Genomic DNA, 144,179 nt, shown 5'->3' on the forward strand with positions numbered 1-144,179 from the left:
AGTGATAGAGGCCCAGGAGGGGAGCAGAGGAGAAAGGCTCCGTTCTACAGAAGGGATCTCAGGGGGTACGGTAAGTGCAGGACGGCACCTGTACGCCCTGAATCTGCCCGGTGTCAGAGGGATCAGGCCGCAAGAAGGGACCGGTCCCTGGCCCAGCCGTGTTACTCCAGGTCTCGGCAGGAAAAACCGGAGGCTTCTGCACTTCCATGGTGCAGTCGCCACAGTCTCACCCTAGTCACCGTGAAGGTCAAGTAGGTCCGGGAACTCCAGGTTGCCTAGAGGGACTTCAGAGCACCGGATCAGGACTGAGTGTGGGGAAGCGCAGGGCAGGAGGGAGAAGACCAAGCGTGAGAAGTCGGTCTAGTAAGGAACACAAAGAACGCGGGGTTCCGTCAAGCACTCCTAAAATATCTGAGAAAGTGCTGAAGCCCTGGTCTGGTAGACGCAGTGCGACACGGAGGCGGACACCCGTACAGTGTACCTGAGAACCTTGAACAAGAACTGTGAGTAAAACTCGGATAACTGCACTCCACTGCCTCCATCAGTTATTTCAGCTGCGCCATCCCTCCTGCACCTCAAGCCCCAGCATCACCACTCACCATCAAACTCTACACTGCCCTGAGGCCCGCTCCACCTGTGGGGAGCCGTTCCATCCTAGCTGCCTATCAACTGCCTCAGAGGTCTGCAGCAGCGCTGGTACAAATTACCAGAAACCACAGGTGGCGTCACGATCAAACTACAAATCCCATATAAACTATCCCCTTTTTGGTGACTGCCCTGGGCCACGGACCGGGCCAGCCACTGTGACATATTCCCTCCCAGCATACATAGGACCGGACACTGAGTACCCCACTGCCCTGGGGGCGCGTCATCTTCTGGTGTCACAAACAAGATTTCGTGCCCGTTGCCACCGGGTACTGTGTGCCTTATAAGAACTGTTTTTCCACATTGAATGTGGCGCCCGCCCCAGAAGAACGGGCGCCATAATGTGCGTGATCAAACACAACAATATGGACCTCTCATCGTGGGCCGGGTCCCAGAATGGCGCCAAAAGCACAACCCGCCTCTTGCAACTGTGACTGTCCGCATAGATGTGTCCGTCAAGGCGGGGAGGACGTCCCTGGGAGTGACTGACAGCAGGCTGCCATGGAACCGCCCCTGAAAAGGGAGGGGAGAAAGCGAGAAGGAATGGAGACAGGGTGTAGTCTTAACGAGTCTAGACAGACGGCACCCGGCAGCCAGCATGGACGGAAGCCAGGATCAAGCCTCCGCCTCTGGCCTGCAGCAGCAAGTGCCCCCCCTCACCCTGGAGGGAGACACAAACAAACTTTCCCCGGAGGATGCTGAGTTCCTCCAGAGCGAGATACAGGAGCTGAGCCAGCAGGTGGAATGGGCCCAGCAAGCAGCGGTCTTCAGGTGGAAGAAGGAGCTGCTGAAGAAGTTAGCAGCTCGGCAGCAGCCTGCCCTGGGTACCATCAGCGGCGCCCCAGCCCCGACGGAGCCAGATGAGCGCCAGGAGGCCGTGTGCAGCACAGGAGCAGGTTGGAAGAGTTCCCCTGTCCCGGGCGCTGCAAGCACCGTCCTGCTCCGGGAGCTCCTACAGCAGCATCCCCCATACCCAGCCATGTACACCCTGGAGTAGCTGCTAAGCCCGGAACCTCCACCCCCGGGCGCTGACTCCGAGGACCTCGTGCTCGGCTCCCTCCCGGAACTTCCACCCCCGGGTGACGACTCCACGGGTCTTTTGCTCGGCTCCCTTCCGGAACCACCACCTCCGGCACCCGAATGGGTGTATGGCACGCTTTCCTTCGATTGGTCCGCCACAAAACTTTCTTAAATAACATTTTCCTTTTTCAATAAGTGCAACAAGTAGCAGCATGAGGGACCCATCCGCAAACCATCAACGTAGGCCTTGAGTGTGGCTGCAGGGCATAGGCGATCCTGGAGTTGGACCACGGCTTCCGCCACGCCAAATGGGTTTTTGTTCTGTGATCATGGTTATTAATATAAAACCAATAGGGTGCACTTTAAGAAGTGCTGAACTATTTTACAATGCAAGTTCTTGGCCGTTCACTGTCCCCAGCCTACAAGTCTATTTACCCTGGCTGGTACTTAAATAAACACACACTATAAGGCAAAATACTATTTTCAACTCTCAACACTGCACCCTTACGGGTGACTATATACAATTACCGTTCAGTCCCACCTGCTGGTTCAATAGTGGGGACCCCGCCTGGGGTACTTTTCATTCTTCCCTGACCCAGCCGGGTCATGAGGGGATTCCTGCAGGGGTGTGTCCTCTCTGACACCATACACGTGCAGAGCGTACCAGCCACGTTCACCATGGTGCCGGGTGTACATGACGTGGTCCCCCGGATACAGGTTCCGGTCGGGATGGCCTTCCTCCAGCTTGGGCTCCAGATCCCGCCCGTTTACAAATATGTCCCTCTCAAAATCGGGACTCCTGATAAAGCCCCACCCAGCCTTCATGTTGAACTTCACCATGAGGCCTTCCTCGCGGGGGCTGGGGTGGGCTGACTCCGCCTGGTTGACCTGCGCCTTGGCGTCCTTGTCACGGGCCTGCAGGCGCTCACAGCGCGCTTGCCGCGCACGTCGCTCCCTCTCCAGTTGCCGGAGCTCCCGCCTGCAGAACTCTTTCCTCTGCAGGGCGGCGGCCTCGGTCTCTTGTGAGAACCCCATCAGGTCCCCCCCCCCGGTTGTCCCAGCATAACTCTTCTCCGCTGGGGCAGGCAACCGGGGGCGCTGGTATTGGGAGGAGCTGGCACGTCTGCTGGTCCTCAAACTGGGTGGACCAATCAAAGACCGGCGCGCTGTATACCCACTCGGGTGCCGGAGGTGGAGGTGGCTGGAGGGCTTCCAGTAGTAGGCCCGTAGCTTCAGCGCCCAGGAGTGGAGGCTCCGAGAGGGCACTAGATGGGGGATCCTCTGGTTCAGCGCCCGGGGGTGGAGGTTCTTGGCTGTACAGCTGTTCCAGCCAGGGTACGGCAGCACACGGGGAGTGCTGATTGATGCGGCCCAGGAGCAGGTCGGCGCATACAGCGCCCGGGACAGGGGATGGTTTCCTACCTGCTCCTGTGTCGTATGCGGCCTCCTGGTACTCGGCAAGCTCTGCCGGGGCTGGGGTGCTGCTGCTGACATCCAGTGCCGTCTTCCGCCGTGCCGCCAATTTCCTTAGCAGCTCACTCCTCCACTTTGCGACTTCTGCCTGCTGGGCCCGCTCCACTTGTTGGCTCAGCTCCAGGACATAGCTCTGGATGAACTCTGCGTCCCCCGGGGACAATTTTCCAGCATCTCCCTCCAGGGTGAGGGGAGCCGCTTGACATTCCAGCAGGCCAGAGGCGGTGGCTTGGTCCTCGCATCCTTCCATCCTGGCTGCTGGGTGTGGTTTGGCCAGACTGAATAAGGCCACATCTTGTCTCCATTCCTTCTCTCCGCCTCCTCTCTTCTTTCGGGGGTGGCCACATGGCGATCTGCTGTCGGTCACTCCCTGTGATGGCCTTCCTGCTTTGACGGACACATCTATGCGGACAGTCACTGTTGCAAGGGGCACAGTTGGCTTTTGGCGCCATTCCGGGACCTGGCCCACGATGGGAGGTTCCATATTGTTGTCCTTTAGCACGCACATAATGGCACCCGTTCTTCTGGGGCGGGCGCCACATTCAGTAACATAACACAATTCTTTAGGCACACTTCACCCGCCGGTACGGACTGGTCACGCACCCTGTTCGTGACGCCAGATCTGACACGCCCCCAGGGCCATGGGGTACCCTGCAGCCGGGCCACTGGATGCCGGTTGGTGGGAAATATCATGGTGGCTGTCCCGGTCCATGACCCAGGGCGGTCAGTGCAAAAGGGGGGTATTTTTAGAAAGTTCGTGTCTGGTGAGGATCACCAGCGCTGCAATAGCCCTCTGAGGCAGATGTTAGGGCAGATTGTGATGGAACGGCTCCCCACAGGTGAAGCAGGCCTCACTCAGGGCAGTGAAGTGAGAGAGTGTGGGTTGCGCTGGGCGTTGTAGTGCAGGGGGAACAATGGCGCCGATGAAAGAATGGACGGAGGCAGTACGGTGCAGTCATCTGAGATTTTACTCACAGTTCTTCAGACAGTCCACAGGTGCACTGTACAGGTGAAGGCCCCCCGCGTCATGCTGCGTTCACCGGGCAGGGGTTCAATCCTTCCTCAGGCAGCTTGGGAATACCTGGCAGAACCCCACTTTCTCATGTTCCTATTTTGACCGTCCTCACACTGGTCTTTCTCCCTCCTGCTCTGCGCTGCCCACTCTCAATCCTGTTCGGGTACTCTGAAGTCCCTCCTGTCCGTCGGAGTTGCACAGACTTGTTTGACCCTCAAGAGACTAGAATGCGGCTACGATCCCGCTGTCTTCTGACAGATGCGGGGCGTACGGGTGCCGTCCTGCACGCGCCGTATCCCTAGGATCCTTTCCTAGAACGGAGCCTACTCCCTGCTCCCCTCCTGGGCCACCCGACCGGGCCCCTCTTGTGGAGCAGAGCTCCTAATGAGACTCTGCTCCCGGACTGTTCTTCTGAACTGTCCCGAGCTGTTCTTCTGAACTGCTCTCCTCTACTGAACTCAACTCATCTCTCCTACCCTAAGATGGCTTCCCTATTTTATACTCCTACCAAAGTGTTCCCTCTAACTACTTCCTACACCCACACCCACTACTGGTTCCCCCCTACCTTTTGGGTTCCCCCCACTCCAGCCAGGGTCAGGGCTCAGCAGCCGGCCTGGAGCAGTGTAGTGTTGGATGCAGGTGTTTGGGGTTCCATGCAGCACTCCCTCCTTACCTGAGAGAAGGGAGACACCACACCTCTGGGTGAAGTGCAGTACCTCTGTGGCGACTGAACCCTTAGGGGCGCCACAATTGCGCATTCTTTCTGCTGCTGTTACTCATATCCATAGCCCTAGATATCACGGCTAATTATGTTTTTGCTCTTAATCCTGATTATTTTGTTGAAAAGCAATATAATACATTATTTTTACTGATCCATTTGCTTGTTAGCAGCATACACCAGATTTGGTTGATTTTAATAGCATTGCTATATTGTGGAAGCAGAGAAACTTGTCCATCATCAGACGTGATCCTATATTACTACGAAAATAATCCTAACATTTTTGAGAACGTGACAAATATTATACTCCATTTAAAATGGGCAAGGTGCGTGGTAAGGGACTGGGAAGTGGACGTGATGGTGATGGTGCACGCCGAGGCCATGGGCAAGCTGAAACTGTGCCTGCTGAGGGAGCACAATAAGCACCCACATCATGTCGCCCTACCTTCCTGTCCCACATTCTAGGGGGCCGCGGAACACCACTCTTGAAGCCAGAGCAGTGTGAAAAAGCTGTTGGTTGGATAGCAGATAATGCTTCCAGTCAGTTTGCCACCACCACCCTGTCTTCCACACGGTCTAGTCTCAGTAGCCGTGAGTCTGGACCACATATTCCTCATCCTGATCCTCTTTCCTCCCATCATGCCGAGTGCCCGGAGACAAGTGATTCCACACTTGGACACTCCAAAGAGCTGTTCACTTTTCCATTTATAGATTCGGGCCTCTCACCCAGCCCGCTTGAAGCGGGGCATGAGGAGATCGCATGTAGCGATGCGCAAATGTTTGAACAGCCACGGTGACACAAAGGCAATGGTGGGAAAGTGCAATTACTCTAGCAATAGGTGGATGATAACGATACACAATTGCCAGCAAGTCAGGAGGAAGCTCAGGGTGCGTACATGAAAGGCGAGGTGGAGGACGATGAAGTCACTGACCCAACCTGGGAAGGTGACATGCATAGCGAGGACAGCAGTGCAGAGGGGAGGGGGCCGTAGCACCACAACAGGCATGAACAAGCAGTGGGGTGGCCACAGACACAAGACGGGCCACTGTTCCCCAGAGTAGCAACACTAGGGAAGTTGCCAGTCCAACTGTTAGGTCTTCCCAAATCTGACTCTTTTTTAAAGCCTGTCCAGTTAACCACAAAAAGGCCATTTGCAACATCTGCCATGCCAGCATCAGCAGGGGCAACAAAACAACCAGCCTAACCACCACCAGCATGCTCAGGCACATGACATCAAAGCACCCAACTAGTTGGTCTGAACACCCGGGTCCAGAAAAAGTGTCTGCGGGTGACACCATTGACTGTTCCATTGTTGTGCATGCATGCTGTAGTGTGGCGGTGTCCACACTGTGCAGTAATGAGGCAGTGACTCAAGGAAAGTCCAACTTAAACGTCTTTATTTGCCAAAAAATCCTCACAACTCAAATGCAAAAGCTGTCCTCTGGATCGCAGCCGGGATATCGACACAGTCCGTGTAAACCTGTTGCGTGGGAGATGGCCGCCCGTGTCACTTAGGGTGCCTCAGATACGTTGCCTTCAGAGGCCTGTGTTCAGCTTCACATAGGCGTGCAGAGCTTCCTGTTCTTCTCCTAGCAATCCCAACACTGACCCACCCAAACCTTTGCTGCAGGTTTTTAAATGGAATCTGTGGCCGTGAGCCACTTGTAAGACTCGGCTGGAGGGAGTGACCCTCCCCACTGCCACCTGTAGATCACTCCTAAAATAAAAGCCCATGCCAGGTTTTCTTAAATCCAACTTAGCCAAGTGGTTTGACCAAGTCCAAACTTTACTTTTAATTTGCACCTCAACCACAGCTGTGCTTGTGATTGCAATGCACTCCAGAAGGTTCAATAAGCCTTTATGCGCATCCTGGGGAATACATACCGTCTCTCGCATATGATCCCCCTCAATGCCTCATATATCCCCCCTCTTTTCAAACTTGTGGGGTTGCCCGTGACAGGGCATGCACATTTTTCTGCGACTTCCTAGCTCGATGCTTCACCCAAAAGCTAAAATTTTGTAGTGACAGGAACCATCTGGTGACTCGAGCATTCCTCTCTTTGGTATTTCTCATCCATACCAAGGCCCATTTAATAGCCCAGCATTCCTTCTCCACTATGGTATAATTTTTCTCTGCCGGGGTAAGTTTCCTACTCAAGCAGATGACCGGATGTTTCTCTCTGCTCACCTCCTGTGACAGCACCGCTCCTAGGAATACCTCAGAGGCATCCGTTTGCACGATGAAGCCTTTCTTGAAGTTGGGGCTGGTGAGGACTGGCTTTCCGCATAATGCCAAATTCATGGATGGAACGCTTTCTCCGCCTGAGGATTCCACCGAACCAAGACCGACTTCTTTTTCTTTAAGAGATCAGTCAGGGGTGCCGATCTCCCAGCAAAATTAGGTATACCAATAACACTCTCACTGTTTAGTACTCAAAGGCCTGGGCCAGTTTTGAATGGCCTCAATCTTGTTTTTTTGGGGTTTGATAACCCCACGGCCAATCACGTACCCTAAGTACTGGGCTTCCTCGAGTCCTATCGCACATTTTTTTGGGTTCACTGTTAACCCCGCGACTTTGAGTGAATCCAGCTCCGCTTGTACCTGGGACAGGTGGGTATGCCAGTCGGTACTAAAGATGATGATATCATCTAAATATGCTGACGCGTAGTTGTGATGAGGCTATAACACTTAGTCCATCAACCTCTGGAAAGTGGCCGGGGCCCCATGTAATCCAAAAGGCAAGACGACATAGTGATAGAGACTCTCTGACTCTCTTTTCTTTTGCAGATTCTGTCAGTGGCACCTGCAAGTAACCCTCGGTGAGATCGAGCATGGTGAAGTACTGGGCCTGCCCCAGTCTTTCGACCAGCTCGTCTACCCAAGGCATTGGATAAAGGTCAAATTTTGACACATCATTGAATTTCTGGAAGTTATTACAGAATCGTAATGATCCGTCTGACTTTGTAATCAGTACAATGGGGCAAGCCCACTCACTCCAAATTCAAATCGATTGTATATTCTATTATATTACCTCTCTTATCTGAAATTTGCTTACGGGTGAGCTATCGCAGTATGGATAGCGTATTACACCAATCCAGCCAGTTATTATTGCCTCATACTGCTGCAAAAAAAAATAATTAAAATCTATTCTTTTCCCTATTGATACTGCTGCATTTACAACAGGGATAGGTGCAAGGTATCATCAGCTGGAGATGAGTGTTGGTCATTGTCGTCGAATACATCTCTTCCACAGTGCATTACTTAATTGACATTTTCCATGAACTCGTTGACCGATTCATAATTTTTAACGATGATCTGTAATTAGAAATTGATGAAAGCAGATAGGGTTGCTTGCATTCCTTCACAGTTTGGTTGTGCAAAGTATCAAGAAAACCTCTTCGGAGCCGGTTAAACTCTATTTTTTATTGTACTGACCTATAGCAGTTGGGATAGCGTCTTACAGGCATCTAGTCAGGGATTATTGTATTATACTCCGTGCTGAAAAAAAAAATATTCTATTACCTATTGATAACGCTGTTAGCTGCTTTTAAAATAGGGACAGGTGCTAGATGGTATTATCAACTGGAAATGAGTGTTCATTCTGGATGTGTTTGATCATGTCTCACACACCACATGGCCAGATAAGTTAGTAAAATATTAAAATTACATTTACTGGTGAATGTATTTTTCACCATTGAAAGCAATGCAGAATGCAAAAACACATCAAAAACACTATGTGTGAACAAAGCCCAAGGTGTGGAGGAGCATTTTTTTTGGATTATATATTATATATAAGTCATTACCCTGGAAAGAATGCTTCTTAACATTTTTTCTAGGAAAATCCATTTTTACTACGTTTTTGTATGTTTTAGAGTCACTCTGTAAAAGTGGCGTAATTCTCTGACAACATTGTTCACAGCAGTGACCTGGGAGTCAAAGATGCTTCCAGGGGTCTTCCCCATGTTGTTCCCATGTCATTTGAGCACTGTTTCCATTGATTTGACCAATTTTTAGGCCCCCTCCAGACCTCGGGGAGGGTGGAGGAGGGGGGCGCCGTAAAAATGCTCAAGTTTCCCATTAACTTACATTGGGCTCGTTACTCAGATCGAGCACCCAAGCATTACAATTTGCTCGAACTAAGCAATGAGGAACCGAGCATTTTAGTGCTCACTCATCACTACTGTATATATAAAATACTGATAATACGGGGATGTACTCTCTTATGCTGAGCGCTGTATATATATAATGTACTGATAATATGGGGGTGTACTCATTTATGCTGAGTGCTGTATATATAATATACTGATAATACGGGGTATACTCACTTGCGCTGAGCACTGTATATATAAAATGTACTGATAATACTGGGGGTGTACTCACTTATGCTGAGCGCTATATATAAAATGTACTGATAATACAGGGGTGTACTCACTTATGCTGAGCGCTGTATATATAATGTACTGATAATACAGAGGTGTACTCACTTACGCTGAGCGTAAGTTCACCAACAAACCGTATGCTCTAGGGATCTTTCAACAGGGCAAAAATCAAAGTTCACCACCTGATATTACTAGTTTAACACAAAAAGAAGTACGCCTGCGTCTCAGTAAGTTAAACATTGACAAATCCCCCAGCCCAGATGGTATTCATCCACGGATACTGGGGGAATTGAGCTCAGTAATTGACAGACCGCTGAATCTCTTGTAACAGGGGTAGTGCTACAGGATTGGAGGATAGCCGATGTGGTACCAATATTTAAGAAAGTAAGAAGGTGGATCCAGGTAACTACCGTCCGGTAAGTCTGACATCAGTAGTGTGCAAAGTTTTTGAGGGCATAATAACAGAGAGAATAATATAATAAATGATAATCAGCATGGATTCATGAAAAATAGGTTGTGTCTAACCAACATGTCGGGGTTCTATGAGGAGGTAAGTACAAATCTGGATGTTAGTAATGCAGCTGATGTGATTTTTCTGGACTTTGCAAAGGCATTTGATACTGTACCACATAACAGCCATACACTGAAGCTACAGAAGCAAGAACTTAGGGGAACTATATGTAGATGGGTAAGGAATTGGCTAAATGGTAGGAAACAAAGAGTCGTCATATCCGAGGCGGGCATATGCGGCTTCGTACTGCGGCTCCATTCTGTGGCATCCAATTTTTTTTTCTCGCATCCAGAGTCAGATCGCAGCGTGCTACTATTTATTTCTAATACCCAATCAGTATGAGAAAAAAACGTTTCTCTGCGCGGCCTCATTGCATAAAATCGGTCAGTATGTGATCTGATAAAATATCGGATAGCACACGCCTGATTTATACGCTTGTTTGCACGAGCCCTTGGCGGCATTGGACTTCTGGATTGTCATTATTGCTTTATTATTTTCTACATCCCTATGGGCAAATAGAAATAAATCGTGAAAAGCCTGTTTAAATGGGTTATCCCAATTTTCTTCTGAATAGGGGATGACTTTCCGTTTGCTGTGGATCTGACCGCTGGGACCCTCACGATCCTGAGAAACGTAGCTTTGAAGAGCACCATGTAAATGCAGCTGTGTTTGATTATACGCACCGTGGCGCCATTCACACCTGGCTCATCAGATAACTCCTTTAAAGCGGCCATAATGGCACTGAGATGCTGATTAATCTCATACCTTATGTGAAAGGATCCGATCAGTGGTTGTTAAATACTCACCTTATGAAGTTTTCAGAAAATGACATCTTGTGTGCTTCAGTATGCTTCGGGGCAGGACGTGGGGGCAGGGTCCTCTTCTCATTCTCCTCCCCCCACCAGCCTCCTCTGTTTCTTTTGCAGTTCATTGATTATTCAGTGACTTGCCTCCTTTTTAAAATTCAGCGCAGGACTTCAATAAAATGGCGCCGGAGACGACAGATGCGCAGATCGAGATCTCAGCTTAATTCAGAGCAGAGATCTCGATCTTTCCGCCTCTGGCACCATTTAGACCCTGCCCCATGTCCCGCGCCAAAGCACACAAGACGTCATTTTCTGAAACCTTCATAAGGTGAGTATTAAACAACCACTGATCAGATCTCTTCACATCAGGTATCAGATTAATCAGGATCACAGCGCCATTATAGCCATGCCTTTAATTTATAGGGCTAAATCCTGCTGACAGGTTCGCTTTAAGAGAGTGGTGAGGGGCGCGACAACGTAAAAGCAAAATTCCCTTATCGGGGCTGATGGGTGTTATAGTATGTGGGCTGGTGGGGTTTGTGTGTCAGTGCTGCTTTTTTGTCCCAGTCCGGCCCTGGGCCTAGTCCCAGTAAGTTAGTATGCTAGTGTAGGGAGTACAATTGGGGGAGAAAGGTTGAACTGGATTGACCTAGGTCTTTATTCAACCTACGTTACTATGTTATATTTCTCACCCATACACTATTACTCGGTCTGGGGTACATTTCTGTGATCTACAAAACCAAAAAAACATTAAAAAGGTTTTCAGGGTTACATTTCTCAGCAATATCGTATTTCGTGGTCTGGGGTACATTTCTGTGATACTGTATCTATCACTCCAAAATAGAGTTAAAAAAAATGGCTGAATTACATTTTTCACCCATACACTATTCCGTGGTCTAGGATACATTTCTGTGATCTGTAAAACTAAAAAAGTGTAACTAATTTTGTTGGGTTAAATTTCTCACCCATACACTATTCCATCTTCTGGGGTACATTTCTGTGATTATTGGAGTATTATATAAGTGTAACTAATTTTTGCTGGGTTAAATTTCTCACCCATACTCTATTCCATGTTGTGGGGTACATTTTTGTGATTTATAACACTCAGAAAAAGCATTAAAAAATGTTGCTGGGTTTAATTTCTCATCCACACACTATTCTATGTTCTGTGGTACATTTTTGTGATACATAACACTCCAAAAAAGCATTTAACTAATTTGCTGGGTTAAATTTCTCACCCATACAGAATTACGTGCTTTGTAGTTTATTTCTTTGGCATTTAAACACTCAAAATAAGCCTTAAAAAGTTGGATGGATTACATTTCTCACCCATACACTACTCTGTACATTGCTGTGATATCTAACACCCCAAAAAAGGGTTAAAAAATTTGGCTGAATCACATTTCTCACCCATACACTATTCCGTTGTGTGGGGTACATTTCTGTGATCTATAAAACTGAAAAAAGCATTAAAAAATTTAGCAGGCCTAAATTTCTCAGCCATATATTATTTTGCGTCATATCTAACACTACAAAAAAGCATTGAAAATATTGACAGGATCATATTTCTCACCCATACACTATTTCGTGGTCTGGTGTACATTTCTGTAATATATAACACTCCAAAAAAGTGTTATAATGTTTTACTGTATTCAATTAGTCGGCAACACAGTGTAACTTACTTAGTGTCCGACAAATATGTTAGAACCACGCGAGACTTCATAGGGAGTGACTGGAGGAATATTGGAGCCAGAGGAAGCTGGTGCAACACCAGAGGTGGCAGGAGCCTGTGGTCCAGATCCAGACAATTTCCTGGAACCACCAAGCCCCGAACCAAGACCGAATCCTTTGACGCTGGGGTTCTTGCGGACTGTGGATGGGAGAGCCAGGATCCAGGAACTGGTGAGTGGACTGCAGGACGTAGGCTGGTCAGAAGAGACAAGGAGGCGAGCCAAGGCCAGGTCTGGAGAAATGTTATCGGGCCCGCTAGCTGCAAGGTGCGGAGAGTTGGCACCCCGGTGAGGGGGGGGGGGTCGTTACGACCGTCAGCAGAGAAGGGGGTCCATTTGAGAGTTTGGGACCCGTCATCACATCTCGTTCAATCATCAGGCTGTAGAGATGAAACACTTGCCTTGAAGGCTGCAAGAGCTGACGGCTGGAACCAGGGTAAAGTTCTTCAACATGGAGGTGCAACATTGCTGGCATGAAGTGGGTGTGAAAGGAGCAAGATGAACTCCTCTTGAGGAATGAACAGGCATGGGGGAGGCTCCTTGAAGTGGCTTGAGATGGGGCTACTACGACAATGAGAGATTGTACTGTCCTTGGGCTTCCCCACCTCCTATGCAGGAGCAGGTGACACAGGGGGCTGTTTCCCATTTCTATATGTTAAAGTCTCCGGCACTACCGGAAGCCGGGTCACTTGCAGCCCAGGTACCTGGGAATCGGGCTCCAGGAAGCAGATGGAGAGAGTTCCCCCAGCCTCACGAGGAAGGAGATGAAGAAGCGGACACCTGAAGAGAATTACTGTATTACCCTCCTTAGAATTTTTTACTGGCTTTGTACTTTGTGCAAAGTCTTTGACGCGCCCCTGGGCCTGCTGTGTCGCGCAGCGTCTCGCGCTCGGAGGCTTACCCGGAACCGGATCAGATGAGGGTTGTAGTCTCCGAGTGGCGGGGACCCGGTCCGTGCCCAGGGAGTCAAACTCAGTGTGTGGCAGTCTTGATAGGTGTTATTTGAGTGTCGACTACGCCACCCGTTGATTTGCAGCTATGGAGCTGCCGCTGCAGGGCAGACCGCTGAGGCCGATGTAGAATTGTGCAGCGTGATAGTATAACCCCCAACGGGAGGGGTATGGCCTCAGGGCAGCCGACGTGGAAAATGGGGATAGCAGGAACCACTCAGAGACGGTGCGGTGTAATTCAGGGTCTTTACTGGTAACAACGATAGACCCTCCCGGAGTACTTGCTAGCGAACGGGGCCTGGTCAGTCCTTGAGCAGATGGGATCTCCCCTGGCCAGGCGGAGTTGTAGGCCTCCCAAACTGACTGTACTCTTCTGGCTACCTTGCTAGAAGTGTATATAAGTAGCCCACGTCCCTGAGTGTGCCGTGTGGTGCTAACCCGTATGGCCGGTGACTCGGGGCCTTCTAATGGCTTCCGCTCCACGATGGTGGTGCTGGTCCCACGCGTGTGACCTTGCCTTCGGGTTTCTGGGCCTGAGGACCTGAAATCCCCTGCCGGTCGGCTTCTGCTGCTGGGTAAGAGTTAGTCCCCACAGCCTCGGACGCCGGGTCCGGTAAGAAAGCTTCTCAGTCAGGACGAGCTCTGCAGCTGCCAGCCCCTGACTCGTAGTAGTATTGCTCCCACTGAGCTTCTGCTGTTTCTTCCTATGACTGTTTCTTGTCTCTGCTTCTTCTCTACTCCTAACCCTGCCTCAGCCCCGGGTTTATATAGGGGAAGTTCTTCCCCTCCCAAGACTGGGCAGGAGGTGTGGCATGCACAGGATCCCTGACCAAAGGACCTCCCACCTGCTCTCAGACATAACATTACATTACTGTGGAAACCAGACCCCTGGGGTGCCACATTCCCCCCTAGTGAAATTTAGTACTCCGGGACTAAACATATTTTAGAAAAACATAACAGGATATAACAACAATAATAGTACAATAAGAAGAAACACATAAAGGTGGTCACGGATATCCGTAACCGGGTGCAGTCTTTGAAGAAAGCAAGGTGTCCATTTCACCAAAACAGGGAGACGTAACCAGGTAGGGGTCTGTTCTGCCCCGAGTCCTTAACAGTCTTTAGTCCGTCCTGGGTTATGCTCCAACTATGTACACAGGATTCCCGGTAAATCCACCAAAGACTCCTATAAACAACTAGAAACACATAATTATACACAAGCAATAAGAAAAACAGGTAACCACAAATAAAACAACTTATACATTTCAAATCCTCCAACGTGCGGGTAACTGGCCTCTAGTGGCCCTAGTGGACCTACGGAGCTGACTGTCTAGCCCTGAACTACAGGGTGTAGGAGCTGTCAAGGGTAAACTGGGCAGCTGTCTACCGGCTCTTTGGCTCACTAGGGGTGCGGCAGGCTCACTATAAGCAGAGGGTTGATCCTCCTGTTCTGCTTGTGTGGAGTTTTCTGCCTCCTGGACCGGCTGCTCTTCCAGCTCTACCTGTCGCTCCGTAGGTGCTTGGGATGCGGGTTGGAGGAAGGTGAGTACGGGTACCACAACTGCGCCATTGACTTGAGTCCAAGACCGAGGGAAGTCTCCGAGCACAGTACTAACCATGTCTTCCCTTTCCTCTACGGGTCGAGGGTCTTCTTGTTCCTCTTCAGGGTTCCGTAGCTGTTCGGGACACTTCTTCAGGTGATCCCGGGATACAATGGTTGTGGTTTCCCCTCCGTCTTTACTGATGGTACAGACCTTTGGGTTGTCGTGGCTTGAGGGCAGTACGGTGTACGGGTCCTTCTCCCACTGGTCGTCCAACTTGTGGAGCCGTCTTTTTCTCTTCAAGACCTGCTCTCCGGGTACCAGGGGAACAGCGGGAGCATACTGGTTGTAAGTTTTCTCTTGTCTTTCCCTAGCCTGACAGAGACTTCGCTCCACGCTCTCCTGTACTCTCCGGTACTGCTGCTGCCTCTCTGTGTCCCAGTCTGCTTCTGGTGAAGTGTCCTCGGGTGTCAGGACTCCCATTTCCAGGTCAACAGGTAACTTACCAGGTCTCGCCCTCATTAGGTAAGCCGGGGTACAGTTGGTGGAACCTACCGGGATGTGGTTGTACAGGTCCACCAGATCGGGCAGCTTCTCAGGCCACAGACCGCGTTCTTCCAGGGGCAACGTTTTCAGAAGATCCATTACCACCTGGTTCATTTTCTCACAAAGTCCATTAGTTTGCGGATGATAGGGTGTCGTCCTTATCTTCCGGCAGCCATACAGAGTGCAGAATTCTTGGAAGACCTCCGCTTCAAAGGCAGGTCCCTGGTCTGTCAACACTTGGTCCGGGTACCCGTGTGGACGGCAGAAATGCTGCTGGAAGGCTCTAGCTGCTGTTCGAGCTGTTAAGTCCTTGACGGGGACGACAACCAAGAACCGGGAGTAGTGATCCACGATGGTTAGTGCGTAGACGTAGCCACTTCTGCTTGGGGTCAGTTTTACATGATCCAAGGCTACCAGTTCCAACGGCTGCCAGGTGACGATGGACTGCAGGGGAGTCTTCTGGCTGGCACGGTCCTTCCTTCTTAGGTTGCACGGGCCACAGTCTCTGCACCACCTCTTGATGGTTCCCCTCATGCCTACCCAGTGGAACCACTCGCGCAGCAGGAACTCCAGCTTCTTCCATCCGAAGTGTCCAGCCCCGTCGTGGTATGCCTCCATCACCATGGCTGCGTCTCTTCGTGGCACCACTACTTGCCAGATTAGTTCATGCGTCCGGGAGTTAACCATTCTGCGGCACAACTTCCCCTTGTAAAGAAACAGTCTACTCTTTTCTGCCCACAGTTGCTTGGCTTCCTCCGGAGCGTCTGGGTCAAGGCGAGCCTCTGGCCGAGTCAGCATCTCCTTTACCAGCCGGACGGCAGGTCGCTGTCTTGCGTTTCCGCCCAGTTGTAGTGAGGCAAGGGGTTAAACGTAGCGGCTTGCTTACTCCCTACCCGGTGGGAACACTGGATAGTCCCATGACGGTGGAACGCAGGGAGTTCGACTTCTTCCAGTTCCTCTGGATCTTCTCCTACGTCCGGTAGATTTGGCATCCTGGACAGGGCGTCCGCGTTGGTATTGGAGCGTCCTGCCCGGTATTTGATTGTGAACTCGTAGTTGGACAGACGAGCCATCCATCTCTGCTCTAGGGCACCGAGTCTTGCTGTGTCCAGGTGTGTCAACGGGTTGTTATCCGTGTACACGATGAACCGGGAAGAAGCGAGGTAGTGCTTAAAGCGTTCGGTGACTGCCCACACCACTGCCAGGAACTCTAGCTTAAAGGGGCTGTAATTCTCCGGGTTTCTCTCGGTGGGTCGCAGTTTTCGGCTGGCGTAAGCGATCACTCGTTCTTTCCCCTGCTGGATCTGGGACAGCACAGCTCCTAGCCCGATGTTACTTGCGTCAGTGTAGAGGATAAAGGGCTGGCTGTAATCGGGGTACGCCAGGATTTCATCCCCCGTGAGGGCCATCTTCAGCTGGCGGAAGGACTCTTCTTCTAACTTCTCCCATCTGAAGGGCGGCTTCTGGTTCTTGGCCTTCCGGGACTGGCCTATCAGGAGGTCCTGCATGGGAGCTGCCTTTTTGGTGAAACCGGGGATGAATCTGCGGTAATAGCCTACCAACCCAAGGAACTGCCGCACTTCCTTTATACTGGAGGGACTTGGCCATTCCTTAATTGCGGTGATCTTATCAGGGTCGGGAGCCACTCCGTCAGCGCTCACCACGTGTCCCAGGTACTGCACCTTTGGCTTCAGGAGGTGACACTTAGAGGGTTTCACCTTCAGGCCGTAACTTGCCAGGGCTTCGAACACTTCCGCCAGATGTTTCAGGTGGTCCTCATAAGTCTTGGAATATACGATGACATCGTCCAGGTACAACAGGACCGTCTCAAAGTTTTTGTGTCCCAGACAGCACTCCATTAATCGTTGGAAGGTTCCGGGTGCGTTACAAAGTCCAAACGGCATACAGGTAAACTCGCTAAGTCCCATCGGGGTGGTGAATGCGGTCTTCTCCCGGTCCGCCTCTGCTACAGGAACCTGCCAGTACCCGCTAGTGAGATCCAAGGTAGAGAAGAAGTTAGCAGATCTTAAAGCAGCCAAAGACTCCTCTATCCTTGGTAAAGGGTACGCATCCTTGTGTGTGATACGATTGATTTTCCGGTAATCTACACACATCCTCATAGTGTTGTCTTTCTTTTTGACTAAAACTAGTGGGGCTGCCCAGGGGCTACAGCTATCCCGGATTACCCCAGCCTCCTTCATGTCTCTAAGCATCCCCTTGGCGTGTTGGTAATGTGCAGGGGGTACGGGTCGATACCTCTCTTTTATGGGAGGATGATCTCCCGTGGGGATGCGGTGTTCTACCCCCTTAACTCGCCCGAAGTCTAACGGGTGTTTACTAAACACTCTCTCATACTCTTGAACCACCCGGTAGACTCCCTGTTTCTGGTGGGAGGGAGTGGAGTCAGTTCCCAAGTGTAGTTGCTGACACCAATCCTCCATTACTTTCTTAGAGCCGTTACCTTCCTCCGGGTGAGATGGAGGCAAGGGTTCCACAGACTGTATAGAGTTTTGGTTGATGGTATATAATTTGGCTAGCGTGGCATACCGGGGTAGGTATACTTCCCTCTTCCCGATATTTATTAGGCGAACGGGCACCCTCCCATGGCGTACATGAACCACCCCCCGTGCTGTCAAAATGGTGGGCCTACTGTCTGAGTAAACTGGTTCTACCATTGCCTGGTAATCCCTACCTCTCGGACCAATAGCTGCCCGGCACCAAATCATCATTTCACTTTTTGGGGGCATGGCAATAGGGAAAGGGTCACACATTCTTACGCTACCAATCTCACCGCCGGAGAGTTCCACCTGTTGCCGTCGCATCAGTGCCCGGATCTCTTTCTGGAGCACTCGCTGCTCGCCGGAGCTGGCGTTCTTGGCAACCTGTTGTAAAAGGAAAATCACCTCTGCAAGACAATTTTCAATTACATTAGTTCCTAGCGTTATCTTTGGGTGACTCTCGTGTTTGTCAATGTCTACAATAATCAGTCCCTGTGCTGCCAGTTCGACTCTACCAATTTTAATGGTCGCCTCTTTAAATCCGATCTGTGGCACGGGCTGACCATTGCTGGCGATGATACTCAAGTCGTCGTCAGGGTAGCGGGTTATATCCGAGTCATTCCAGTACTGCTTGAAGAGCAGGTACGGGATGGTGGTGACCTGTGACCCGGTGTCCAGTAGGGCACTCATAGGGATGCCATCCAGTACCACAGGCAAGACTGGACGCCCTCCGACATATTTGTCGCGCCAGTTCGATGGGCCTGGTGGTCTTTTTCCTGGGGGTTGGCCCTCTACCCCCAGGTTGTGCCAGTTTAAAGGACAGTACCTTGCCATATGTCCGGGTTGATTGCAGCGGCGGCAGATGGGTCGTCCGTCCTCGTTGTACCGGTCACTGGGTCTTCCTCTGGCCGGTGGGGTCCTCCTTGGTCGACGCCACGGGATGTTCTCCGGTCCGGATGCCAGCTGGATCTTCCCTGGAGTGGAAGCCTGTAAAGACTGCACAGTTCGGGTTAACGCAGCAACGCTTTTAGCTAGCTCTTGGACCTGATGGTGCAGGTCTGGAGCCGGGTCATTGTTCAAAGCCTGCGCATCAGCCCCTACAAGCCCTGCTGACAAGGGCGCCGCCTCCTGGTGGTAAGTGATAGCTGGGCGCCTGTGGGTCACAACGCCATCCGGTGCCGGTTCTCGGAGCACCCGGATGGCTCTGTCCTTGAACTGTGCAAATCCCAGATGAGGGTCCTGTAGGGCCATTGCCCGCAACTGGGTTCGGTGGGCATTGCAATATAAACCCTCTATAAATTGTTCAGTCAACAGCCTGTCCTCGTCTCCCACGCCGTCAGGGTCGGTCTGCTTAACGGCTCTCAGGGCCTCTTGTAGGTTCAGGGCATAGTCCCTTATACTCTCATGGGCCCGCTGTTTGCACCCGTAGAATCTAAGCTTGATCTCAGCTGAGGTGCGGGTATCAAAGGTATCCCTGCGACAGTCCTCCCCCCAGGTGGCCAGGACTTTACCTCCCTTCAGGCTGCTCCGGTTAATTGGGCCACCAGGATGCTCACTTTTTGCTCTTCTGTGAGGGGGTACACCTGGAAGATGCTATCCAGCCTTTCTCTAAAGTCCTGCAGGGTATGTGACTCCCCTGAATACTGGGGTAGCCAGGCTGCCCCCGGGATATAGGGCATGGTGAAAGGCATGACGGCGACAGCGGTGGCGCTGGCGGGGGTTGAAGCGGTGAAGCTCTCCTCCGTATCCGACATCCTTCTCCCCCCTAGTGGACCGTGGCCTACCTTGCGATGATCCTCTTCCGTAGGCCGCGGCTCCGCAGTGGATCGTCAGGGTTGAGGACCTTCCGTTTCGCTCCGGTGACGTCGGCGTCTGCTGGGCTCCTTCCAGGACCTTACGCAACGTCCGGACGTGAGGCGGGGCTTCAGTTCTCGCGCGCTTTCGGAGTCCACGCCCCTCTTCTTCCCGCGCGGCGTCCTCAAGATGGCGTCCAATGGCGGGAAAACTCCACGTATGGCGAGAAGAAGGCCGAAGATGGCGCCGGATGGCGGGAAAACTCCACCGATGGCGGGAAGGAAGCGGAAGATGGCGCCGGATGGCGGGAATCTTCACCACAGGTAAGTTTGAACAGTCTTTTTCAGGCACGCAGTACCCGGTGGTTGCGGGCACGAAATCCTGCCGACTACGCCAAAGTTGACGCGCCCCTGGGCCTGCTGTGTCGCGCAGCGTCTCGCGCTCGGGGGCTTACCCGGAACCGGATCAGATGAGGGTTGTAGTCTCCGAGTGGCGGGGACCCGGTCCGTGCCCAGGGAGTCAAACTCAGTGTGTGGCAGTCTTGATAGGTGTTATTTGAGTGTCGACTACGCCACCCGTTGATTTGCAGCTATGGAGCTGCCGCTGCAGGGCAGACCGCTGAGGCCGATGTAGAATTGTGCAGCGTGATAGTATAACCCCCAACGGGAGGGGTATGGCCTCAGGGCAGCCGACGTGGAAAATGGGGATAGCAGGAACCACTCAGAGACGGTGCGGTGTAATTCAGGGTCTTTACTGGTAACAACGATAGACCCTCCCGGAGTACTTGCTAGCGAACGGGGCCTGGTCAGTCCTTGAGCAGATGGGATCTCCCCTGGCCAGGCGGAGTTGTAGGCCTCCCAAACTGACTGTACTCTTCTGGCTACCTTGCTAGGAGCGTATATAAGTAGCCCACGTCCCTGAGTGTGCCGTGTGGTGCTCACCCGTATGGCCGGTGACTCGGGGCCTTCTAATGGCTTCCGCTCCACGATGGCGGTGCTGGTCCCACGCGTGTGACCTTGCCTTCGGGTTTCTGGGCCTGAGGACCTGAAATCCCCTGCCGGTCGGCTTCTGCTGCTGGGTAAGAGTTAGTCCCCACAGCCGGGTCCGGTAAGAAAGCTTCTCAGTCAGGGCGAGCTCTGCAGCTGCCAGCCCCTGACTCGTAGTAGTATTGCTCCCACTGAGCTTCTGCTGTTTCTTCCTATGACTGTTTCTTGTCTCTGCTTCTTCTCTACTCCTAACCCTGCCTCAGCCCCGGGTTTATATAGGGGAAGTTCTTCCCCTCCCAAGACTGGGCAGGAGGTGTGGCATGCACAGGATCCCTGACCAAAGAACCTCCCACCTGCTCTCAGACATAACATTACATTACTGTGGAAACCAGACCCCTGGGGTGCCACATCTTTATGAGTGCAGGAGTAAAGCAACTACACTTTAAAAATATTTCAATGAGGCTCGCAAGTTATTGCCTTTCAGGGGTCTATGGATTTTTTCCTGGCTTTGTATTTTGTGCAAAGCCGAGTGTAGAAGTACGTAACCTTCACTTTCAAAATATTTATTTTCCCCCAAATTTTCTGGATTCAATTAGTCATCCATACAGTTTTATGTGGTTATTGATCATTACAGTGGTATGTAAAGCTTAAAAAAAGCGTTACAAATTTTTGCTGGTTAACTTTCACACCCATACAGTATAATATGCTTTGTGGTTCATTTCTGTGGCATATAACACTCCAAAAAAGTATTAAAAATGGCTGGATTACATTTCTCACCTATAACTATTCCCTGGTCTGGGGTACATTTCTGTGATATATAACACTCCAAAAAGCATTTAATTAATTTGCTGGATTAAATTTCTCACCCATACAGTATTACGTGCTTTGTGGTTCATTTCTGTGGCATATAACCTTCCAATGACTGGATGAAAAAGATGACTGGATTTCATTTCTCACCTATACACTATTCCATGGTCTGGGGTACATTTCTGTGATATATTACACTCCAAAAAAGCGTAACAAATTTTTGCGGGGTCATATTTCTCACCCATCCACTATTAGCGTGGTCTGGGGTTCATTTTTGTGATTTATAACTAGTGTTGAGCCACCCCCGTAGTGTTCGAGTTTGGTTCGGTTCGTCGAACACCCGTGTGTTCGCCGAACTGTTCGTCGAACACCTTCGAACACCGTTGAAACCAATGGCAGGCAAACAAAAACACATAGAAACACATAGAAAACACCTTCAAAGGTGTCCAAAAGCTGACAAACTGCTCAGAAGACATAACTAAGACATGGAAAAGTGACAAGTACATATAGTCATGTGAAAAGAAAAGAGGTGGAGGAGTAAAAGGAGGGGGAGACACAGATATAGGCATGTCATGCCCTTCTAAAATCCAAAAAGTGAGAAGCCGACACGGCCAGTCCGCTCCTGCCCTTGCCACCTCCGTGTCGCTGGGTTTGTGCCAGAGCCGCGGTGAACCCTGACGGCCAGCCCCCCTCTCCCAATACTGGTGCCTGTCCGCTGGTGGGTCGAGCGAGCCCCCCTGTGGTGGAGGTAGCTCTAAGCTTTTTAATTTAAATTGTCTCTCTAATTTGAATGAATACACTTTAAATCCATTTGCAAGGATCTATTGGAGGGCAAGTCTCATGCCAGCAGCCGCGTAATTCCAGCTCCAGTAGCGTCCACTAAAGCTGCTGCAGTTAAAAAGCTTTTATAAGGATCGAGCTCGGATGTCCACCGCAAGGCATCCTACTGCCAGTCCCAGACCCTATGCCTTGGGGTGCCTCCTGATACTCTTCACTGAGTATCCCGTGGTCCCGAAGCATTTCCTTTGGAAAATTAAGTGTCCAAACTACAGGTGGTGTAGCTTGCTTAACAGCCGGGATAATCCGCTGACTAGCAGACACTGCTACTAGGCACAAAGTATTTCCTGGGCTAGATGCAGTTAAAAATTTGTAATTAGATACTCTCGTTGGATGCTGAGAAAGCATTCCATAGAGTCACCTGGCACGCCATATATTATTCTCTTAAAAAGTTTGGGGTAGGGGTCTAGGGGACCCTTTTATAGTCAAAATCACGGCCCTGTATCGCAATACGTCACCTAGGCTGAAGATAAATGGAACTGTAGCACCCTGAGGGCTCGGTTGCTACAGAGGTATTGCACCTCACCCAGAGGTGTGATATTTCACTCTCAGGTAAGGATGGAGTGTGGATCAGGACCCGACACCTGCATACATTACACCACATTGCTGTGGGGCAGGGCGACCAATATGCCCCTGAGATGGGCACGACAGTCCCTGTCCCTGGCTGGAGTGGGGGGAGGGAGCACTGAGGAAGGGGAACCCTGTAGTGCAGGAGCAGGGAAGAAGCAGTTCCTGGGTGCATTGAGAAGGGAGTATAAAAGGTGGGCACCATCTTAGTTCAGTGCAGAGAAGTCTGAGCAGAAGTGACAGGGAGCAGGGGCTCTGCATGAGCTCTGCTCCGGAGGCGGGCCTAGTAACAGAGGCCCAGGCCTGGAAGAGGGAGAAGAAAGGAAGAGGAGCGGAGAAGGCTCCAGGAACGAGGAACGAAGGGATCCCAGGGGTGCGGACGGGCAAGTCGCCACCGCATGCCCGAATCCACCTGCGTGGAGGGGTCAGGCCAAAGGGGAAGACCGGTCCCCGAAACTAGTGGAGGCGGGAAACGACCCTCAGCTAGAAACCGGAGGCTGTGACATTTTATGTGGCGCAGCCCCTCGCTACACCCGCTAGGAAGGCACCACATAGGGTCAGGGAAACTGGCGCCAAGTTTACCAAGAGGAGGCCCGAGGCAGCCGGACAGAAGGGTTGGTAAGAAAGGCCAGACAAAGGACACACAAAGGGGGTCCTGTGAAGCGCTCCAAAATTATCTGGGAGTTGTCTGAGCCCCTCACCTGGTGAACACAGTACGACGTGGGCAACTGTTACCTGCAGACGTGGTCTGGATAATAAGAACTGTGAGTAAAGGCCCTGGACTGCATCACTGACTCCGTGTCGTTACTGCTGCTGCCCTGCACCATCACCCCCATCCTCCGCATACACTGCCCTGAGGCTATACTCCTCCCGTGGGGAGTTATGCTACGCTCTGCTGCACCCACAACACCTGCCTCAATCTGGTGGAGCTTAGTATAGATGGCCTAATAGAATCAGTACTGCACACTGCTACAAAGCCCAAATAATTTTCCAGCCAAGATACAGATAAATATGATTAGTAATTTGAAAGCTTAAAATGGTTGGTGAGGTGATTTTAACCAATCATCAAGCTTTTACTCTCCCCAGGATGACACAGGGGTAGAAAAGTCATTTCGGATCCATGATTTGTTCATCTTTATAAACGTGAGTCTGTCTACATTATCAGTGGAGAGCCGCGTGCGCTTATCTGTCAGCACACCACCAGCAGCGCTGAACACACGTTCAGACAGAACGCTGGCTGCGGGGCATGACAAGATCTCCAAGGCGTAAGTGGCTAGCTCCGGCCATTTATCCAGATTGGAAGCACAAAAAGAGCAAGGGTCCAGTGACACAGTCATGGCTTCAATGTTTACTTGGAGATACTCCTGTACCATCGTCTCTAGGCGTTGACTATGTGTCAGACTTCTTGTCTCCTGTGGCCTTGCAAAGGATGGGCTAAAAAAGTGGTGAAATGATTCCGCAAAATTGATGTTACCAGCAGATACTGTGTTTCTGTTACGGTTTGAGTGCTGAACACTCGACGGTCCCACGGTTGGCAAGTTGGAACTGTGAGATTCAGTACGTGCACCACTGGTGTTTTGTGTAAAAGCACATGTAAGATTCTGCAACAGTCTCTGCTGATACTCCTGCATGCGTGCATCCCTTTCTATGGCAGGAATAATTTCTGCAAATTTACTTTTGTACCGGGGATCTAACAGTGTGGCAACCCAGTAGTCAGGATTATTTCTAATTCTCACAATTCGAGGGTCATGTTGCAGGTAGTGCAGCAAGAAGGCACTCATGTGTGTTGCGCATCCAGGAGCACCAAGTCCCTGTTGTGTTGGTGGCGAGGTAACAATCATGCTTCCTTCCTCTGTCCTCTCCCCCCAACCTCGCACAACAGAAATGTGATCAAGGTCTCCCTCATCTGATGAGTCTTCCATCAGTTCGTCCTTCACTTCTTCCTGGGCTCCTGCACCTTCCTCACTAGTTTGGCTGCTACCATGCGCCCTGGTAAAACCATCTCCCCCACCCTCACATGCCAGCCGCCTTGGTGCTGCCGACCGTCTGGACCTTGCAAATGTTAGCCCTTCCGCATACAACTCCTCCTCCTCTACTTCCTCCACCTCCTCTTGTGCCACCACCTGACTCCGAATTCTGTTTAACATGTGCTCCAGCATGTAAATCACCAGAATAGTCATGCTGATAATGGCATCGTCAGCACTAAACATCTTCGTCGCCATTTCAAAACTGTGCAGAAGGGTGCATAGGTCCCTGATCTGAGACCACTCCTCCAGCGTGATTTGCCCCACCTCTGGATCTCGTTGGCCCAGGCTATACGTCAGAACGTATTGCACCAGGGCTTGTCGGTGCTGCCACAGTCACTGCAACATGTGCAGAGTTGAATTCCACCGGGTAGGCACATCGCATTTTAGCCGGTGAAGTGGCAGGCCCAATGACTTCTGTAGAGATGTAAGTCGCTGAGCTGCGGGATGCGAACGGCGGAAGTGAGCACACAGCGACCGTGCCCTCTGCAGAAGGCCATCTAGTCCGGGATAGTGGGCTAAAAATTGCTGGACAACCAGGTTCAACACGTGAGCCATAGAAGGCACGTGTGTGACATTGCCCCGGTGAAGGGCCACTCCCAGGTTTGCAGCATTGTCGCACACGGCCTTCCCTGGTTTCAGGTCCAGTGGATACAACCATTCATGAAATTGGTTCTCCAGAGCTGACCACAACTCCTCAGCTGTGTGACTCACATTTCCCAGACATTTCAAAGTAAAAACCGCCTGATGACATTGAGCCCTACTGCCAGCATAGTAAGGAGGTGTGCAGGATCCCTTCTGCGCAGTTAGAAAGCTTGTGGCATTACCAGACAGGCTTTGGGTGCAGGTGGAGGACTGAGAGGAGGTTGAGGAGGCAGAAGCAGTGGAGGAACTTTGAGATAAAGAGGATTGACGCACAACTCGTGGGGACGGCAAGACTTGGACAGCAGCCCCTTGTCCTGCTGTCACCATAGTTACCCAGTGCCCAGTCAGCGACATGTAACGCCCCTGTCCATGCCTACTCGTCCAAGTGTCTGTGGTGAAATGCACCCTGTCACACACAGAGTTTCTCAAAGAAGTGGTGATGTTCTGTGTGACATGCTGGTGGAGCGCAGGCACACCTTTCTTTGAGAAGTAGTGCCGACTGGGCATCTGGTACTGGGGCACTGCGACGGACATAAGGTCTCGAAAATCCTCTGTGTCCACCAGGCGGAAAGGCAGCATTTCTGTAGCCAAGAGCCTGCAGATGGTGAAATTCAACCTCTTAGCTTTCTCATGGCTAGGAGGAAATGGTCTTTTACTTGTCCACATCTGAGGGACCGAGGGCTGGCTATTGTGCTTAGACGGGGTTGATAAGGGTGTCCCCGGCAAACTGCCAGTCTGTGAGGAAGATGCAGGCGGACATGTTAGGTTGCCTTGATCCAAAGGTGGTGCTATCGATGTCGGACAGCGCTCAACACCAGCTGGTGTTACCACCTCCAAAGAAAATGATGACCTGCCAATCACGCTGGCTGTTGCGGGTAAAGAGGTGGCAGGTCTGCGCCCCAAAACAGGTGTGACTGCTGTCCCCCCAGTCCAGTCACAGAGGATGAAGAGGCCGCGGATGCACAAGGTATGGCAGACGGTGGTTGGCCCGGCCGGCTAGGCCGCATTGTAGCACAGTGAGCTTCCCACTGCAACTTATGCTTCATGTCCATGTGCCGGTTCATGCATGAAGTACTCAAACTATGTATTTTTTGGCCTCTACTTAGCTTTTGCTGACAAATGTTACAGATAACACGAGTTGGGTCATCTTTATCGATCTGAAAAAATGCCCAGGCTATGCAAGGCTTAGCACCCATGCGACCTGAAGAGCCACCACGACTTGTGGTCAGAGGCAGAGTTGTGTTTGAGGATGCAGTTGTTGACGTGCTTCCAGTACTACGTCTCTGTCCAGGAAGGCGCAACCTGACCTCGTCGTCACTAGCATTCTCCTCCACCTCCTCTCCTGACCTCATCTCTTGGCTGACTGTAGGTTGACAGTAAGTGGGATCTCCAACCTCATCATCATCACCCTGTGCGTTATCACACCCGTCATCCTCAGAGCCAACCTGTTTCTGCCCTGACAAAAAACTAAAGGTGTCGCTCCAATCAGGTATTTGAGTCTCATCATCGTCTTCCTCATTGTCTCCACAAACATGAGTTACAGTTTGGGAATGAGGGTCTACATTATGGTCAGAACCTTCAGCGTCTGGTCCTGGATCCGACTCATAAAGATTCTGGGCATCAGTGCAGATCATTTCCTCATCTGGATTCACAGAAGTGCTGGAGCCTACCTCTGATTCCCAGGCTATAGTATAAGTTAACAGCTCTGCAGACTAAACCATCTGTTCTACCTCATACTCATACAGGCAGCTGGAGATTTGGGAGCTGTGAGGAAGCAAGTGCGATTGGGGTGACACCTTTGAGGACTGGAGTATTTGTGATGTTGAAGTTGATGTGGAGGAGAGCCCACTTAAAGGAACACTTGATATCCGTTGAAGCACCTGCTGTTTTTGTGCCTCATCTGGAATTTGTAGCGATTGGCGTGGCCGTAAGAAAGGGATCTTATCACATTGTCCGCTAAAAGAAGTAGACATTTTAGTTTGGCTGGAAGATGGTCTTTCTTCTGCAGATGTTACTGTTGCTTTAACACCTACCCCACGGACACAACCTTTTTTCCCCTTCCCAACACGCCTATTCCCCTTTCCACCAGCAGCAGGCCTTTTTCCACTCATTTTGGTGGTTAACTAATTCACAACTCTGGAGTTGTTTGCACAAAAAAACAATGGATGGGAACCGAACAGAGCTGAGTGGCCAAACTGTGGTATTAGGCCAAAACTATTGGCTGGGTTAGAGGCAGAAAAAAATTATATTCAATTTGCAACCTGATGGAGGTCAGTATAGATGGACTAATAGGCCAAGTCCCACACACTGCTAGAAGCCCAAATATTTTTTCAGAGCTAGATGCAGAAAAAAATTATATTCAATTTGCAACCTGATGGAGGTCAGTATAGATGGACTAATAGAACAAGTCCCACACACAGCTAGAAGCCCAAATATTTTTTCAGAGGTAGATGCAGAAAAAAATTATATTCAGTTTGCAACCTGATGGAGGTCAGTATAGATGGACTAATAGAACAAGTCCCACACACTGCTAGAAGGCTAAATATTTTTTCAGAGCTAGATGCAGACAAAAAATTATTTTGAATTTGCAAACTGATGGAGGTCAGTATAGATGGACTAGTAGAACAAGTCCCACACACTGCTAGAAGTACAAATATTTTTTCAGAGCTAGATGCAGAAAAAAATTATATTCAATTTGCAACCTGATGGAGGTCAGTATAGATGGACTAATAGACCAAGTCCCACACACTGCTAGAAGGCCAAATATTTTTTCTGAGCTAGATGCAGACAAAAAATTATTTTGAATTTGCAACCTGATGGAGGTCAGTATAGATGGACTAGTAGAACAAATCCCACACACTGCTAGAAGGACAAATATTTTTTCAGAGTTAGATGCAGAAAAAAATTATATTCAATTTGCAACCTGATGGAGGTCAGTATAGATGGACTAATAGAACAGGTCCCACACACAGCTAGAAGCCCAAATATTTTTTCAGAGGTAGATGCATAAAAAAATTATTTTCAGTTTGCAACCTGATGGAGGTCAATATAGATGGACTAATAGACCAAGTCCCACACACTGCTAGAAGCCCAAATATTTTTTCAGAGCTAGATGCAGAAAAAAATTATATTCAATTTGCAACCTGATGGAGGTCAGTATAGATGGACTAATAGAACAAGTCCCACACACAGCTAGAAGCCCAAATATTTTTTCAGAGGTAGATGCAGAAAAAAATTATATTCAGTTTGCAACCTGATGGAGGTCAGTATAGATGGACTAATAGAACAAGTCCCACACACTGCTAGAAGGCTAAATATTTTTTCAGAGCTAGATGCAGACAAAAAATTATTTTGAATTTGCGAACTGATGGAGGTCAGTATAGATGGACTAGTAGAACAAGTCCCACACACTGCTAGAAGTACAAATATTTTTTCAGAGCTAGATGCAGAAAAAAATTATATTCAATTTGCAACCTGATGGAGGTCAGTATAGATGGACTAATAGACCAAGTCCCACACACTGCTAGAAGGCCAAATATTTTTTCTGAGCTAGATGCAGACAAAAAATTATTTTGAATTTGCAACCTGATGGAGGTCAGTATAGATGGACTAGTAGAACAAGCCCCACACACTGCTAGAAGGACAAATATTTTTTCAGAGTTAGATGCAGAAAAAAATTATATTCAATTTGCAACCTGATGGAGGTCAGTATAGATGGACTAATAGAACAGGTCCCACACACAGCTAGAAGCCCAAATATTTTTTCAGAGGTAGATGCATAAAAAAATTATTTTCAGTTTGCAACCTGATGGAGGTCAGTATAGATGGACTACTAGACCAAGTCCCACACACTGCTAGAAGCCCAAATATTTTTTCAGAGCTAGATGCAGAAAAAAATTATATTCAATTTGCAACCTGATGGAGGTCAGTATAGATGGACTAATAGACCAAGTCCCACACACTGCTAGAAGGCCAAATATTTTTTCTGAGCTAGATGCAGACAAAAAATTATTTTGAATTTGCAACCTGATGGAGGTCAGTATAGATGGACTAGTAGAACAAGTCCCACACACTGCTAGAAGGACAAATATTTTTTCAGAGTTAGATGCAGAAAAAAATTATATTCAATTTGCAACCTGATGGAGGTCAGTATAGATGGACTAATAGAACAAGTCCCACACACAGCTAGAAGCCCAAATATTTTTTCAGAGGTAGATGCATAAAAAAATTATTTTCAGTTTGCAACCTGATGGAGGTCAGTATAGATGGACTAATAGAACAAGTCCCACACACTGCTAGAAGGCCAAATATTTTTTCAGAGCTAGATGCAGAAAAATATTATATTCAATTTGCAACCTGATGGAGGTCAGTATAGATGGACTAATAGACCAAGTCCCACACACTGCTAGAAGCCCAAATATTTTTTCAGAGCTAGATGCAGAAAAAAATTATATTCAATTTGCAACCTGATGGAGGTCAGTATAGATGGATTAATAGAACAAGTCCCACGCACAGCTAGAAGCCCAAATATTTTTTCAGAGGTAGATGCAGAAATAAATTATATTCAGTTTGCAACCTGATGGAGGTCAGTATAGATGGACTAATAGAACAAGTCCCACACACTACTAGAAGGCCAAATATTTTTTCAGAGCTAGATGCAGACAAAAAATTATTTTGAATTTGCAACCTGATGGAGGTCAGTATAGATGGACTAGTAGAACAAGTCCCACACACTGCTAGAAGTACAAATATTTTTTCAGAGCTAGATGCAGAAAAAAATTATATTCAATTTGCAACCTGATGGAGGTCAGTATAGATGGACTAATAGACCAAGTCCCACACACTGCTAGAAGGCCAAATATTTTTTCAGCGCTAGATGCAGACAAAAAATTATTTTGAATTTGCAACCTGATGGAGGTCAGTATAGATGGACTAGTAGAACAAGTCCCACACACAGCTAGAAGCCCAAATATTTTTTCAGAGGTAGATGCAGAAAAATATTATATTCAATTTGCAACCTGATGGAGGTCAGTATAGATGGACTAATAGACCAAGTCCCACACACTGCTAGAAGCCCAAATATTTTTTCAGAGCTAGATGCAGAAAAAAATTATATTCAATTTGCAACCTGATGGAGGTCAGTATAGATGGATTAATAGAACAAGTCCCACGCACAGCTAGAAGCCCAAATATTTTTTCAGAGGTAGATGCAGAAATAAATTATATTCAGTTTGCAACCTGATGGAGGTCAGTATAGATGGACTAATAGAACAAGTCCCACACACTGCTAGAAGGCCAAATATTTTTTCAGAGCTAGATGCAGACAAAAAATTATTTTGAATTTGCAACCTGATGGAGGTCAGTATAGATGGACTAGTAGAACAAGTCCCACACACTGCTAGAAGTACAAATATTTTTTCAGAGCTAGATGCAGAAAAAAATTATATTCAATTTGCAACCTGATGGAGGTCAGTATAGATGGACTAATAGACCAAGTCCCACACACTGCTAGAAGGCCAAATATTTTTTCAGCGCTAGATGCAGACAAAAAATTATTTTGAATTTGCAACCTGATGGAGGTCAGTATAGATGGACTAGTAGAACAAGTCCCACACACAGCTAGAAGCCCAAATATTTTTTCAGAGGTAGATGCAGAACAAAATTATATTCAGTTTGCAACCTGATGGAAGTCAGTATAGATGGACTAATAGACCAAGTCCCACACACTGCTTGAAGGCCAAATATTTTTTTAGAGCTAGATGCAAACAAAAAATATTTTGAATTTGCAACCTGATGGAGGTCAGTATAGATGGACTAGTAGAACAAGTCCCACACACTGCTAGAAGGACAAATATTTTCTCAGAGGTAGATGCATAAAAAAATTATATTCAGTTTGCAACCTGATGGAGGTCAGTATAGATGGACTAATAGAACAAGTCCCACACACTGCTAGAAGGCCAAATATTTTTTCAGAGCTAGATGCAGAAAAATATTATATTCAATTTGCAACCTGATGGAGGTCAGTATAGATGGACTAATAGACCAAGTCCCACACACTGCTAGAAGCCCAAATATTTTTTCAGAGCTAGATGCAGAAAAAAATTATATTCAATTTGCAACCTGATGGAGGTCAGTATAGATGGATTAATAGAACAAGTCCCACACACAGCTAGAAGCCCAAATATTTTTTCAGAGGTAGATGCAGAAAAAAATTATATTCAGTTTGCAACCTGATGGAGGTCAGTATAGATGGACTAATAGAACAAGTCCCACACACTGCTAGACGGCTAAATATTTTTTCAGAGCTAGATGCAGACAAAAAATTATTTTGAATTTGCAACCTGATGGAGGTCAGTATAGATGGACTAGTAGAGCAAGTCCCACACACTGCTAGAAGTACAAATATTTTTTCAGAGCTAGATGCAGAAAAAAATTATATTCAATTTGCAACCTGATGGAGGTCAGTATAGATGGACTAGTAGAACAAGTCCCACACACTGCTAGAAGGACAAATATTTTTTCAGAGCTAGATGCAGAAAAAAATTATATTCAATTTGCATCCTGATGGAGGTCAGTATAGATGGACTAATAGAACAAGTCCCACACACAGCTAGAAGCCCAAATATTTTTTCAGAGGTAGATGCATAAAAAAATTATATTCAGTTTGCAACCTGATGGAGGTCAGTATAGATGGACTAATAGACCAAGTCCCACACACTGCTAGAAGCCCAAATATTTTTTCAGAGCTAGATGCAGAAAAAAATTATATTCAATTTGCAACCTGATGGAGGTCAGTATAGATGGACTAATAGAACAAGTCCCACACACAGCTAGAAGCCCAAATATTTTTTCAGAGGTAGATGCAGAAAAAAATTATGTTCAGTTTGCAACCTGATGGAGGTCAGTATAGATGGACTAATAGAACAAGTCCCACACACTGCTAGAAGGCCAAATATTTTTTCAGAGCTAGATGCAGACAAAAAAATATTTTTAATTTGCAACCTGATGGAGGTCAGTATAAATGGACTATTAGAATGATGCTATGCCCAAAAGGTTTTACTTCACTAGGTGCAGTAAAAAAATTGGTATTCTATACACAGGTGGTGTATCTTGCAACACAGATAGGCTACTCCACTGACTAACACACTCTGCAATAGGCCAAAAAGGATTAGCTTTGCTAGATTCAGCCAAATGCTGTGAAAAAAACTTGCACAGCACTGGCATAGACCTGCCTGGCAAGAACTGATAGGAACTGATGTAACTTAGTCCTGAAAAGGACTGCAATTACAATTAGTCTTTACTCCCACAACCTATCTATTTAAGAGCACAGACCAGCCTGATAAAAGTCGTAGGAAATGCTGTAACCTAGTCCTTAAAAGGACTGCAATCACAACTATTCCCTACTCCCAAGCTATCTGTAGATTTGTGCGAAAATTGGCTTGAAATTAACAAGGTATAGCGCACACAGCAACAGCGGTGCCATCTAACACGCAGTTGCAGCAGTGAGAAAATGGTGGCGACGGGGAAAATGGCTGGGTCTTATAGGGCAAGGACATGTGACATACACTGCCAATGACACGTGCCCTTGCTTGTGTGTAAAAAAGCACTTCGCTCCGTGTGTGCGCTGCTGATTGGCTGACAGATTGCACCTCCCCACTGTAAATGTGGGAAAGAGAAAAAAAAATGGAGATCTTCATTATTCCTGCAGAGATCCATCCCCTGCCCCTCCCCCCGCCCCGCTGTACACTCAAACTGCGTATTAACATTAATTTTCATCATTATTGCGAAAAAATCCAGTTATGATTTTGGTGCACGAACAGTTATCAAACATAACCTCGAACAGCCGAATTTTTCTCAAATCGTTCGTGTTCGCCGAACGGCTCGAACACCGCCCAAAACAGCTCGAATTTGAGATTGGCGAACAGTTCGAGTCGAACAACGCTCATCTCTATTTATAACACTCCGAAAAAGCGTTAAAAAATGTTGCTGGGTTAAATTTCTCACCCATACAGTATTACGTGCTTTGTGGTTAATTTCTGTGGCATTTAACACTCCAAAAAAGCGTTAAAAAAGATTACAATTCTCACCTATACACTATTCCCTGGTCTGGTGTACATTTCTGTGGAATATAACACTTCAGAAAAGCGTTTAAATAATTTGCTGGGTTAAATTTCTAACCCATACAGTATTATGGTGTTTGTGGTTTATTTCTGAGGCATATAACACTACAAAAAAGTTGTCTGGTTTATATTTCTCACCCATACACTGTTCCGTGGTTTGGGGTACATTTCTGCAATATATAACACTCCAAAAAAGCGTAACTAATTTTGCTGGGTTTAATTTCTCACCCATACACTATTCTGTGGTCTAGGGTACATTTTGTGTGACCTATAACACTCAGAAAAAGTGTTTAAATAATTTGCTTGGTTAAATTTCTCAGCCATACAGTATTATATGCTTTATGGTTCATTTCTGTGGCATATAACACTCAGAAAAAGCGTCCAAAAATTTTGCTGGGTTAAATTTCTCACCCATACACTACTCTGTGTTCTGTGGTATATTTTTGATATATATATAACACTCCAAAAAAGCGTTTAATATGCTGGGTTAAATTTCTCACCCATACACTATTCTGTGTTCTAGGATACATTTATTTAATATATAAACGTAAAAAAATTAAGCGTTAAAATTTTTACAGGCTTAAATTTCGCAGCCATACAGTATTAAGTGTTCTGGGGTACATTTTGTTGGTATGTAACCCCCAAAAAACATATTCAAAAATGTATCGTTACTCTATTGCTCACCCTTAGAGTATTATTAGTTCATGGCTATATTTTGGTAGTAAATAATCCTCCACAAACTTGTTAAAAAATGTATCGGTGATATATTGCCCACCTATAGACTATTCCGTGGTTTGGGGTACATTTCGGTGGTATATAACCTCCAAAAAACTTGTTTCAAAATGTATTATTATTATGTTGGTCACCCATAGACTGTTGCGTGGTCTGAGGTACATTTTCTCAAGAAACGTGTTGAAAAATTTATTGTTATTATATTGCTCACCCATAGATTATTCTTTGGTCTGTAGTAGATTTTGTTGGTATATAACCCCAAGAAAACTTGTTAAAAAATGTATCATTATTATATTGCTCACCCAGAGAGTATTACGTGTTCCTGGGTATATTTCAGTGGTAAATAATAATCCAAAAACTTGTTAAAAAATTCATCGCTATTATATTGCTCACCTTACGTGTTCTTGGGTATATTTCGTTGGTATATAACTCCCAAAAAACTTGTTCAAATATGTATTGTTATTATATTGCTCACCCATAGACTATTCCATGGTCTGGAGTACATTTCGTTGGTATATAACCCTCCAAAAACTTGTTCAAAAATGTATTGTTATTATATTGCTCACCTATAGACTGTTCCGTGATCTGAAGTATATTTCGTTGATATACAACCCTCAAAAAACTTGTTCAAAATGTTATTATTATCATACTAGACGGTGGCCCGATTCTAACGCATCGGGTATTCTAGAATATGTATGCGGCAGACCGGGCGCAATCAGCAGAGCGGTGTTTAAATTTGGCGCCAAAATCGCTGATTGGTCGCGGCCGGCAACCGCGACCAACCAGCAAAGCGGTGTTTAAATTTGGCGACTATATCGCTGATTGGTCACGTCCGGCGGTTGCGACTAATCAGCAGAGCGGAGTTTAAATTTTGCGCCAATAATGCTGATTGGTTGCGGCCGCGACCATTCAGCAGAGCGGTGTTTAAATTTGGCGGCAATAATGCTGATTAGTCGCGGCCGGCAATTTGGCGCCAACAATGCTGATTGGTCTCGGCCAGCGACCTCGACCAATCAGCCGAGCGGCGTTTAAATTTGCCGCCCATATCGCTGATTGGTCGCGGGCGGCGGCTGCGGCCAATCAGCAACCGGTGTTACTGAAAACGGGGAGTGGCATTGATGTGCGGGTACTTTCGATGTGAGTAGCCGGGAGATGAATGGCTAGCGCCGGTCATCTCCCGGCTGCATCACCGCTGACTTCCATGCGGCTACCGTTCAGAGATCAGCGGCTAGTGCCGCTGATCTCCTGACGGCAAGTGTGAAGGGAGGACCGGGGAGTGGGGCCGCCGGTCGGGGTACTTGTGCTGTGTGCAGCCAGGAGATGAGCGGCTAGCACCGCTCATCTCTCGGCTGCGTCGCCGCTGATCTCCCGACGGTGGCCTGAGTGTTTAAAATCCGGCGCCAATTCGCGGACGTGCTGCGGCAGTCGCTGATTGATCGTGGCCGGCTGTGCGCGACCAATCAGTGAACCGTGTTACTGAGTACTGGAGAGCGAGTTTAAATTTGGAGCCCAAATCGCTGATTGGTCGCAGGCAGTGGCCTCGACCAATCAGCAGAGTGGCGTTTAAATTTGCCGCCCATATCGCTGCTTGGTCGCGGCTGGCGTCCGCGACCAATCAGCAGAGTGTTGTTTAAATTTGGCGCCAATCTCGCTGATTAGTCGCGGATGCCTACCGACCGCGACCAATCAGCAGAGCGTTGTTTATATTTGGCGCCAATCTCGCTGATTGGCTGCGGATGCCAGCCGACCGCGACCAATCAGCAGAGCGTTGTTTAAATTTGGCGCCAATCTCGCTGATTGGTCGCGGACGCCAGACGCGTGGCTCCCAAATCGGTGATTGGTCCCGGGCAGCGGCCGCGACCAATCAGCACAGCGTTGTTAAACTTTTGCGCCAAGATCACTGATTGGTTGCGGTCTCCGCCCGCGACCAATCAGCTAATCGTATTGGTGAGGACTGGGGAGCGGAATCGTATTGGTGAGGATCGGGGAGCGGCGCTGCCTGTGCGGCTACTTCTGCTGCGAGAAGCCGGGAGATGAGCGGTCCTCCCTTCCGCATGGAGGTCAGCGGCGCCGGTGGTCGGGGGCCTTCTGCTGCTACCGGCCGGGAGATGAGCGGCCGCTCGCAGCCGAAGTAACCCGACCCGCAGCACCGCTCCCCGGTCCTCCCTTCCGCATGGAGGTCAGCGGCGCTGGCGGTCGGGGTCCTTCTGCTGTTACCGGCCGGGAGATGAGCGCCTCGCGCCGGTCATCTCCCGGCTGCATCTCCGTCCCGCAGATGAGCCACTAACGGCCGCCATCTTTTTTCAGAAATCCCGCGGCGCTGATTGGCCGCTGCCGGACCAATGAGCGACGCGGGATTTCCAGGACAGACAGACAGACAGAAAGACAGACAGACAGGATAAGATGATTACATATATAGATTGCTCACCCGTAGACTATTCCGTGGCCTGGAGTAGATTTCGTTGGTATATAACCCTCAAAAAACTTGTTCAAAAATTTATCAGTGTTATATTGCTCACCCATAGAGTATTACGTGTTCTTGGGTATTTTTCGGTGGTAAATAATCCTCCAAAAATTTATTAAAAAATTTATCAGTATTATATTGCTCACCCATAGAGTATTACTTGTTCTTGGGTATATTTTGGAGGTAAATAATCCTCCAAAAACTTGTTCAAAAATTTATATTGCTCACCCATACACTATTCCGTGTTCTGGGGCACATTTGGTATATAATAGTGTTGAGCGAGCATGCTCGACACTGCTCGGTACTCGCCCGAACATCACACTACTCGGGATGTTCGGCGAGCTCCGAGCATTTCCGGGTTACTCGGGCGGGAGCTCGGGTCTCCGCCCTGCATGTTTGGCGCTCTTTACAGAATCAATAAACATGCAGGAATTGCTAGCCAGTCACTGTAATGCCGCAGCCATGTTGGTTGTGGGCATTACATTGATTGGCTGGCTGCACAGCGTCACCTCGAGTATTTAAAACCGGGCACCGCCATCTTGGACACAGACGGCCGGGATCAGACAGTGTAGGGACAGTGCTGCTGAGCTAGGGAGAGATTTATACTGCGAAATAGTTAGTGTAGGGTCTCTAAAGCCTGCCAAATAAAACAAACAGTCCTTCTCATGACTAATATCCATCCCAGATATCAGGCAGGCAGGCTGTATAGGAGACGCAGTGGTTATACCAGCAAACACTACATTACTGTCCTGTGTGCTCCTGCTGCTGAAATTGCTAGACTTAGCTCCAGGTCTCAGAGGCCAGGAAAAATTCTTTTTTTTTCATCTAAATCCTCTTTTTTTTTTTCCTCCTTCACACTGTACAAATACCCAACTTATTAAACTTTTGGTGTTTTACCCCCCCTCCAAAAAAAAGTGTGTCTGTGAGTGTTCAGACACAAATATATCTGTTTAAAAGATTCTGGTGTAGGCCACATAATTATAACTGTGGTTTTACAGTTCCACGGTTCAAATATCTGTATTATCCACTTTTGGGCCTTTTTTCCATAAAAAACAGTTTGAGTGTGTCGCTCACTGTTCAGCCGCAAATATATCTATTTTAAAAAGTCTGGTATATGCCAGTTAATTATAACTGTGGTTTTGCAGGTCCACGGTTCAAATCTCTGTATTATCCAGCTTTTGGTATTTTTTCCGTAAAGAAAAACAGTAATAGTGTCTCCCTGATCAGACACAAATATATCTGTTTGAAAGATTCTGGTGTACGCCACATAACTATAACTGTGGTTTTGCAGTTCCACGGTTCAAATCTCTGTATTATCCAGCTTTTGGCCTGATTTACGTAAAAAAAACAAGTAATAGTGTCTCCCTGTCCAGGGGCGGACACAGACTGTAGTGGGCCCCTGTGCAAGAAATTTTGGGGGGCCCCCCCTGCCCTTCATAAGGCAACAAAGTTATGTAAACATAACTCCCCATGTGCATCTCTCACCCCCCCATGTGCAGCTCTCATCCCACCCATGTGCAGCTCTCACCCCCCGTGCATCTCTCATCCCCCCCATGTGCATCTCTCATCCCCCCCATGTGCATCTCTCATCCCCCCATGTGCATCTCTCATCCCCCCCATGTGCATCTCTCATCCCCCCCATGTGCATCTCTCACCCCCCCATGTGCATCTCTCACCCCCCCATGTGCATCTCTCACCCCCCCATGTGCATCTCTCACCCCCCCATGTGCATCTCTCATCCCCCCCGTGCATCTCTGATTCCCCCCACTCCTAGTTAATTAATTGTATTTAAAAAAAATAAAACTTGTTATACTTACCCCCATGCAATCCCTGCAGAATCCTGGCGCTCGTCCACGTCGCTGCCACCAGGTTCTCCTGACGTTCGGCCATGTGACGGCGCCACATACATAGCCATCAGCTTTTGTTTTGGCCAAAAGATTTTTAAAGCCGCCACCACGATAAGGTAGACTCTTCTGGGCGGGCCCTACTCTAACCTATTAAAATTTTCTTAAAATATCCAATACTCTTTTTAGATATATTTTTATTTAGTTTTCTTTAAGGGAATGTGTCATATACATTTTTTTTTTAAATGACCAATAATACCACATACAGGGAACACCGCCACACCATAACCAGACCACATATTACCACAACATAGTGACCGAATAATACCACACAGAAGGGAGAAAAACTGCCACACCATGACCAGACCACATATTACCACTACATTACTAATATTACCACCAGTGTCATTATACACGGGAGCTCTATACATGGTATGTATAACGTAAGTGTCCAGGTAATCTAGTGATCACCAGTGAAATTATACACAGGAGCTCTGTATATAGTGTCAGTGTACAGGTAATACAGTGACATTATACACAGGAGCTCTGTATATAGTGTACAGGTAATACAGTGATCATCAGTGACATTATACACAGGAGCTCTGTATATAGTGTCAGTGTACAGGTAATACAGGGATCACCAGTGACATTATACACAGGAGCTCTGTATATAGTGTCAGTGTACAGGTAATACAGTGATCACCAGTGAAATTATACACAGGAGCTCTGTATATAGTGTCAGTGTACAGGTAATACAGTGATCACCAGTGACATTATACACAGGAGCTCTGTATATAGTGTCAGTGTACAGGTAATACAGTGATCACCAGTGACATTATACACAGTGTACATGTAATAGACTGACTCACCGGTGACGTCTCTAGGTGAAGTCCTTCATCTTCGCTTTTCTCCTTCATCCAGCACAGACCGCCATCACGTCTTCCAGCCAGGACTCGTCTCTGCATAAAATAACACAGTTATCTAGAGCACATTCCCCAACTTCTACATTACGCAGCTGAATACAGACGTGCATCCACCATCAATATATGGTTAGTTATTAGGCAACCTACCATTCCAAATATAAATTGTAATCCACCACTGTGCCCCCATTAACTGTAAATAGGCACTTAATATATAATTTAATTAGAACCTCTACTCTTTCCGCCAATTTGTTACCAGTCACACTCCTGCATCCGCAACGCCCCCTACTCTATACTTCCTGCTCCCCGCATTCAATATTTACATGCACCCCCTGCCCCAATTCATTATATCATGTCCGTGCTCTCCCCACCCCATCATCATTTATCATTTACTCTCCCCCACCCCACATTCGTTATGTGCAGCTCATTATCCCCCTACTCCCAATTCCCCCATGTGCAGCTCTCATCCCCCTCCATGTGCCCCTCTCTCACCCCCTCCCCCCCACATGTGCCCCTCTCTCACCCCCTCCCCCCCACATGTGCCCCTCTCTCACCCCCTCCCCCCCACATGTGCCCCTCTCTCATCCCCCTCCCCCACATGTGCCCCTCTCTCATCCCCCTCCCCCACATGTGCCCCTCTCTCATCCCCCTCCCCCACATGTGCCCCTCTCTCATCCCCCTCCCCCACATGTGCATCTCCCATCTCCCCCCCCACACATGTGCATCTCCCATCTCCCCCCCCACACATGTGCATCTCCCATCTCCCCCCCCACACATGTGCATCTCCCATCTCCCCCCCACACATGTGCATCTCCCATCTCCCCCCCACACATGTGCATCTCCCATCTCCCCCACACATGTGCATCTCCCATCTCCCCCCCCCACACACGTGCATCTCCCATCTCCCCCCCCACACATGTGCATCTCCCATCCCCCCCCCCACACACACACATGTGCATCTCCCATCTCCCCCCCCACACACACACATGTGCATCTCCCATCTCCCCCCCCCACACACACACATGTGCATCTCCCATCTCCCCCCCCCACACACATGTGCATCTCCCATCTCCCCCCCACACACACACATGTGCATCTCCCATCTCCCCCCCACACACACACATGTGCATCTCCCATCTCCCCCCCCACACACACACATGTGCATCTCCCATCTCCCCCCCCCACACACACATACATACACACACACACACACACACATGTGCATCTCCCATCTCCCCCCCCCACACACATGTGCATCTCCCATCTCCCCCCCACACACACACATGTGCATCTCCCATCTCCCCCCCACACACACACATGTGCATCTCCCATCTCCCCCACACACACACACATACACACACACACACATGTGTTTCTCCCATCTCTCCACTCCTAGTTAATTGTATTTTAAAAAAAATAAAACTTGTTATACTTACCCCCATGCGATCCCTGCAGAATCCTGGCGCTCGTCCAAATCGCTGACAGCAGGTTCTCCTGACTTCCGGCCATGTGACGGCGCCGTCACATGACCGGAAGTCAGGGGAATCATGAAGGCGCTGCTGCAACAGCGCAGCTCAGCGCTGAAATGTCCCGGACCCGGCGCATAGCATGGGGCCGGGGGCCCCATGAGGAGAGAGATGCACAAGAGGGGGGCCCCTACCGGCCGGGCCCCATACTGGAGTCAGGGCAGTCATGCCCTGATGGCGGCCCTGCTGGAGGCTGGAGGGGCCCCCTCTCCCTCGGGGCCCCCGTTCAATGAACCGGCTGCACGGGCGGTAGTTCCGCCCCTGTCCCTGTCTGTTCAGACACAAATATATCTGTTTAAAAGATTCTGGTGTAGGCCAGAGAAATAGAACTGTGGTTTTCCTCTTCCACGGTTCTAATCTCCTTTTTATTACCTTTTTTCCATTGATAGTGCGAGTGTAAACTATTTTACTTCATTTACAATGGGCAAGGCATGTGGCAAGGGATGTGGAACTGGATGTTCTGGTGATGGTGCGTGCAGAGGACGGGGCCGTGGCCAAGGTGAAAATGTGCCACAACCAACAGCCACATCTTCTCGCTCCCACTTCTTGACCGAATTACTAGGGAAGCACACAACAACACCAGTATTGCGAATTGATTAGTGTGAACAGGTTATTAATTGGATAGCAGATAATACTTCCAGTTACCTGGGCACCAACACCTCCGATCTGTCTTCCACACGGTCAAGTTTTAGTGGCCGTGAGTCTCGACCACATACTCCTCACCCTGATGCTCCTTCCTCCCACCATGCCAAGTGTCATCAGACAGCAACTGATCCCACAGTTGGACACTCTGAAGAGCTGTTCACTGGTCCATTACCATATTTGTGACCCTCGCCTGCTCCGCTTGAAGTGGTGGAAGTGGAGATCCCATGTAGCAATGCCCCAATATTTGAATAGCCACGGCCACAGGAAGGGGACGCTGGCAATTTGTCACAAGAGGTGGATGATGACGAGACACAATTGACATGGAGTGAGGAGGAGGATCATGGTGCAGAAGTGGAAGAAGAGGAGGTGGTGGATGATCTAGTAAATGACCCAACGTGGCAGGAGGACATGCAGAACGAGGCCAGCAGCACACAGGGGGAGCGAGGCAGAGTACCCCAACAGGCAGGAAGAAGCAGTGTGGTGGCCGCAGACAGAAGGTTGGTCAACTGACCCCCGTAACACCAACACGAGGGACGTTGCCAGTACAACCGGTAGGTCTTCCAGAGTCTGGAATTTTTTTAAAGACTCTACTGATAACCCCAAAAAGGCCATTTGTGTTACGCACACGCCCGGGCAAACTGGCGTGAGAGTGGTTAGTGATCCCACTAGACCATGAACCGAGGAGTGCCTGGAGGGGTGTGACTAAGTATCAACTCGGTCCGACCAAGGTCGCACGGCGGCTCAGTCGACTCCGTGAACCAGGGAGGAACCGAGCAGAGGGACCAGGTGGTACTCCAGGTCAGACCCCGGTCATAGCTGTTGACCCAGACCGGGGAATGCAGGAACAGGCCGGTTAGGCTGGCATACAGACAGGTGGGTATTGGCAGGCACGGCTGGTATGCAGACAGGTGGGTACTGGCAGACACAGCTGGTATGCAGACAGAGGGGTACTGGCAGGCACGGCTGGTATGCAGACAGGCAGATACTAGCAGGTAGTAACGCAGGCTGGATAGGGACCAGTACAGACTGGGATACAGGAACAGAGCCACAGGTGCGGAGGACAAGAGGAGCAGAGCCAAACCGCAGGTGCAGTGGACAAGCAGAGCAGAGCGAAACCGCAGGTGTGGTTGACAAGCAGAGCAGAGCGAAACCGCAGGTGCGGAGGACAAGCGGAGTAGAGCGAAACCGCAGGTGTGGTAAGCAAGCGGAGCAGAGCAAAAAGGCAGGTGCGGTAAGCAAGCGGAGCAGAGCGAAACCACAGGTGCGGTGAGCAAGCAGAGCAGAGCGAAACCGCAGGTGCGGTGAGCAAGCAGAGCAGAGCGAAATCGCAGGTGTGGTGAGCAAGCAGAGCAGAGCGAAACCGCCGGTGCGGTCAGCAAGCAGAATGAAACCGCATGTGCGGTGAGTAAGCAGAACAGAACGAAACCGCCTGTGCGGTGAGCAAGCAGAACGAAACCGCAGGTGCGGTGAGCAAGCAGAGCAGAACGAAACCGCCTGTGCGGTGATCAAGCAGAACGAAACCGCAGGTGCGGTGAGCAAGCAGAGCAGAACAGAGCAGAAGGTGCAGGCAGACAGGACAGGGCTCTGTTCGCATGGAACAGACTGGAAAATACAGGAAGATAGTTAGAACACAGGAGGTAGATACGGAGGCAGGGAAATGGGACAAGCTGAACCAGATACACACAAGGTACTTACAATGAAGTAGCGAGTGGACACTAAACTCACAAACAGATGTACAAAGACGAGTAGGAGTTAGGTGTAGGTTCAGACACTGCAGGAAAAGGGAAGGTACGGAAATAGAGACAAACAAGTAACGGGCTAGGACACTGTTCAGGCAGGAACTGAACCAGGAACAAGGTACAGGAGCGAGCCTGGGAACTCAGCCCCCAGGGAGGCGGAAACAGACTTAGGAGTCACAGGTACAGATAACGGGCCTGGGTATACAGTCCCCAGGGTGGCGGAAACAGACTAGGAGTTATAGGTACAGGTAACAGGCCTGTGTACTCAGCCCCCAGGGTGGCAGAAACAGACTAGATACAGGACAGGACCTGGCAACTCCCAGTTGCACAGAATACACTGTAAGAAAGTGTTGCTCAGGCACCTCCTACTGGGTGAAGGGGGTTTAAGTATCCAGTGACTCACAGCAATAGGCTGGGGACACATTAGGAGTGCACACCGTAACTTTAAGAATCAGGGAGTGCCAGCACCGCCGCCCTAAGCAATCAGACAAGAGACAAGCACACAGCAGTTACTGAAGCAAAGTGTGCAGCCTGGACTGAAAGGTAAAATTGCAGTCTTGCATTATGGGAGGTGGTAAACCATGCAAGCACGCCGCCAGGGATGTTACAATTTGTACCACCTGCCATGCCAGCATCAGCAGGGGTGACAAAATTACCAGCCTGACCACCACCAGCATGATCAGGCACATGTCAGCAAAGCACCCGACTTTGTGGGGCGAACCCCAGGGTCCACGACCAGTGTCAGTGGGTGTCACCACTGCTTTTTCCGCTGTTGTGCATGTAAGAGAACTTGCTGTTGTGCATGCAATGCAATCCCCTGTCCATACTGCATGCAAAGATGCCCCCTCCTCTCAGTCTTCACTTGTTCTGGCAGTTTCTCAAGAAACAGCATCCATGTCCACGTCCCACAACAGCGTTCAATTGTCCATATCCCAGACCTTTGAACGAAAGCGCAAATTCGCAGACAACGCCCCACAGGCCACAGTCCTAAATTCGCACATTTCACGACTGCTTGCATTGGAAATGCTGCCTTTTAGGCTGGTGGAGACGGAATCCTTCTGCAACCTTATGGCGGTGCCCGTCCCTCGGTACACGGTCCCCAGCTGACACTATTTTGCCCGGTGTGCCATCCCCGCACTACACAAGCACGTGTCCCAAAACATCTGCCGTGCCCTCAACAACGCAGTTACTGGGAGAGTCCACCTGACAACGGACACGTGGACAAGTGCTTGTGGCCAGGGACGGTACATCTCCCTGACGGCACACTGGGTAAACATAGTGGAAGCCGGGACCCAGTCGGACCTTGGGACGGAACACATCCTTCCCACACCAAGGATTGCGGGCCCTATGTCAGTCAGAATTTCCCCCACAGTGTACAGCTCCTGTGCATCATCCTCCTCCTCATGTTCAGCCTCCATCTCAGATATCACCACACACCCAACCACAAGAAGAAGACCCAATAAGAGAAGACCTGATGCCGCAAGAAAAAGACCCGACCAAAAGAAGAAGACCTGACCAGAAGAAGACCAGAAGCCACAAGAAAAAGACCCAACCTCAAGAAGAAGACCCGACCACACAAAGACCCGACCAGAAGTAGACCAGAAGCCACAAGAATAAGACCCGACCACAAGAAGACCTGACCACAAGAAGAAGACCCGATACAAGAAGAAGACCCGATACAAGAAGAAGACCCGACCACAGGAAGACCCAATGCCGCAAGAAGAAGACCCGACCAGAAGAAGAAGACCCGACCAGAAGAAGAAGACCCGACCACAAGAAGTAGACCCGACCACAAGAAGAAGACCCGACCACAAGAAGAAGACCCGACCACAAGGAGACCCGACGCCGCACGGAGACCTGACCACAAGAAGAAGACCCGACCACAAGAAGACCCAATACAAGAAGAGCCGACCACAAGAAGACCCAACGACGCAAGAAGAAGACCCGACCACAAGAAGTAGACCCGATACAAGAAGAAGACACGACCACAAGAAGACCCGACCACAAGAAGAAGACCAGATACAAGAAGACCAGACGCCGCAAGAAGAACTGACCACAAGAAGAAAACCTGACTACAAGTAGAAGACCCGACCACAAGAAGAAGACCCAATACAAGTAAACCCGACGCCGCAAGAAGAAGACCTGACCACAATAAGAAGACCGGATACAAGAAGAAGACCTGATACAAGAAGACCCGACAATGCAAGAAGAAGACCTGACTACAAGAAGAAGACCCGACCACAAGAAGACCCGACGACTCAGGAAGAAGACTCGACCACAAGAAGAAGACCCGACCACAAGAAGACCCGACGACGCAGGAAGAAGACCTGACTACAAGAAGAAACCCGACCACAAGAAGACCCGACGACGCAGGAAGGAGAATCGACCACAAGAAGATGGATCGTTACAAGAAGACCCGACACCGCAAGAAGAAGACCTGACAACAAGAAGAAGACCCGACCACAGGAAGAAGACACAACCACAAGAAGAAGACCCAATACAAGAAGAAGACCCGATACAAGAAGACCCGACGATGCAAGAAGAAGACCTGACTACAAGAAGAAGACCCGAACACAAGAAGACCCGATGACGCAGGAAGAAGACTCGACCACAAGAAGACCCGACGACGCAGAAAGAAGACCTGACTACAAGAAGACCCGACCACAAGAAGACCCGACGACGCAGGAAGAAGACTCGACCACAAGAAGAAGACCCGACCACAAGAAGAAGACCCGACAACGAGAAGAAGACCCGATACAAGAAGAAGACCCGACCACAAGAAGAAGACCCGACCACAAGAAGAAGACCGGATACAAGAAGAAGACCCGATACAAGAAGAAGACCCAACGACAAGAAGAAAAGCCGACCACAAGAAGAAGACCCGACCACAAGAACAAGACCCGACCACAAGAAGAAGAACCGACCACAAGAAGAAGACCCGACCACAAGAAGAAGAACCGACCACAAGAAGAAGACCCGACCACAAGAAGAAGACCCGACCACAAGAAGAAGACCCGATATAAGAAGAAGACCCGATACAAGAAGAAGACCCAACCACAAGAAGAAGACCCGATACAAGAAGACCCGACAATGCAAGAAGAAGACCTGACTACAAGAAGAAGACCCGACCACAAGAAGACCCGACGACTCAGGAAGAAGACTCGACCACAAGAAGAAGACCCGACCACAAGAAGACCCGACGACGCAGGAAGAAGACCTGACTACAAGAAGAAACCCGACCACAAGAAGATCCGACGACGCAGGAAGGAGAATCGACCACAAGAAGATGGATCGTTACAAGAAGACCCGACACCGCAAGAAGAAGACCTGACAACAAGAAGAAGACCCGACCACAGGAAGAAGACACAACCACAAGAAGAAGACCCAATACAAGAAGAAGACCCGATACAAGAAGACCCGACGATGCAAGAAGAAGACCTGACTACAAGAAGAAGACCCGAACACAAGAAGACCCGATGACGCAGGAAGAAGACTCGACCACAAGAAGACCCGACGACGCAGAAAGAAGACCTGACTACAAGAAGACCCGACCACAAGAAGACCCGACGACGCAGGAAGAAGACCCGACCACAAGAAGAAGACCCGACCACAAGAAGAAGACCCGATAACGAGAAGAAGACCCGATACAAGAAGAAGACCCGACCACAAGAAGAAGACCCGACCACAAGAAGAAGACCGGATACAAGAAGAAGACCCGATACAAGAAGAAGACCCGACGACAAGAAGAAAAGCCGACCACAAGAAGAAGACCCGACCACAAGAAGAAGACCCGACCACAAGAAGAAGAACCGACCACAAGAAGAAGACCCGACCACAAGAAGAAGAACCGACCACAAGAAGAAGACCCGACCACAAGAAGAAGACCCGATATAAGAAGAAGACCCGATACAAGAAGAAGACCCAACCACAAGAAGAAGACCCGATACAAGAAGAAGACCCGATACAAGAAGAAGACAGAACCAAAAGAGGAAGACCCCATACAAGAAGAAGACTCGACCACAAGAAGAAGACCCGATATAAGAAGAAGACCCGACCACAAGAAGAAGACCCGACCACAAGAAGAAGACCCGATACAAGAAGAAGACCCAACCACAAGAAGAAGACCCAACCACAAGAAGAAAAACCGATACAAGAAGAAGACCCGACCACAAGAAGAAGACCCGAACAGAAGAAGAAGACCCCACCACAAGAAGAAGACCCGACCACAAGAAGAAGACCCGGTACAAGAAGAAGACCCGATACAAGAAGAAGACCCAACAACAAGAAGAAGACCCAACACAAGAAGAAGACCCGACCACAGGAAGAAGACCCGAGCACAAGAAGTAGACCCCACCACAAGAAGAAGAACCGACCACTAGAAGAAGACCCGATACAAGAAGAAGACCCGATACAAGAAGAAGACCCGACCACTAGAAGAAGACCCGACCACAAGAAGAAGACCCGATACAAGAAGAAGACCCGATAGAAGAAGAAGACCCGACCACTAGAAGAAGACCCGACCACAAGAAGAAGATCCGATACAAGAAGAAGACCCGACCTCAAGAAGAAGACCGGACCACTAGAAGAAGACCGGACCACTAGAAGAAGACCCGACCACAAGAAGAAGACCCGACCACAAGAAGAAGACCCGATACAAGAAGAAGACCCGATAGAAGAAGAAGACCGGACCACTAGAAGAAGACCGACCACAAGAAGAAGATCCGATACAAGAAGAAGACACGATACAAGAAGAAGACCCGACCTCAAGAAGAAGATCTGACCACAAGAAGAAAACCCAATACAAGAAGAAGACCCGACCGCAAGAAGAAGACCCGACCACAAGGAGACCCGACGCCGCACGGAGACCTGACCACAAGAAGAAGACCCGTCCACAAGAAGACCCAATACAAGAAGAGCCGACCACAAGAAGACCCAACGACGCAAGAAGAAGACCCGACCACAAGAAGTAGACCCGATACAAGAAGAAGACATGACCACAAGAAGACCCGACCACAAGAAGAAGACCAGATACAAGAAGACCAGACGCCGCAAGAAGAACTGACCACAAGAAGAAAACCTGACTACAAGTAGAAGACCCGACCACAAGAAGAAGACCCAATACAAGTAAACCCGACGCCGCAAGAAGAAGACCTGACCACAATAAGAAGACCGGATACAAGAAGAAGACCTGATACAAGAAGACCCGACAATGCAAGAAGAAGACCTGACTACAAGAAGAAGACCCGACCACAAGAAAACCCGACGACTCAGGAAGAAGACTCGACCACAAGAAGAAGACCCGACCACAAGAAGACCCGACGACGCAGGAAGAAGACCTGACTACAAGAAGAAACCCGACCACAAGAAGACCCGACGACGCAGGAAGGAGAATCGACCACAAGAAGATGGATCGTTACAAGAAGACCCGACACCGCAAGAAGAAGACCTGACAACAAGAAGAAGACCCGACCACAGGAAGAAGACACAACCACAAGAAGAAGACCCAATACAAGAAGAAGACCCGATACAAGAAGACCCGACGATGCAAGAAGAAGACCTGACTACAAGAAGAAGACCCGAACACAAGAAGACCCGATGACGCAGGAAGAAGACTCGACCACAAGAAGACCCGACAACGCAGAAAGAAGACCTGACTACAAGAAGACCCGACCACAAGAAGACCCGACGACGCAGGAAGAAGACTCGACCACAAGAAGAAGACCCGACCACAAGAAGAAGACCCGACAACGAGAAGAAGACCCGATACAAGAAGAAGACCCGACCACAAGAAGAAGACCCGACCACAAGAAGAAGACCGGATACAAGAAGAAGACCCGATACAAGAAGAAGACCCGACGACAAGAAGAAAAGCCGACCACAAGAAGAAGACCCGACCACAAGAAGAAGACCCGACCACAAGAAGAAGAACCGACCACAAGAAGAAGACCCGACCACAAGAAGAAGAACCGACCACAAGAAGAAGACCCGACCACAAGAAGAAGACCCGATATAAGAAGAAGACCCGATACAAGAAGAAGACCCAACCACAAGAAGAAGACCCGATACAAGAAGACCCGACAATGCAAAAAGAAGACCTGACTACAAGAAGAAGACCCGACCACAAGAAGACCCGACGACTCAGGAAGAAGACTCGACCACAAGAAGAAGACCCGACCACAAGAAGACCCGACGACGCAGGAAGAAGACCTGACTACAAGAAGAAACCCGACCACAAGAAGATCCGATGACGCAGGAAGGAGAATCGACCACAAGAAGATGGATTGTTACAAGAAGACCCGACACCGCAAGAAGAAGACCTGACAACAAGAAGAAGACCCGACCACAGGAAGAAGACACAACCACAAGAAGAAGACCCAATACAAGAAGAAGACCCGATACAAGAAGACCCGACGATGCAAGAAGAAGACCTGACTACAAGAAGAAGACCCGAACACAAGAAGACCCGATGACGCAGGAAGAAGACTCGACCACAAGAAGACCCGACGATGCAGAAAGAAGACCTGACTACAAGAAGACCCGACCACAAGAAGACCCGACGACGCAGGAAGAAGACTCGACCACAAGAAGAAGACCCGACCACAAGAAGAAGACCCGATAACGAGAAGAAGACCCGATACAAGAAGAAGACCCGACCACAAGAAGAAGACCCGACCACAAGAAGAAGACCGGATACAAGAAGAAGACCCGATACAAGAAGAAGACCCGACGACAAGAAGAAAAGCCGACCACAAGAAGAAGACCCGACCACAAGAAGAAGACCCGACCACAAGAAGAAGAACCGACCACAAGAAGAAGACCCGACCACAAGAAGAAGAACCGACCACAAGAAGAAGACCCGACCACAAGAAGACCCGACGACGCAGGAAGAAGACTCGACCACAAGAAGAAGACCCGACCACAAGAAGAAGACCCGATAACGAGAAGAAGACCCGATACAAGAAGAAGACCCGACCACAAGAAGAAGACCCGACCACAAGAAGAAGACCGGATACAAGAAGAAGACCCGATACAAGAAGAAGACCCGACGACAAGAAGAAAAGCCGACCACAAGAAGAAGACCCGACCACAAGAAGAAGACCCGACCACAAGAAGAAGAACCGACCACAAGAAGAAGACCCGACCACAAGAAGAAGAACCGACCACAAGAAGAAGACCCGACCACAAGAAGAAGACCCGACCACAAGAAGAAGACCCGATATAAGAAGAAGACCCGATACAAGAAGAAGACCCAACCACAAGAAGAAGACCCGATACAAGAAGAAGACCCGATACAAGAAGAAGACAGAACCAAAAGAGGAAGACCCCATACAAGAAGAAGACTCGACCACAAGAAGAAGACCCGATACAAGAAGAAGACCCGACCACAAGAAGAAGACCCGACCACAAGAAGAAGACCCGATACAAGAAGAAGACCCAACCACAAGAAGAAGACCCAACCACAAGAAGAAAAACCGATACAAGAAGAAGACCCGACCACAAGAAGAAGACCCGAACAGAAGAAGAAGACCCCAGCACAAGAAGAAGACCCGACCACAAGAAGAAGACCCGGTAAAAGAAGAAGACCTGATACAAGAAGAAGACCCAACAACAAGAAGAAGACCCGACACAAGAAGAAGACCCGACCACAGGAAGAAGACCCGAGCACAAGAAGTAGACCCCACCACAAGAAGAAGAACCGACCACTAGAAGAAGACCCGATACAAGAAGAAGACCCGATACAAGAAGAAGACCCGACCACTAGAAGAAGACCCGACCACAAGAAGAAGACCCGACCACAAGAAGAAGACCCGATACAAGAAGAAGACCCGATAGAAGAAGAAGACCCGACCACTAGAAGAAGACCCGACCACAAGAAGAAGATCCGATACAAGAAGAAGACCCGACCTCAAGAAGAAGACCGGACCACTAGAAGAAGACCCGACCACAAGAAGAAGACCCGACCACAAGAAGAAGACCCGATACAAGAAGAAGACCCGATAGAAGAAGAAGACCGGACCACTAGAAGAAGACCGACCACAAGAAGAAGATCCGATACAAGAAGAAGACACGATACAAGAAGAAGACCCGACCTCAAGAAGAAGATCTGACCACAAGAAGAAAACCCAATACAAGAAGAAGACCCGACCGCAAGAAGAAGACCCGACCACAAGAAGACCCGACCACAAGAAGAAGACCCGATACAAGAAGAAGACCCGATAGAAGAAGACCCGATACAAGAAGAAGACCCGACCACAAGAAGAAGACCCAACCACAAGAAGAAGACCCGATACAAGAAGAAGACCCGACCACAAGAAGAAGACCCGATACAAGAAGGAGACCCGATACAAGAAGAAGACCCGAAACAAGAAGAAGACCCAATACGAGAAGAAGACCCGATACAAGAAGAAGACCCGAAACAAGAAGAAGACCCGATACAAGAAGAAGTCCCGACCAAAAGAAGAAGACCGATACAAGGAGAAGACCCGACCACAAGAAGAAGACCCGATCACGAGAAGAAGACCCGATACTAGAAGAAGTTCTGACCACAAGAAGAAGACCCGACCACAAGAAGAAGACCCGACCACAAGAAGAAGACACGATACAAGAAGAAGACCCGACAACAAGAAGAAGACCCGATACAAGAAGAAGACCCGATACAAGAAAAGAAGAAGACCCGATACAAGAAGAAGACCCGACCACAAGAAGAAGACCCGACCACAAGAAGAAGACCTGATACAAGAAGAAGAACCGACCACAAGAAGAAGACCCGACCACAAGAAGAAGATCCGATACAAGAAGAAGACCCGATACTAGAAGAAGACCCGAATCAAGAAGAAGACCCGAAACAAGAAGACCCGATACAAAAAGAAGACCCGACCACAAGAAGAAGACCCGACCACAAGAGGAAGACCCGATACAAGAAGAAGACCCGACCACAAGAAGAAGACCCGACCACAAGAAGAAGACCCGACCACAAGAAGAAGACCCGATACAAGAAGAAGACCCGATACAAGAAGAAGACCCGACCACAAGAAGACCCGACGACGCAGGAAGAAGACCTGACTACAAGAAGACCCGACCACAAGAAGAAGACCCAATACAAGAAGAAGACCCGATACAAGAAGAAGACCCGACCACAAGAAGAAGACCCAATACAAGTAAACCCGACGCCTCAAGAAGAAGACCCAACCACAAGAAGAAGACCCGATACAAGAAGACCCGACGATGCAAGAAGAAGACCTGACTACAAGAAGGAGACCCGACCACAAGAAGACCCGACGACGCAGGAAGAAGACTCGACCACAAGAAGAAGACCCGACCACAAGAAGACCCGACGACACAGTAAGAAGACCTGACTACAAGAAGAAACCCGACCACAAGAAGACCCGACGACGCAGGAAGGAGACTCGACCACAAGAAGAAGACCCGACCACAAGAAGAAGACCAGATACCAGAAGACCAGACGCCATAAGAAGAAGACCTTACCGCAAGAAGATGGATCGTTACAAGAAGACCCGACGCAACAAGAAGAAGACCCGACAACAAGAAGAAGACCCGACCACAGGAAGAAGACCCAACCAAAAGAAGAAGACCCAATACAAGAAGAAGACCCAATACAAGAAGACCCGACGATGCAAGAAGAAGACCTGACTGCAAGAAGAAGACCCGACCACAAGAAGACCCGATGACGCAGGAAGAAGACTTGACCACAACAATAAAACCCGACCACATGAAGACCCGACGATGCAGAAAGAAGACCTGACTGCAAGAAGAAGACCCGACCACAAGAAGACCCAACGACGCAGGAAGAAGACTCGACCACAATAAGATGGATCGTTACAAGAAGACCCAACGCCGCAAGAAGAAGACCCGACAACAAGAAGACCCGACCACAAGAAGTCGACCCAAACACAAGAAGAAGACCCGATTCTAGAAGATCCGACCATAAGAAGACCCGACGACGCAAGAAGAAGACGCGACCACAAGAAGAAGACCCGACCACAAGAAGAAGACCCGACCACAAGAAGAAAACCCGACCACAAGAGGAAGACCCGACCACAAGAAGTATACCTGACCACAAGAAGAAAAACCCGATACAAGTAGACCCGATGCAGCAAGAAGACGATCCGACCACAAGAAGAAAACACGATACAAGAAGACCCAACGCCGTAAGAAGACCCGACCACAAGAAGAAAACCTGACCACAAGAAGAAGACCCGATACAAGAAGACCCGACCACAAGAAGAAGACACGATACAAGAAGACCCGATGCCGAAAGAAGAAAACCCGACCACAAGAAGAAGACCCGACCACAAGAAGACCCGATACAAAAAGAAGACTCGATACAAGAAGAAGAACCGAACACAAGAAGAAGACCCAACCACAAGAAGACCCATTGCCGCAAGAAGAAGGCCCCACCACAAGAAGAAGACCCGATACAAGAAGAAGACCCGATAAAAGATGAAGACCTGACCACAAGAAGACCCGATACAAGAAGAAGACCCGATACAAGAAGAAGACCCGACCACAAGAGGAAGACCCGATACAAGAAGAAGACCCGACCACAAGAAGAAGACCCGATACAAGAAGAAGACCCAATACAAGAAGAAGACCGGACCACAAGAAGAAGACTCGATACAAGAAGAAGACCCGATACAAGAAGAAGACCCGACCACAAAAAGAAGACCCGACCACAAATAGAAGACCCGACCACAAGATGAAGACCCGACCACAAGAGGAAGACCCGACCACAAGAAGAAGACCCGACCACAAGAAAACCCGACCACAAGAAGAAGACCCGACCACAAGAAGAAGACCCGATACAAGAAGAAGACCCGATACAAGAAGAAGACCCGATACAAGTAGAAGACCCGATACAAGAAGAAGACCCGACCACTAGAAGAAGACCAGACCACAAGAAGAAGACCCGAAACAAGAAGAAGACCCGACCACAAGAAGAAGAGCTGATGACAAGAAGAAGACCCGACCACAAGAAGAAGACCCGACCACAAGAAGAAGACCCAATACAAGAAGAAGACCTAATACAAGAAGAAGACCCGACCACAAGAAGAAGACCCGACCACAAGAAGAAGACCCGATACAAGAATAAGACCCGAAACAAGAAGAAGACCCGACCACAAAAAGAAGACCCAACCACAAATAGAAGACCCGACCACAAGATGAAGACCCGACCACAAGAGGAAGACCCGACCACAAGAAGAAGACCCGACCACAAGAAAACCCGACCACAAGAAGAAGACCCGACCACAAGAAGAAGACCCGATACAAGAAGAAGACCCGATACAAGAAGAAGACCCGATAGAAGTAGAAGACCCGATACAAGAAGAAGACCCGACCACTAGAAGAAGACCCGACCACAAGAAGAAGACCCGAAACAAGAAGAAGACCCGACCACAAGAAGAAGAGCTGACGACAAGAAGAAGACCCGACCACAAGAAGAAGACCCGACCACAAGAAGAAGACCCAATACAAGAAGAAGACCCGACCACAAGAAGAAGACCCGACCACAAGAAGAAGACCCGATACAAGAAGAAGACCCGACCACAAGAAGAAGACCCAATAAAAGAAGAAGACCCGAAAGAAGAGGAAGACCCGACCACTAGAAGTAGACCTGACCACAAGAAGAAGACCCGACCACTAGAAGTAGACCAGACCACAAGAAGAATTGATAAAAGAAGACACGATGCCGCAAGAAGAAGACCCGACCACAAGAAGAAGACCCGACCACAAGAAGACCCGACCTCTAGAAGAAGACCCGACCACAAGAAGAAGACCCGATACAAGAAGAAGGCCCGATACAAGAAGAAGACCCGACCACAAGAAGAAGACCCGACCACAAGAAGAAGACCCGATACAAGAAGAAGACCCGACCTCTAGAAGAAGACCCGACCACAAGAAGAAGACCCGATACAAGAAGAAGACCCGATACAAGAAGAAGACCCGACCACAAGAAGAAGACCCGATAAAAGAAGAAGACCCGATACAAGAAGAAGACCCGACCACAAAAAGAAGACCCAACCACAAATAGAAGACCCGACCACAAGATGAAGACCCGACCACAAGAGGAAGACCCGACCACAAGAAGAAGACCCGACCACAAGAAAACCCGACCACAAGAAGAAGACCCGACCACAAGAAGAAGACCCGATACAAGAAGAACACCCGATACAAGAAGAAGACCCGATACAAGTAGAAGACCCGATACAAGAAGAAGACCCGACCACTAGAAGAAGACCCGACCACTAGAAGAAGACCCGACCACAAGAAGAAGACCCGAAACAAGAAGACCCGACCACAAGAAGAAGAGCTGACGACAAGAAGAAGACCCGACCACAAGAAGAAGACCCGACCACAAGAAGAAGACCCAATACAAGAAGAAGACCCGACCACAAGAAGAAGACCCGATACAAGAAGAAGACCCAACCACAAGAAGAAGACCCAACCACAAGAAGCAAAACCGATACAAGAAGAAGACCCGACCACAAGAAGAAGACCCCACCACAAGAAGAAGACCCGACCACAAGAAGAAGACCCGATACAAGAGGAAGACCCGATACAAGAAGAAGACCCAACAACAAGAAGACCCGACACAAGAAGAAGACCCGACCACAGGAAGAAGACCCGAGCACAAGAAGTAGACCCCACCACAAGAAGAAGAACCGACCACTAGAAGAAGACCCGATACAAGAAGAAGACCCGATACAAGAAGAAGACCCGACCACAAGAAGAAGACCCGACCACAAGAAGAAGACCCGATACAAGAAGAAGACCCGACCACAAGAAGAAGACCCGATACAAGAAGAAGACCCGATACAAGAAGAAGACCCGAAACAAGAAGAAGACCCAATACGAGAAGAAGACCCGATACAAGAAGAAGACCCGAAACAAGAAGAAGACCCGATACAAGAAGAAGTCCCGACCAAAAGAAGAAGACCGATACAAGGAGAAGACCCGACCACAAGAAGAAGACCCGATCACAAGAAGAAGACCCGATACTAGAAGAAGTTCTGACCACAAGAAGAAGACCCGACCACAAGAAGAAGACCCGACCACAAGAAGAAGACACGATACAAGAAGAAGACCTGACAACAAGAAGAAGACCTGATACAAGAAGAAGACCCGATACAAGAAAAGAAGAAGACCCGATACAAGAAGAAGACCCGACCACAAGAAGAAGACCCGACCACAAGAAGAAGACCTGATACAAGAAGAAGAACCGACCACAAGAAGAAGACCCGACCACAAGAAGAAGATCCGATACAAGAAGAAGACCCGAAACTAGAAGAAGACCCGAATCAAGAAGAAGACCCGAAACAAGAAGAAGACCCAATACAAAAAGAAGACCCGACCACAAGAAGAAGACCCGACCACAAGAAGAAGACCCGATACAAGAAGAAGACCCGACCACAAGAAGAAGACCCGACCACAAGAAGAAGACCCGACCACAAGAAGAAGACCCGATACAAGAAGAAGACCCGATACAAGAAGAAGACCCGACCACAAGAAGACCCAATACAAGTAAACCCGACGCCTCAAGAAGAAGACCCAACAACAAGAAGAAGACCCGATACAAGAAGACCCGACGATGCAAGAAGAAGACCTGACAACAAGAAGAAGACCCGACCACAAGAAGACCCGACGACGCAGGAAGAAGACTCGACCACAAGAAGAAGACCCGACCACAAGAAGACCCGACGACACAGTAAGAAGACCTGACTACAAGAAGAAACCCGACCACAAGAAGACCCGACGACGCAGGAAGGAGACTCGACCACAATAAGATGGATCGTTACAAGAAGACCCAACGCCGCAAGAAGAAGACCCGACAACAAGAAGACCCGACCACAAGAAGTCGACCCAAACACAAGAAGAAGACCCGATACTAGAAGATCCGACCATAAGAAGACCCGACGACGCAAGAAGAAGACGCGACCACAAGAAGACCCGACCACAAGAAGAAGACCTGACCACAAGAAGAAAACCCGACCACAAGAAGAAGACCCGACCACAAGTAGTAGACCTGACCACAAGAAGAAAAACCCGATACAAGTAGACCCGATGCAGCAAGAAGACGATCCGACCACAAGAAGAAAACGCGATACAAGAAGACCCAACGCCGCAAGAAGACCCGACCACAAGAAGAAAACCTGACCACAAGAAGAAGACCCGATACAAGAAGACCCGACCACAAGAAGAAGACACGATACAAGAAGACCCGATGCCGAAATAAGAAAACCCGACCACAAGAAGAAGACCCGACCACAAGAAGACCCGATACAAAAAGAAGACTCGATACAAGAAGAAGAACCGAACACAAGAAGAAGACCCAACCACAAGAAGACCCATTGCCGCAAGAAGAAGGCCCCACCACAAGAAGAAGACCCGATACAAGAAGAAGACCCGATAAAAGATGAAGACCTGACCACAAGAAGACCCGATACAAGAAGAAGACCCGATACAAGAAGAAGACCCGACCACAAGAGGAAGACCCGATACAAGAAGAAGACCCGACCACAAGAAGAAGACCCGATACAAGAAGAAGACCCGACCACAAGAAGAAGACTCGATACAAGAAGAAGACCCGATACAAGAAGAAGAGCCGACCACAAAAAGAAGACCCGACCACAAATAGAAGACCCGACCACAAGATGAAGACCCGACCACAAGAGGAAGACCCGACCACAAGAAAAAGACCCGACCACAAGAAAACCCGACCACAAGATGAAGACCCGACCACAAGAAGAAGACCCGATACAAGAAGAAGACCCGATACAAGAAGAAGACCCGATACAAGTAGAAGACCCGATACAAGAAGAAGACCCGACCACTAGAAGAAGACCCGACCACAAGAAGAAGACCCGAAAGAAGAAGAAGACCCGACCACAAGAAGAAGAGCTGACGACAAGAAGAAGACCCGACCACAAGAAGAAGACCCGACCACAAGAAGAAGACCCAATACAAGAAGAAGACCCAATACAAGAAGAAGACCCGACCACAAGAAGAAGACCTGACCACAAGAAGAAGACCTGACCACAAGAAGAAGACCCGATACAAGAAGAAGACCCGATACAAGAAGAAGACCCGACCACAAAAAGAAGACCCAACCACAAATAGAAGAACCGACCACAAGATGAAGACCCGACCACAAGAGGAAGACCCGACCACAAGAAGAAGACCCGAACACAAGAAAACCCGACCACAAGAAGAAGACCCGACCACAAGAAGAAGACCCGATACAAGAAGAAGACCCGATACAAGAAGAAGACCCGATACAAGTAGAAGACCCGATACAAGAAGAAGACCCGACCACTAGAAGAAGACCCGACCACAAGAAGAAGACCCAAAATAAGAAGAAGACCCGACCACAAGAAGAAGAGCTGACGACAAGAAGAAGACCCGACCACAAGAAGAAGACCCGACCACAAGAAGAAGACCCAATACAAGAAGAAGACCCGACCACAAGAAGAAGACCCGACCACAAGAAGAAGACCCGATACAAGAAGAAGACCCGACCACAAGAAGAAGACCCAATAAAAGAAGAAGACCCGAAACAAGAAGAAGACCCGACCACTAGAAGTAGACCCGACCACAAGAAGAAGACCCGACCACTAGAAGTAGACCAGACAACAAGAAGAATTGATAAAAGAAGACACGATGCCGCAAGAAGAAGACCTGACCACAAGAAGAAGACCCGACCACAAGAAGAAGACCCGATACAAGAAGAAGACCCGACCTCTAGAAGAAGACCCGACCACAAGAAGAAGACCCGATACAAGAAGAAGACCCGATACAAGAAGAAGACCCGACCACAAGAAGAAGACCCGACCACAAGAAGAAGACCCGATACAAGAAGAAGACCCGACCTCTAGAAGAAGACCCGACCACAAGAAGAAGACCCGATACAAGAAGAAGACCCGATACAAGAAGAAGACCCGACCACAAGAAGAAGACCCCATAAAAGAAGAAGACCCGATACAAGAAGAAGACCCGACCACAAAAAGAAGACCCAACCACAAATAGAAGACCCGACCACAAGATGAAGACCCGACCACAAGAGGAAGACCCGACCACAAGAAGAAGACCCGACCACAAGAAAACCTGACCACAAGAAGAAGACCCGACCACAAGAAGAAGACCCGACCACAAAAAGAAGACCCGATACAAGAAGAAGACCCAATACAAGAAGAAGACCCGACCACTAGAAGAAGACCCGACCACAAGAAGAAGACCCGAAACAAGAAGAAGACCCGACCACAAGAAGAAGAGCTGACGACAAGAAGAAGACCCGACCACAAGAAGAAGACCCGACCACAAGAAGAAGACCCGACCACAAGAAGAAGACCCGACCACAAGAAGAAGACCCGATACAAGAAGAAGACCCGACCACAAGAAGAAGACCCAATAAAAGAAGAAGACCCGAAACAAGAAGAAGACCCGACCACTAGAAGTAGACCCGACCACAAGAAGAAGACCCGACCACTAGAAGTAGACCCGACCACAAGATGAATTGATACAAGAAGACACGATGCCGCAAGAAGAAGACCCGACCACAAGAAGAAGACCCGACCACAAGAAGAAGACCCGATACAAGAAGAAGACCCGACCTCTAGAAGAAGACCCGACCACAAGAAGAAGACCCGATACAAGAAGAAGACCCGATACAAGAAGAAGACCCGACCACAAGAAGAAGACCCGACCACAAGTAGAAGACCCGATACAAGAAGAAGACCCGACCTCTAGAAGAAGACCCGACCACAAGAAGAAGACCCGATACAAGAAGAAGACCCGATACAAGAAGAAGACCCGACCACAAGAAGAAGACCCGACCACAAGAAGAAGACCCGATACAAGAAGAAGACCCGACCACAAGAAGAAGACCCGATACAAGAAGAAGACCCGATACAAGAAGAAGACCCGACCACAAGAAGAAGACCCGATACAAGAAGAAGACCCGACCACAAAAAGATGGATCGTTACAAGAAGACCCAACGCCACAAGAAGAAGACCCGACAACAAGAAGACCCAACCACAAGAAGTCGACCCAAACACAAGAAGAAGACCCGATACTAGAAGATCCGACCATAAGAAGACCCGACGATGCAAGAAGAAGACCCAATCACATGAAGACCCGACGACGCAAGAAGAAGACGCGACCACAAGAAGAAGACCCAACCACAAGAAGAAGACCCGACCACAAGAAGAAAACCCGACCACAAGAAGAAGACCCGACCACAAGAAGTAGACCTGACCACAAGAAGAAAAACCCGATACAAGTAGACCCGATGCAGCAAAAAGATGACCCGACCACAAGAAGAAAACGCGATACAAGAAGACCCAACGCCGCAAGAAGAAGACCAGACCACAAGAAGAAAACCTGACCACAAGAAGAAGACCCGATACAAGAAGAAAACCTGACCACAAGAAGAAGACCCGATACAAGAAGACCCGACCACAAGAAGAAGACACGATACAAAAAGAAGACTCGATACAAGAAGAAGACCAAACCACAAGAAGACCCATTGCCGCAAGAAGAAGGCCCCACCACAAGAAGAAGACCCGATACAAGAAGAAGACCCGATACAAGATGAAGACCTGACCACAAGAAGACCCGATACAAGAAGAAGACCCGATACAAGAAGAACACCCGACCACAAGAGGAAGACCCGATAAAAGAAGACCCGACCACAAGAAGACCTGACCACAAGAAGAAGACCCGATACAAGAAGAAGACCCGATACAAGAAGAAGACCCAACAACAAGAAGAAGACCCGACACAAGAAGAAGACCCGACCACAGGAAGAAGACCCGAGCACAAGAAGTAGACCCCACCACAAGAAGAAGAACCGACCACTAGAAGAAGACCCGATACAAGAAGAAGACCCGATACAAGAAGAAGACCCGACCACTAGAAGAAGACCCGACCACAAGAAGAAGACCCGACCACAAGAAGAAGACCCGATACAAGAAGAAGACCCGATAGAAGAAGAAGACCCGACCACTAGAAGAAGACCCGACCACAAGAAGAAGATCCGATACAAGAAGAAGACCCGATACAAGAAGAAGACCCGACCTCAAGAAGAAGACCGGACCACTAGAAGACGACCCGACCACAAGAAGAAGACCCGACCACAAGAAGAAGACCCGATACAAGAAGAAGACCCGATAGATGAAGAAGACCGGACCACTAGAAGAAGACCGACCACAAGAAGAAGATCTGATACAAGAAGAAGACACGATACAAGAAGAAGACCCGACCTCAAGAAGAAGATCTGACCACAAGAAGAAAACCCAATACAAGAAGAAGACCCGACCGCAAGAAGAAGACCCGACCACAAGAAGAAGACCCGACCACAAGAAGAAGACCCGATACAAGAAGAAGACCCGATAGAAGAAGACCCGATACAAGAAGAAGACCCGACCACAAGAAGAAGACCCAACCACAAGAAGAAGACCCGATACAAGAAGAAGACCCGACCACAAGAAGAAGACCCGATACAAGAAGGAGACCCGATACAAGAAGAAGACCCGAAACAAGAAGAAGACCCAATACGTGAAGAAGACCCGATACAAGAAGAAGACCCGAAACAAGAAGAAGACCCGATACAAGAAGAAGTCCCGACCAAAAGAAGAAGACCGATACAAGGAGAAGACCCGACCACAAGAAGAAGACCCGATCACAAGAAGTAGACCCGATACTAGAAGAAGTTCTGACCACAAGAAGAAGACCCGACCACAAGAAGAAGACCCGACCACAAGAAGAAGACACGATACAAGAAGAAGACCCGACAACAAGAAGAAGACCCGATACAAGAAGAAGACCCGATACAAGAAAAGAAGAAGACCCGATACAAGAAGAAGACCCGACCACAAGAAGAAGACCCGACCACAAGAAGAAGACCCGATACAAGAAGAAGAACCGACCACAAGAAGAAGACCCGACCACAAGAAGAAGATCCGATACAAGAAGAAGACCCGATACTAGAAGAAGACCCGAATCAAGAAGAAGACCCGAAACAAGAAGACCCGATACAAAAAGAAGACCCGACCACAAGAAGAAGACCCGACCACAAGAAGAATACCCGATACAAGAAGAAGACCCGACCACAAGAAGAAGACCCGACCACAAGAAGAAGACCCGACCACAAGAAGAAGACCCGATACAAGAAGAAGACCCGATACAAGAAGAATACCCGACCACAAGAAGAAGACCCAATACAAGTAAACCCGACGCCTCAAGAAGAAGACCCAACCACAAGAAGAAGACCCGATACAAGAAGACCCGACGATGCAAGAAGAAGACCTGACTACAAGAAGGAGACCCGACCACAAGAAGACCCGACGACGCAGGAAGAAGACTCGACCACAAGAAGAAGACCCGACCACAAGAAGACCCGACGACACAGTAAGAAGACCTGACTACAAGAAGAAACCCGACCACAAGAAGACCCGACGACGCAGGAAGGAGACTCGACCACAAGAAGAAGACCCGACCACAAGAAGAAGACCAGATACCAGAAGACCAGACGCCATAAGAAGAAGACCTTACCGCAAGAAGATGGATCGTTACAAGAAGACCCGACGCAACAAGAAGAAGACCCGACAACAAGAAGAAGACCCGACCACAGGAAGAAGACCCAACCAAAAGAAGAAGACCCAATACAAGAAGAAGACCCAATACAAGAAGACCCGACGATGCAAGAAGAAGACCTGACTGCAAGAAGAAGACCCGACCACAAGAAGGCCCGATGACGCAGGAAGAAGACTTGACCACAACAATAAAACCCGACCACATGAAGACCCGACGATGCAGAAAGAAGACCTGACTACAAGAAGAAGACCCGACCACAAGAAGACCCGACGACGCAGGAAGAAGACTCGACCACAATAAGATGGATCGTTACAAGAAGACCCAACGCCGCAAGAAGAAGACCCGACAACAAGAAGACCCGACCACAAGAAGTCGACCCAAACACAAGAAGAAGACCCGATACTAGAAGATCCGACCATAAGAAGACCCGACGACGCAAGAAGAAGACGCGACCACAAGAAGAAGACCCGACCACAAAAAGAAGACCCGACCACAAGAAGAAAACCCGACCACAAGAGGAACACCCGACCACAAGAAGTATACCTGACCACAAGAAGAAAAACCCGATACAAGTAGACCCGATGCAGCAAGAAGACGATCCGACCACAAGAAGAAAACACGATACAAGAAGACCCAACGCCGTAAGAAGACCCGACCACAAGAAGAAAACCTGACCACAAGAAGAAGACCCGATACAAGAAGACCCGACCACAAGAAGAAGACACGATACAAGAAGACCCGATGCCGAAAGAAGAAAACCCGACCACAAGAAGAAGACCCGACCACAAGAAGACCCGATACAAAAAGAAGACTCGATACAAGAAGAAGAACCGAACACAAGAAGAAGACCCAACCACAAGAAGACCCATTGCCGCAAGAAGAAGGCCCCACCACAAGAAGAAGACCCGATACAAGAAGAAGACCCGATAAAAGATGAAGACCTGACCACAAGAAGACCCGATACAAGAAGAAGACCCGATACAAGAAGAAGACCCGACCACAAGAGGAAGACCCGATACAAGAAGAAGACCCGACCACAAGAAGAAGACCCGATACAAGAAGAAGACCCGATACAAGAAGAAGACCGGACCACAAGAAGAAGACTCGATACAAGAAGAAGACCCGATACAAGAAGAAGACCCGACCACAAAAAGAAGACCCGACCACAAATAGAAGACCCGACCACAAGATGAAGACCCGACCACAAGAGGAAGACCCGACCACAAGAAGAAGACCCGACCACAAGAAAACCCGACCACAAGAAGAAGACCCGACCACAAGAAGAAGACCCGATACAAGAAGAAGACCCGATACAAGAAGAAGACCCGATACAAGTAGAAGACCCGATACAAGAAGAAGACCCGACCACTAGAAGAAGACCCGACCACAAGAAGAAGACCCGAAACAAGAAGAAGACCCGACCACAAGAAGAAGAGCTGATGACAAGAAGAAGACCCGACCACAAGAAGAAGACTCGACCACAAGAAGAAGACCCAATACAAGAAGAAGACCTAATACAAGAAGAAGACCCAACCACAAGAAGAAGACCCGACCACAAGAAGAAGACCCGATACAAGAAGAAGACCCGAAACAAGAAGAAGACCCGACCACAAAAAGAAGACCCAACCACAAATAGAAGACCCGACCACAAGATGAAGACCCGACCACAAGAGGAAGACCCGACCACAAGAAGAAGACCCGACCACAAGAAAACCCGACCACAAGAAGAAGAACCGACCACAAGAAGAAGACCCGATACAAGAAGAAGACCCGATACAAGAAGAAGACCCGATAGAAGTAGAAGACCCGATACAAGAAGAAGACCCGACCACTAGAAGAAGACCCGACCACAAGAAGAAGACCCGAAACAAGAAGAAGACCCGACCACAAGAAGAAGAGCTGACGACAAGAAGAAGACCCGACCACAAGAAGAAGACCCGACCACAAGAAGAAGACCCAATACAAGAAGAAGATCCGACCACAAGAAGAAGTCCCGACCACAAGAAGAAGACCCGATACAAGAAGAAGACCCGACCACAAGAAGAAGACCCAATTTAAGAAGAAGACCCGAAACAAGAGGAAGACCCGACCACTAGAAGTAGACCCGACCACAAGAAGAAGACCCGACCACTAGAAGTAGACCAGACCACAAGAAGAATTGATAAAAGAAGACACGATGCCGCAAGAAGAAGACCCGACCACAAGAAGAAGACCCGACCACAAGAAGACCCGACCTCTAGAAGAAGACCCGACCACAAGAAGAAGACCCGATACAAGAAGAAGACCCGATACAAGAAGAAGACCCGACCACAAGAAGAAGACCCGACCACAAGAAGAAGACCCGATACAAGAAGAAGACCCGACCTCTAGAAGAAGACCCGACCACAAGAAGAAGACCCGATACAAGAAGAAGACCCGATACAAGAAGAAGACCCGACCACAAGAAGAAGACCCGATAAAAGAAGAAGACCCGATAGAAGAAGAAGACCCGACCACAAAAAGAAGACCCAGCCACAAATAGAAGACCCGACCACAAGATGAAGACCCGACCACAAGAGGAAGACCCGACCACAAGAAGAAGACCCGACCACAAGAAAACCCGACCTAAGAAGAAGACCCGACCACAAGAAGAAGACCCGACCACAAGAAGAAGACCCGATACAAGAAGAAGACCCGATACAAGAAGAAGACCCGATACAAGTAGAAGACCCGATACAAGAAGAAGACCCGACCACTAGAAGAAGACCCGACCACTAGAAGAAGACCCGACCACAAGAAGAAGACCCGAAACAAGAAGAAGACCCGACCACAAGAAGAAGAGCTGACGACAAGAAGAAGACCCGACCACAAGAAGAAGACCCGACCACAAGAAGAAGACCCAATACAAGAAGAAGACCCGACCACAAGAAGAAGACCCGACCACAAGAAGAAGACCCGACCACAAGAAGAAGACCCAATACAAGAAGAAGACCCGACCACAAGAAGAAGACCCGACCACAAGAAGAAGACCCGATACAAGAAGAAGACCCGACCACAAGAAGAAGACCCAATAAAAGAAGAAGACCCGAAACAAGAAGAAGACCCGACCACTAGAAGTAGACCCGACCACAAGAAGAAGACCCGACCACTAGAAGTAGACCAGACAACAAGAAGAATTGATAAAAGAAGACACGATGCCGCAAGAAGAAGACCCGACCACAAGAAGAAGACCCGACCACAAGAAGAAGACCCGATACAAGAAGAAGACCCGACCTCTAGAAGAAGACCCGACCACAAGAAGAAGACCCGATACAAGAAGAAGACCCGATACAAGAAGAAGACCTGACCACAAGAAGAAGACCCGACCACAAGAAGAAGACCCGATACAAGAAGAAGACCCGACCTCTAGAAGAAGACCCGACCACAAGAAGAAGACCCGATACAAGAAGAAGACCCGATACAAGAAGAAGACCCGACCACAAGAAGAAGACCCCATAAAAGAAGAAGACCCGATACAAGAAGAAGACCCGACCACAAAAAGAAGACCCAACCACAAATAGAAGACCCGACCACAAGATGAAGACCCGACCACAAGAGGAAGACCCGACCACAAGAAGAAGACCCGACCACAAGAAAACCTGACCACAAGAAGAAGACCCGACCACAAGAAGAAGACCCGACCACAAAAAGAAGACCCGATACAAGAAGAAGACCCAATACAAGAAGAAGACCCGACCACTAGAAGAAGACCCGACCACAAGAAGAAGACCCGAAACAAGAAGAAGACCCGACCACAAGAAGAAGAGCTGACGACAAGAAGAAGACCCGACCACAAGAAGAAGACCCGACCACAAGAAGAAGACCCAATACAAGAAGAAGACCCGACCACAAGAAGAAGACCCGACCACAAGAAGAAGACCCGATACAAGAAGAAGACCCGACCACAAGAAGAAGACCCAATAAAAGAAGAAGACCCGAAACAAGAAGAAGACCCGACCACTAGAAGTAGACCCGACCACAAGAAGAAGACCCGACCACTAGAAGTAGACCCGACCACAAGATGAATTGATACAAGAAGACACGATGCCGCAAGAAGAAGACCCGACCACAAGAAGAAGACCCGACCACAAGAAGAAGACCCGATACAAGAAGAAGACCCGACCTCTAGAAGAAGACCCGACCACAAGAAGAAAACCCGATACAAGAAGAAGACCCGATACAAGAAGAAGACCCGACCACAAGAAGAAGACCCGACCACAAGTAGAAGACCCGATACAAGAAGAAGACCCGACCTCTAGAAGAAGACCCGACCACAAGAAGACCCGATACAAGAAGAAGACCCGATACAAGAAGAAGACCCGACCACAAGAAGAAGACCCGACCACAAGAAGAAGACCCGATACAAGAAGAAGACCCGACCACAAGAAGAAGACCCGATACAAGAAGAAGACCCAATACAAGAAGAAGACCCGACCACAAGAAGAAGACCCGATACAAGAAGAAGACCCGACCACAAAAAGATGGATCGTTACAAGAAGACCCAACGCCACAAGAAGAAGACCCGACAACAAGAAGACCCAACCACAAGAAGTCGACCCAAACACAAGAAGAAGACCCGATACTAGAAGATCCGACCATAAGAAGACCCGACGATGCAAGAAGAAGACCCAATCACATGAAGACCCGACGACGCAAGAAGAAGACGCGACCACAAGAAGAAGACCCAACCACAAGAAGAAGACCCGACCACAAGAAGAAAACCCGACCACAAGAAGAAGACCCGACCACAAGAAGTAGACCTGACCACAAGAAGAAAAACCCGATACAAGTAGACCCGATGCAGCAAAAAGATGACCCGACCACAAGAAGAAAACGCGATACAAGAAGACCCAACGCCGCAAGAAGAAGACCAGACCACAAGAAGAAAACCTGACCACAAGAAGAAGACCCGATACAAGAAGAAAACCTGACCACAAGAAGAAGACCCGATACAAGAAGACCCGACCACAAGAAGAAGACACGATACAAAAAGAAGACTCGATACAAGAAGAAGACCAAACCACAAGAAGACCCATTGCCGCAAGAAGAAGGCCCCACCACAAGAAGAAGACCCGATACAAGAAGAAGACCCGATACAAGATGAAGACCTGACCACAAGAAGACCCGATACAAGAAGAAGACCCGATACAAGAAGAACACCCGACCACAAGAGGAAGACCCGATAAAAGGAGAAGACCCGACCACAAGAAGACCTGACCACAAGAAGAAGACCCGATACAAGAAGAAGACCCGATACAAGAAGAAGACCCAACAACAAGAAGAAGACCCGACACAAGAAGAAGACCCGACCACAGGAAGAAGACCCGAGCACAAGAAGTAGACCCCACCACAAGAAGAAGAACCGACCACTAGAAGAAGACCCGATACAAGAAGAAGACCCGATACAAGAAGAAGACCCGACCACTAGAAGAAGACCCGACCACAAGAAGAAGACCCGACCACAAGAAGAAGACCCGATACAAGAAGAAGACCCGATAGAAGAAGAAGACCCGACCACTAGAAGAAGACCCGACCACAAGAAGAAGATCCGATACAAGAAGAAGACCCGATACAAGAAGAAGACCCGACCTCAAGAAGAAGACCGGACCACTAGAAGACGACCCGACCACAAGAAGAAGACCCGACCACAAGAAGAAGACCCGATACAAGAAGAAGACCCGATAGATGAAGAAGACCGGACCACTAGAAGAAGACCGACCACAAGAAGAAGATCTGATACAAGAAGAAGACACGATACAAGAAGAAGACCCGACCTCAAGAAGAAGATCTGACCACAAGAAGAAAACCCAATACAAGAAGAAGACCCGACCGCAAGAAGAAGACCCGACCACAAGAAGAAGACCCGACCACAAGAAGAAGACCCGATACAAGAAGAAGACCCGATAGAAGAAGACCCGATACAAGAAGAAGACCCGACCACAAGAAGAAGACCCAACCACAAGAAGAAGACCCGATACAAGAAGAAGACCCGACCACAAGAAGAAGACCCGATACAAGAAGGAGACCCGATACAAGAAGAAGACCCGAAACAAGAAGAAGACCCAATACGAGAAGAAGACCCGATACAAGAAGAAGACCCGAAACAAGAAGAAGACCCGATACAAGAAGAAGTCCCGACCAAAAGAAGAAGACCGATACAAGGAGAAGACCCGACCACAAGAAGAAGACCCGATCACAAGAAGAAGACCCGATACTAGAAGAAGTTCTGACCACAAGAAGAAGACCCGACCACAAGAAGAAGACCCGACCACAAGAAGAAGACACGATACAAGAAGAAGACCCGACAACAAGAAGAAGACCCGATACAAGAAGAAGACCCGATACAAGAAAAGAAGAAGACCCGATACAAGAAGAAGACCCGACCACAAGAAGAAGACCCGACCACAAGAAGAAGACCCGATACAAGAAGAAGAACCGACCACAAGAAGAAGACCCGACCACAAGAAGAAGATCCGATACAAGAAGAAGACCCGATACTAGAAGAAGACCCGAATCAAGAAGAAGACCCGAAACAAGAAGACCCGATACAAAAAGAAGACCCGACCACAAGAAGAAGACCCGACCACAAGAAGAATACCCGATACAAGAAGAAGACCCGACCACAAGAAGAAGACCCGACCACAAGAAGAAGACCCGACCACAAGAAGAAGACCCGATACAAGAAGAAGACCCGATACAAGAAGAAGACCCGACCACAAGAAGAAGACCCAATACAAGTAAACCCGACGCCTCAAGAAGAAGACCCAACCACAAGAAGAAGACCCGATTCAAGAAGACCCGACGATGCAAGAAGAAGACCTGACTACAAGAAGGAGACCCGACCACAAGAAGACCCGACGACGCAGGAAGAAGACTCGACCACAAGAAGAAGACCCGACCACAAGAAGACCCGACGACACAGTAAGAAGACCTGACTACAAGAAGAAACCCGACCACAAGAAGACCCGACGACGCAGGAAGGAGACTCGACCACAAGAAGAAGACCCGACCACAAGAAGAAGACCAGATACCAGAAGACCAGACGCCATAAGAAGAAGACCTTACCGCAAGAAGATGGATCGTTACAAGAAGACCCGACGCAACAAGAAGAAGACCCGACAACAAGAAGAAGACCCGACCACAGGAAGAAGACCCAACCAAAAGAAGAAGACCCAATACAAGAAGAAGACCCAATACAAGAAGACCCGACGATGCAAGAAGAAGACCTGACTGCAAGAAGAAGACCCGACCACAAGAAGGCCCGATGACGCAGGAAGAAGACTTGACCACAACAATAAAACCCGACCACATGAAGACCCGACGATGCAGAAAGAAGACCTGACTACAAGAAGAAGACCCGACCACAAGAAGACCCGACGACGCAGGAAGAAGACTCGACCACAATAAGATGGATCGTTACAAGAAGACCCAACGCCGCAAGAAGAAGACCCGACAACAAGAAGACCCGACCACAAGAAGTCGACCCAAACACAAGAAGAAGACCCGATACTAGAAGATCCGACCATAAGAAGACCCGACGACGCAAGAAGAAGACGCGACCACAAGAAGAAGACCCGACCACAAAAAGAAGACCCGACCACAAGAAGAAAACCCGACCACAAGAGGAACACCCGACCACAAGAAGTATACCTGACCACAAGAAGAAAAACCCGATACAAGTAGACCCGATGCAGCAAGAAGACGATCCGACCACAAGAAGAAAACACGATACAAGAAGACCCAACGCCGTAAGAAGACCCGACCACAAGAAGAAAACCTGACCACAAGAAGAAGACCCGATACAAGAAGACCCGACCACAAGAAGAAGACACGATACAAGAAGACCCGATGCCGAAAGAAGAAAACCCGACCACAAGAAGAAGACCCGACCACAAGAAGACCCGATACAAAAAGAAGACTCGATACAAGAAGAAGAACCGAACACAAGAAGAAGACCCAACCACAAGAAGACCCATTGCCGCAAGAAGAAGGCCCCACCACAAGAAGAAGACCCGATACAAGAAGAAGACCCGATAAAAGATGAAGACCTGACCACAAGAAGACCCGATACAAGAAGAAGACCCGATACAAGAAGAAGACCCGACCACAAGAGGAAGACCCGATACAAGAAGAAGACCCGACCACAAGAAGAAGACCCGATACAAGAAGAAGACCCGATACAAGAAGAAGACCGGACCACAAGAAGAAGACTCGATACAAGAAGAAGACCCGATACAAGAAGAAGACCCGACCACAAAAAGAAGACCCGACCACAAATAGAAGACCCGACCACAAGATGAAGACCCGACCACAAGAGGAAGACCCGACCACAAGAAGAAGACCCGACCACAAGAAAACCCGACCACAAGAAGAAGACCCGACCACAAGAAGAAGACCCGATACAAGAAGAAGACCCGATACAAGAAGAAGACCCGATACAAGTAGAAGACCCGATACAAGAAGAAGACCCGACCACTAGAAGAAGACCCGACCACAAGAAGAAGACCCGAAACAAGAAGAAGACCCGACCACAAGAAGAAGAGCTGATGACAAGAAGAAGACCCGACCACAAGAAGAAGACTCGACCACAAGAAGAAGACCCAATACAAGAAGAAGACCTAATACAAGAAGAAGACCCAACCACAAGAAGAAGACCCGACCACAAGAAGAAGACCCGATACAAGAAGAAGACCCGAAACAAGAAGAAGACCCGACCACAAAAAGAAGACCCAACCACAAATAGAAGACCCGACCACAAGATGAAGACCCGACCACAAGAGGAAGACCCGACCACAAGAAGAAGACCCGACCACAAGAAAACCCGACCACAAGAAGAAGAACCGACCACAAGAAGAAGACCCGATACAAGAAGAAGACCCGATACAAGAAGAAGACCCGATAGAAGTAGAAGACCCGATACAAGAAGAAGACCCGACCACTAGAAGAAGACCCGACCACAAGAAGAAGACCCGAAACAAGAAGAAGACCCGACCACAAGAAGAAGAGCTGACGACAAGAAGAAGACCCGACCACAAGAAGAAGACCCGACCACAAGAAGAAGACCCAATACAAGAAGAAGATCCGACCACAAGAAGAAGTCCCGACCACAAGAAGAAGACCCGATACAAGAAGAAGACCCGACCACAAGAAGAAGACCCAATTTAAGAAGAAGACCCGAAACAAGAGGAAGACCCGACCACTAGAAGTAGACCCGACCACAAGAAGAAGACCCGACCACTAGAAGTAGACCAGACCACAAGAAGAATTGATAAAAGAAGACACGATGCCGCAAGAAGAAGACCCGACCACAAGAAGAAGACCCGACCACAAGAAGACCCGACCTCTAGAAGAAGACCCGACCACAAGAAGAAGACCCGATACAAGAAGAAGACCCGATACAAGAAGAAGACCCGACCACAAGAAGAAGACCCGACCACAAGAAGAAGACCCGATACAAGAAGAAGACCCGACCTCTAGAAGAAGACCCGACCACAAGAAGAAGACCCGATACAAGAAGAAGACCCGATACAAGAAGAAGACCCGACCACAAGAAGAAGACCCGATAAAAGAAGAAGACCCGATAGAAGAAGAAGACCCGACCACAAAAAGAAGACCCAACCACAAATAGAAGACCCGACCACAAGATGAAGACCCGACCACAAGAGGAAGACCCGACCACAAGAAGAAGACCCGACCACAAGAAAACCCGACCACAAGAAGAAGACCCGACCACAAGAAGAAGACCCGACCACAAGAAGAAGACCCGATACAAGAAGAAGACCCGATACAAGAAGAAGACCCGATACAAGTAGAAGACCCGATACAAGAAGAAGACCCGACCACTAGAAGAAGACCCGACCACTAGAAGAAGACCCGACCACAAGAAGAAGACCCGAAACAAGAAGAAGACCCGACCACAAGAAGAAGAGCTGACGACAAGAAGAAGACCCGACCACAAGAAGAAGACCCGACCACAAGAAGAAGACCCAATACAAGAAGAAGACCCGACCACAAGAAGAAGACCCGATACAAGGAGAAGACCCAACCACAAGAAGAAGACCCAACCAGAAGAAGAACAACCGATACAAGAAGAAGACCCGACCACAAGAAGAAGACCCCACCACAAGAAGAAGACCCGACCACAAGAAGAAGACCCGATACAAGAGGAAGACCCGATACAAGAAGAAGACCGAACAACAAGAAGAAGACCCGACACAAGAAGAAGACCCGACCACAGGAAGAAGACCCGAGCACAAGAAGTAGACCCCACCACAAGAAGAAGAACCGACCACTAGAAGAAGACCCGATACAAGAAGAAGACCCGATACAAGAAGAAGACCCGATACAAGAAGAAGACCCGACCACAAGAAGAATACCCGACCACAAGAAGAAGACCCGACCACAAGAAGAAGACCCGATACAAGAAGAAGACCCGATACAAGAAGAAGACCCGAAACAAGAAGAAGACCCAATACGAGAAGAAGACCCGATACAAGAAGAAGACCCGAAACAAGAAGAAGACCCGATACAAGAAGAAGTCCCGACCAAAAGAAGAAGACCGATACAAGGAGAAGACCCGACCACAAGAAGAAGACCCGATCACAAGAAGAAGACCCGATACTAGAAGAAGTTCTGACCACAAGAAGAAGACCCGACCACAAGAAGAAGACCCGACCACAAGAAGAAGACACGATACAAGAAGAAGACCCGACAACAAGAAGAAGACCCGATACAAGAAGAAGACCCGATACAAGAAAAGAAGAAGACCCGATACAAGAAGAAGACCCGACCACAAGAAGAAGACCCGACCACAAGAAGAAGACCTGATACAAGAAGAAGAACCGACCACAAGAAGAAGACCCGACCACAAGAAGAAGATCCGATACAAGAAGAAGACCCGATACTAGAAGAAGACCCGAATCAAGAAGAAGACCCGAAACAAGAAGAAGACCCGATACAAAAAGAAGACCCGACCACAAGAAGAAGACCCGACCACAAGAAGAAGACCAGATACAAGAAGAAGACCCGACCACAAGAAGAAGACCCGACCACAAGAAGAAGACCCGACCACAAGAAGAAGACCCGATACAAGAAGAAGACCCGATACAAGAAGAAGACCCGACCACAAGAAGACCCAATACAAGTAAACCCGACGCCTCAAGAAGAAGACCCAACCACAAGAAGAAGACCCGATACAAGAAGACCCGACGATGCAAGAAGAAGACCTGACTACAAGAAGACCCGACCACAAGAAGACCCGACGACGCAGGAAGAAGACTCGACCACAAGAAGAAGACCCGACCACAAGAAGACCCGACGACACAGTAAGAAGACCTGACTACAAGAAGAAACCCGACCACAAGAAGACCCGACGACGCAGGAAGGAGACTCGACCACAAGAAGAAGACCCGACCACAAGAAGAAGACCAGACACCAGAAGACCAGACGCCATAAGAAGAAGACCTGACCGCAAGAAGATGGATCGTTACAAGAAGACCCGACGCAACAAGAAGAAGACCCGACAACAAGAAGAAGACCCGACCACAGGAAGAAGACCCAACCAAAAGAAGAAGACCCAATACAAGAAGAAGACCCAATACAAGAAGACCCGACGATGCAAGAAGAAGACCTGACTGCAAGAAGAAGACCCGACCACAAGAAGACCCGATGACGCAGGAAGAAGACTTGACCACAACAATAAAACCCGACCACATGAAGACCCGACGATGCAGAAAGAAGACCTGACTACAAGAAGAAGACCCGACCACAAGAAGACCCGACGACGCAGGAAGAAGACTCGACCACAATAAGATGGATCGTTACAAGAAGACCCAACGCCGCAAGAAGAAGACCCGACAACAAGAAGACCCGACCACAAGAAGTCGACCCAAACACAAGAAGAAGACCCGATACTAGAAGATCCGACCATAAGAAGACCCGACGACGCAAGAAGAAGACGCGACCACAAGAAGACCCGACCACAAGAAGAAGACCTGACCACAAGAAGAAAACCCGACCACAAGAAGAAGACCCGACCACAAGTAGTAGACCTGACCACAAGAAGAAAAACCCGATACAAGTAGACCCGATGCAGCAAGAAGACGATCCGACCACAAGAAGAAAACGCGATACAAGAAGACCCAACGCCGCAAGAAGACCCGACCACAAGAAGAAAACCTGACCACAAGAAGAAGACCCGATACAAGAAGACCCGACCACAAGAAGAAGACACGATACAAGAAGACCCGATGCCGAAAGAAGAAAACCCGACCACAAGAAGAAGACCCGACCACAAGAAGACCCGATACAAAAAGAAGACTCGATACAAGAAGAAGAACCGAACACAAGAAGAAGACCCAACCACAAGAAGACCCATTGCCGCAAGAAGAAGGCCCCACCACAAGAAGAAGACCCGATACAAGAAGAAGACCCGATAAAAGATGAAGACCTGACCACAAGAAGACCCGATACAAGAAGAAGACCCGATACAAGAAGAAGACCCGACCACAAGAGGAAGACCCGATACAAGAAGAAGACCCGACCACAAGAAGAAGACCCGATACAAGAAGAAGACCCGATACAAGAAGAAGACCCGACCACAAGAAGAAGACTCGATACAAGAAGAAGACCCGATACAAGAAGAAGAGCCGACCACAAAAAGAAGACCCGACCACAAATAGAAGACCCGACCACAAATAGAAGACCCGACCACAAATAGAAGACCCGACCACAAGATGAAGACCCGACCACAAGAGGAAGACCCGACCACAAGAAAAAGACCCGACCACAAGAAAACCCGACCACAAGATGAAGACTCGACCACAAGAAGAAGACCCGATACAAGAAGAAGACCCGATACAAGAAGAAGACCCGATACAAGTAGAAGACCCGATACAAGAAGAAGACCCGACCACTAGAAGAAGACCCGACCACAAGAAGAAGACCCGAAAGAAGAAGAAGACCCGACCACAAGAAGAAGAGCTGACGACAAGAAGAAGACCCGACCACAAGAAGAAGACCCGACCACAAGAAGAAGACCCAATACAAGAAGAAGACCCAATACAAGAAGAAGACCCGACCACAAGAAGAAGACCCGACCACAAGAAGAAGAGCCGATACAAGAAGAAGACCCGATACAAGAAGAAGACCCGACCACAAAAACAAGACCCAACCACAAATAGAAGAACCGACCACAAGATGAAGACCCGACCACAAGAGGAAGACCCGACCACAAGAAGAAGACCCGACCACAAGAAAACCCGACCACAAGAAGAAGACCCGACCACAAGAAGACTCGATACAAGAAGAAGACCCGATACAAGAAGAAGACCCGATACAAGTAGAAGACCCGATACAAGAAGAAGACCCGACCACTAGAAGAAGACCCGACCACAAGAAGAAGACCCGAAACAAGAAGAAGACCCGACCACAAGAAGAAGAGCTGACGACAAGAAGAAGACCCGACCACAAGAAGAAGACCCGACCACAAGAAGAAGACCCGACCACAAGAAGAAGACCCAATACAAGAAGAAGACCCGACCACAAGAAGAAGACCCGACCACAAGAAGAAGACCCGATGCAAGAAGAAGACCCGACCACAAGAAGAAGACCCAATAAAAGAAGAAGACCCGAAACAAGAAGAAGACCCGACCACTAGAAGTAGACCCGACCACAAGAAGAAGACCCGACCACTAGAAGTAGACCAGACCACAAGAAGAATTGATAAAAGAAGACACGATGCCGCAAGAAGAAGACCCGACCACAAGAAGAAGACCCGACCACAAGAAGACCCGATACAAGAAGAAGACCCGACCTCTAGAAGAAGACCCGACCACAAGAAGAAGACCCGATACAAGAAGAAGACCCGATACAAGAAGAAGACCCGACCACAAGAAGAAGACCCGACCACAAGTAGAAGACCCGATACAAGAAGAAGACCCGACCTCTAGAAGAAGACCCAACCACAAGAAGAAGACCCGATACAAGAAGAAGACCCGATACAAGAAGAAGACCCGACCACAAGAAGAAGACCCCATAAAAGAAGAAGACCCGATACAAGAAGAAGACCCGACCACAAAAAGAAGACGCAACCACAAATAGAAGACCCGACCACAAGATGAAGACCCGACCACAAGAGGAAGACCCGACCACAAGAAGAAGACCCAACCACAAGAAAACCTGACCACAAGAAGAAGACCCGACCACAAGAAGAAGACCCGACCACAAAAAGAAGACCCGATACAAGAAGAAGACCCGATACAAGAAGAAGACCCGACCACTAGTAGAAGACCCGACCACAAGAAGAAGACCCGAAACAAGAAGAAGACCCGACCACAAGAAGAAGAGCTGACGACAAGAAGAAGACCCGACCACAAGAAGAAGACCCGACCACAAGAAGAAGACCCAATACAAGAAGAAGACCCGACCACAAGAAGAAGACCCGACCACAAGAAGAAGACCCGATACAAGAAGAAGACCCGACCACAAGAAGAAGACCCAATAAAAGAAGAAGACCCGAAACAAGAAGAAGACCCGACCACTAGAAGTAGACCCGACCACAAGAAGAAGACCCGACCACTAGAAGTAGACCCGACCACAAGAAGAATTGATACAAGAAGACACGATGCCGCAAGAAGAAGACCCGACCACAAGAAGAAGACCCGACCACAAGAAGAAGACCCGATACAAGAAGAAGACCCGACCTCTAGAAGAAGACCCGACCACAAGAAGAAGACCCGATACAAGAAGAAGACCCGATACAAGAAGAAGACCCGACCACAAGAAGAAGACCCGACCACAAGTAAAAGACCCGATACAAGAAGAAGACCCGACCTCTAGAAGAAGACCCGACCACAAGAAGAAGACCCGATACAAGAAGAAGACCCGATACAAGAAGAAGACCCGACCACAAGAAGAAGACCCGACCACAAGAAGAAGACCCAATACAAGAAGAAGACCCGACCACAAGAAGAAGACCCGATACAAGAAGAAGACCCGATACAAGAAGAAGACCCGACCACAAGAAGAAGACCCGATACAAGAAGAAGAACCGACCACAAAAAGATGGATCGTTACAAGAAGACCCAACGCCACAAGAAGAAGACCCGACAACAAGAAGACCCAACCACAAGAAGTCGACCCAAACACAAGAAGAAGACCCGATACTAGAAGATCCGACCATAAGAAGACCCGACGATGCAAGAAGAAGACCCAATCACATGAAGACCCGACGACGCAAGAAGAAGACGCGACCACAAGAAGAAGACCCAACCACAAGAAGAAGACCCGACCACAAGAAGAAAACCCGACCACAAGAAGAAGACCCGACCACAAGAAGTAGACCTGACCACAAGAAGAAAAACCCGATACAAGTAGACCCGATGCAGCAAAAAGATGACCCGACCACAAGAAGAAAACGCGATACAAGAAGACCCAACGCCGCAAGAAGAAGACCAGACCACAAGAACAAAACCTGACCACAAGAAGAAGACCCGATACAAGAAGAAAACCTGACCACAAGAAGAAGACCCGATACAAGAAGACCCGACCACAAGAAGAAGACACGATACAAAAAGAAGACTCGATACAAGAAGAAGACCAAACCACAAGAAGACCCATTGCCGCTAGAAGAAGGCCCCACCACAAGAAGAAGACCCGATACAAGAAGAAGACCCGATACAAGATGAAGACCTGACCACAAGAAGACCCGATACAAGAAGTAGACCCGATACAAGAAGAACACCCGACCACAAGAGGAAGACCCGATACAAGAAGAAGACCCGACCACAAGAAGAAGACCCGACCACAAGAAGAAGACCCGATACAAGAAGAAGACCCGATACAAGAAGAAGACCCGATACAAGAAGAAGACCCGACCACAAGAAGAAGACTCCATACAAGAAGAAGACCCGACCTCTAGAAGAAGACCCGACCACAAGAAGAAGACCCGATACAAGAAGAAGACCCGATACAAGAAGAAGACCCGATACAAGAAGAAGACCCGACCTCTAGAAGAAGACTCGATACAAGAAGAAGACCCGATACAAGAAGAAGACCCGACCACAAGAAGAAGACCCGACCACAAATAGAAGACCCAACCACAAGATGAAGACCCGACCACAAGAGGAAGACCCGACCACAAGAAGAAGACCCGACCACAAGAAAACCCGACCACAAGAAGACCCGACCACAAGAAGACCCGATACAAGAAGAAGACCCGATACAAGTAGAAGACCCGATACAAGAAGAAGACCCGACCACTAGAAGAAGACCCGACCACAAGAAGAAGACCCGAAACAAGAAGAAGACCCGACCAGAAGAAGAAGAGCTGACGACAAGAAGAAGACCCGACCACAAGAAGAAGACCCGACCACAAGAAGAAAACCCAATACAAGAAGAAGACCCGACCACAAGAAGAAGACCCGACCACAAGAAGAAGACCCGATACAAGAAGAAGACCCGACCACAAGAAGAAGACCCGATAAAAGAAGAAGACCCGAAACAAGAGGAAGACCCGACCACTAGAAGTAGACCGACCACAAGAAGAAGACCCGACCACTACAAGTAGACCTGACCACAAGAAGAATTGATACAAGAAGACACGATGCCGCAAGAAGACCCGACCACAAGAAGAAGACCCGACCACAAGAAGAAGACCCGATACAAGAAGAAGACGCGACCTCTAGAAGAAGACCCGACAACAAGAAGACCCGATACAAGAAGAAGACCCGATACAAGAAGAAGAGCCGACCACAAGAAGAAGACCCGACCATAAGAAGAAGACCCGACCACAAGAAGAGGACCCGATATAAGAAGAAGACCCGACCACAAGAAGAAGACCCGATACAAGAAGAAGACCCGATACAAGAAGAAAACCCGATACAAGAAGAAGACCCGACCACAAGAAGAAGACCCGATACAAGAAGTCCAGACCACAAGAAGAAGACCCGACCACAAGAGGAAGACCCGACCACAAGAAGACCCGATACAAGAAGAAGACCCGAAAAAAGAAGAAGACCCGAAACCAGAAGAAGACCCGATACAAGAAGAAGACCCGATACAAGAAGAAGACCCGACCATCAGAAGAAGACCCGACCACAAGAAGAAGACCCGACCACAAGAAGAAGACCCGACCACAAGAAGAAGATCCGATACAAGAAGAAGACCCGACCGCAAGAAGAAGAGCTCACCACAAGAAGAAGACCCGACCACAAGAAGAAGACCCGATACAAGAAGAAGACCCGATACAAAAAGAAGACCCGACCACAAAAAGAAGACCCGATACAAGAAGAATACCCGAAACAAGAAGAAGACCCGAAACAAGAAGAAGACAAGATACAAGAAGAAGGCCCGATACAAGAAGAAGAACCGACCACTAGAAGAAGACCCGACCACAAGAAGAAGACCCAACTACAAGAAGACCAGATACAAGAAGACCCGATACAAGAAGAAGACCCGACCACAAGAAGAAGACCCGATACAAGAAGAAGACCAGACCACAAGAAGAAGACCCGACCACAAGAAGAAGACCCGATATAAGAAGAAGACCCGATACTAGAAGTAGACCTGATACAAGAAGAAGACCCGAACACAAGAAGGAGACCTGACCACAAGAAGAAGACCCGATACAAGAAGAAGACCCGACCACAAGAAGAAGACCCGACCACAAGAAGAAGACCCGACCACAAGAAGAAGACCCGATACAAGAAGAAGACCCGATACAAGAAGAAGACCCGACCACAAGAAGGAGACCTGACCACAAGAAGAAGACCCGATACAAGAAGAAGACCCGACAACAAGAAGAAGACCCAATACAAGAAGAAGACCCGACCACTAGAAGAAGACCCGACCACAAGAAGAAGACCCGATACAAGAAGAAGACCCAAAACAAGAAGAAGACCCGACCACAAGAAGAAGACCCGACCATAAGGAGAAGACCCGACCACAAGAGGAAGACCCGACCACAAGAAGACCAGATACAAGAAGAAGACCCGATAAAAGAAGAAGACCCGATACAAGAAGAAGACCCGACCTCTAGAAGAAGACGCGACCAGAAGAAGAAGACCTGATACAAGAAGAAGACCCGATACAAGAAGAAGACCCGACCTCTAGAAGAAGACCCGACCACAAGAAGAAGACCCTATACAAGAAGAAGACCCAATACAAGAAGAAGACCCGACCACAAGAAGAAGACCCGACCACAAGAAGAAGACCAGACCACAAGAAGAAGACCCGATACAAGAAGAAGACCCGACCACAAGAAGAAGACCCGATACAAGAAGAAGACCCGATACAAGAAGAAGACCCGACCACAAGAAGAAGACCCGATACAAGAAGAAGACCCGACCACAAGAAGATGGATCGTTACAAGAAGACCCAACGCCGCAAGAAGAAGACCCGACAACAAGAAGACCCGACCACAAGAAGTCGATCCAAACACAAGAAGAAGACCCGTTACTAGAAGATCCGACCATAAGAAGACCCGACGATGCAAGAAGAAGACCCGATCACATGAAGACCCGACGACGCAAGAAGAAGACGCGACCACAAGAAGAAGACCCGACCACAAGAAGAAGACCCGACCACAAGAAGAAAACCCGACCACAAGAAGAAGACCCGACCACAAGAAGTAGACCTGACCACAAGAAGAAAAACCCGATACAAGTAGACCCGATGCAGCAAGAAGATGACCCGACCACAAGAAGAAAACGCGATACAAGAAGACCCAACGCCGCAAGAAGAAGACCAGACCACAAGAAGAAAACCTGACTACAAGAAGAAGACCCGATACAAGAAGAAAACCTGACCACAAGAAGAAGACCCGATACAAGAAGACCCGACCACAAGAAGAAGACACGATACAAGAAGACCCGATGCCGAAAGAAGAAAACCCGACCACAAGAAGAAGACCCGACCACAAGAAGAAGACCCGATACAAAAAGAAGACTCGATACAAGAAGAAGAACCGAACACAAGAAGAAGACCAAACCACAAGAAGACCCATTGTCGCAAGAAGAAGGCCCCACCACAAGAAGAAGACCCGATACAAGAAGAAGACCCGATACAAGATGAAGACCTGACCACAAGAACACCTGATACAAGAAGAATACCCAATACAAGAAGAAGACCCGACCACAAGAGGAAGACCCGATACAAGAAGAAGACCCGACCACAAGAAGAAGACCCGACCACAAGAAGAAGACCCGATACAAGAAGAAGACCCGATACAAGAAGAAGACCCGACCACAAGAAGAAGACTCGATACAAGAAGAAGACCCGATACAAGAAGAAGACCCGACCACAAGAAGAAGACCCGACCACAAATAGAAGACCCGACCACAAGATGAAGACCCGACCACAAGAGGAAGACCCGACCACAAGAAGAAGACCCGACCACAAGAAAACCCGACCACAAGAAGACCCGACCACAAGAAGAAGACCCGATACAAGAAGAAGACCCGATACAAGAAGAAGACCCGATACAAGTAGAAAACCTGATACAAGAAGAAGACCCGACCACTAGAAGATGACCCGACCACAAGAAGAAGACCCGAAACAAGAAGAAGACCCGACCACAAGAAAAAGAGCTGACGACAAGAAGAAGACCCGACCACAAGAAGAAGACCCGACCACAAGAAGAAGACCCAATACAAGAACCACAATACCCGACCACAAGAAGAAGTTCCGACCACAAGAAGAAGACCCGATACAAGAAGAAGACCCAACCACAAGAAGAAGACCCGATAAAAGAAGAAGACCCGAAACAAGAAGAAGACCCGACCACTAGAAGTAGACCCGACCACAAGAAGAAGACCCGATACAAGAAGAAGACCCGATACAAGAAGAAGACCCGACCACAAGAAGAAGACTCGATACAAGAAGAAGACCCGATACAAGAAGAAGACCCGACCACTAGAAGTAGACCCGACCACAAGAAGAAGACCCGACCACTGGAAGTAGACCCGACCACAAGAAGAATTGATACAAGAAGACACGATGCCGCAAGAAGAAGACCCGACCACAAGAAGAAGACCCGATACAAGAAGAAGACCCGACCTCTAGAAGAAGACCCGACAACAAGAAGAAGACCCGATACAAGAAGAAGACCCGATACAAGAAGAAGAGCCGACCACAAGACGAAGACCCGAACATAAGAAGAAGACCCGACCACAAGAAGAGGACCCGATATAAGAAGAAGACCCGACCACAAGAAGAAGACCCGATACAAGAAGAAGACCCGATACAAGAAAAAAACCCGATACAAGAAGAAGACCCGACGACAAGAAGAAGACCCGATACAAGAAGAAGACCCGACCACAAGAAGAAGACCCGACCACAAGAGGAAGACCCGACCACAAGAGGAAGACCCGATACAAGAAGAAGACCCGATACAAGAAGACCCGACCATCAGAAGAAGACCCGACCACAAGAAGAAGACCCGACCACAAGAAGAAGACCCAATACAAGAAGAAGACCGGACCGGAAGAAGAAGACCTCACCACAAGAAGAAGACCCGACCACAAGAAGAAGACCCGATACAAGAAGAAGACCCGATACAAAAAGAAGACCCGACCACAAAAAGAAGACCCGATACAAGAAGAATACCCGAAACAAGAAGAAGAACCGAAACAAGAAGAAGACCCAATACAAGAAGAAGGCCCGATACAAGAAGAAGACCCGACCACTAGAAGAAGACCCGACCACAAGAAGAAGACCCAACTACAAGAAGACCAGATACAAGAAGAAGACCCGATTCAAGAAGAAGACCCGACCACAAGAAGAAGACCCGGTACAAGAAGAAGACCCGACCACAAGAAGACCCGACCACAAGAAGAAGACCCGATACAAGAAGAAAACCCGATACAAGAAGAAGACCCGACCACAAGAAGAAGACCAGATACAAGAAGAAGACCCGACCACAAGAAGAAGACCCGACCACAAGAGGAAGACCCGATACAAGAAGAAGACCCGAAAAAAGAAGAAGACCCGAAACCAGAAGTAGACCCGATACAAGAAGAAGACCCGATACAAGAAGACCCGACCACAAGAAGAAGACCCGACCACAAGAAGAAGACCCGATACAAGAAGAAGACCCGACCGCAAGAAGAAGACCTCACCACAAGAAGAAGACCCGACCACAAGAAGAATACCCGATACAAGAAGAAGACCCGATACAAAAAGAAGACCCGACCACAAAAAGAAGACCCGATACAAGAAGAATACCCGAAACAAGAAGAAGAACCGAAACAAGAAGAAGACGCCGATACAAGAAGAAGGCCCGATACAAGAAGAAGACCCGACCACTAGAAGAAGACCCGACCACAAGAAGAATACCCAACTACAAGAAGACCAGATACAAGAAGAAGACCCGATACAAGAAGAAGACCCGACCACAAGAAGAAGACCCGATACAAGAAGAAGACCCGACCACAAGAAGAAGACCCGACCACAAGAAGAAGACCCGATACAAGAAGAAGACCCGATACTAGAAGAAAACCTGATGCAAGAAGAAGACCCGACCACAAGAAGGAGACCTGACCACAAGAAGAAGACCCGATACAAGAAGAAGAGCCGACCACAAGAAGAAGACCCGACCACAAGAAGAAGACCAGATACAAGAAGAAGACCCGATAGTAGAAGAAGACCCGATACAAGAAGAAGACCCGACCACAAGAAGGAGACCTGACCACAAGAAGAAGACCCGATACAAGAAGAAGACCCGACCACAAGAAGAAGGCCCGATACAAGAAGAAGACCAAACCACTAGAAGAAGACCCGACCACAAGAAGAAGACCCGATACAAGAAGAAGACCCAAAACAAGAAAAAGACCCGACCACAAGAAGAAGACCCGACCACAAGGAGAAGACCCGACCACAAGAGGAAGACCCGACCACAAGAAGACCAGATACAAGAAGAAGACCTGATACAAGAAAGAGACCCGATACAAGAAGAAGACCCGACCACTAGAAGAAGACCCGACCACAAGAAGAAGACCCGACACAAGAAGAAGACCCGAAACAAGAAGAAGACCCGATACAAGAAGAAGACCCGACCACTAGAAGAAGACCCGACCACAAGAAGAAGACCCGACCACAATAAGACCAGATACAAGAAGAAGACCCGATACAAGAAGAAGACCCGACCACAAGAAGAAGCCCGACCACAAGGAGAACACCCGATACAAGTAGAAGACCCGACCACAAGAAGAAGACCCGAACACAAGAAGAAGACCCGATACAAGAAGAAGACCCGACCACAAGAAGAAGACCCGACCACAAGAAGAAGACCCGATACAAGAAGAAGACCCGACCACAAGAAGAAGACCCGATACAAGAAGAAGACCCGACCACAGGAAGGAGACCCGACCACAAGAAGAAGACCGGATACAAGAAGAAGACCCGACCACAAGAAGAGGACCCGACCACAAGAAGAAGACCCGATACAAGAAGACCCGATACTAGAAGAGGACCCGATACAAGAAGAAGACCCGACCACAAGAAGACCCGACCACAAGAAGAAGACACGATACAAGAAGAAGACCCGAAACAAGTAGAAGACCCGACCACAAGAAGAAGACCCGACCACAAGAGGAAGACCTGATACAAGAAGAAGACCCGATACAAGAAGAAGACCCGACCACAAGAAGAAGACACGACCACAAGAAGAAGACCCGATACAAGAAGAAGACCTAATATAAGAAGACCCGACCACAAGAAGAAGACCCGACCACTAGAAGCAGACCCGAACACAAGAAGAATTGATACAAGAAGACACAATGCCGCAAGAAGAAGAGCCGACCACAAGAAGAAGAGCCGACCACAAGAAGAAGACCCGATACAAGAAGAAGACCCGACCTCTAGAAGAAGACCCGACCACAAGAAGAAGACCCGATACAAGAAGAAGACCTGATACAAGAAGAAGACCCGACCACAAGAAGAAGACCCGACCACAAGAAGAAGACCCGATACAAGAAGAAGACCCGACCACAAGAAGAAGACCCGATACAAGAAGAAGACCCGACCACAGGAAGGAGACCCGACCACAAGAAGAAGACCCGATACAAGAAGAAGACCCGACCACAAGAAGAAGACCCGACCACAAGAAGAAGACCCGATACAAGAAGACCCGATACTAGAAGAGGACCCGATACAAGAAGAAGACCCGAAACAAGAAGACCCGATACAAGAAGAAGACCCGACCACAAGAAGAAGACCCGACCACAAGAAGAAGACACGATACAAGAAGAAGACCCGAAACAAGTAGAAGACCCGACCACAAGAAGAAGACCCGACCACAAGAGGAAGACCTGATACAAGAAGAAGACCCGATACAAGAAGAAGACCCGACCACAAGAAGAAGACACGACCACAAGAAGAAGACCCGATACAAGAAGAAGACCTAATATAAGAAGACCCGACCACAAGAAGAAGACCCGACCACTAGAAGCAGACCCGAACACAAGAAGAATTGATACAAGAAGACACAATGCCGCAAGAAGAAGACCCGACCACAAGAAGAAGAGCCGACCACAAGAAGAAGACCCGACCACAAGAAGAAGACCCGACCTCTAGAAGAAGACCCGACCACAAGAAGACCCGATACAAGAAGAAGACCTGATACAAGAAGAAGACCCGACCACAAGAAGAAGACCCGACCACAAGAAGAAGACCCGAACTCAAGAAGAAGACCCGATACAAGAAGAAGACCCGACCACAAGAAGAAGACCCGATACAAGAATAAGACCCGATACAAGAAGAAGACCCGATACAAGAAGAAGACCCGACCACAAGAAGAAGACCCGATACAAGAAGAAGACCCGACCACAAGAAGAAGACCCGACCACAAGAGGAAGACGCGATACAAGAAGAAGACCCGATACAAGAAGAAGACCCGAAAAAAGAAGAAGACCCGAAACCAGAAGAAGACCCGATACAAGAAGAAGACCCGATACAAGAAGAAGACCCGACCATTAGAAGAAGACCCGACCACAAGAAGAAGACCCGATACAAGAAGAAGACCCGACCGCAAGAAGAAGACCTCACCACAAGAAGAAGACCTGACCAAAAGAAGAAGATCCGATACAAGAAGAAGACCCGATACAAAAAGAAGACCCGACCATAAGAAGAAGACCCGATACAAGAAGAATACCCGAAACAAAAAGAAGACCCGAAACAAGAAGAAGACCCGATACAAGAAGAAGGCCCGATACAAGAAGACCCGACCACTAGAAGAAGACCCGACCACAAGAAGAAGACCCGACTACAAGAAGACCAGATACAAGAAGAAGACCCGACACAAGAAGAAGACCTGACCACAAGAAGAAGACCCGATACAAGAAGAAGACCCGACCACAAGAAGAAGACCCGACCACAAGAAGAAGACCTGATACAAGAAGAAGACCCGACCACAAGAAGAAGACCCGACCACAAGAAGAAGACCCGACCACAAGAAGAAGACCCGATACAAGAAGAAGACCCGATACTAGAAGAAGACCCGATACAAGAAGAAGACCCGACCACAAGAAGGAGACCTGACCACAAGAAGAAGACCCGATACAAGAAGAAGACCCGATACTAGAAGAAGACCCGATGCAAGAAGAAGACCCGACCACAGGAAGGAGACCCGACCACAAGAGGAAGACCCGACCACAAGAAGACCAGATACCACAAGAAGACCAGATACAAGAAGAAGACCCGACCACAAGAAGAAGACCCGATACAAGAAGAAGACCCGACCACTAGAAGAAGACCCGATCACAAGAAGAAGACCCGACCACAAGGAGAAGACCCGACCACAAGAGGAAGACCCGACCACAAGAAGACCAGATACAAGAAGAAGACCCGATACAAGAAGAAGACCCGATACAAGAAGAAGACCCGACCACTAGAAGAAGACCCGACCACAAGAAGAAGACCCGATACAAGAAGAAGACCCGAAACAAGAAGAAGACCCGATACAAGAAGAAGACCCGACCACAAGAAGAAGACCCGACCACAATAAGACCAGATACAAGAAGAAGACCCGATACAAGAAGAAGACCCGACCACAAGAAGAAGCCCGACCACAAGGAGAAGACCCGATACAAGAAGAAGACCCGACCACAAGAAGACCAGATACCACAAGAAGACCAGATACAAGAAGAAGACCCGACCACAAGAAGAAGACCCGATACAAGAAGAAGACCCGACCACTAGAAGAAGACCCGACCACAAGAAGAAGACCCGATACAAGAAGAAGACCCAAAACAAGAAGAAGACCCAAAACAAAAAGAAGACCCGACCACAAGAAGAAGACCCGACCACAAGGAGAAGACCCGACCACAAGAAGACCAGATACAAGAAGAAGACCCGATACAAGAAGAAGACCAGATACAAGAAGAAGACCCGACCACTAGAAGAAGACCCGACCACAAGAAGAAGACCCGATACAAGAAGAAGACCCGATACTAGAAGAAGACCCGATACACGAAGAAGACCCGACCACAGGAAGGAGACCCGACCACAAGAAGAAGACCCGATACAAGAAGAAGACCCGACCACAAGAAGAAGACCTGACCACAAGAAGAAGACCCGATACAAGAAGACCCGATACTAGAAGAGGACCCGATACAAGAAGAAGACCCGAAACAAGAAGACCCGATACAAGAAGAAGACCCGACCACAAGAAGAAGACCCGACCACAAGAAGAAGACCCGACCACAAGAAGAAGACACGATACAAGAAGAAGACCCGAAACAAGCAGAAGACCCGACCAGAAGAAGAAGACCCGACCACAAGAGGAAGACCCGACCACAAGAAGAAGACCCGACCACAAGAAGAAGACCCGACCAAAAGAAGAAGACCCGATAAAAGAAGAAGACCCGATACAAGAAGAAGACCCGACCACAAGAAGAAGACCCGACCACAAGAAGAAGACCCGATACAAGAAGAAGACCCGATATAAGAAGACCCGACCACAAGAAGAAGACCCGACCACTAGAAGTAGACCCGACCACAAGAAGAATTGATATAAGAAGGCACAATGCCGCAAGAAGAAGACCCGACCACAAGAAGAAGACCCGATACAAGAAGCAGACCTGATACAAGAAGAAGACCCGACCACAAGAAGAAGACCCAACCACAAGAAGAAGACCCGACCACAAGAAGAAGACCCGATACAAGAAGAAGACCGGTACACAAGAAGAAGACCCGATACAAGAATAAGACCCGATACAAGAAGAAGACCCGATACAAGAAGAAGACCCGACCACAAGAAGAAGACCCGATACAAGAAGAAGACCCGACCACAAGAAGAAGACCCGACCACAAGAGGAAGACCCGATAAAAGAAGAAGACCCGATACAAGAAGAAGACCCGAAAAAAGAAGAAGACCCGAAACCAGAAGAAGACCCGATACAAGAAGAAGACCCGATACAAGAAGAAGACCCGACCATTATAAGAAGACCGACCACAAGAAGTAGACCCGACCACAAGAAGAAGACCCGATACAAGAAGAAGACCCGACCGCAAGAAGAAGACCTCACCACAAGAAGAAGACCTGACCACAAGAAGAAGAACCGATACAAGAAGAAGACCCGATACAAAAAGAAGACCCTACCACAAGAAGAAGACCCGATACAAGAAGAATACCCGAAACAAGAAGAAGACCCGAAACAAGAAGAAGACCCGATACAAGAAGAAGGCCCGATACAAGAAGAAGACCCGACCAGTAGAAGAAGACCCGACCACAAGAAGAAGACCCGACTACAAGAAGACCAGATACAAGAAGAAGACCCGATACAAGAAGAAGACCTGACCACAAGAAGAAGACCCGACCACAAGAAGAAGACCCGACCACAAGAAGAAGACCCGACCACAAGAAGAAGACCCGATACAAGAAGAAGACCCGACCACAAGAAGAAGACCCGACCACAAGAAGAAGACCCGACCACAAGAAGAAGACCCGATACAAGAAGAAGACCCGATACTAGAAGAAGACCCGATACAAGAAGAAGATCCGACCACAAGAAGGAGACCTGACCACAAGAAGAAGACCCCATACAAGAAGAAGACCCGACCACAAGAAGAAGACCCGACCACAAGAAGAAGACTCGACCACAAGAAGAAGACCCGATACAAGAAGAAGACCTGATACAAGAAGAAGACCCGACCACAAGAAGGGGACCTGACCACAAGAAGAAGACCCGATACAAGAAGAAGACCCGACCACAAGAAGAAGACCCGATACAAGAAGAAGACCCGACCACTAGAAGAAGACCCGACCACAAGAAGAAGACCCAATACAAGAAGAAGACCCGAAACAAGAAGAAGACCCGACCACAAGAAGAAGACCCGACCACAAGGAGAAGACCCGACCACAAGAGGAAGACCTGACCACAAGAAGACCAGATACAAGAAGAAGACCCGATACAAGAAGAAGACCCGACCACTAGAAGAAGACCCGACCACAAGAAGAAGACCCGATACAAGAAGAAGACCCGAAACAAGAAGAAGACCCGATACAAGAAGAAGACCCGACCACTAGAAGAAGACCAGATACAAGAAGAAGACCCGACCACAAGAAGAAGACCCGACCACAAGAGGAAGACCCGATACAAGAAGAAGACCCGACCACAAGAAGAAGACCAGATACAAGAAGAAGACCCGACCACAAGAAGAAGACCCGACCACAAGAGGAAGACCCGATACAAGAAGAAGACCCGAAAAAAGAAGAAGACCCGAAACCAGAAGTAGACCCGATACAAGAAGAAGACCCGATACAAGAAGACCCGACCACAAGAAGAAGACCCGACCACAAGAAGAAGACCCGATACAAGAAGAAGACCCGACCGCAAGAAGAAGACCTCACCACAAGAAGAAGACCCGACCACAAGAAGAATACCCGATACAAGAAGAAGACCCGATACAAAAAGAAGACCCGACCACAAAAAGAAGACCCGATACAAGAAGAATACCCGAAACAAGAAGAAGAACCGAAACAAGAAGAAGACCCCGATACAAGAAGAAGGCCCGATACAAGAAGAAGACCCGACCACTAGAAGAAGACCCGACCACAAGAAGAATACCCAACTACAAGAAGACCAGATACAAGAAGAAGACCCGATACAAGAAGAAGACCCGACCACAAGAAGAAGACCCGATACAAGAAGAAGACCCGACCACAAGAAGAAGACCCGACCACAAGAAGAAGACCCGATACAAGAAGAAGACCCGATACTAGAAGAAAACCTGATGCAAGAAGAAGACCCGACCACAAGAAGGAGACCTGACCACAAGAAGAAGACCCGATACAAGAAGAAGAGCCGACCACAAGAAGAAGACCCGACCACAAGAAGAAGACCAGATACAAGAAGAAGACCCGATAGTAGAAGAAGACCCGATACAAGAAGAAGACCCGACCACAAGAAGGAGACCTGACCACAAGAAGAAGACCCGATACAAGAAGAAGACCCGACCACAAGAAGAAGGCCCGATACAAGAAGAAGACCAAACCACTAGAAGAAGACCCGACCACAAGAAGAAGACCCGATACAAGAAGAAGACCCAAAACAAGAAGAAGACCCGACCACAAGAAGAAGACCCGACCACAAGGAGAAGACCCGACCACAAGAGGAAGACCCGACCACAAGAAGACCAGATACAAGAAGAAGACCTGATACAAGAAAGAGACCCGATACAAGAAGAAGACCCGACCACTAGAAGAAGACCCGACCACAAGAAGAAGACCCGACCACAATAAGACCAGATACAAGAAGAAGACCCGATACAAGTAGAAGACCCGACCACAAGAAGAAGACCCGAACACAAGAAGAAGACCCGATACAAGAAGAAGACCCGACCACAAGAAGAAGACCCGACCACAAGAAGAAGACCCGATACAAGAAGAAGACCCGACCACAAGAAGAAGACCCGATACAAGAAGAAGACCCGACCACAGGAAGGAGACCCGACCACAAGAAGAAGACCCGATACAAGAAGAAGACCCGACCACAAGAAGAGGACCCGACCACAAGAAGAAGACCCGATACAAGAAGACCCGATACTAGAAGAGGACCCGATACAAGAAGAAGACCCGACCACAAGAAGACCCGACCACAAGAAGAAGACACGATACAAGAAGAAGACCCGAAACAAGTAGAAGACCCGACCACAAGAAGAAGACCCGACCACAAGAGGAAGACCTGATACAAGAAGAAGACCCGATACAAGAAGAAGACCCGACCACAAGAAGAAGACACGACCACAAGAAGAAGACCCGATACAAGAAGAAGACCTAATATAAGAAGACCCGACCACAAGAAGAAGACCCGACCACGAGAAGCAGACCCGAACACAAGAAGAATTGATACAAGAAGACACAATGCCGCAAGAAGAAGAGCCGACCACAAGAAGAAGAGCCGACCACAAGAAGAAGACCCGATACAAGAAGAAGACCCGTCCTCTAGAAGAAGACCCGACCACAAGAAGAAGACCCGATACAAGAAGAAGACCTGATACAAGAAGAAGACCCGACCACAAGAAGAAGACCCGACCACAAGAAGAAGATCCGATACAAGAAGAAGACCCGACCACAAGAAGAAGACCCGATACAAGAAGAAGACCCGACCACAGGAAGGAGACCCGACCACAAGAAGAAGACCCGATACAAGAAGAAGACCCGACCACAAGAAGAAGACCCGACCACAAGAAGAAGACCCGATACAAGAAGACCCGATACTAGAAGAGGACCCGATACAAGAAGAAGACCCGAAACAAGAAGACCCGATACAAGAAGAAGACCCGACCACAAGAAGAAGACCCGACCACAAGAAGAAGACACGATACAAGAAGAAGACCCGAAACAAGTAGAAGACCCGACCACAAGAAGAAGACCCGACCACAAGAGGAAGACCTGATACAAGAAGAAGACCCGATACAAGAAGAAGACCCGACCACAAGAAGAAGACACGACCACAAGAAGAAGACCCGATACAAGAAGAAGACCTAATATAAGAAGACCCGACCACAAGAAGAAGACCCGACCACTAGAAGCAGACCCGAACACAAGAAGAATTGATACAAGAAGACACAATGCCGCAAGAAGAAGACCCGACCACAAGAAGAAGAGCCGACCACAAGAAGAAGACCCGACCACAAGAAGAAGACCCGACCTCTAGAAGAAGACCCGACCACAAGAAGACCCGATACAAGAAGAAGACCTGATACAAGAAGAAGACCCGACCACAAGAAGAAGACCCGACCACAAGAAGAAGACCCGAACTCAAGAAGAAGACCCGATACAAGAAGAAGACCCGACCACAAGAAGAAGACCCGATACAAGAATAAGACCCGATACAAGAAGAAGACCCGATACAAGAAGAAGACCCGACCACAAGAAGAAGACCCGATACAAGAAGAAGACCCGACCACAAGAAGAAGACCCGACCACAAGAGGAAGACGCGATACAAGAAGAAGACCCGATACAAGAAGAAGACCCGAAAAAAGAAGAAGACCCGAAACCAGAAGAAGACCCGATACAAGAAGAAGACCCGATACAAGAAGAAGACCCGACCATTAGAAGAAGACCCGACCACAAGAAGAAGACCCGATACAAGAAGAAGACCCGACCGCAAGAAGAAGACCTCACCACAAGAAGAAGACCTGACCAAAAGAAGAAGATCCGATACAAGAAGAAGACCCGATACAAAAAGAAGACCCGACCATAAGAAGAAGACCCGATACAAGAAGAATACCCGAAACAAAAAGAAGACCCGAAACAAGAAGAAGACCCGATACAAGAAGAAGGCCCGATACAAGAAGACCCGACCACTAGAAGAAGACCCGACCACAAGAAGAAGACCCGACTACAAGAAGACCAGATACAAGAAGAAGACTCGACACAAGAAGAAGACCTGACCACAAGAAGAAGACCCGATACAAGAAGAAGACCCGACCACAAGAAGAAGACCCGACCACAAGAAGAAGACCTGATACAAGAAGAAGACCCGACCACAAGAAGAAGACCCGACCACAAGAAGAAGACCCGACCACAAGAAGAAGACCCGATACAAGAAGAAGACCCGATACTAGAAGAAGACCCGATACAAGAAGAAGACCCGACCACAAGAAGGAGACCTGACCACAAGAAGAAGACCCGATACAAGAAGAAGACCCGATACTAGAAGAAGACCCGATGCAAGAAGAAGACCCGACCACAGGAAGGAGACCCGACCACAAGAGGAAGACCCGACCACAAGAAGACCAGATACCACAAGAAGACCAGATACAAGAAGAAGACCCGACCACAAGAAGAAGACCCGATACAAGAAGAAGACCCGACCACTAGAAGAAGACCCGATCACAAGAAGAAGACCCGACCACAAGGAGAAGACCCGACCACAAGAGGAAGACCCGACCACAAGAAGACCAGATACAAGAAGAAGACCCGATACAAGAAGAAGACCCGATACAAGAAGAAGACCCGACCACTAGAAGAAGACCCGACCACAAGAAGAAGACCCGATACAAGAAGAAGACCCGAAACAAGAAGAAGACCCGATACAAGAAGAAGACCCGACCACAAGAAGAAGACCCGACCACAATAAGACCAGATACAAGAAGAAGACCCGATACAAGAAGAAGACCCGACCACAAGAAGAAGCCCGACCACAAGGAGAAGACCCGATACAAGAAGAAGACCCGACCACAAGAAGACCAGATACCACAAGAAGACCAGATACAAGAAGAAGACCCGACCACAAGAAGAAGACCCGATACAAGAAGAAGACCCGACCACTAGAAGAAGACCCGACCACAAGAAGAAGACCCGATACAAGAAGAAGACCCAAAACAAGAAGAAGACCCAAAACAAAAAGAAGACCCGACCACAAGAAGAAGACCCGACCACAAGGAGAAGACCCGACCACAAGAAGACCAGATACAAGAAGAAGACCCGATACAAGAAGAAGACCAGATACAAGAAGAAGACCCGACCACTAGAAGAAGACCCGACCACAAGAAGAAGACCCGATACAAGAAGAAGACCCGAAACAAGAAGAAGGCCCGACCACTAGAAGAAGACCCGACCACAAGAAGAAGACCCGATACAAGAAGAAGACCCGAAACAAGAAGAAGACCCGATACAAGAAGAAGACCCGACCAAAAGAAGAAGCCCGACCACAAGTAGAAGACCCGATACAAGAAGAAGACCCGACCACAAGAAGAAGACCCGATACAAGAAGAAGACCCGATACTAGAAGAAGACCCGATACACGAAGAAGACCCGACCACAGGAAGGAGACCCGACCACAAGAAGAAGACCCGATACAAGAAGAAGACCCGACCACAAGAAGAAGACCTGACCACAAGAAGAAGACCCGATACAAGAAGACCCGATACTAGAAGAGGACCCGATACAAGAAGAAGACCCGAAACAAGAAGACCCGATACAAGAAGAAGACCCGACCACAAGAAGAAGACCCGACCACAAGAAGAAGACCCGACCACAAGAAGAAGACACGATACAAGAAGAAGACCCGAAACAAGCAGAAGACCCGACCACAAGAAGAAGACCCGACCACAAGAGGAAGACCCGACCACAAGAAGAAGACCCGACCACAAGAGGAAGACCTGATAAAAGAAGAAGACCCGACCACAAGAAGAAGACCCGACCAAAAGAAGAAGACCCGATAAAAGAAGAAGACCCGATACAAGAAGAAGACCCGACCACAAGAAGAAGACCCGACCACAAGAAGAAGACCCGATACAAGAAGAAGACCCGATATAAGAAGACCCGACCACAAGAAGAAGACCCGACCACTAGAAGTAGACCCGACCACAAGAAGAATTGATATAAGAAGACACAATGCCGCAAGAAGAAGACCCGACCACAAGAAGAAGACCCGATACAAGAAGCAGACCTGATACAAGAAGAAGACCCGACCACAAGAAGAAGACCCAACCACAAGAAGAAGACCCGACCACAAGAAGAAGACCCGATACAAGAAGAAGACCGGTACACAAGAAGAAGACCCGATACAAGAATAAGACCCGATACAAGAAGAAGACCCGATACAAGAAGAAGACCCGACCACAAGAAGAAGACCCGATACAAGAAGAAGACTCGACCACAAGAAGAAGACCCGACCACAAGAGGAAGACCCGATAAAAGAAGAAGACCCGATACAAGAAGAAGACCCGAAAAAAGAAGAAGACCCGAAACCAGAAGAAGACCCGATACAAGAAGAAGACCCGATACAAGAAGAAGACCCGACCATTATAAGAAGACCGACCACAAGAAGTAGACCCGACCACAAGAAGAAGACCCGATACAAGAAGAAGACCCGACCGCAAGAAGAAGACCTCACCACAAGAAGAAGACCTGACCACAAGAAGAAGAACCGATACAAGAAGAAGACCCGATACAAAAAGAAGACCCTACCACAAGAAGAAGACCCGATACAAGAAGAATACCCGAAACAAGAAGAAGACCCGAAACAAGAAGAAGACCCGATACAAGAAGAAGGCCCGATACAAGAAGAAGACCCGACCAGTAGAAGAAGACCCGACCACAAGAAGAAGACCCGACTACAAGAAGACCAGATACAAGAAGAAGACCCGATACAAGAAGAAGACCTGACCACAAGAAGAAGACCCGACCACAAGAAGAAGACCCGACCACAAGAAGAAGACCCGACCACAAGAAGAAGACCCGATACAAGAAGAAGACCCGACCACAAGAAGAAGACCCGACCACAAGAAGAAGACCCGACCACAAGAAGAAGACCCGATACAAGAAGAAGACCCGATACTAGAAGAAGACCCGATACAAGAAGAAGACCCGACCACAAGAAGGAGACCTGACCACAAGAAGAAGACCCCATACAAGAAGAAGACCCGACCACAAGAAGAAGACCCGACCACAAGAAGAAGACTCGACCACAAGAAGAAGACCCGATACAAGAAGAAGACCTGATACAAGAAGAAGACCCGACCACAAGAAGGGGACCTGACCACAAGAAGAAGACCCGATACAAGAAGAAGACCCGACCACAAGAAGAAGACCCGATACAAGAAGAAGACCCGACCACTAGAAGAAGACCCGACCACAAGAAGAAGACCCAATACAAGAAGAAGACCCGAAACAAGAAGAAGACCCGACCACAAGAAGAAGACCCGACCACAAGGAGAAGACCCGACCACAAGAGGAAGACCTGACCACAAGAAGACCAGATACAAGAAGAAGACCCGATACAAGAAGAAGACCCGACCACTAGAAGAAGACCCGACCACAAGAAGAAGACCCGATACAAGAAGAAGACCCGAAACAAGAAGAAGACCCGATACAAGAAGAAGACCCGACCACTAGAAGAAGACCCGACCACAAGAAGAAGACCCGACCACAAGAAGACCAGATACAAGAAGAAGACCCGATACAAGAAGAAGACCCGACCACAAGAAAAAGCCCGACCACAAGGAGAAGACCCGATACAAGAAGAAGACCCGATACTAGAAGAAGACCCGATACAAGAAGAAGACCCGGCCACAGGAAGGAGACCCGACCACAAGAAGAAGACCCGATACAAGAAGAAGACCCGACCACAAGAAGAAGACCCGACCACAAGAAGAAGACCCGATACAAGAAGTCCCGATACTAGAAGAAGACCCGATACAAGAAGACCCGAAACAAGAAGACCCGATACAAGAAGAAGACCCGACCACTAGAAGAAGATCCGACCACAAGAAGAAGACCCGATACAAGAAGAAGACCCGAAACAAGAAGAAGACCCGACCACAAGAAGAAGACCCGACCACAAGAAGAAGACCCGACCACAAGAGGAAGACCCGACCACAAGAAGAAGACCCGACCACAAGAGGAAGACCCGATACAAGAAGAAGACCCGACCACAAGAAGAAGACCCGACCACAAGAAGACCCGACCACAAGAAGAAGACCCGATAAAAGAAGAAGACCCGATACAAGAAGATCCGAACACAAGAAGAAGACCCGATACAAGAAGAAGACCCGATATAAGAAGACCCGACCACAAGAAGAAGACCCGACCACAAGAAGAAGAACCGACCACAAGATGAAGAACCGACCACAAGAAGAAGACCCGACCACAAGAAGAAGACGAGACCACAAGGAAAAGACCCGACCACAAGAAGAAGACCCGATATAAGAAGAAGACCCGATAAAAGAAGAAGACCCGACCAAAAGAAGAAGACCCGATACAAGAAGAAGACCCGACCACAAGAAGAAGACCCGACCACAAGAAGAAGACCCGATACAAGAAGAAGACCCGACCACAAGAAGAAGACCCGATACAAGAATAAGACCTGATACAAGAAGAAGACCCGATACAAGAAGAAGACCCGATACAAGAAGAAGACCCGACCACAAGAAGAAGACCCGATACAAGAAGAAGACCCGACCACAAGAAGAAGACCCGACCACAAGAGGAAGACCCGATACAAGAAGACCCGATACAAGAAGAAGACCCGAAAAAAGAAGAAAACCCGAAACCAGAAGAAGACCCGATACAAGAAGAAGACCCGATACAAGAGGAAGACCCGACCATTAGAAGAAGACCCGACCACAAGAAGAAGACCCGACCACAAGAAGAAGACCCGATACAAGAAGAAGACCCGACCGCAAGAAGAAGACCCGATACAAGAAGAATACCCTAAACAAGAAGAAGACCCGAAACAAGAAGAAGACCCGATACAAGAAGAAGGCCCGATACAAGAAGAAGACCCGACCACTAGAAGAAGACCCGACCACAAGAAGAAGACCCGACTAGAAGAAGACCAGATACAAGAAGAAGACCCGATACAAGAAGAAGACCTGACCACAAGAAGAAGACCCGACAACAAGAAGAAGAACCGACCACAAGAAGAAGACCCGACCACAAGAAGAAGACCCGATACAAGAACAAGACCCGACCACAAGAAGAAGACCCGACCACAAGAAGAAGACCCGATACAAGAAGAAGACCCGATACTAGAAGAAGACCCGATACAAGAAGAAGACCCGACCACAAGAAGGAGACCCGACCACAAGAAGAAGACCCGATACAAGAAGAAGACCCGACCACAAGAAGAAGACCCGACCACAAGAAGAAGACTCGACCACAAGAAGAAGACCCGACCACAAGAAGAAGACCCGACCACAAGAAGAAGACCCGATACAAGAAGAAGACCCGACCACAAGAAGAAGACCCGACCACAAGAAGAAGACCCGATACAAGAAGAAGACCCGATACTAGAAGAAGACCCGATACAAGAAGAAGACCCGACCACAAGAAGGAGACCTGACCACAAGAAGAAGACCCGATACAAGAAGAAGACCCGACCACAAGAAGAAGACCCGACCAAAAGAAGAAGACTCGACCACAAGAAGAAGACTCGATACAAGAAGAAGACCCGATACTAGAAGAAGACCCGATACAAGAAGAAGACCCGACCACAAGAAGGGGAACTGACCACAAGAAGAAGACCCGATACAAGAAGAAGACCCGACCACAAGAAGACCCGACCACAAGAGGAAGACCCGACCACAAGAAGAAGACCCGACCACAAGAGGAAGACCGGTACAAGAAGAAGACCCGACCACAAGAAGAAAACCCGACCACAAGAAGACCCGACCACAAGAAGAAGACCCGATAAAAGAAGAAGACCCGATACAAGAAGATCCGACCACAAGAAGAAGACCCGATACAAGAAGAAGACCCGATATAAGAAGACCCGACCACAAGAAGAAGACCCGACCACAAGAAGAAGAACCGACCACAAGATGAAGAACCGACCACAAGAAGAAGACCCGACCACAAGAAGAAGACCAGACCACAAGGAGAAGACCCGACCACAAGAAGAAGACCCGATACAAGAAGAAGACCCGATACAAGAAGAAGACCCGACCAAAAGAAGAAGACCCGATACAAGAAGAAGACCCGACCACAAGAAGAAGACCCGATACAAGAAGAAGACCCGACCACAAGAAGAAGACCCGATACAAGAATAAGACCCGATACAAGAAGAAGACCCGATACAAGAAGAAGACCCGACCACAAGAAGAAGACCCGATGCAAGAAGAAGACCAGACCACAAGAAGAAGACCCGACCACAAGAGGAAGACCCGATACAAGAAGACCCGATACAAGAAGAAGACCCGAAAAAAGAAGAAGACCCGAAACCAGAAGAAGACCCAATACAAGAAGAAGACCCAATACAAGAAGAAGACCCGACCATGAGAAGAAGACCCGACCACAAGAAGAAGACCCGACCACAAGAAGAAGACCCGATACAAGAAGAAGACCCGACCGCAAGAAGACCTCACCACAAGAAGAAGACCTGACCACAAGAAGAAGACCCGATACAAGAAGAAGACCCGATACAAAAAGAAGACCCGACCACAAGAAGAAGACCCAATACAAGAAGAATACCCTAAACAAGAAGAAGACCCGAAACAAGAAGAAGACTCGATACAAGAAGAAGGCCCGATACAAGAAGAAGACCCGACCACTAGAAGAAGACCCGACCACAAGAAGAAGACCCGACTACAAGAAGACCAGATACAAGAAGAAGACCCGATACAAGAAGAAGACCTGACCACAAGAAGAAGACCCGACAACAAGAAGAAGAACCGACCACAAGAAGAAGACCCGACCACAAGAAGAAGACCCGATACAAGAACAAGACCCGACCACAAGAAGAAGACCCGACCACAAGAAGAAGACCCGATACAAGAAGAAGACCCGATACTAGAAGAAGACCCGATACAAGAAGCAGACCCGACCACAAGAAGGAGACCTGACCACAAGAGGAAGACCCGATACAAGAAGACCCGACCACAAGAAGAAGACCCGACCACAAGAAGAAGACTCGACCACAAGAAGAAGACCCGACCACAAGAAGAAGACCCGACCACAAGAAGAAGACCCGATACAAGAAGAAGACCCGACCACAAGAAGAAGACCCGACCACAAGAAGAAGACCCGATACAAGAAGAAGACCCGATACTAGAAGAAGACCCGATACAAGAAGAAGACCCGACCACAAGAAGGAGACCTGACCACAAGAAGAAGACCCGATACAAGAAGACCCGACCACAAGAAGAAGACCCGACCAAAAGAAGAAGACTCGACCACAAGAAGAAGACCCGATACAAGAAGAAGACCCGATACTAGAAGAAGACCCGATACAAGAAGAAGACCCGACCACAAGAAGGGGACCTGACCACAAGAAGAAGACCCGATACAAGAAGAAGACCCGACCACAAGAAGAAGACCCGACCACAAGAGGAAGACCCGACCACAAGAAGAAGACCCGACCGCAAGAGGAAGACCGGTACAAGAAGAAGACCCGACCACAAGAAGAAAACCCGACCACAAGAATACCCGACCACAAGAAGAAGACCCGATAAAAGAAGAAGACCCGATAGAAGAAGATCCGACCACAAGAAGAAGACCCGATACAAGAAGAAGACCCGATATAAGAAGACCCGACCACAAGAAGACCCGACCACAAGAAGAAGAACCGACCACAAGATGAAGAACCGACCACAAGAAGAAGACCCGACCACAAGAAGAAGACCAGACCACAAGGAGAAGACCCGACCACAAGAAGAAGACCCGATACAAGAAGAAGACCCGATACAAGAAGAAGACCCGACCAAAAGAAGAAGACCCGATACAAGAAGAAGACCAGACCACAAGAAGAAGACCCGACCACAAGAAGAAGACCTGATACAAGAAGAAGACCCGACCACAAGAAGAAGACCCGATACAAGAATAAGACCCGATACAAGAAGAAGACCCGATACAAGAAGAAGACCCGATACAAGAAGAAGACCCGACCACAAGAAGAAGACCCGATACAAGAAGAAGACCCGACCACAAGAAGAAGACCCGACCACAAGAGGAAGACCCGATACAAGAAGACCCGATACAAGAAGAAGACCCGAAAAAGGAAGACCCGAAACCAGAAGAAGACCCGATACAAGAAGAAGACCCGATACAAGAAGAAGACCCGACCATTAGAAGAAGACCCGACCACAAGAAGAAGACCCGACCACAAGAAGAAGACCCGATACAAGAAGAAGACCCGACCGCAAGAAGACCTCACCACAAGAAGAAGACCTGACCACAAGAAGAAGACCCGATACAAGAAGAAGACCCGATACAAAAAGAATACCCTAAACAAGAAGAAGACCCGATACAAGAAGAATACCCTAAACAAGAAGAAGACCCGAAACAAGAAGAAGACCCGATACAAGAAGAAGGCCCGATACAAGAAGAAGACCCGACCACTAGAAGAAGACCCGACCACAAGAAGAAGACCCGACTAAAAGAAGACCAGATACAAGAAGAAGACCCGATACAAGAAGAAGACCTGACCACAAGAAGACCCGACAACAAGAAGAAGAACCGACCACAAGAAGAAGACCCGACCACAAGAAGACCCGATACAAGAACAAGACCTGACCACAAGAAGAAGACCCAACCACAAGAAGAAGACCCGATACAAGCAGAAGACCCGATACTAGAAGAAGACCCGATACAAGAAGAAGACCCGAAGACAAGAAGGAGACCTGACCACAAGAAGAAGACCCGATACAAGAAGAAGACCCGACCACAAGAAGAAGACCCGAACACAAGAAGAAGACTCGACCACAAGAAGAAGACCCAACCACAAGAAGAAGACCCGACCACAAGAAGAAGACCCGATACAAGAAGAAGACCCGACCACAAGAAGAAGACCCGACCACAAGAAGAAGACCCGATACAAGAAGAAGACCCGATACTAGAAGAAGACCCGATACAAGAAGAAGACCCGACCACAAAAAGGAGACCTGACCACAAGAAGAAGACCCGATACAAGAAGAAGACCCGACCACAAGAAGAAGACCCGACCACAAGAAGAAGACTCGACCACAAGAAGAAGACCCGATACAAGAAGAAGACCCGATACTAGAAGAAGACCCGATACAAGAAGAAGACCCGACCACAAGAAGGGGACCTGACCACAAGAAGAAGACCCGATACAAGAAGAAGACCCGACCACAAGAAGAAGACCCGATACAAGAAGAAGACCCGACCACTAGAAGAAGACCCGACCACAAGAAGAAGACCCAATAGAAGAACAAGACCCGAAACAAGAAGAAGACCCGACCACAAGAAGAAGACCCGACCACAAGGAGAAGACCCGACCACAAGAGGAAGACCTGACCAAAAGAACACCAGATACAAGAAGAAGACCCGATACAAGAAGAAGAACCGACCACAAGAAGAAGACCCGACCACAAGAAGAAGACCCGATACAAGAACAAGACCCGACCACAAGAAGAAGACCCGACCACAAGAAGAAGACCCGATACAAGAAGAAGACCCGATACTAGAAGAAGACCCGATACAAGAAGAAGACCCGACCACAAGAAGGAGACCTGACCACAAGAAGAAGACCCGATACAAGAAGAAGACCCGACCACAAGAAGAAGACCCGACCACAAGAAGAAGACCCGATACAAGAAGAAGACCCGATACTAGAAGAAGACCCGATACAAGAAGAAGACCCGACCACAAGAAGGAGACCTGACCACAAGAAGAAGACCCGATACAAGAAGAAGACCCGACCACAAGAAGAAGACCCGACCAAAAGAAGAAGACTCGACCACAAGAAGAAGACTCGATACAAGAACAAGACCCGATACTAGAAGAAGACCCGATACAAGAAGAAGACCCGACCACAAGAAGGGGAACTGACCACAAGAAGAAGACCCGATACAAGAAGAAGACCCGACCACAAGAAGACCCGACCACAAGAGGAAGACCCGACCACAAGAAGAAGACCCGACCACAAGAGGAAGACCGGTACAAGAAGAAGACCCGACCACAAGAAGAAAACCCGACCACAAGAAGACCCGACCACAAGAAGAAGACCCGATAAAAGAAGAAGACCCGATACAAGAAGATCCGACCACAAGAAGAAGACCCGATACAAGAAGAAGACCCGATATAAGAAGACCCGACCACAAGAAGAAGACCCGACCACAAGAAGAAGAACCGACCACAAGATGAAGAACCGACCACAAGAAGAAGACCCGACCACAAGAAGAAGACCAGACCACAAGGAGAAGACCCGACCACAAGAAGAAGACCCGATACAAGAAGAAGACCCGATACAAGAAGAAGACCCGACCAAAAGAAGAAGACCCGATACAAGAAGAAGACCCGACCACAAGAAGAAGACCCGATACAAGAAGAAGACCCGACCACAAGAAGAAGACCCGATACAAGAAAAAGACCCGATACAAGAAGAAGACCCGATACAAGAAGAAGACCCGACCACAAGAAGAAGACCCGATGCAAGAAGAAGACCCGACCACAAGAAGAAGACCCGACCACAAGAGGAAGACCCGATACAAGAAGACCCGATACAAGAAGAAGACCCGAAAAAAGAAGAAGACCCGAAACCAGAAGAAGACCCGATACAAGAAGAAGACCCAATACAAGAAGAAGACCCGACCATGAGAAGAAGACCCGACCACAAGAAGAAGACCCGACCACAAGAAGAAGACCCGATACAAGAAGAAGACCCGACCGCAAGAAGACCTCACCACAAGAAGAAGACCTGACCACAAGAAGAAGACCCGATACAAGAAGAAGACCCGATACAAAAAGAAGACCCGACCACAAGAAGAAGACCCAATACAAGAAGAATACCCTAAACAAGAAGAAGACCCGAAACAAGAAGAAGACTCGATACAAGAAGAAGGCCCGATACAAGAAGACCCGACCACTAGAAGAAGACCCGACCACAAGAAGAAGACCCGACTACAAGAAGACCAGATACAAGAAGAAGACCCGATACAAGAAGAAGACCTGACCACAAGAAGAAGACCCGACAACAAGAAGAAGAACCGACCACAAGAAGAAGACCCGACCACAAGAAGAAGACCCGATACAAGAACAAGACCCGACCACAAGAAGAAGACCCGACCACAAGAAGAAGACCCGATACAAGAAGAAGACCCGATACTAGAAGAAGACCCGATACAAGAAGCAGACCCGACCACAAGAAGGAGACCTGACCACAAGAGGAAGACCCGATACAAGAAGACCCGACCACAAGAAGAAGACCCGACCACAAGAAGAAGACTCGACCACAAGAAGAAGACCCGACCACAAGAAGAAGACCCGACCACAAGAAGAAGACCCGATACAAGAAGAAGACCCGACCACAAGAAGAAGACCCGACCACAAGAAGAAGACCCGATACAAGAAGAAGACCCGATACTAGAAGAAGACCCGATACAAGAAGAAGACCCGACCGCAAGAAGGAGACCTGACCACAAGAAGAAGACCCGATACAAGAAGACCCGACCACAAGAAGAAGACCCGACCAAAAGAAGAAGACTCGACCACAAGAAGAAGACCCGATACAAGAAGAAGACCCGATACTAGAAGAAGACCCGATACAAGAAGAAGACCCGACCACAAGAAGGGGACCTGACCACAAGAAGAAGACCCGATACAAGAAGAAGACCCGACCACAAGAAGAAGACCCGACCACAAGAGGAAGACCCGACCACAAGAAGAAGACCCGACCGCAAGAGGAAGACCGGTACAAGAAGAAGACCCGACCACAAGAAGAAAACCCGACCACAAGAATACCCGACCACAAGAAGAAGACCCGATAAAAGAAGAAGACCCGATAGAAGAATATCCGACCACAAGAAGAAGACCCGATACAAGAAGAAGACCCGATATAAGAAGACCCGACCACAAGAAGACCCGACCACAAGAAGAAGAACCGACCACAAGATGAAGAACCGACCACAAGAAGAAGACCAGACCACAAGAAGAAGACCAGACCACAAGGAGAAGACCCGACCACAAGAAGAAGACCCGATACAAGAAGAAGACCCGATACAAGAAGAAGACCCGACCAAAAGAAGAAGACCCGATACAAGAAGAAGACCCGACCACAAGAAGAAGACCCGACCACAAGAAGAAGACCCGATACAAGAAGAAGACCCGACCACAAGAAGAAGACCCGATACAAGAATAAGACCCGATACAAGAAGAAGACCCGATACAAGAAGAAGACCCGATACAAGAAGAAGACCCGACCACAAGAAGAAGACCCGATACAAGAAGAAGACCCGACCACAAGAAGAAGACCCGACCACAAGAGGAAGACCCGATACAAGAAGACCCGATACAAGAAGAAGACCCGAAAAAGGAAGACCCGAAACCAGAAGAAGACCCGATACAAGAAGAAGACCCGATACAAGAAGAAGACCCGACCATTAGAAGAAGACCCGACCACAAGAAGAAGACCCGACCACAAGAAGAAGACCCGATACAAGAAGAAGACCCGACCGCAAGAAGACCTCACCACAAGAAGAAGACCTGACCACAAGAAGAAGACCCGATACAAGAAGAAGACCCGATACAAAAAGAAGACCCGACCACAAGAAGAAGACCCGATACAAGAAGAATACCCTAAACAAGAAGAAGACCCGAAACAAGAAGAAGACCCGATACAAGAAGAAGGCCCGATACAAGAAGAAGACCCGACCACTAGAAGAAGACCCGACCACAAGAAGAAGACCCGACTAAAAGAAGACCAGATACAAGAAGAAGACCCGATACAAGAAGAAGACCTGACCACAAGAAGACCCGACAACAAGAAGAAGAACCGACCACAAGAAGAAGACCCGACCACAAGAAGACCCGATACAAGAACAAGACCTGACCACAAGAAGAAGACCCAACCACAAGAAGAAGACCCGATACAAGCAGAAGACCCGATACTAGAAGAAGACCCGATACAAGAAGAAGACCCGAAGACAAGAAGGAGACCTGACCACAAGAAGAAGACCCGATACAAGAAGAAGACCCGACCACAAGAAGAAGACCCGAACACAAGAAGAAGACTCGACCACAAGAAGAAGACCCGACCACAAGAAGAAGACCCGACCACAAGAAGAAGACCCGATACAAGAAGAAGACCCGACCACAAGAAGAAGTCCCGACCACAAGAAGAAGACCCGATACAAGAAGAAGACCCGATACTAGAAGAAGACCCGATACAAGAAGAAGACCCGACCACAAAAAGGAGACATGACCACAAGAAGAAGACCCGATACAAGAAGAAGACCCGACCACAAGAAGAAGACCCGACCACAAGAAGAAGACTCGACCACAAGAAGAAGACCCGATACAAGAAGAAGACCCGATACTAGAAGAAGACCCGATACAAGAAGAAGACCCGACCACAAGAAGGGGACCTGACCACAAGAAGAAGACCCGATACAAGAAGAAGACCCGACCACAAGAAGAAGACCCGATACAAGAAGAAGACCCGACCACTAGAAGAAGACCCGACCACAAGAAGAAGACCCAATAGAAGAACAAGACCCGAAACAAGAAGAAGACCCGACCACAAGAAGAAGACCCGACCACAAGGAGAAGACCCGACCACAAGAGGAAGACCTGACCAAAAGAACACCAGATACAAGAAGAAGACCCGATACAAGAAGAAGACCCGATACAAGAAGAAGACCCGACCACAAGAAGAAGACCCGATACAAGAAGAAGACCCGACCACAAGAAGAAGACCCGACCACAAGAGGAAGACCCGATACAAGAAGACCCGATACAAGAAGAAGACCCGAAAAAAGAAGAAGTCCCGAAAACAGAAGAAGACCCGATACAAGAAGAAGACCCGATACAAGAAGAAGACCCGACCAATGAGAAGAAGACCCGACCACAAGAAGAAGACCCGACCACAAGAAGAAGATCCGATACAAGGAGAAGACCCGACCGCAAGAAGACCTCACCACAAGAAGAAGACCTGACCACAAGAAGAAGACCCGATACAAGAAGAAGACCCGATACAAAAAGAAGACCAGACCACAAGAAGAAGACCCGATACAAGAAGAATACCCTAAACAAGAAGAAGACCCGAAACAAGAAGAAGACCCGATACAAGAAGAAGGCCCGATACAAGAAGAAGACCCGACCACTAGAAGAAGACCCGACCACAAGAAGAAGACCCGACTACAAGAAGACCAGATACAAGAAGAAGACCCGATACAAGAAGAAGACCTGGCCACAAGAAGAAGACCCGACAACAAGAAGAAGAACCGACCACAAGAAGAAGACCCGAACACAAGAAGAAGACCCGATACAAGAACAAGACCCGACCACAAGAAGAAGACCCGACCACAAGAAGAAGACCCGATACAAGAAGAAGACCCGATACTAGAAGAAGACCCGATACAAGAAGAAGACCCGACCACAAGAAGGAGACCTGACCACAAGAAGAAGACCCGATACAAGAAGAAGACCCGACCACAAGAAGAAGACCCGACCACAAGAAGAAGACTCGAACACAAGAAGAAGACCCGACCACAAGAAGAAGACCCGACCACAAGAAGAAGACCCGATACAAGAAGAAGACCTGACCACAAGAAGAAGACCCGACAACAAGAAGAAGAACCGACCACAAGAAGAAGACCCGACCACAAGAAGAAGACCCGATACAAGAACAAGACCCGACCACAAGAAGAAGACCCGACCACAAGAAGAAGACCCGATACAAGAAGAAGACCCGATACTAGAAGAAGACCCGACCAATGAGAAGAAGACCCGACCACAAGAAGAAGACCCGACCACAAGAAGAAGACCCGATACAAGAAGAAGACCCGACCGCAAGAAGACCTCACCACAAGAAGAAGACCTGACCACAAGAAGAAGACCCGATACAAGAAGAAGACCCGATACAAAAAGAAGACCCGACCACAAGAAGAAGACCCAATACAAGAAGAATACCCTAAACAAGAAGAAGACCCGAAACAAGAAGAAGACTCGATACAAGAAGAAGGCCCGATACAAGAAGAAGACCCGACCACTAGAAGAAGACCCGACCACAAGAAGAAGACCCGACTACAAGAAGACCAGATACAAGAAGAAGACCCGATACAAGAAGAAGACCTGACCACAAGAAGAAGACCCGACAACAAGAAGAAGAACCGACCACAAGAAGAAGACCCGACCACAAGAAGAAGACCCGATACAAGAACAAGACCCGACCACAAGAAGAAGACCCGACCACAAGAAGAAGACCCGATACAAGAAGAAGACCCGATACTAGAAGAAGACCCGATACAAGAAGCAGACCCGACCACAAGAAGGAGACCTGACCACAAGAGGAAGACCCGATACAAGAAGACCCGACCACAAGAAGAAGACCCGACCAAAAGAAGAAGACTCGACCACAAGAAGAAGACCCGATACAAGAAGAAGACCCGATACTAGAAGAAGACCCGATACAAGAAGAAGACCCGACCACAAGAAGGGGACCTGACCACAAGAAGAAGACCCGATACAAGAAGAAGACCCGACCACAAGAAGAAGACCCGACCACAAGAGGAAGACCCGACCACAAGAAGAAGACCCGACCGCAAGAGGAAGACCGGTACAAGAAGAAGACCCGACCACAAGAAGAAAACCCGACCACAAGAATACCCGACCACAAGAAGAAGACCCGATAAAAGAAGAAGACCCGATAGAAGAAGATCCGACCACAAGAAGAAGACCCGATACAAGAAGAAGACCCGATATAAGAAGACCCGACCACAAGAAGACCCGACCACAAGAAGAAGAACCGACCACAAGATGAAGAACCGACCACAAGAAGAAGACCCGACCACAAGAAGAAGACCAGACCACAAGGAGAAGACCCGACCACAAGAAGAAGACCCGATACAAGAAGAAGACCCGATACAAGAAGAAGACCCGACCAAAAGAAGAAGACCCGATACAAGAAGAAGACCCGACCACAAGAAGAAGACCCGACCACAAGAAGAAGACCCGATACAAGAAGAAGACCCGACCACAAGAAGAAGACCCGATACAAGAATAAGACCCGATACAAGAAGAAGACCCGATACAAGAAGAAGACCCGATACAAGAAGAAGACCCGACCACAAGAAGAAGACCCGATACAAGAAGAAGACCCGACCACAAGAAGAAGACCCGACCACAAGAGGAAGACCCGATACAAGAAGACCCGATACAAGAAGAAGACCCGAAAAAGGAAGACCCGAAACCAGAAGAAGACCCGATACAAGAAGAAGACCCGATACAAGAAGAAGACCCGACCATTAGAAGAAGACCCGACCACAAGAAGAAGACCCGACCACAAGAAGAAGACCCGATACAAGAAGAAGACCCGACCGCAAGAAGACCTCACCACAAGAAGAAGACCTGACCACAAGAAGAAGACCCGATACAAGAAGAAGACCCGATACAAAAAGAAGACCCGACCACAAGAAGAAGACCCGATACAAGAAGAATACCCTAAACAAGAAGAAGACCCGAAACAAGAAGAAGACCCGATACAAGAAGAAGGCCCGATACAAGAAGAAGACCCGACCACTAGAAGAAGACCCGACCACAAGAAGAAGACCCGACTAAAAGAAGACCAGATACAAGAAGAAGACCCGATACAAGAAGAAGACCTGACCACAAGAAGACCCGACAACAAGAAGAAGAACCGACCACAAGAAGAAGACCCGACCACAAGAAGACCCGATACAAGAACAAGACCTGACCACAAGAAGAAGACCCAACCACAAGAAGAAGACCCGATACAAGCAGAAGACCCGATACTAGAAGAAGACCCGATACAAGAAGAAGACCCGAAGACAAGAAGGAGACCTGACCACAAGAAGAAGACCCGATACAAGAAGAAGACCCGACCACAAGAAGAAGACCCGAACACAAGAAGAAGACTCGACCACAAGAAGAAGACCCGACCACAAGAAGAAGACCCGACCACAAGAAGAAGACCCGATACAAGAAGAAGACCCGACCACAAGAAGAAGACCCGACCACAAGAAGAAGACCCGATACAAGAAGAAGACCCGATACTAGAAGAAGACCCGATACAAGAAGAAGACCCGACCACAAAAAGGAGACCTGACCACAAGAAGAAGACCCGATACAAGAAGAAGACCCGACCACAAGAAGAAGACCCGACCACAAGAAGAAGACTCGACCACAAGAAGAAGACCCGATACAAGAAGAAGACCCGATACTAGAAGAAGACCCGATACAAGAAGAAGACCCGACCACAAGAAGGGGACCTGACCACAAGAAGAAGACCCGATACAAGAAGAAGACCCGACCACAAGAAGAAGACCCGATACAAGAAGAAGACCCGACCACTAGAAGAAGACCCGACCACAAGAAGAAGACCCAATAGAAGAACAAGACCCGAAACAAGAAGAAGACCCGACCACAAGAAGAAGACCCGACCACAAGGAGAAGACCCGACCACAAGAGGAAGACCTGACCAAAAGAACACCAGATACAAGAAGAAGACCCGATACAAGAAGAAGACCCGATACAAGAAGAAGACCCGACCACAAGAAGAAGACCCGATACAAGAAGAAGACCCGACCACAAGAAGAAGACCCGACCACAAGAGGAAGACCCGATACAAGAAGACCCGATACAAGAAGAAGACCCGAAAAAAGAAGAAGACCCGAAAACAGAAGAAGACCCGATACAAGAAGAAGACCCGATACAAGAAGAAGACCCGACCAATGAGAAGAAGACCCGACCACAAGAAGAAGACCCGACCACAAGAAGAAGACCCGATACAAGGAGAAGACCCGACCGCAAGAAGACCTCACCACAAGAAGAAGACCTGACCACAAGAAGAAGACCCGATACAAAAAGAAGACCAGACCACAAGAAGAAGACCCGATACAAGAAGAATACCCTAAACAAGAAGAAGACCCGAAACAAGAAGAAGACCCGATACAAGAAGAAGGCCCGATACAAGAAGAAGACCCGACCACTAGAAGAAGACCCGACCACAAGAAGAAGACCCGACTACAAGAAGACCAGATACAAGAAGAAGACCCGATACAAGAAGAAGACCTGACCACAAGAAGAAGACCCGACAACAAGAAGAAGAACCGACCACAAGAAGAAGACCCGAACACAAGAAGAAGACCCGATACAAGAACAAGACCCGACCACAAGAAGAAGACCCGACCACAAGAAGAAGACCCGATACAAGAAGAAGACCCGATACTAGAAGAAGACCCGATACAAGAAGAAGACCCGACCACAAGAAGGAGACCTGACCACAAGAAGAAGACCCGATACAAGAAGAAGACCCGACCACAAGAAGAAGACCCGACCACAAGAAGAAGACTCGAACACAAGAAGAAGACCCGACCACAAGAAGAAGACCCGACCACAAGAAGAAGACCCGATACAAGAAGAAGACCTGACCACAAGAAGAAGACCCGACAACAAGAAGAAGAACCGACCACAAGAAGAAGACCCGACCACAAGAAGAAGACCCGATACAAGAACAAGACCCGACCACAAGAAGAAGACCCGACCACAAGAAGAAGACCCGATACAAGAAGAAGACCCGATACTAGAAGAAGACCCGACCAATGAGAAGAAGACCCGACCACAAGAAGAAGACCCGATCACAAGAAGAAGACCCGATACAAGAAGAAGACCCGACGGCAAGAAGACCTCACCACAAGAAGAAGACCTGACCACAAGAAGAAGACCCGATACAAGAAGAAGACCCGATACAAAAAGAAGACCCGACCACAAGAAGAAGACCCAATACAAGAAGAATACCCTAAACAAGAAGAAGACCCGAAACAAGAAGAAGACTCGATACAAGAAGAAGGCCCGATACAAGAAGAAGACCCGACCACTAGAAGAAGACCCGACCACAAGAAGAAGACCCGACTACAAGAAGACCAGATACAAGAAGAAGACCCGATACAAGAAGAAGACCTGACCACAAGAAGAAGACCCGACAACAAGAAGAAGAACCGACCACAAGAAGAAGACCCGACCACAAGAAGAAGACCCGATACAAGAACAAGACCCGACCACAAGAAGAAGACCCGACCACAAGAAGAAGACCCGATACAAGAAGAAGACCCGATACTAGAAGAAGACCCGATACAAGAAGCAGACCCGACCACAAGAAGGAGACCTGACCACAAGAGGAAGACCCGATACAAGAAGACCCGACCACAAGAAGAAGACCCGACCACAAGAAGAAGACTCGACCACAAGAAGAAGACCCGACCACAAGAAGAAGACCCGACCACAAGAAGAAGACCCGATACAAGAAGAAGACCCGACCACAAGAAGAAGACCCGACCACAAGAAGAAGACTCGACCACAAGAAGAAGACCCGATACAAGAAGAAGACCCGATACTAGAAGAAGACCCGATACAAGAAGAAGACCCGACCACAAGAAGGGGACCTGACCACAAGAAGAAGACCCGATACAAGAAGAAGACCCGACCACAAGAAGAAGACCCGACCACAAGAGGAAGACCCGACCACAAGAAGAAGACCCGACCACAAGAGGAAGACCGGTACAAGAAGAAGACCCGACCACAAGAAGAAAACCCGACCACAAGAATACCCGACCACAAGAAGAAGACCCGATAAAAGAAGAAGACCCGATAGAAGAAGATCCGACCACAAGAAGAAGACCCGATACAAGAAGAAGACCCGATATAAGAAGACCCGACCACAAGAAGAAGACCCGACCACAAGAAGAAGAACCGACCACAAGATGAAGAACCGACCACAAGAAGAAGACCCGACCACAAGAAGAAAACCAGACCACAAGGAGAAGACCCGACCACAAGAAGAAGACCCGATACAAGAAGAAGACCCGATACAAGAAGAAGACCCGACCAAAAGAAGAAGACCCGATACAAGAAGAAGACCCGACCACAAGAAGAAGACCCGACCACAAGAAGAAGACCCGATACAAGAAGAAGACCCGACCACAAGAAGAAGACCCGATACAAGAATAAGACCCGATACAAGAAGAAGACCCGATACAAGAAGAAGACCCGATACAAGAAGAAGACCCGACCACAAGAAGAAGACCCGATACAAGAAGAAGACCCGACCACAAGAAGAAGACCCGACCACAAGAGGAAGACCCGATACAAGAAGACCCGATACAAGAAGAAGACCCGAAAAAGGAAGACCCGAAACCAGAAGAAGACCCGATACAAGAAGAAGACCCGATACAAGAAGAAGACCCGACCATTAGAAGAAGACCCGACCACAAGAAGAAGACCCGACCACAAGAAGAAGACCCGATACAAGAAGAACACCCGACCGCAAGAAGACCTCACCACAAGAAGAAGACCTGACCACAAGAAGAAGACCCGATACAAGAAGAAGACCCGATACAAAAAGAAGACCCGACCACAAGAAGAAGACCCGATACAAGAAGAATACCCTAAACAAGAAGAAGACCCGAAACAAGAAGAAGACCCGATACAAGAAGAAGGCCCGATACAAGAAGAAGACCCGACCACTAGAAGAAGACCCGACCACAAGAAGAAGACCCGACTACAAGAAGACCAGATACAAGAAGAAGACCCGATACAAGAAGAAGACCTGACCACAAGAAGACCCGACAACAAGAAGAAGAACCGACCACAAGAAGAAGACCCGACCACAAGAAGACCCGATACAAGAACAAGACCTGACCACAAGAAGAAGACCCAACCACAAGAAGAAGACCCGATACAAGCAGAAGACCCGATACTAGAAGAAGACCCGATACAAGAAGAAGACCCGAAGACAAGAAGGAGACCTGACCACAAGAAGAAGACCCGATACAAGAAGAAGACCCGACCACAAGAAGAAGACCCGAACACAAGAAGAAGACTCGACCACAAGAAGAAGACCCGACCACAAGAAGAAGACCCGACCACAAGAAGAAGACCCGATACAAGAAGAAGACCCGACCACAAGAAGAAGACCCGACCACAAGAAGAAGACCCGATACAAGAAGAAGACCCGATACTAGAAGAAGACCCGATACAAGAAGAAGACCCGACCACAAAAAGGAGACCTGACCACAAGAAGAAGACCCGATACAAGAAGAAGACCCGACCACAAGAAGAAGACCCGACCACAAGAAGAAGACTCGACCACAAGAAGAAGACCCGATACAAGAAGAAGACCCGATACTAGAAGAAGACCCGATACAAGAAGAAGACCCGACCACAAGAAGGGGACCTGACCACAAGAAGAAGACCCGATACAAGAAGAAGACCCGACCACAAGAAGAAGACCCGATACAAGAAGAAGACCCGACCACTAGAAGAAGACCCGACCACAAGAAGAAGACCCAATAGAAGAAGAAGACCCGAAACAAGAAGAAGACCCGACCACAAGAAGAAGACCCGACCACAAGGAGAAGACCCGACCACAAGAGGAAGACCTGACCAAAAGAACACCAGATACAAGAAGAAGACCCGATACAAGAAGAAGACCCGATACAAGAAGAAGACCCGACCACAAGAAGAAGACCCGATACAAGAAGAAGACCCGACCACAAGAAGAAGACCCGACCACAAGCGGAAGACCCGATACAAGAAGACCCGATACAAGAAGAAGACCCGAAAAAAGAAGAAGACCCGAAACCAGAAGAAGACCCGATACAAGAAGAAGACCCGATACAAGAAGAAGACCCGACCAATGAGAAGAAGACCCGACCACAAGAAGAAGACCCGACCACAAGAAGAAGACCCGATACAAGGAGAAGACCCGACCGCAAGAAGACCTCACCACAAGAAGAAGACCTGACCACAAGAAGAAGACCCGATACAAGAAGAAGACCCGATACAAAAAGAAGACCAGACCACAAGAAGAAGACCCGATACAAGAAGAATACCCTAAACAAGAAGAAGACCCGAAACAAGAAGAAGACCCGATACAAGAAGAAGGCCCGATACAAGAAGAAGACCCGACCACTAGAAGAAGACCCGACCACAAGAAGAAGACCCGACTAAAAGAAGACCAGATACAAGAAGAAGACCCGATACAAGAAGAAGACCTGACCACAAGAAGACCCGACAACAAGAAGAAGAACCGACCACAAGAAGACCCGACCACAAGAAGACCCGATACAAGAACAAGACCTGACCACAAGAAGAAGACCCAACCACAAGAAGAAGACCCGATACAAGCAGAAGACCCGATACTAGAAGAAGACCCGATACAAGAAGAAGACCCGAAGACAAGAAGGAGACCTGACCACAAGAAGAAGACCCGATACAAGAAGAAGACCCGACCACAAGAAGAAGACCCGAACACAAGAAGAAGACTCGACCACAAGAAGAAGACCCGACCACAAGAAGAAGACCCGACCACAAGAAGAAGACCCGATACAAGAAGAAGACCCGACCACAAGAAGAAGACCCGACCACAAGAAGAAGACCCGATACAAGAAGAAGACCCGATACTAGAAGAAGACCCGATACAAGAAGAAGACCCGACCACAAAAAGGAGACCTGACCACAAGAAGAAGACCCGATACAAGAAGAAGACCCGACCACAAGAAGAAGACCCGACCACAAGAAGAAGACTCGACCACAAGAAGAAGACCCGATACAAGAAGAAGACCCGATACTAGAAGAAGACCCGATACAAGAAGAAGACCCGACCACAAGAAGGGGACCTGACCACAAGAAGAAGACCCGATACAAGAAGAAGACCCGACCACAAGAAGAAGACCCGATACAAGAAGAAGACCCGACCACTAGAAGAAGACCCGACCACAAGAAGAAGACCCAATAGAAGAACAAGACCCGAAACAAGAAGAAGACCCGACCACAAGAAGAAGACCCGACCACAAGGAGAAGACCCGACCACAAGAGGAAGACCTGACCAAAAGAACACCAGATACAAGAAGAAGACCCGATACAAGAAGAAGACCCGATACAAGAAGAAGACCCGACCACAAGAAGAAGACCCGATACAAGAAGAAGACCCGACCACAAGAAGAAGACCCGACCACAAGAGGAAGACCCGATACAAGAAGACCCGATACAAGAAGAAGACCCGAAAAAAGAAGAAGACCCGAAAACAGAAGAAGACCCGATACAAGAAGAAGACCCGATACAAGAAGAAGACCCGACCAATGAGAAGAAGACCCGACCACAAGAAGAAGACCCGACCACAAGAAGAAGACCCGATACAAGGAGAAGACCCGACCGCAAGAAGACCTCACCACAAGAAGAAGACCTGACCACAAGAAGAAGACCCGATACAAGAAGAAGATCCGATACAAAAAGAAGACCAGACCACAAGAAGAAGACCCGATACAAGAAGAATACCCTAAACAAGAAGAAGACCCGAAACAAGAAGAAGACCCGATACAAGAAGAAGGCCCGATACAAGAAGAAGACCCGACCACTAGAAGAAGACCCGACCACAAGAAGAAGACCCGACTACAAGAAGACCAGATACAAGAAGAAGACCCGATACAAGAAGAAGACCTGACCACAAGAAGAAGACCCGACAACAAGAAGAAGAACCGACCACAAGAAGAAGACCCGACCACAAGAAGAAGACCCGATACAAGAACAAGACCCGACCACAAGAAGAAGACCCGACCACAAGAAGAAGACCCGATACAAGAAGAAGACCCGATACTAGAAGAAGACCCGATACAAGAAGAAGACCCGACCACAAGAAGGAGACCTGACCACAAGAAGAAGACCCGATACAAGAAGAAGACCCGACCACAAGAAGAAGACCCGACCACAAGAAGAAGACTCGAACACAAGAAGAAGACCCGACCACAAGAAGAAGACCCGACCACAAGAAGAAGACCCGATACAAGAAGAAGACCTGACCACAAGAAGAAGACCCGACAACAAGAAGAAGAACCGACCACAAGAAGAAGACCCGACCACAAGAAGAAGACCCGATACAAGAACAAGACCCGACCACAAGAAGAAGACCCGACCACAAGAAGAAGACCCGATACAAGAAGAAGACCCGATACTAGAAGAAGACCCGACCAATGAGAAGAAGACCCGACCACAAGAAGAAGACCCGACCACAAGAAGAAGACCCGATACAAGAAGAAGACCCGACCGCAAGAAGACCTCACCACAAGAAGAAGACCTGACCACAAGAAGAAGACCCGATACAAGAAGAAGACCCGATACAAAAAGAAGACCCGACCACAAGAAGAAGACCCAATACAAGAAGAATACCCTAAACAAGAAGAAGACCCGAAACAAGAAGAAGACTCGATACAAGAAGAAGGCCCGATACAAGAAGAAGACCCGACCACTAGAAGAAGACCCGACCACAAGAAGAAGACCCGACTACAAGAAGACCAGATACAAGAAGAAGACCCGATACAAGAAGAAGACCTGACCACAAGAAGAAGACCCGACAACAAGAAGAAGAACCGACCACAAGAAGAAGACCCGACCACAAGAAGAAGACCCGATACAAGAACAAGACCCGACCACAAGAAGAAGACCCGACCACAAGAAGAAGACCCGATACAAGAAGAAGACCCGATACTAGAAGAAGACCCGATACAAGAAGCAGACCCGACCACAAGAAGGAGACCTGACCACAAGAGGAAGACCCGATACAAGAAGACCCGACCACAAGAAGAAGACCCGACCACAAGAAGAAGACTCGACCACAAGAAGAAGACCCGACCACAAGAAGAAGACCCGACCACAAGAAGAAGACCCGATACAAGAAGAAGACCCGACCACAAGAAGAAGACCCGACCACAAGAAGAAGACTCGACCACAAGAAGAAGACCCGATACAAGAAGAAGACCCGATACTAGAAGAAGACCCGATACAAGAAGAAGACCCGACCACAAGAAGGGGACCTGACCACAAGAAGAAGACCCGATACAAGAAGAAGACCCGACCACAAGAAGAAGACCCGACCACAAGAGGAAGACCCGACCACAAGAAGAAGACCCGACCACAAGAGGAAGACCGGTACAAGAAGAAGACCCGACCACAAGAAGAAAACCCGACCACAAGAATACCCGACCACAAGAAGAAGACCCGATAAAAGAAGAAGACCCGATAGAAGAAGATCCGACCACAAGAAGAAGACCCGATACAAGAAGAAGACCCAATATAAGAAGACCCGACCACAAGAAGAAGACCCGACCACAAGAAGAAGAACCGACCACAAGATGAAGAACCGACCACAAGAAGAAGACCCGACCACAAGAAGAAAACCAGACCACAAGGAGAAGACCCGACCACAAGAAGAAGACCCGATACAAGAAGAAGACCCGATACAAGAAGAAGACCCGACAAAAAGAAGAAGACCCGATACAAGAAGAAGACCCGACCACAAGAAGAAGACCCGACCACAAGAAGAAGACCCGATACAAGAAGAAGACCCGACCACAAGAAGAAGACCCGATACAAGAAGAAGACCCGATACAAGAAGAAGACCCGATACAAGAAGAAGACCCGATACAAGAAGAAGACCCGACCACAAGAAGAAGACCCGATACAAGAAGAAGACCCGACCACAAGAAGAAGACCCGACCACAAGAGGAAGACCCGATACAAGAAGACCCGATACAAGAAGAAGACCCGAAAAAGGAAGACCCGAAACCAGAAGAAGACCCGATACAAGAAGAAGACCCGATACAAGAAGAAGACCCGACCATTAGAAGAAGACCCGACCACAAGAAGAAGACCCGACCACAAGAAGAAGACCCGATACAAGAAGAAGACCCGACCGCAAGAAGACCTCACCACAAGAAGAAGACCTGACCACAAGAAGAAGACCCGATACAAGAAGAAGACCCGATACAAAAAGAAGACCCGACCACAAGAAGAAGATCCGATACAAGAAGAATACCCTAAACAAGAAGAAGACCCGAAACAAGAAGAAGACCCGATACAAGAAGAAGGCCCGATACAAGAAGAAGACCCGACCACTAGAAGAAGACCCGACCACAAGAAGAAGACCCGACTACAAGAAGACCAGATACAAGAAGAAGACCCGATACAAGAAGAAGACCTGACCACAAGAAGACCCGACAACAAGAAGAAGAACCGACCACAAGAAGAAGACCCGACCACAAGAAGACCCGATACAAGAACAAGACCTGACCACAAGAAGAAGACCCAACCACAAGAAGAAGACCCGATACAAGCAGAAGACCCGATACTAGAAGAAGACCCGATACAAGAAGAAGACCCGAAGACAAGAAGGAGACCTGACCACAAGAAGAAGACCCGATACAAGAAGAAGACCCGACCACAAGAAGAAGACCCGAACACAAGAAGAAGACTCGACCACAAGAAGAAGACCCGACCACAAGAAGAAGACCCGACCACAAGAAGAAGACCCGATACAAGAAGAAGACCCGACCACAAGAAGAAGACCCGACCACAAGAAGAAGACCCGATACAAGAAGAAGACCCGATACTAGAAGAAGACCCGATACAAGAAGAAGACCCGACCACAAAAAGGAGACCTGACCACAAGAAGAAGACCCGATACAAGAAGAAGACCCGACCACAAGAAGAAGACCCGACCACAAGAAGAAGACTCGACCACAAGAAGAAGACCCGATACAAGAAGAAGACCCGATACTAGAAGAAGACCCGATACAAGAAGAAGACCCGACCACAAGAAGGGGACCTGACCACAAGAAGAAGACCCGATACAAGAAGAAGACCCGACCACAAGAAGAAGACCCGATACAAGAAGAAGACCCGACCACTAGAAGAAGACCCGACCACAAGAAGAAGACCCAATAGAAGAAGAAGACCCGAAACAAGAAGAAGACCCGACCACAAGAAGAAGACCCGACCACAAGGAGAAGACCCGACCACAAGAGGAAGACCTGACCAAAAGAACACCAGATACAAGAAGAAGACCCGATACAAGAAGAAGACCCGATACAAGAAGAAGACCCGACCACAAGAAGAAGACCCGATACAAGAAGAAGACCCGACCACAAGAAGAAGACCCGACCACAAGCGGAAGACCCGATACAAGAAGACCCGATACAAGAAGAAGACCCGAAAAAAGAAGAAGACCCGAAACCAGAAGAAGACCCGATACAAGAAGAAGACCCGATACAAGAAGAAGACCCGACCAATGAGAAGAAGACCCGACCACAAGAAGAAGACCCGACCACAAGAAGAAGACCCGATACAAGGAGAAGACCCGACCGCAAGAAGACCTCACCACAAGAAGAAGACCTGACCACAAGAAGAAGACCCGATACAAGAAGAAGACCCGATACAAAAAGAAGACCAGACCACAAGAAGAAGACCCGATACAAGAAGAATACCCTAAACAAGAAGAAGACCCGAAACAAGAAGAAGACCCGATACAAGAAGAAGGCCCGATACAAGAAGAAGACCCGACCACTAGAAGAAGACCCGACCACAAGAAGAAGACCCGACTACAAGAAGACCAGATACAAGAAGAAGACCCGATACAAGAAGAAGACCTGACCACAAGAAGAAGACCCGACAACAAGAAGAAGAACCGACCACAAGAAGAAGACCCGACCACAAGAAGAAGACCCGATACAAGAACAAGACCCGACCACAAGAAGAAGACCCGACCACAAGAAGAAGACCCGATACAAGAAGAAGACCCGATACTAGAAGAAGACCCGATACAAGAAGAAGACCCGACCACAAGAAGGAGACCTGACCACAAGAAGAAGACCCGATACAAGAAGAAGACCCGACCACAAGAAGAAGACCCGACCACAAGAAGAAGACTCGAACACAAGAAGAAGACCCGACCACAAGAAGAAGACCCGACCACAAGAAGAAGACCCGATACAAGGAGAAGACCTGACCACAAGAAGAAGACCCGACCACAAGAAGGAGACCTGACCACAAGAAGAAGACCCGATACAAGAAGAAGACCCGACCACAAGAAGAAGACCCGACCAAAAGAAGAAGACTCGACCACAAGAAGAAGACCCGATACAAGAAGAAGACCCGATACTAGAAGAAGACCCGATACAAGAAGAAGACCCGACCACAAGAAGGGGACCTGACCACAAGAAGAAGACCCGATACAAGAAGAAGACCCGACCACAAGAAGAAGACCCGACCACAAGAGGAAGACCCGACCACAAGAAGAAGACCCGACCACAAGAGGAAGACCGGTACAAGAAGAAGACCCGACCACAAGAAGAAAACCCGAACACAAGAAGACCCGACCACAAGAAGAAGACCCGATAAAAGAAGAAGACCCGATACAAGAAGATCCGACCACAAGAAGAAGACCCGATACAAGAAGAAGACCCGATATAAGAAGACCCGACCACAAGAAGAAGACCCGACCACAAGAAGAAGAACCGACCACAAGATGAAGAACCGACCACAAGAAGAAGACCCGACCACAAGAAGAAGACCAGACCACAAGGAGAAGACCCGACCACAAGAAGAAGACCCGATACAAGAAGAAGACCCGATACAAGAAGAAGACCCGACCAAAAGAAGAAGACCCGATACAAGAAGAAGACCCGACCACAAGAAGAAGACCCGACCACAAGAAGAAGACCCGATACAAGAAGAAGACCCGACCACAAGAAGAAGACCCGATACAAGAATAAGACCCGATACAAGAAGAAGACCCGATACAAGAAGAAGACCCAATACAAGAAGAAGACCCGACCACAAGAAGAAGACCCGATACAAGAAGAAGACCCGACCACAAGAAGAAGACCCGACCACAAGAGGAAGACCCGATACAAGAAGACCCGATACAAGAAGAAGACCCGAAAAAAGAAGAAGACCCGAAACCAGAAGAAGACCCGATACAAGAAGAAGACCCGATACAAGAAGAAGACCCGACCATTAGAAGAAGACCCGACCACAAGAAGAAGACCCGACCACAAGAAGAAGACCCGATACAAGAAGAAGACCCGACCGCAAGAAGACCTCACCACAAGAAGAAGACCTGACCACAAGAAGAAGACCCGATACAAGAAGAAGACCCGATACAAAAAGAAGACCCGACCACAAGAAGAAGACCCGATACAAGAACAATACCCTAAACAAGAAGAAGACCCGAAACAAGAAGAAGACCCGATACAAGAAGAAGGCCTGATACAAGAAGAAGACCCGACCACTAGAAGAAGACCCGACCACAAGAAGAAGACCCGACTACAAGAAGACCAGATACAAGAAGAAGACCCGATACAAGAAGAAGACCTGACCACAAGAAGACCCGACAACAAGAAGAAGAACCGACCACAAGAAGAAGACCCGACCACAAGAAGACCCGATACAAGAACAAGACCCGACCACAAGAAGAAGACCCGACCACAAGAAGAAGACCCGATACAAGCAGAAGACCCGATACTAGAAGAAGACCCGATACAAGAAGAAGACCCGACCACAAGAAGGAGACCTGACCACAAGAAGAAGACCCGATACAAGAAGAAGACCCGACCACAAGAAGAAGACCCGAACACAAGAAGAAGACTCGAACACAAGAAGAAGACCCGACCACAAGAAGAAGACCCGACCACAAGAAGAAGACCCGATACAAGAAGAAGACCCGACCACAAGAAGAAGACCCGACCACAAGAAGAAGACCCGATACAAGAAGAAGACCCGATACTAGAAGAAGACCCGATACAAGAAGAAGACCCGACCACAAAAAGGAGACCTGACCACAAGAAGAAGACCCGATACAAGAAGAAGACCCGACCACAAGAAGAAGACCCGACCACAAGAAGAAGACTCGACCACAAGAAGAAGACCCGATACAAGAAGAAGACCCGATACTAGAAGAAGACCCGATACAAGAAGAAGACCCGACCACAAGAAGGGGACCTGACCACAAGAAGAAGACCCGATACAAGAAGAAGACCCGACCACAAGAAGAAGACCCGATACAAGAAGAAGACCCGACCACTAGAAGAAGACCCGACCACAAGAAGAAGACCCAATAGAAGAAGAAGACCCGAAACAAGAAGAAGACCCGATACAAGAAGAAGACCCGATACAAGAAGAAGACCCGACCACAAGAAGAAGACCCGATACAAGAAGAAGACCCGACCACAAGAAGAAGACCCGATACAAGAAGAAGACCCGACCACAAGAAGAAGACCCGACCACAAGAGGAAGACCCGATACAAGAAGACCCGATACAAGAAGAAGACCCGAAAAAAGAAGAAGACCCGAAACCAGAAGAAGACCCGATACAAGAAGAAGACCCGATACAAGAAGAAGACCCGACCAATGAGAAGAAGACCCGACCACAAGAAGAAGACCCGATACAAGGAGAAGACCCGACCGCAAGAAGACCTCACCACAAGAAGAAGACCTGACCACAAGAAGAAGACCCGATACAAGAAGAAGACCCGATACAAAAAGAAGACCAGACCACAAGAAGAAGACCCGATACAAGAAGAATACCCTAAACAAGAAGAAGACCCGAAACAAGAAGAAGACCCGATACAAGAAGAAGGCCCGATACAAGAAGAAGACCCGACCACTAGAAGAAGACCCGACCACAAGAAGAAGACCCGACTACAAGAAGACCAGATACAAGAAGAAGACCCGATACAAGAAGAAGACCCGATACAAGAAGAAGACCTGACCACAAGAAGAAGACCCGACAACAAGAAGAAGAACCGACCACAAGAAGAAGACCCGACCACAAGAAGAAGACCCGATACAAGAACAAGACCCGACCACAAGAAGAAGACCCGACCACAAGAAGAAGACCCGATACAAGAAGAAGACCCGATACTAGAAGAAGACCCGATACAAGAAGAAGACCCGACCACAAGAAGGAGACCTGACCACAAGAAGAAGACCCGATACAAGAAGAAGACCCGACCACAAGAAGAAGACCCGACCACAAGAAGAAGACTCGAACACAAGAAGAAGACCCGACCACAAGAAGAAGACCCGACCACAAGAAGAAGACCCGATACAAGAAGAAGACCCGACCACAAGAAGAAGACCCGATACAAGAAGAAGACCCGATACTAGAAGAAGACCCGATACAAGAAGAAGACCCGACCACAAGAAGGAGACCCGATCACAAGAAGAAGACCCGATACAAGAAGAAGACCCGACCACAAGAAGAAGACCCGACCACAAGAAGAAGACTCGACCACAAGAAGAAGACCCGATACAAGAAGAAGACCCGATACTAGAAGAAGACCCGATACAAGAAGAAGACCCGACCACAAGAAGGGGACCTGACCACAAGAAGAAGACCCGATACAAGAAGAAGACCCGACCACAAGAAGAAGACCCGATACAAGAAGAAGACCCGACCACTAGAAGAAGACCCGACCACAAGAAGAAGACCCAATACAAGAAGAAGACCCGAAACAAGAAGAAGACCCGACCACAAGAAGAAGACCCGACCACAAGGAGAAGACCCGACCACAAGAGGAAACCTGACCACAAGAAGACCAGATACAAGAAGAAGACCCGATACAAGAAGAAGACCTGATACAAGAAGAAGACCCGACCACTAGAATCAGACTCGACCACAAGAAGAAGACCCGATACAAGAAGAAGACCCGAAACAAGAAGAAGACCCGATACAAGAAGAAGAACCGACCACTAGAAGAAGACCCGACCACAAGAAGAAGATCCGACCACAAGAAGACCAGATACAAGAAGAAGACCCGATACAAGAAGAAGACCCGACCACAAGAAGAAGCCCGACCACAAGGAGAAGACCCGATACAAGAAGAAGACCCGACCACAAGAAGAAGACCCGATACAAGAAGAAGACCCGATACTAGAAGAAGACCCGATACAAGAAGAAGACCCGACCACAGGAAGGAGACCCGATACAAGAAGAAGACCCGACCACAAGAAGACCTGACCACAAGAAGAAGACCCGATACAAGAAGTCCCGATACTAGAAGAAGACCCGAAACAAGAAGAAGACCCGAAACAAGAAGACCCGATACAAGAAGAAGACCCGACCACTAGAAGAAGACCCGACCACAAGAAGAAGACCCGATACAAGAAGAAGACCCGAAACAAGAAGAAGACTCGACCACAAGAAGAAGACCCGACCACAAGAAGAAGACCCGACCACAAGAGGAAGACCCGACCACAAGAAGAAGACCCGACCACAAGAGGAAGACCCGATACAAGAAGAAGACCCGACCACAAGAAGAAGACCCGACCACAAGAAGACCCGACCACAAGAAGAAGACCCGATAAAAGAAGAAGACCCGATACAAGAATACCCGACCACAAGAAGAAGACCCGATACAAGAAGAAGACCCGATATAAGAAGACCCGACCACAAGAAGAAGACCCGACCACAAGAAGAAGAACCGACCACAAGATGAAGAACCGACCACAAGAAGAAGACCCGACCACAAGAAGAAGACCAGACCACAAGGAGAAGACCCGACCACAAGAAGAAGACCCGATACAAGAAGAAGACCCGATACAAGAAGAAGACCCGACCACTAGAAGAAGACCCGACCACAAGAAGAAGACCCGACTACAAGAAGTCCAGATACAAGAAGAAGACCCGATACAAGAAGAAGACCCGACCACAAGAAGAAGACCCGATACAAGAAGAAGACCCGATACAAGAAGAAGACCCGACCACTAGAAGAAGACCCGACCACAAGAAGAAGACCCGACTACAAGAAGTCCAGATACAAGAAGAAGACCGGATACAAGAAGAAGACCCGACCACAAGAAGAAGACCCGACCAGAAGAAGAAGACCCGACCACAAGAAAAAGACCCGATACAAGAAGAAGACCCGACCACAAGAAGAAGACCCGACCACAAGAAGAAGACCCGATACAAGAAGAAGACCCGAACACAAGAAGAAGACCCGACCACAAGAAGGAGACCCGACCACAAGAAGAAGACCCGATACAAGAAGAAGACCCGATACTAGAAGAAGACCCGATACAAGAAGAAGACCCGACCACAAGAAGGAGACCTGACCACAAGAAGAAGACCCGATACAAGAAGAAGATCCGACCACAAGAAGAAGACCAGATACAAGAAAAAGACCCGATACTAGAAGAAGACCCGATACAAGAAGAAGACCCAAAACAAGAATAAGACCCAATACAAGAAGAAGACCCGACCACTAGAAGAAGACCTGACCACAAGAAGAAGACCCGACCACAAGAAGAAGACCCGACCACAAGAAAAAGACCCGATACAAGAAGAAGACCCGACCACAAGAAAAAGACCCGAAAACAAGAAGAAGACCCGACCACAAGAAGAAGACCCAATACAAGAAGAAGACCCGACCACAAGAAGAAGACCCGACCACAAGAAGGAGACCCGACCACAAGAAGAAGACCCGATACAAGAAGAAGACCCGATAATAGAAGAAGACCCGATACAAGAAGAAGACCCGACCACAAGAAGGAGACCTGACCACAAGAAGAAGACCCGATACAAGAAGAAGACCCGACCACAAGAAGAAGACCAGATACAAGAAGAAGACCCGATACTAGAAGAAGACCCGATACAAGAAGAAGACCCAAAACAAGAATAAGACCCGATACAAGAAGAAGACCCGACCACTAGAAGAAGACCCGACCACAAGAAGAAGACCCTATACAAGAAGAAGACCTGAAACAAGAAGAAGACCCGACCACAAGAAGAAGACCCGACCACAAGGAGAAGACCCGACCACAAGAGGAAGACCCGACCACAAGAAGACCAGATACAAGAACAAGACCCGATACAAGAAGAAGACCCGATACAAGAAAAAGACCCGACCACTAGAAGAAGACCTGACCACAAGAAGAAGACCCGATACAAGAAGAAGACCCGAAACAAGAAGAAGACCCGATACAAGAAGAAGACCCGACCACTAGAAGAAGACCCGACCACAAGAAGAAGACCCGACCACAAGAAGACCAGATACAAGAAGAAGACCCGATACAAGAAGACCCGACCACAAGAAGAAGCCCCGACCACAAGGAGAAGACCCGATACAAGAAGAAGACCCGACCACAAGAAGAAGACCCGACCACAAGAAGAAGACCCGATACAAGAAGAAGACCCGATACTAGAAGAAGACCCGATACAAGAAGAAGACCCAACCACAAGTAGGAGACCCGACCACAAGAAGAAGACCCGATACAAGAAGCAGACCCGACCACAAGAAGAAGACCCGACCACAAGAAGAAGACCCGATACAAGAAGACCCGATACTAGAAGAAGACCCGATAAAAGAAGAAGACCCGAAACAAGAAGACCCGATACAAGAAGAAGACCCGACCACTAGAAGAAGACCCGACCACAAGAAGAAGACCCGATACAAGGAGAAGACCCGAAACAAGAAGAAGACCCGACCACAAGAAGAAGACCCGACCACAAGAGGAAGACCCGACCACAAGAAGAAGACCCGACCACAAGAGGAAGATCCGATACAAGAAGAAGACCCGACCACAAGAAGAAGACCCGACCACAAGAAGAAGACCCGATAAAAGAAGAAGACCCGATACAAGAAGAAGACCCGACCACAAGAAGAAGACCCGACCACATGAAGAAGACCCGATACAAGAAGAAAACCCAATATAAGAAGACCCGACCACAAGAAGAAGACCCGACCACAAGAAGAAGACCCGACCACAAGGAGAAGACCCGACCAAAAGAAGAAGACCCGATACAAGAAGAAGACCCTACCACAAGAAGAAGACCTGATACAAGAAGAAGACCCTACCACAAGAAGAAGACCTGATACAAGAAGAAGACCCGAAACAAGAAGAAGACCCGACCACAAGCAGAAGACCCGACCACAAGAAGAAGACCCCACCACAAGAAGAAGACCCGACCACAAGATGAAGACCCGATACAAGAAGAAGACCCAACCACAAGAAGAAGACCCGATACAAGAAGACCCGACCACAAGAAAAAGACCCGACCAAAAGAAGAAGACCCCACCACAAGAAGAAGACCCGACCACAAGAAGAAGACCCGATACAAGAAGAAGATCCGATACAAGAAGACCCGATCACAAGAAGAAGACCCGATACAAGAAGAAGACCCGAAACAAGAAGATCCGAAACAAGAAGAAGACCTGATACAAGAAGAAAACCCGACCACTAGTAGAAGACAAGATCACAAGAAGAAGACCCGACCACAAGAAGAAGACCCGACCACAAGAAGAAGACTCGACCACAAGAAGAAGACCCGATACAAGAAGAAGACCCGATACAAGAAGAAGACCCGAAACAAGAAGAAGACCCGATACCAGAAGAAGACCCGACCACAAGAAGAAGACCCGACCACAAGAAGAAGTCCTGACCACAAGAAGTAGAACGGACCAAAAGAAGAAGACCCGACCACAAGAAGACGACCCGATACAAGAAGAAGACCCCATACAAGAAGAAGACTCTAAACAAGAAGAAGACCCGATACAAATAGAAGACCCGACCACTAAAAGAAGACCCGACCATAAGAAGAAGACCCGATACAAGAAGACATGCCGAAACCAAAAGAAGACCCGACCACAAGTAGAAGACCCGACCACAATGAGAAGACCCGACCACAAGAAGAAAACTCGACCACAAGAAGAAGACCCGACCACAAGAAGAAGACCCGACCACAAGAAGAAGTCCTGACCACAAGAAGTAGAACGGACCAAAAGAAGAAGACCCGACCACAAGAAGACGACCCGATACAAGAAGAAGACCCAATACAAGAAGAAAACTCTAAACAAGAAGAAGACCCGATACAAATAGAAGACCCGACCACTAAAAGAAGACCCGACCATAAGAAGAAGACCCGATACAAGAAGACATGCCGAAACCAAAAGAAGACCCGACCACAAGTAGAAGACCCGACCACAATGAGAAGACCCGACCACAATGAGAAGACCCGACCACAAGAAGAAAACTCGACCACAAGAAGAAGACCCGACCACAAGAAGAAGATCCGACCACAAGAAGAAGACCCGATACAAGAAGAAGACCCGATACAAGAACAAGACCCGACCACAAGAAGAAGACCCGATACAAGAGGAAGACCCGAAACAAGAAGAAGACCCGATACAAGAAGAAGACCCGATGCAAGAAGAACACCTGACCACTAGAAGAAGTCCCGACCACAAGAAGAACAGATACAAGAAGAAGACCCGATAGAAGAAGAAGAACCGACCAAAGGAAGAAGACCAGACCACAAGAAGAAGACCCGATACAAGAAGAAGACCCGACCATAAGAAGAAGACCCCATACAAGAAGAAGACCCGATACAAGAAGAAGACCAATTACAAGAAGAAGACCCTACCACAAGAAGAAGTCCCGACCACAAGAAGAAGTCCCGACCACAAGAAGAAGACCCGATACAAGAAGAAGAACCGACCACAAGAAGAAGACCCGACCACAAGAAGAAGACCCGACCACAAGAAGAAGACCCGATACAAGAAGAAGACCCGATACAAGAAGAAGACCCGACCACAAGAAGAAGACCCGATACAAGAAGAAGACCCGATACAAGAAGAAGACCCGACCAAAAGAAGAAGACCCGATACAAGGAGAAGACCCGACCACAAGAAGAAGACCCGATACAAGAAGAAGACCCGACCACAATGAGAAGACCCGACCACAATAAGAAGACTCGACCACAAGAAGAAGACCCAATACAAGAAGAACACCCGACCACAAGAAGAAGACCTGACCACAAGAAGAAGACCCGACCACAAGTAGAAGACCCGACCACAAGAAGAAGACCCGATACAAGAAGAAGACTCGATACAAGAAGAAGACCCCACCACAAGAAGACGACCCGATACAAGAGGAAGAACCGAAACAAGAAGCAGACCAGAAACAAGAAGAAGACCCGATACAAGAAGAAGACCCGCTGCAAGAAGAAGACCCGACCACAAGAAGAAGACCCAACCACAAGAAGAAGAACCGACCACTAGAAGAAAACCCGACCACAAGAAGAAGACCCGACCACAAGAAGAAGACCCGATACAAGAAGAAGACCCGTTACAAGAAGAAGACCCGACCAAAAGAAGAAGACCCGATACAAGAATAAGACCCGACCACAAGAAGAAGACCCGATACAAGAAGAAGACCCGATACAAGAAGAAGACCCGACCACAAGAAGAAGACCCGACCACAAGAAGACCCGACCACAAGAAGAAGGCCCGACCACAAGAAGACCCGACCACAAGAAGACCCGATACATGAAGACCAACCACAAGGAGAAGACCCGATACAAGAAGAAGACCCGACCACAAGAAAAAGACCCGACCACAAGAAGGAGACCCCACCACAAGAAGAAGACCCGATACAAGAAGAAGACTCGATACAAGAAGAATACCTGACCACTAGAAGAAGTCCCGACCACAAGAAGAAGACCCGACCACAAGAAGAACAGATACAAGAAGAAGACTTGATACAAGAAGAAGACCCGACCACAGGAAGAAGACCAGACCACAAGAAGAAGACCCGACACAAGAAGAAGACCCGACAACAGGAAGAAGACCCGATACTAGAAGAAGACCCGATACAAGAAGAAGACCCAACCACAAGAAGAAGACCCGACCACAAGAAGAAGTCCCGACCACAAGAAGAAGTCCCGACCACAAGAAGAAGACCCGATACAAGAAGAAGAACCGACCACAAGAAGAAGACCCGACCACAAGAAGAAGACCCGACCACAAGAAGAAGACCCGATACAAGAAGAAGACCCGAACACAAGAAGAAGACCCGATACAAGAAGACGACCCGATACAAGAAGAAGACCCGATACAAGAAGAAGAACCGACCACAAGAAGAAGACCCGATACAAGGAGAAGACCCGACCACAAGAAGAATACCCGATATAAGAAGAAGACCCGACCACAACAAGAAGACCCGACCACAATGAGAAGACCCGACCACAAGAAGAAGACTCGACCACAAGAAGAAGACCCAATACAAGAAGAAGACCCGACCACAAGAAGAAGACCCGACCACAAGAAGAAGACCCGATGCAAGAAGAAGACTCTATACAAGAAGAAGACCCGACCACAAGAAGAAGACCCGATACAAGAGGAAGACCCGAAACAAGAAGAAGACCAGAAACAAGAAGAAGACCCGATACAAGAAGAAGACCCGCTGCAAGAAGAAGACCCGACCACAAGAAGAAGACCCGACCACAAGAAGAAGACCCGACCACAAGAAGAAGAACCGACCACAAGAAGAAAACCCGACTACAAGAAGAAGACGCGAGCACAAGAAGAAGACCCGATACAAGAAGAAGACCCGATACAAGAAGAAGACCCGACCAAAAGAAGAAGACCCGATACAAGAAGAAGACCCGACCACAAGAAGAAGACCCGATAAAAGAAGGAGACCCGACCACAAGAAGAAGACCCGACCACAAGAAGACCCGACCACAAGAAGAAGACCCGATACATGAAGAAGACCCGATACAAGAAGAAGATCCGACCACAAGAAGAAGACCCGATACAAGAAGAAGACCCGACCACAAGCAGAAGACCCGACCACAAGAATACCCCACCACAAGAAGAAGACCCGACCACAAGAAGAAGACCCGATACAAGAAGAAGACCCAACCACAAGAAGAAGACCCGATACAAGAAGAAGACCCGACCACAAGAAAAAGACCCGACCACAAGAAGGAGACCCCACCACAAGAAGAAGACCCCACCACAAGAAGAAGACCCGATACAAGAACACCCGATACAAGAAGAAGACCCGACCACAAGAAGAAAACCAATACAAGAAGAAGACCCGAAACAAGAAGAAGACCCGAAACAAGAAGACCTGATAAAAGAAGAAGACCCGACCACTAGTAGAAGACACGACCACAAGAAGAAGACCCGACCACAAGAAGAAGACCCGATACAAGAAGAAGACCCGATACAATAAGAAGACCCGAAACAAATGAAGACCCGATACTAGAAGAAGACCCGACCACAAGAAGAAGACCCGACCACAAGAAGAAGACCCGACCACAAGAAGTAGAACCGAACACAAGAAGAAGACCCGACCACAAGAAGACGAACCGATACAAGAAGAAGATCCGATACAAGAAGGAGACCCGAAACAAGAAGACCCGATACAAGAAGAAGACCCGACCACTAAAAGAAGACCCGACCACAAGAAGAAGTCCCGATAAAAGAAGAAATCCCGAAACAAAAAGAAGACCCGACCACAAGAAGAAGACCCGACCACAATGAGAAGACCCGACCACAAGAAGAAAACCCGAAACAAGAAGAAGACCCCATTCAAGAAGAAGACCCGCTACAAGAAGAAGAACCGACCACAAGAAGAAGACCCGACCACAAGAAGAAGAACCGACCACAAGAAGAAGAACCGACCACAATGAGAAGACCCGACCACAAGAAGAAGACCCGATACAAGAAGAAGACCCGATACAAGAAGAAGAACCGACCACAAGAAGAAGACCCGATACAAGAAGACCCGACCACAAGAAGAAGACCCGACCACAAGAAGAAGACCCGACCACAAGAAGAAGACCCGATACAAGAAGAAGACCCGATACAAGAAGAAGAACCGACCACAAGAAGAAGACCCGATACAAGAGGAAGACCCGAAACAAGAAGAAGACCCGAAACAAGAAGAAGACCCGATACAGGAAGAAGACCCGACCACAAGAAGAAGCCCCGACCACAAGGAGAACCGATACAAGAAGAAGACCCGATACAAGAAGAAGACCCGACCACAAGAAGAAGACCCGATACAAGATGAAGACCCGAAACAAGAAGAAGACCCGAAACAAGAAGAAGACCCGATACAAGAAGAAAACCCGCTACAAGAAGAAGACCCAACCACAAGAAGAAGACCCGATACAAGAAGAAGACCCGACCACAAGAAGAAGACCCGATACAAGAAGAAGACCCAATACAAGAAGAATACCCGACCAAAAGAAGAAGACCCGATACAAGAAGAAGACCCGACCACAAGAAGAAGACCCGATACAAGAAGAAGACCCCACCAGAAGAAGAAGACACGACCACAAGATGACCCGGCCACAAGAAGAAGACCCGATACAAGAAGAAGACTCGATACAAGAAGAAGACCCGACCACAAGAAGAAGACCCGATACAAGAAGAAGACTCGACCACTAGCAGAAGACCCGACCACAAGAAGAAGACCCCACCACAAGAAGAAGACCCGACCACCAGAACAAGACCCGATACTAGAAGAAGACCCGACCACAAGAAAAAGACCCGACCACAAGAAGGAGACCCCACCACAAGAAGAAGACCCGACCACAAAAAGAAGACCCGATACCAGAAGAAGACCCGATACAAGAAGAAGACCCGACCACAAGAAGAAGACCCGACCACAAGAAGAAGTACCGACCACAAGAAGAAGACCAGATACAAGAAGAAGAACCGACCACAAGAAGAAGACCTGACCACAAGAAGAAGACCCGATACACGAAGAAGACCCGATACAAGAAGAAGACCCGACCACAAGAAGAAGACCCGATACAAGAAGAAGACCCAATACAAGAATACCCGACGTAAAGAAGAAGACCCGATACAAGGAGAAGACCCGACCACAAGAAGAAGACCCAATACAAGAAGAAGATCCGACCACAAGAAGAAGACCCCACCACAAGAAGAAGACCCGACCACAAGAAGAAGACCTGATACAAGAAGAAGACCCGACCACAAGAAGAAGACCCGATACAAGAAGAAGACCCGACCACAAGAAGAAGACCCGACCACAATGAGAAGACCCGAACACAAGAAGAAGACTCGAACACGAGAAGAAGACCCGTACAAGAAGACCCGACCACAAGAAGACCCGACCTCAAGAAGAAGACCCGATACAAGAAGAAGACCCGATATAAGAAGAAGACCCGACCACAAGAAGAAGACCGATACAAGAGGAAGACCCGAAACAAGAAGAAGACCCGATACAAGAAGAAGACCCGATACAAGAAGAAGACCCGACCACAAGAAGAAGACCCGATACAAGAGGAAGACCAGAAACAAGAAGAAGACCCGAAACAAGAAGAAGACCCGATACAAGAAGAAGACCCGCTACAAGAAGAAGACCCAACCACAAGAAGAAGACCCGACCACAAGAAGAAGAACCGACCACAAGAAGAAGACCCGACCACAAGAAGAAGACCCGACCACAAGAAGAAGACCCGATACAAGAAGAAGACCCGGTACAAGAAGAAGACCCGACCAAAAGAAGAAGACCCGATACAAGAAGAAGACAAGACCACAAGAAGAAGACCCGATACAAGAAGAAGACCCCGCCACAAGAAGAAGACCCGACCACAAGAAGACCCGACCACAAGAAGAAGACCCGATACAAGAAGAAGACCCGATACAAGAAGAAGACCCGACCACAAGCAGAAGACCCGACCACAAAAAGAAGACCCGATACTAGAAGAAGACCCAACCACAAGAAGAAGACCCGATACAAGAAGACCCGACCACAAGAAAAAGACCCGACCACAAGAAGGAGACCCCACCACAAGAAGAAGACCCGACCACAAGAAGAAGACCCGATACCAGAAGAAGACCCGATACAAGAAGAAGAACCGACCACAAGAAGAAGACCCAATTCAAGAAGAAGACCCGAAACAAGAAGAAGACCCGAAACAAGAAGAAGACCCGAAACAAGAAGAAGACGTGATACAAGAAGAAGACCCGACCACTAGTAGAAGACCCGACCACAAGAAGAAGACCCGACCACAAGAAGAAGACCGGACCACAAGAAGAAGAACCGATACAAGAAGAAGACCCGATACAAGAAGAAGACCCGAAACAAGAAGAAGACCCGATACTAGAAGAAGACTCGACCACAAGAAGAAGACCCGACCACAAGAAGTAGAACAGACCACAAGAAGAAGACCTGACCACAAGAAGACGACCCGATACAAGAAGAAGACCCAATACAAGAAGAAGACTCGACCACTAAAAGAAGACCCGACCACAAGAAGAAGACCCGACCACAATGAGAAGACCCGACCACAAGAAGAAGACTCGACCACAAGAAGAAGACCCGATACAAGAAGAAGACCCGACCACAAGAAGAAGACCTGATACAAGAAGAAGACCCGACCACAAGAAGAAGACCCGATACAAGAAGAAGACCCGACCACAAGAAGAATACCCGATACAAGAGGAAGACCCGAAACAAGAAGACCCGATACAAGAAGAAGACCCGATACAAGAAGAATACCTGACCACTAGAAGAAGTCGTGACCACAAGAAGAAGACCCGACCACAAGAAGCAGACCCGATACAAGAAGAAGACCCAACCACAAGAAGAAGACCCGATACAAGAAGAAGACCCAATACAAGAAGAAGACCCGACCACAAGAAGAAGACCCGACCACAAGAAGAAGTCCCGACCACAAGAAGAAAACCAGATACAAGAAGAAGAACCGACCACAAGAAGAAGACCTGACCACAAGAAGAAGACCCGATACACGAAGAAGACCCGATACAAGAAGAAGACCCGACCACAAGAAGAAGACCCGATACAAGAAGAAGACCCAATACAAGAAGACCCGACCAAAAGAAGAAGACCAGATACAAGGAGAAGACCCGACCACAAGAAGAAGACCCGATACAAGAATAAGATCCGACCACAAGAAGAAGAACCCACCACAAGAAGAAGACCCGACCACAAGAAGAAGACCTTATACAAGAAGAAGACCCGACCACAAGAAGAAGACCCGATACAAGAAGAAGACCCGACCACAAGAAGAAGACCCGACCACAATGAGAAGACCCGAACACAAGAAGAAGACTCGAACACAAGAAGAAGACCCAATACAAGAAGAAGACCCGACCACAAGAAGAAGACCCGACCTCAAGAAGAAGACCCGATACAAGAAGAAGACCCGATATAAGAAGAAGACCCGACCACAAGAAGAAGACCGATACAAGAGGAAGACCCGAAACAAGAAGAAGACCCGATACAAGAAGAAGACCCGATACAAGAAGAAGACCCGACCACAAGAAGAAGACCCGATACAAGAGGAAGACCCGAAACAAGAAGAAGACCCGAAACAAGAAGAAGACCCGATACAAGAAGAAGACCCGCTACAAGAAAAAGACCCAACCACAAGAAGAAGACCCGACCACAAGAAGAAGAACCGACCACAAGAAGAAGACCCGACCACAAGAGGAAGACCCGACCACAAGAAGAAGACCCGATACAAGAAGAAGACCCGGTACAAGAAGAAGACCCGACCAAAAGAAGAAGACCCGATACAAGAAGTAGACAAGACCACAAGAAGAAGACAAGACCACAAGAAGAAGACCCCACCACAAGAAGAAGATCCGACCACAAGAAGACCCGACCACAAGAAGAAGACCAGATACAAGAAGAAGACCCGATACAAGAAGAAGACCCGACCACAAGCAGAAGACCGGATCACAAGAAGAAGACCCCACAACAAGAAGAAGACCCGACCACAAGAAGATGACCCGATACTAGAAGAAGACCCAACCACAAGAAGAAGACCCGATACAAGAAGAAGACTTGACCACAAGAAAAAGACCCGACCACAAGAAGGAGACCCCACCACAAGAAGAAGACCCGACCACAAGAAGAAGACCCGATACCAGAAGAAGACCCGATACAAGAAGAAGAACCGACCACAAGAAGAAGACCCGATTTAAGAAGAAGACCCGAAACAAGAAGAAGACCCGAAACAAGAAGGAGACATGATACAAGAAGAAGACCCGACCACTAGTAGAAGACCCGACCACAAGAAGAAGACCCGACCACAGTAAGAAGATCGGACCACAAGAAGAAGACCCGATACAAGAAGAAGACCCGATACAAGAAGAAGACCCGAAACAAGAAGAAGACCCGATACTAGAAGAAGACCCGACCACAAGAAGAAGACCCGACCACAAGAAGAAGACCCGACCACAAGAAGTAGAACAGACCACAAGAAGAAGACCCGACCACAAGAAGACGACCCGATACAAGAAGAAGACCCGATACAAGAAGAAGACTCGAAACAAGAAGAAGACCCGATACAAGAAGAAGACCCGACCACTAAAAGAAGACCCGACCACAAGAAGAAGACCCGACCACAATGAGAAGACCCGACCACAAGAAGAAGACTCGACCACAAGAAGAAGACCCGATACAAGAAGAAGAGCCGACCACAAGAAGAAGACCCGACCACAAGAAGAAGAGCCGACCACAAGAAGAAGACCCGATACAAGAAGAAGACCCGATACAAGAAGAAGACCCGACCACAAGAAGAAGACCCGATACAAGAGGAAGACCCGAAACAAGAAGACCCGATACAAGAAGAAGACCCGATACAAGAATAATACCTGACCACTAGAAGAAGTCGCTACCACAAGAAGAAGACCCGAACACAAGAAGAAGAGAAACAAGAAGAAGACCCGATACAAGAAGAAGACCCGACCACAAGAAGAAGTCCCGACCACAAGAAGAAGACCCGATACAAGAAGAAGACCCGATACAAGAAGAAGACCCGACCACAAGAAGAAGAACCGATACAAGAAGAAGACCCGATACAAGAAGAAGACCCGACCACAAGAAGAAGTCCCGACCACAAGAAGAAGCCCCCACCACAAGAAGAAAACCAGATACAAGAAGAAGAGCCGACCACAAGAAGTAGACCTGACCACAAGAAGAAGACCCGATACACGAAGAAGACCCGATACAAGAAGACCCTACCACAAGAAGAAGACCCGATTCAAGAAGAAGACCCGAAACAAGAAGAAGACCCGAAACAAGAAGAAGACGTGATACAAGAAGAAGACCCGACCACTAGTAGAAGACCCGACCACAAGAAGAAGACCCGACCACAAGAAGAAGATCGGACCACAAGAAGAAGACCCGATACAAGAAGAAGACCCGATACAAGAAGAAGACCCGAAACAAGAAGAAGACCCGATACTAGAAGAAGACCCGACCACAAGAAGAAGACCCGACCACAAGAAGAAGACCCGACCACAAGAAGTAGAACAGACCACAAGAAGAAGACCCGACCACAAGAAGACGACCCGATACAAGAAGAAGACCCGATACAAGAAGAAGACTCGAAACAAGAAGAAGACCCGATACATGAAGAAGACCCGACCACTAAAAGAAGACCCGACCACAAGAAGAAGACCCGACCACAATGAGAAGACCCGACCACAAGAAGAAGACTCGACCACAAGAAGAAGACCCGATACAAGAAGAAGAGCCGACCACAAGAAGAAGACCCGACCACAAGAAGAACAGCCGACCACAAGAAGAAGACCCGATAGAAGAAGAAGACCCGATACAAGAAGAAGACCCGACCACAAGAAGAAGACCCGATACAAGAGGAAGACCCGAAACAAGAAGACCCGATACAAGAAGAAGACCCGATACAAGAAGAATACCTGACCACTAGAAGAAGTCGCTACCACAAGAAGAAGACCCGAACACAAGAAGAACAGAAACAAGAAGAAGACCCGATACAAGAAGAAGACCCGACCACAAGAAGAAGACCCGACCACAAGAAGAAGACCCGATACAAGCAGAAGACCAACCACAAGAAGAAGACCCAATACAAGAAGAAGACCCGATACAAGAAGAAAACCCGACCACAAGAAGAAGACCCGACCAAAAGAAGAAGTCCCGACCACAAGAAGAAGACCAGATACAAGAAGAAGAATCGACCACAAGAAGAAGACCTGACCACAAGAAGAAGACCCGATACACGAAGAAGACCCGATACAAGAAGAAGACCCGACCGCAAGAAGAAGACCCGATACAAGAAGAAGACCCAATACAAGAAGAAGACCCGACCAAAAGAAGAAGACCCGATACAAGAACAAGATCCGACCACAAGAAGAAGACCCCACCACAAGAAGAAGACCCGACCACAAGAAGAAGACCTGATACAAGAAGAAGCCCCGACCACAAGAAGAAGACCCGATACAAGAAGAAGACCCGACCACAAGAAGAAGACCCGACCACAAGAAGAAGTCCCGACCACAAGAAGAAGACCAGATACAAGAAGAAGAGCCGACCACAAGAAGAAGACCTGACCACAAGAAGAAGACCCGATACAAGAAGAAGACCCGATACAAGAAGAAGACCCGACCACAAGAAGAAGAACCGATACAAGAAGAAGACCCGATACAAGAAGAAGACCCGACCACAAGAAGAAGTCCCGACCACAAGAAGAAGCCCCGACCACAAGAAGAAGACCAGATACAAGAAGAAGAGCCGACCACAAGAAGTAGACCTGACCACAAGAAGAAGACCCGATACACGAAGAAGACCCGATACAAGAAGACCCGACCACAAGAAGAAGACCCGATGCAAGAAGAAGACCCAATACAAGAAGACCCGTCATTAGAAGAAGACCCGATACAAGAAGAAGACCCGACCACAAGAAAAAGACCCGATACAAGAAGAAGACCCCACCACAAGAAGAAGACCCGACCACAAGAAGACCCGACCACAAGAAGAAGACCCGATAGAAGAAGAAGACCCGATACAAGAAGAAGAGGAGACCACAAGCAGAAGACCCGACCACAGGAAGAAGACCCCACCACAAGAAGAAGACCCGACCACAAGAAGAAGTCCTGATACAAGAAGAAGACCTGACCACAAGAAGAAGACCCGATACAAGAAGAAGACCCGACCACAAGAAGAAGACCCGACCACAAGAAGTAGAACAGACCACAAGAAGAAGACCCGACCACAAGAAGACGACCCGATACAAGAAGAAGACCCGATACAAGAAGAAGACTCGAAACAAGAAGAAGACCCGATACAAGAAGAAGACCCGACCACTAAAAGAAGACCCGACCACAAGAAGAAGACCCGACCACAATGAGAAGACCCGACCACAAGAAGAAGACTCGACCACAAGAAGAAGACCCGATACAAGAAGAAGAGCCGACCACAAGAAGAAGACCCGACCACAAGAAGAAGAGCCGACCACAAGAAGAAGACCCGATACAAGAAGAAGACCCGATACAAGAAGAAGACCCGACCACAAGAAGAAGACCCGATACAAGAGGAAGACCCGAAACAAGAAGACCCGATACAAGAAGAAGACCCGATACAAGAATAATACCTGACCACTAGAAGAAGTCGCTACCACAAGAAGAAGACCCGAACACAAGAAGAAGAGAAACAAGAAGAAGACCCGATACAAGAAGAAGACCCGACCACAAGAAGAAGTCCCGACCACAAGAAGAAGACCCGATACAAGAAGAAGACCCGATACAAGAAGAAGACCCGACCACAAGAAGAAGAACCGATACAAGAAGAAGACCCGATACAAGAAGAAGACCCGACCACAAGAAGAAGTCCCGACCACAAGAAGAAGCCCCCACCACAAGAAGAAAACCAGATACAAGAAGAAGAGCCGACCACAAGAAGTAGACCTGACCACAAGAAGAAGACCCGATACACGAAGAAGACCCGATACAAGAAGACCCTACCACAAGAAGAAGACCCGATTCAAGAAGAAGACCCGAAACAAGAAGAAGACCCGAAACAAGAAGAAGACGTGATACAAGAAGAAGACCCGACCACTAGTAGAAGACCCGACCACAAGAAGAAGACCCGACCACAAGAAGAAGATCGGACCACAAGAAGAAGACCCGATACAAGAAGAAGACCCGATACAAGAAGAAGACCCGAAACAAGAAGAAGACCCGATACTAGAAGAAGACCCGACCACAAGAAGAAGACCCGACCACAAGAAGAAGACCCGACCACAAGAAGTAGAACAGACCACAAGAAGAAGACCCGACCACAAGAAGACGACCCGATACAAGAAGAAGACCCGATACAAGAAGAAGACTCGAAACAAGAAGAAGACCCGATACATGAAGAAGACCCGACCACTAAAAGAAGACCCGACCACAAGAAGAAGACCCGACCACAATGAGAAGACCCGACCACAAGAAGAAGACTCGACCACAAGAAGAAGACCCGATACAAGAAGAAGAGCCGACCACAAGAAGAAGACCCGACCACAAGAAGAACAGCCGACCACAAGAAGAAGACCCGATACAAGAAGAAGACCCGATACAAGAAGAAGACCCGACCACAAGAAGAAGACCCGATACAAGAGGAAGACCCGAAACAAGAAGACCCGATACAAGAAGAAGACCCGATACAAGAAGAATACCTGACCACTAGAAGAAGTCGCTACCACAAGAAGAAGACCCGAACACAAGAAGAACAGAAACAAGAAGAAGACCCGATACAAGAAGAAGACCCGACCACAAGAAGAAGACCCGACCACAAGAAGAAGACCCGATACAAGCAGAAGACCAACCACAAGAAGAAGACCCAATACAAGAAGAAGACCCGATACAAGAAGAAAACCCGACCACAAGAAGAAGACCCGACCAAAAGAAGAAGTCCCGACCACAAGAAGAAGACCAGATACAAGAAGAAGAATCGACCACAAGAAGAAGACCTGACCACAAGAAGAAGACCCGATACACGAAGAAGACCCGATACAAGAAGAAGACCCGACCGCAAGAAGAAGACCCGATACAAGAAGAAGACCCAATACAAGAAGAAGACCCGACCAAAAGAAGAAGACCCGATACAAGAACAAGATCCGACCACAAGAAGAAGACCCCACCACAAGAAGAAGACCCGACCACAAGAAGAAGACCTGATACAAGAAGAAGCCCCGACCACAAGAAGAAGACCCGATACAAGAAGAAGACCCGACCACAAGAAGAAGACCCGACCACAAGAAGAAGTCCCGACCACAAGAAGAAGACCAGATACAAGAAGAAGAGCCGACCACAAGAAGAAGACCTGACCACAAGAAGAAGACCCGATACAAGAAGAAGACCCGATACAAGAAGAAGACCCGACCACAAGAAGAAGAACCGATACAAGAAGAAGACCCGATACAAGAAGAAGACCCGACCACAAGAAGAAGTCCCGACCACAAGAAGAAGCCCCGACCACAAGAAGAAGACCAGATACAAGAAGAAGAGCCGACCACAAGAAGTAGACCTGACCACAAGAAGAAGACCCGATACACGAAGAAGACCCGATACAAGAAGACCCGACCACAAGAAGAAGACCCGATGCAAGAAGAAGACCCAATACAAGAAGAAGACCCGTCATTAGAAGAAGACCCGATACAAGAAGAAGACCCGACCACAAGAAAAAGACCCGATACAAGAAGAAGACCCCACCACAAGAAGAAGACCCGACCACAAGAAGACCCGACCACAAGAAGAAGACCCGATAGAAGAAGAAGACCCGATACAAGAAGAAGAGGAGACCACAAGCAGAAGACCCGACCACAGGAAGAAGACCCCACCACAAGAAGAAGACCCGACCACAAGAAGAAGTCCTGATACAAGAAGAAGACCTGACCACAAGAAGAAGACCCGATACAAGAAGAAGACCCGACCACAAGAAGAAGACCCGACCACAATGAGAAGACCCGAACACAAGAAGAAGACTCGACCACAAGAAGAAGACCCGATACAAGAAGAAGACCCAACCACAAGAAGAAGACCCGACCACAAGAAGAAGACCCGATACAAGAAGAAGACCAACCACAAGAAGAAGACCCAATACAAGAAGAAGACCCGATACAAGAAGAAAACCCGACCACAAGAAGAAGACCCGACCAAAAGAAGAAGTCCCGACCACAAGAAGAAGACCAGATACAAGAAGAAGAACCGACCACAAGAAGAAGACCTGACCACAAGAAAAAGACCCGATACACGAAGAAGACCCGATACAAGAAGAAGACCCGACCGCAAGAAGAAGACCCGATACAAGAAGAAGACCCAATACAAGAAGAAGACCCGACCAAAAGAAGAAGACCCGATACAAGAACAAGATCCGACCAGAAGAAGAAGACCCCACCACAAGAAGAAGACCCGACCACAAGAAGAAGACCTGATACAAGAAGAAGCCCCGACCACAAGAAGAAGACCCTATACAAGAAGAAGACCCGACCACAAGAAGAAGACCCGACCACAAGAAGAAGTCCCGACCACAAGAAGAAGACCAGATACAAGAAGGAGAGCCGACCACAAGAAGAAGACCTGACCACAAGAAGAAGACCCGATACAAGAAGAAGACCCGATACAAGAAGAAGACCCGACCACAAGAAGAAGTCCCGACCACAAGAAGAAGCCCCCACCACAAGAAGAAGACCAGATACAAGAAGAAGAGCCGACCACAAGAAGTAGACCTGACCACAAGAAGAAGACCCGATACACGAAGAAGACCCGATACAAGAAGACC

Source organism: Phyllobates terribilis, unplaced genomic scaffold, assembly GCF_046119375.1.
Source record: "Phyllobates terribilis strain yellow unplaced genomic scaffold, ASM4611937v1 Scaffold_1__5_contigs__length_1240528914, whole genome shotgun sequence".
In the NCBI taxonomy this organism is placed as follows: domain Eukaryota; kingdom Metazoa; phylum Chordata; class Amphibia; order Anura; family Dendrobatidae; genus Phyllobates; species Phyllobates terribilis.